The sequence below is a fragment of the Trichosurus vulpecula genome, chromosome X (assembly GCF_011100635.1).
Source record: "Trichosurus vulpecula isolate mTriVul1 chromosome X, mTriVul1.pri, whole genome shotgun sequence".
Classification (NCBI taxonomy): Eukaryota; Metazoa; Chordata; class Mammalia; order Diprotodontia; family Phalangeridae; genus Trichosurus; species Trichosurus vulpecula.
Window position 1 is genome coordinate 25,820,404 of NC_050582.1, and position 119,898 is coordinate 25,940,301.

The following is a 119,898-nucleotide window of genomic DNA, read 5'->3' on the forward strand; positions in this document are numbered from 1 at the left end:
CCCCAGTCTAAGCAAGCTCCCCCCAGAATCCAGCCAGAGAAGGCAGTGCCAGCAGCAGCTTCCTTAGATCTCTGGCCCACTCTTGTTACATTCTCATCTTGCTACCAGGCCTGGGGAGAGCAAGACAATATCCCAGGCAAAGAACAACCCCCACCCTCCTGACCATGAGCTCACCAGAAGTCACCACTGGAATAACATGGAAAACAGATAAGGCTCACAGAGGACTGGTGGGATGGGGCAAAGAGCATTTCACTTGAAGTCAGAGGACATGAGTCCCAGTTTGCCACTGTCCTAGTGTGGGCCTATGGAAAAGTCACCTCACCTCTCATACCTTCCATTTTCCCACCTCCACAACAATCCCGGTATCTGGTCCATTTTCTCAATTCACATGGCCAGCGCCCTAATTCAGGACCTCATCATCTCCCTCTTGGACTACTGCAATAGCCACCTAATTGGGCTCCTGGCCTCCAGTCCATCCCCTCTCTAATCCACCCTGCACACAGCTACCAAATTCATCTTTCTAGGAATCTGATCTGATCACTGAGACACCCCTGCTCAAACACCTTCTCGAATAAAACACAAGCTCCTCAGCCTGGCATTTCAGATCCTCCCCAGCCAGGCTCCTTTCCAATAGGATTTCATATTCTTCTGCTTCATTCACTTTCCATTCCAGCCCCAGAGGGCCCAAGGTGGGGAAGGTAAAGAAAGGCAGATTTTGCCTCAATATGAACAGATATTTCTTAACCACTGGAGCTGTCCAGAGTGGGAATGGGCTGCTTGAGGAGGTGGTGGTTCAAATCACAATGTCAGAGCTTTCAAAAGGGATCTCAGAGAGGCCATCTAGTCCAAACCGATTTTACAGAGAGGGAAACTGAGGCCAAGAGAGGGGGAAATGACTTTCCTAAACCATCCTCATGCAGCTAACAAGCAGGAGAGAAGGATTCAAACCTTTGACTGCAAATCCAGAGTTCTCACCAGTACCCACACTGCTTCCATGGACTCATTTCTCTGGTTTCTCAGAGTTCCTAGAACAGGAGGTCTTGACCTGGGTTGGACTTCAGGGAGTCTGTGATGGCAAAAAATCCCATTTTTATTTTAATATAATTAGTTTCTTTTTCTTTTATTTTCCACACTTAAAACCATTATGCTGAGAGGGGTCCCCCTAGGCTCCATCAGCCTGTCAAAAGGGTCCAATATATGAGAAAGCTTAAGAACTCCTGGACTGGAAGAAATTGAAGCAGCTCCCCCTCAGGCTTCTCCTTGTACTTGCTGGAGTGGAGAGGACTAGGTTTGCAATCATGGAAGCTGAGCTCTGACACTAAATAGCTGTGTGACCATGGGCAATTCCCTTCCCTTTTAGACCATTTAGTTTCCTTATCTCAAAAATGGGGGCTAAGAGAACTTGTACTCTCTACTTCACAGGGTTGTTGTAAGGAAAAGCATTTGGCAAGCCCTGAATACTGCAGACATGAGCCAGGGTCCTAGTTCCCTCCTCTCTGCTGATAGTGAGGATTTGCTATGGTTCCCCATCCTTTGGTGCACAGGGAAGGTGGAGGGGAGCACTGAGGGTTGACTGATTTGTTAAGAGGCTTCAGGAGAAGTTCAGCTACGAGGGAAGGGGGGTATTGTCCCCCTGTTCCAGGCTGTGGGCAAATCCAGCCCTGATTCTCTTGCTAGCTTTTCTTATGTTGCAGAGAAAAATCAGACCTTGTGTTTCTCTGCTCTGTTTCTGAGTAGGTAAAATTTTAACTCTTGCCCCTGGGGAGAGGAAGAACGATGGCAGATTGCTGTGTTACACTGAGCTAGCTAGCCCTGGGAGCTGTCCAGCATGGAGTCAGGGAGCTGTACCCATTGACATCCTAGAATCATAGAATGCTAGAACTGGAATAGGCTTTAGAATGTAGAATTTTTACAGTAGCAAGGGACCTTAGGGATCATCTAGTCCAGTGACCTGATAATACAGATGAGGAAACTGAGGCCTAATCCCCAAAATGATATCCCATGATCAGCCAGGTAGGTCACATACATCAGGTTTGATGAAGGGAACCTGCAGGAGAGATTAGATTGCTCAGGCAGTGAGAAATTGGAGCTTCAGGGTGGGGGTGGGGGTGGGGGGGGGGACTGTAACCATCACATGGCTTACTCTTCTCCTCACCCAGTAAAATGTGCTCAGCTTAAGTGGAAACAGCTGCTCTGCTGTAGAGGGGGAAAACAGGCTTGTGCTCCATGTTCAGCTGGCTGCTGTGTTGCCTCGGAGTTGTGAATTCAGACCCCTCCTCCTGTCAAAGGCATTTAGGAAATAAGGACTCTGGTAATGGGTTTGTAAATTGAGGTTGGTGCTGATGAGGGGCCCTCCTCTTGGGAATGCGCGCACGTGTGTGTGTGAGTGTGTGCATGTATGTATATGTGTTTGAGTGTGTATGTGTGTGCATGTGTGTGAGTATGTATGTGTGAGTTTGCGTATATGTGTGTGCATGTGCGTGCGTATACGTGTGTATGTGTGTGTGCATGCATATGTGTGTGCACATGTGTGTATGTGTGTGAATATATGTGTGCGTGCGCGCACATGCGTGTGTGTGAGTGTGTGCATGTATGTATATGTGTTTGAGTGTGTATGTGTGTGCATGTGTGTGAGTATGTATGTGTGAGTTTGTGTATATGTGTGTGCATGTGCGTGCGTATACGTGTGTATGTGTGTGTGCATGCATATGTGTGTGCACATGTGTGTATGTGTGTGAATATATGTGTGCGTGCACGCACATGCGTGTGTGTATGTGTGTGTGTGTGTTTCTTTGGGAAGGAGGGGAATGCCGGCCTTGGCCTGTTCCAAGTTTTTCTAATTAGAGCACATAGCCTACCTCTTTTGTCTGGCAGAAGCCCGAATTATTAATGGATAGAGAAGGTGGTAGTTGTGTGTCATTTCCCGGCTCCTCTGTAAAATGCCTATAGAAGTAACTAGACTGATGGTGGTCTGGTGTCCTCCCTGGTTGCTTTTTCTCTGTGGAGAATTCCTACTGAATTCCAGGAAGGCCTGTGGACACCGAGAGAGCACTGGATTGAGAGTCCAGGCTTGGAATCCGTGCTCTGTGCCTTAGTGGCTGTGGGACTGTGACTTGTGAAAGATATTTCCCGCTATGAACTTCAGTTTTCTTCTTTAAAATGAGTCTGGACTACGTTCTATGCTTTATCCTGTAAAGTTCCCTCTGGTTCTAAATTCTCTATTCTCCGTACTCAGGCTTCTCTCAGCTCAGCCACTTTCTGTCCTAAGGTCTCTCCTTACTCTACATTCTATGCCCTAAGATGCTTCCCTGATCTGACCTCTGGTTCTTCACACACACATACACAACAGCAACCCATACAGGTGACAGATGGGTGGTGACCAAAGTGCTCAAGATCCTTGCGGGCTGGAGTAGTCACTGAAGCCTTCCTGGAGGAGATGGCATTTGGACTGGGCCTCTTGGGATGGGGTAGGAAAGCTAATTGATGAGGAAGCTGAGGTGACAGCATTGTGAAACACCACAGTAGACTGGGGTGGTTTTCTCACTAGGTTGTCCACATGACAGTCTCAGCATCTCCCGTTGGAGGGTTTGCCAAAGCAACATTTATTGACGCCCAGGTCGGTAATCATGTCCCCACTGAATTGACCTTAGCTTTGTAGGCCCTAGGGTAAGTGATACATAGCACAGACATTCCCCTGTGCCTCAATTAATCCTTTCCCCATGACAGGTGACAGACTCACACAGAGGTTGCCTGATTTATTAGCTTTGAAACCTGGGTGCGTTCGACAGTGTTGGAATTTTCAACCAATGGGTTATCTTGAGCTGTCATCGAGTGTTTATTAAGCGCCATATCTGAGTCTCAGCCGGAGCAGGGGCTTCTGGGAAACTTCCCTCTCTGCCAGCATGGGCTAGGAGGAAGGGTGATGTGTTTTCAGGCATTCTTGCTAGTGTTTCTGGAGTGAAGGCAGGAAATCACTGGCTAGATGGGTAGGATCCTGCAGAGAATTATGATTAGCATGGCTTCTATCAAGGCCTGAAGTTGAGTCATTACCGAGTGACTGGATTTCAGTGCAACTGGTCCTCATAGGGAGTCCTAATCTTAGTGACTCGGAGGCTCAGAGAATGTTAGCTCTGGAAGAAGCCTTGTTGAGGGTGGTAGCAAGAGCACTGGGGAACTTGGGAGCCAGGAGACAGGGGCGAGGATTCCCAGTTCCAGCACTTAAATAGCCGTAGCCATACGGCTGTAGCATTTGACTTCTCTGAGGCTCAGTTTCCCTCACTGTACAATGGGGACAGTAGTACTTGCACTGACTTCCTCACAGGCTCCTTGTGAGGAAAGTGCTTTGTATTCCCTAAAGAGCTAGAGAAATCAAAGCTGTTATGTTAGTCCAGCTTGGCCGAGGGCATGCCCCAAGGGATCGCTGACAGACAGAGGTCTGCTGACACCAAGGCCCAGTCCTCTTTCCCTATACTGGACTGGGAGCTCACTATCGCCGTCATGGCAGGGACCATGTTGTCTGCTAGGCAGCATCCTTTCCCTTCATATGTTGTGAGGACAGTGTTTTGTAAACTGTGAAGAGCTGTATCAAATGGAGTTCTGAGAATGATTCCCACCAGTCTGCCCTGTGCATCTGGCCCTTCCGGATACCTCTGGGATGTGTCTGGGCTGTAGCAGTCTCCGGGATTTTCGGGCACACTCTGAAGCAGAGCAGCAGAGGGGTGCACACTGGGCTGGCAGAGATGGCCTCCAGGGGACTTTGTCTCTCCTGGTGATTAGACACATCTCTGCTGCCGCCGACCCCTTTGTCTTTCTGTAGCTCTGAGTGTTACATGTGCTTTGGCCCAGAGGCTTGGGATTTCCAGTGTGTGGCTGCAGGCAGCAGTGGCAGCAGCAGCCGTAGGATCTCTCTGGGCCCTAGACTGAGGCTGCCCAGAGGAAAACAGGGAGGGGGGAAGAGGTTGGGTCTGGGGTGGAGGGAGGTGGGAAGAGGGCTAGACTAGGCTGCAGAAGACCTGAATTTGGTATCTGATGTTTGTTAGGTTCAGGATTTTTTAAAAATGAAAATTTAACTCCCCCCACAAAAGATCTGGATTTGAGTCTTGCCTTTGTCCTGCTTGTTAGCAGTGTGACCTTTGATTAGTCCCTTCCCCTCTCTGAGCCTCAGCTTCCCCAACTGTGAAAGTAGGGACTGAATTAGCTGATTGCCAAGGGCCTCTCCAGCTCTAAATCCTCCGAGATAGTAGAAAGGTGAGGACATTGGAGTTGGGAGCCTTTGGTGCTAGTGGCCTGCTCTGCTACTTGGAAGCCACTTCCCCTACCTTTCTGGGCCTCAGTTTCTTCCTTTGTAAATGAGCAGATGCTGCTGTCACCCCTTAAGGTCTGTGCCCTTCCCCCTCCTTCCCCGCCCCCAGCCCTGGATCTGGCCTCCCTCTGGGGACAGTGAATGGTTTCCAACTGAAGGGTGTCTTAAAAACCATGATATCCCAAGAGCCTGAAGAGGCTTCTGGGATTCTGCTAGGCAATTCCACTCCCTCGTGAAGGTGGCCAACGAAGAATCTGCCGAACCCACTCCCCTCATCCTAATCTTTATGGTTCCATTTCTGTGGGATTTAAAGATTCTCCTTCATAACTGCAGCACAGATGTGACCATGGCACTCCCTTGCTCCATAAACTCCAGTGGCTCCCTGTTGTCTTCGGGACCAAAGACAAAGCCCTTAGCCAGATGTCTGAGGCCCCAGCCACCTTTGCAACCATGTCACACATGAGCTTAGAATGGCCGAGTTGGGCGGGGGCTTAGAGCACAGAACATTAGGACATAACGAGTTAGAAGAGACCTGAGGACACAGAATGGCTGGGTTGGCAGAGACCTGAGAACACACACAATATATATATATCACACCTGGCAGGAGCCTTAGAATAGAGAATGTTTAAGGTTGGAAGGACCATAGGATAATAGATTTAGAGTTGGAAGGGACCTTCTGGAAGAAAACCTCTAAGTCTTCTAATTCTTGCCATTTAACAGATGGGGAGACTGAGGCCCAGAGAGGTTTGGTAATCTTACCCAGGTACTGCTTTCCCCATCCTGTATGTACTCTTAGGACATGGGATGATTGTGTTGGAAAAGACTTTTGAGGTTCATTTGATCCACACTCTTTGTTTTACAGAATCTTCGCATCTCTGGAGTTGACAGAGACGTCAACGGCGAACGTCTAGCCCGATTTGCACCAGGCTGCGAGACCCAAGCCATTGTGTGGGAGGGAGCCTAAGCTCTCACGGCCTGTAAGTCAAGCAGCTTGGGTTAGACTTGGTGGAAGGGGGGGTTTGCAAAATGCTTTAATTACGTTACTTCATTTGAGACTCAGAACCACCCTGGGAGTTCAGTGCTCTTACCCAGTGCCCCACCATGTTGCTTGAGGACTTCCAATTCCCTATCACTGACAATAATCGTGAACCTAGCTAGAGACCCCAGCCTGGTTTTGTGTCTTATTTTTAAAAATTTACCACAACAACAATAATCACTGGCATTTCTATAATTCGTTAAGGTTTGCAAAGCACTCTACAAATATTATCTCATTTTACCCTCGCAACAACCTTGGGAGGGAAGGTGCTATTATTATTCTCATGTTACAGATGGGGAAACTGAGGCAGGCAAAGGTTAAGTGACTCACCCAGGGTCACACAGCTAGTGCATGTCTGAAGTGGGATTTGAACTCAGGTTTTCCTGACTCCAGTACTACTCTATCTATTGCCCCAGCTAGCTTTTGTAATATTATTTCATTTGGGCCTGACAAAAACCCTGGGAGGTAGGAACTATTATCCCTGTTTTACAAATGAGCAAACTGAGGCTGAGGAAAGCTGAATGACTTGCTCAGTGTCACACACGTAGCTAATGACTGAGGCTGGATTTGAACTCAGGACTTCCTGATTTTCAGTCCAGCAGTATCCACTGTGTCTGTTATCATATTGGAACTCATGTACAGCTTCTAACAGAAAAGACAAAGCATCGTTGGCAAATGGGCCCTTTCGGCCCTATCCCACAGTGGCCCCTTAATGGAAAGGCCTGACGCTCCCAAGGAGTTGGCTTTGTCACATCTTTGCTCCCCCTAGTTTGCCAAGACCTTGACAGAGTTTCTTCCAATGTGCTCTGAACGGCTTTTACTCCCATGGGATGGAATCATTAAGTAGAAATATCTTTAACCACGGGGTATGGAATGTCAACACTAGAGTGGCTATTAGGACAGAGAATGTTGTAACGCAGAGTAGCAGACCTGGGAGGGACCTTAACATAGGGCAAGAGCCAGAACATTGGCGCTGTAGCTGCTTAGAACGTGGAGGGGACTGTGGCCTGCGCAGCAGAGTTTGCAGGCCTAGAGTCAGGAAGACCTGAATTCCAATGTTGCCTCAGACTTTTAGTGGCTGTATGACCCTAGGGAAGTCCTTTGGCCTCCATTTGCCTTGGTTTCTTCATGTGCAAAATGAGGAGATGATAGCAACTACCTGACAGGGTTATTTTCTGGATAAAATGAGATCTTAATTATGAAACATAATCTCTTTGGAACATGGTAAGTACCACATAAATATTAGCTATCAGGGCCAGAAGGGATCTTAGAACAGAGTGTCAGAACTCGGAAAATGCTTAGGAACACCTAATATTGGTGCTAAAGGGAAGCTTAGAATATAGAATGTGGGAACAGAATATCAGAACTGGGAGAGCCTTAGAACATGGAATTTCTAAACTGGGCAGGTGCATAGAACCTGCCGAATAGAGTTATCAGGGCTGAAGTCAGGAAGACCTGAATTCCAGTGCAGCCTCAGACCCTAGGGAAGTCTTTTAACCTCAGTTTGACTCAGTTTCATCGTCTGCAAAATGGGGATAACATTAGCACCCACTTCACAGGGTTATTGTGAGGATTAAATGAGATGATAGTTGGAAAGCCCTTAGGTCAGTGCTTGGCACTTAGTAAGGGCTAGCTAAATGTTCGTTATCATTATCAGTAGCATCATCATCTTATGTCAGAGCTAGAATATAGTATGTCAGAATCGGGGAGGGGACTTTAGAACAAAGACTGTCATAGTTAGGAGTGACCTTAGAACACAGAATGGAAGAAATGGGGAGCATCTTAGAGCCTAGAACGTCAGAGCTTGGGAACTCCTTAGAACATTGATTGGCAGAGCTAGAGGGGTCCATAGAACGTTGAAACAGAAGGTGTAAGAGCTGGGCAGCCCATAGAACAAAGAACGTCAGGCCCACAAGGGATCTCAGAGCAGAGTGTTAGAACTTGGAAAGTGCTTTAGAACACTTAATGGCAGTGCTAGAGGAGAGCTTAGAATACAGAGAGTATCAGAGCTGAGGGACATTCCAGAACATGGGATGTCAGATCTGGGGAAGTGCTTAGTACATTGAGGAAACTCTGTGGCCTGGTCAATAGAGTTTGCAGGCCCAGAGTCAGGAAGACCTGAATTCCAATGCCGCTTCAGACCTTTAATGGCTGTATTACCCTGGGAGGCCCTTTAACCTCTACTGGCCTCAGTTTTATCATCTGCAAAATGCGAATACCAGTAGCACCTACATCCCAGAGTTATTCTGAAGATTGCCCCTAGGCCATTGCCTGCTACTTGGTGCGTGCTATGTAAACTTTACCTACTATCATTGCTTTGTTGTTGTTTGGTCATCTTCAGTCATGTCTGACCCTTTACAACATCTTCTGGGAGTTTTCTTGGCAAAGATACTACAGCTGTTTGCCATTTCCTTCTCCAGCTCATTTTACAGGTAAAGAAACTGAGACAAACAGGGTTAAGTGATTCGCCCAAGGTCACACAGCTAGCAAGTATCTGAGGTCAGATTGGAACTTAGGTCTTCCTGACTCCGGGCCTGATGTTCTATCCACTGTGCCACCTAGCTGCCCCCTATTATTATTATTATTATTAGCTGTTATTGTTATTTTGAACAGATTTGAGAGATAGTGGAGGATAGGGGCCTGTTGTGCACATGACTGAGTGTCATCATCATCGTCTTCATCATTATTATCATCATCATCCTCCATCAAATATCAGAGCTAGAGGGGAGCTTGGTATATAGAAATTTCAAACCAAGAATTTTGGAGCTTAGAGGTTCCTTAGAACAGAGAATATTAGTCCTGGAAGGGACCTTCAGACAAAGAATTTTGGAGCTTGGGAGCACCATAGAACATGGAATGTCAGAGATTGAGGACACCTTAGGATATATATTGTTGCAGTTGGGGAGGAGCTAAGAACATTGATGGTCAGAGTTAGAGGGGACCCTAGAATATAGAATGTTGAAACATACAGTGTCAGAGCTGAGAACGAACTTAGAACAGATAATTTCAGGACCGAAAGAGACCTTAGAACAAAGAATGTCAGAGTTGGGATGGACCTTAGATCACAGAATGTCAGAACTGAGGGGTACCTTAGAATACGGAGCATCAGATCTTGAGAGGTGCTTAGAACATTGAATGTCAAAATTTGGAGGTACTTTAGAACATGGAATATAAGAGCATGGAAGGTGCTTTGAACGCTGAATGCTAAATCTAGAGGAAACTAGAACACAGAGTATTGAATCACAGAGTGTCAGATTTGGGAGGACCTTAGAACAGAGAATGTTAAGACTGGGGAGGGGCACTTTAGAATATGGAATACAAAAGCTGGGGAGTTGTTTACAACATTCATCATCAGAGCAAGAGGGGACCTTAGTACATAGAATATTGAGCTATAGTGTTTAACTAGAATGTTAGGATTGGAAGGGACCTTAGAACATGGAATGTCAAAGCTGGGGAGCTGCTTAGAACATTGAATGTTAGAGGGAGGATGGATCTTAGAACATAGAATGTTGAAACAAAAAGTGACAGAGCTGGCAGGAACTTTTGATCAGAGAATTTCAGAGCCAAGAGAGCTGAGGGGTTGAGTACATTTTCTGTCAGTGCTGGGGGTGCAGCTTAGAACAGAATCTCTCTGAGCTGGGAGGCCTTAAAACAGGCAATGTAAAACATTAGAGCTGTAATCTAGGCCTTTTCATTTCCTATTCACATTCTTCTCACCATGGTTGGATGTGTTCACAATGAAATTCTAGGTTTTGTGGGCAGAAGCAATGAAAGTTTTGTGGCCAAATGAGACTTGGGTCAACCCAACAATCCTTTTTGAAGATTATTTCTCAGGAATCATGTGTGTGTGTGTGTGTGTGCGTGCGTGTGTGTTCACTCATTTGCGTGTTTCTGACACACACATTCATCCCCACACAGAGCTCCTTTCTCTCTGTACCTGAAGGGAAGCAGCAGCTTGCCCAGTTCCCAAGCTCAGATAGCTGTGTGATTATGGGCAAATAGGCACCCTGTTCAATACTCAGTTTCCTCATTGGTCAGATGAGAATAATTCCTGAATGGTTGTGAGGAAAGCTCTTTGCAAACCATGTATGTACATTTGCAGAATATTTACCTTGATAATCTTTTTTTTTTGAGAAGATTACCAGCAATGTGTGAGCACACATCCTCACATAGTCAGGGAGGCACCCCCAACTGAGCCCATTAACTAGAGAAAGTCAGTTTGCTGTGGCTCCCATATTTCAGGGCCTGAGGCAGTAGTGTGCTTTGGTAGAGAACACTTCTAAGAGAAATGGGCCTGGGTTCTAATCCCAGCTCAGCCACTAGCTTGAACAAGTCACTTCCCTTTATCTCTATAACACAAGGGTCACTGTGGAGAGGCAGCATGGGACCCTGGTACTTGCTGATTCAGAGATTTACTAGCTTTGTGAGCCTGTGCCTCGATTTCCTCACCTGTAAAATGAGGAGGATTGGCTTTAGTGGCCTCTAACGTCCTTCTCAGCTATAGATTGATGAGCCTATGATCACTGGGAAAGAGGAGAGCTAATGATGGGGAAAGAGGATTGTAATTAGCCTGACAATAATGAATCCCTAGTGGTTTTGTCAGTGGAACTGAGATGAAGAATTCTTCAATGCTGCCCTTTATTGCTTTCTTGTTGTGTGCAGAGCCCCATGTGGACTCTGGGGGAGCTACAAAGTTTTGGTAAGTCATGGTCCCAGCACTCATGGAGCTTACAGGCCAAGGGGAAGCTGGAACATATGTGTCAACTGTCACATATGTTACCTGCTAAGTACATCAGGGACATTCACAGCCAAGTCATAAGTGGGGACCAAGGGGAAAAGTTCTCCTGATCTGCTGACTAGATCAGGAAAGACTTTCTGGTGGGCTTTCAAGGATCAGGAGAAATTCCACCAGGGGAATGGGGACATGCCAAGAATGGCCTGAGTCCAAGGCACATCTTTGGACCTGGACTAGGCCAGTTTGGTTCTCATTCAAGACACAATGGAAAGATCTCTGATCCTGGGGTCAGAAGGGTTGAGTCCTAAGTCCTGGCTTTAAATGACCCCTTTCATGACCCTAGGCAGGCCATTTCACCTTCTCTTAGACTCAGTTTTCTCATCTGTAAGATGTGTTGGTCATAGTTTCATTCCCTACCTCACAGTGTAACTGAGCTAAAGAAAGCATTTTGGAGACTTTGAAGTGGAAATGGAAGTTGTCCTTTATCCCAGATTGGGACTCTCCAAGAAGGCCCCTGGAATTTGGGCACAACCTCATGCTGTCAGGTTGTATTTTGCCTTCTTTCTTAAGTGCTGGTGTGGCCTATCTGGAGGCCCCCATGGATCCTTAGGGATGGCAGTAGGAGGACATGGGACCTCGGTCAGCACCAGTTGGAGGCAGTGGTAGAGTGCTACAGAAGGGCTTGATCCCCAGCAACATAGGAGGACTGGCCACGGAAAAAAGAACAAGGCCGAGATCAGAGAAATGCCCAGGAGGGAATTGGCAGTCGGGCCTGACTAGAGGAGTTTGGGGCTCGAATTCCCCAGAACTCTCTCAATGGGAGTGGGGAAGGAGTGCACACTTGGACCTCCAGAATATCTTTCACACCCTTTCCTTCCCCTCTTCCCCCCCCCTCCATTCCAGTACGGCCCCTCACTAGCACCTTCCTGGACTACCGAAGGCAGCTCCTACTTGATCTTTTTGCCATTAGTCTCTTCACTGTTATACAGCTTTCAAAATCATCCGTCTTCCCCATCCATCACCTTCCACTCCACTGCTCAAAGACTGATTGTCAGTGGCTCCCAAATAAAGGCTATCAGATCCCCTCCACAATCTGGCCCCACTCTCCCTCAGCCTTATTTTAGGTTGCTCCTGCACTCTAGTCACATGATACTCCTTTCTGCCCTAGGAGATCTTCTACCTTGGTTCAAGATGTTCCCTATATTTGGCATGGCCTCCCTTTCCCTCCTTATCTGGGGACCTCCTCTTCCCCAGTTCAGTGATTTCCTTTTCCTTCAAACTTCACACAGCAGTTTGGTTTCTGTCTCTCTAATGCACTTATGGGTTATTGCATACGATGATGATAATGATAGTTCACATTTGGATAGCACATTAAGGCTTGCAAAGTGTTTTACTTAAATTTGGTTCTTATGACAACCCTGGGCAGTCAATGCTATTACACCCATTTTACAGATATTATAGTTATTGGTGTTTTATCCCCCTACTAGATTACAAATTCCATGAGGGCAAGTATTATGTTTTTATCTCAAATTGGTATCTTCTCCAGCACCTAGCATAGCTTAGGTTTCCTGTGTGTTCCTGGGATTCTGAGAAAAGACTGGGTGGGCTGGGGTGGAGAAGGCAGATAGGGAGTCTGGGAGGGAGGTAGGGTGATCACCTCTCCACTGGAGTCTTTGGGGGGAACGCTCCCCTCACTTTTTTGGGCAAACCCACACTCAGTCACACCTTTCCCACCCCCATATCCACCCCTGTCCCAGCCCCTTCCTCCTTAACCCCCTAATCCTGGCTGTACATTTTGAGCTCTAAAATGTCTCATCCTTCATCTTGAGCCTTACTACCTTGTTATCATGAAACTCAAGGTATCTCAGAGTTGGATAGACCCTCAAAGGCAGCTAGCTAGGCTAGCCATATACTAGGCTCAACTTCCCTCTAGAATGTGCTCACCAATGTGGTCTCCTAGCCTTTACCTGAACTCCAGTGACAAGGGAGTTCACTCAGCCATGAGGTGCAGCCTCTTCCATTGTTAGACTTCCGTCAGAAAGATCCTTATTAAACCCAGCCTGAATCTGCCTGTCTGTAGCTTCCACTCCTTCTTCTGGAGCCAAGCAAAACAAGTCTCCTTTTCAAAAGTCCTTGGGATCCATGATAACAGGGCTCCTGGACCTCTCCTCTGCTTGGTTTGTCCTCCAGTTTAAATTTTGCCAGTTTCTTCAACGAATCTTCATAAATAGTTTCAGGTCTTCTATCCATCCTGGTCACTCTCCTCTGGACCTGCTTCAGACTTATTTCTCCTAAAACATGGTGCCCAGAAGCGAACCCAGGAACTCTAGGCGAGGTCTCCTCAGGGCAGGGAATAGGCAGGACCATCTATTGCCTCCTTAGTCCTGGACAGTATTTCTCTCACAACGAAACCTTCTCTGATGGCCTGTTGCACTGTTCCCTTGTCGTCTACTCGAATCTCCAGATTTTTTCAGGCACGCTTCTAGGTAGTTGTGCCTCTTCAGGTTGATTTTTTGAACTTAAATAGAGAATGTTGCATTTATTCCTATGAAATTTCATCTTATTAGATTTGGGCTGGTGTTCTAGCATATTGTGATCTCTTTGGATCCTGACTGTCATTCAGTGTGTTAAGTATCTCCTGGCCTTTTTCTTCTCTATAGATCTGGTGAGTAGGCCATGTTTGTCTTCCTCCAAGTCGTTGATAAAGGTGTTTGATGGCACAGGGCCAAGGCCAGATCCTTCCAAGTTGACATTGAACCATTACTGACTAGATATTGGGTTCGACTATTTAACCAGGTCCACATCTCCCCTGATTGTACTGTCTTCTAAGCCTACATTCCTTTCTGAAGGAATAGTAGGAGGCTTTGTCAGGTGCTTTGCTGAAACCTAAGTAAACTTGATTCACAGCATTCTCCTGACCTACCAGGCTAGTGTCACAGGAGGAGATGAAATTAGTCTTAGAGAACCTGTTCTTGAAGCCACACAGCCTCCTTGTGACCTCTGTTTCTTCTTCTACATGTCCTCTAGCCATCCTTTTAATAATGCTTTCTAGACTTTTGCCAGAAATCAAAATCAAGCTCATTGGCAGGTGCTGTTCTCTCCTTTCTTTGCAAATCAGGACAATCTCGTGGCTTCCCTTCCATTCTCCACTATCTTTTAGAAATCATGACCAGGGGCTCAGCATTCACAGCCTCCAGTCCTTTCAGAACCTTTCAGAACCTTTGGCTAGGCCTGGCGCTTTGAACTTGTCCAGTGCAGCTAGATTGTGCTCTTCTATAATCTCCTTATTTATCTTGGGTAGTGCTTCCTTACTAGCTGCTTTTGTTCAGACTTTTCCAGTCTCCAGATCATTCTTCCTGTCAGAGAAAATGTGAGTAGTGTAAGAATTGAGTAGTTTTACCTTCTCAGTAGCATCTATTACCATTGTCCCATTCAGTCCGAGCAGTAGTCCTACTCCTATTAAAAATTCCCCTCTCCCCTCAATACCGTTTTAAAAAAATCAGCTTTTTTTTACTCTTAACTTCTTTTGCCAGCCTCAGCTCATTTTAAGTTGTAGTGCTCCTCACACTATTCTGACCTGACTGTTCCACACTCATGTTCATTCTGTACTACTTGGCCTTGCTTCCATCCTCTGTACATGGCTTTTAAAAATCGAAATTGTTTGATGAATTCCCTGTGCATCCACATCAGACTCTTTAGACAGCTCTCCAATTTCTTCTTCATTGGTATTGTTTTTTCTTTGCATCTACCCTCTCATTTTATTGGTGAGGAAACTGAGGCATAAGTTAAATGATTTGTTCAAGATTACATAGTGAACACTTTCCTCATTCTGGACACTATACTTCCAGTGGACTGTTATCTTCTGGTTTCCTTTTTTTCCCTCTTGTACACTAAGATTTCTTGTCTCAACACCTTCCCCCAGGGAACAAAGAAAATAAACATTCACACAAAGAAAAATCCACGGCTGTTTCTCTCAATGTTTGGTTCAGCTGCCCTCAGCCCGCTGTAGGTTCTCTTTGGATATTACTTGAGATGAAGACCTTTCTGTACAGGCATATCCCGCCTACCTTCACTAATTGGATTCTGAGAAAACAGTGTTAGGTGAAACAATGTTAGAGGGGGGCAGTTAGTTCCATAGCAACAGTGTTTATACTGATGAGCCAAGCAACACGGCAACAGTGAGCTGACTTGAGCTGCCTGATGCTCTGGGGAGTTAATGCTGCTATGGTTCAAGTCCTGGCTCAGATTCGCATCTTAGGCCATTGGCCAAATGATGCTACGGCAGGACATTGGGCTTTTAGGCTAAGCTTTGGATGTTATGATCCAGTGAAGCTGCTGCAAAGGAATGCTAGTTGGTGCAATGTAGAATCACCGAATCGAGAGGTGGGAGGGAACTAAGAGGCCATCTAGTCGAATCCTCTCATTTTGTAGATATGGAAACTCCTCTAGGTCCAAAGGAGGAAAGTGTCCTGCCACGATCAGAGACGAGCCAGGATTCGAGCCCAGTTCCTCTGATGCTAGATCTGGGTTCTTGCCACTGCCCTGAGCTCTCTCCAAATGTAGCCTATATCTGGTCTGTCCTTTCAGCAAATAGGATAAGGAAGAGGGTTCACAGAGGTTTACTATTCCACTGTCTCTGCTTCCCTCTCTGCCAAGGAGTCCGTCAAAGCTCTTCTTGGCTGGAGGTAGTAGCAGAGCTGGCCCACAGAAGAAAAGCTCAGGTGTACACAGCCTGCCTCTTTCCATCTTTTCCTCTCTCTTGCCTGTCTCCCTCCCCCCTCCTTTCTTGCGGTCTCACTCATACACACAGCCTTGATGGTCTATTGTCACATGCTAGCAACATGAAAACGTGGACAAGGACTCCTGCTTTCCTCTGTCCGCTTGTTGCCACTCTGCAGAATGCTTCCTGAGGTCCATGAGCAGGAAGGGGGGTTGGGAAGTTGGGGAAGATTGGCTTCTGCTCCAAGTCTCTTTTCCAATCCCCCTTTTCCAGTAAAAAGCCCTTTCCTTGGTAGATGTTCTGAGCTTCTCATATGCCTGGGCTGCCTCACCAGCACCCCATGCTTTCCATCTTCCCCTTTCCCAATTCAAAATGTATCTGTCCTATCTCTCATTCCATCAGGGCCCTCCTAGTCTAGGACATGGACTAATTCAAGCTAAAGGCTCACTGGGTTCAAAAAGTCTTGGAATAAGTCACCTTCCACATACAATTTGCATTTTAATAAGGTAATTCAGAGCCTTAACCCAGGGATGGGGAATGTGTGGCCTCTGGGCTACATCTGCTCCTTGGCTTAATCTCCTCAGACCCAAAGGGCAAGTACCTATTGTAAAAACAACCCAACTTTGAAAGTCTTCAGTGGCAATGCCATAGGAGCTCCCCACATGGGGATGACACTTTGTGAGAGCAGACAGCTTATCTCCTCTATAGGATACCAGACAACCCTTTCAACTTTGCTGAGCAGGAAGATGGAGTTTTCTTCTTTGAAGATGAATTTGGAAGCATCCTGCTTGCAAATGTTAGGTAGAATCAACACAACTTCTCCTAAGATGTGAGCAATGTTTACTCGTCTTTTTTTTAGACTAGACCAGGGCTCTTCACCTTTGCTTTGTCATGGACTCCATCTGGTGAAGCCTTCTCAGAATCACATTTGTAAATACAGAAAATAGTATACACAAGATTACAAAAGAAACCAATTAGATTCAAGTTCTCAAACGTTGGAAAACTACCCATGGACCCCAAGTTAAGAATCCCTGGTTGTTAAAGGAAATGAGGTAGATAATTGCCTTTCATCGGGCAGTCACCTGGTCTCTCATGTCCCCCAGGATCTTCTCTGACTCTTCCCTTGAGACCCAGGTAGTGACCAGGTCTTGACAATTCTAACTTCTCAGCATCTCTCAGGTTTCTCCTGAGATTTCTAGAATTCCCACTCCCTGCAGAGAGCTCCCCCCTCCCCCTTATCTTTAATGATCTTCCTTTTCTCTCAGGCCAGACTTTGTTTGCTCCTCTTCAAAGCATTTATCACAGTCATTTGGGATATACTAGTTAACCTGGCAGCTAAGGGGCACTGCAGTGGGTAGAGTGCCAGGCCTGTCAGGAAAACTCTTCTTCCTGAGTTCAGATCTGGCCTCAGACACTTACTAGCTGTGTGACCTCAAGCAAGTCACTCCACCCTGTTTGCCTCAGTTTCCTCATCTGTAAAATGTGCTAGAGAAGGAAATGGCAAACCACTTCAGTATCTTTGCCAAGAAGCCCCCCCCCCCCAAAAAAAAAGCATCATGAAGAGTGAGACATGATGGAAAATGATTAAACAGTAATACCAAAAACGAAGTTAATGGGTGTTGGTGTCTTAAGCCCCTTCCTTCCAGACATGGGGGCCGGGGCCAGGCCTCATCTGAGCTCTGAGTCTTCTCAAGCAGCCAAGACAGGGTTCTGTACGCAGACGGTGCTTAATTGCTATTTTCAGCTGTTATCCTTAGGCAAACATTGAGGGCATGCTTCGGCTACCAGGGAGTAGTTATTGAATAGAGACTTGTGTTCCATGTTCTTGATTTCGTTTGTTTTACATTTCTCTCTCCCTCTTATTTTTTGCTTTGGTTGCTGGTGATATTTTAACCTATAGACCTATGGCCTTTCCAAAGATTCCCTCCCCTGCATGAAAGGAATTATGATAGAGCACAGAGGGTCCTGGATTTTCTTTCTTTTTTTAAAATTTTTTTGGAAAATGAATTTGAATCCCAACTTGCTGCTTTCTGTGTGGCCTTGGACATATCACTTTCTCTTGGCTTTATTTCGTGCTCTTGAAAATGAGGGAGTTGGACCAAGATGATGTGTAAGGTCCCTAGGTCTGATGGGCCCATGATCCTCAGTATCTCTGTATGGGCAGCTACTTCCTCCACCTACGTAGCTCAAAGTTCACGGGTCTAGGTCTGGAAGGAACCTCTGAGGCCATCTGGTACAATGACTTCATTTTACAGAGGGGGAACTGATCCTCCTTGTGGTATAGTGACTTGTCCAAGGTCACATGTGGCATCCTAGATCTAGAGCTGGAAAGGACAGACCTCAGAAGTGAATTCCAACTCTCTTCTTTTACCAATGAGAAACCTGAGGCCCAGGGTGGTTAGGTCACATGGATAGGAAACACCAGAGATAAGATTTGAACTCAGGTCCTCTGACTTAAGAGGCAGTGCTCTTTCTATATCTGCATTTTCCCGTAGTGCTCAGGTAAAGACAGCCCTCAGCCCTAAGAAGATAATCTGGGATCAGTCTCATGCTGTCCAGCACCTAGGGAAGTGCTTGACACTGAAGGGCCTACGGCATTGGCAGGGTGGCTCAGCTTAGTGCTGGTCTTCAGGGATGCTCTTTGGATCCCCTAGTACGGCCCAGGGAGGGGGGGCCAAGTCTGGCAGTGATGACAGCCCAGTCACCATCTGGAGGGTGTGGCTGGGCTCCCAGTGGGGGCCTGGGCCTGTCAGTGACGAGCGCCAGCTTTGATGCGTCTGGGTATTTATACAATGCCACCTCACTTTCCCTGGGCTCAGTTGATTTGGAAACTGTGATTAAAGATAACAGTGGGAAAGACAAAACCAACCTTCTCCTGCGTTGGCTACAAAGGCCAATTGCAATTACATCACTTGAATGTAGTTAGAATCCATTTTCCTCCGTGAAGCTCCCGCAAGAATGCCCAGGAGTAATTAAGACAGGCTGGCTGGTGGCGGAAGAGTGTTTGAGGCAATTAGCAAAAATGTAACAAATGTAGATGGAAATCAAGTCTACATCCCCCAGCATTTCCAAGTATAAACTGGGTAATCTGTGTTCCACATTCCCCAAAGGAAATCAGTCCCAAAACCTGGAGCCCGGCCCCCAACCCATGGCAGGGGACGCAGGAGAATTGTTTTGCAAGGAGATCAACAAGTATTAGAAACCTGGAATCTCCAAATTGGAGGAGACAGATTTTCAAGGTTATCTAATCTCCCTGAAGCTGGAAGTGTCCCTTATAAAAAGTCAACCTAACCCTGGTTGAACACCTCCAAGGATAGGGAACACTGTGCTAGGCACTTTGCAGGAGGTACAGAGGATTAGGTGTTAGAGGCCCTGCCCTTGGAATGATTGTAATGTAATTGAGAGGCAGGATAACATAGTGAAAAGAACCCCGGATTTTGAATCTAAAGACCTACGTTAGCTTGGAAAAGAAGGGAGTAAGCAGTGGACATGGCTGCTATTTTCAAGTATTTTCAGAGCCATCATATGAAAGAGGGATTATTTATTCTGCTTGACCTCAAAGGTCAGAATGAGGAGTAGTGGATGGAAGCTGCAGAGAGGTTGATTTAGGTTCAGTGTAAGGAACAATTTACCCACAATTTGAGCTGTCCCAAAGTGGAATGGACTAACTCATTAGGTAGTGAGTTCCACATCACTGGAGGTAGTCAAATGGAAATTGGATGATCTCTCAGGAAGTATGTTGCCAGGGCTTTTCTTGTTCAGGTACAGTATAGAGTAAATGGTCTCTGAGATCTCTTCCAACTCTTGAGATTTTGTGAATCCCAGGTCTCCCTACCAAACTGTGACCCTGGTACAAGTCACTTTCCCTCTCTGGGTCTCAGTTTTCCTCTCTAAATTGTGTGTGTGTGTGTATGTGTGTGTATATGTGTGTGTATATGTGTGTGTGGTGTGTGTGTGTGTGTGTGTGTGTGTGTGTGTGTGTGTGTGGTATGTCGGGGAGGGTTGGGCTCAATCTCTAGGATCACTTCAAACCTGGTGAGCCTATAAATCAGGTCAAACTATGGCCTGCAGCCTGTTTTTGTACAGCTACCAGCTATGAATGGTTTTTACATTTGTGAATAAAGTTTTATTGTATTGGGGGCAGTACACAAACAGGCTGGCGGGCAGGATTTGGCCCCACTATAGTTTGCCGACCCTGCCACAAATCAGAGCAAAGAACAGAGGACGTTATTATATCCTTGTTCAGCTTGCCTAGCACTAACCACAAAGACAAGGGAATTTCAGGGAAAGGAAAGATGCTACATAAGGGTAGGAGTAGTCAGAGCAAGCTTCCTGGAGGAGATAGGATTTGAGTTGGGCCTTGGAGAATGGGTTTGATTTTGATGGGCCAAGGAGAGATGGTAGAGTCAGTAAGAGGAAGGTGACATCGTGGTGTTTGAGGAAGATTCTTCTGGCCGGGGTGTGCAAGATTGGTCAGAGGGGAGCGGAGACAGGCCTGATGTGAGAGACATTGCAGAGGAGGAAAAGAAAAGAGTACAGACGGCCACGGCTTCCTCAGCCCTGCAAAAGCCCGGCACACATTGATGATCTTGGTAAAGAGCAGGCCTCTCCTTTTCTCTGGCTCTGCGTCGGCTTGTCTGTCTGTCTCCTTCTGTCCCTCATTCCCTTGCCATCTGCACTATGACACAGAGGTGGAGCCAATGGGAGCTCCCAACCCCTGGCTGTCTTCTTTCTCTCCCTCTCCCCCACTCTGTCATACACAAACACACTCACACAGGAAAGCAAAGCAGAATGGGCAGATTGGTTTTCCGAGGGAACAAAGTGGAACAGCTGGCAAGGTTTGAGGAGAGAGAGAAGAGGTGCACAAGGGAACACGGGTTGGTGAGGGGGGGGTGCCGGGCGCCGGAAGCGGCCCCCACTACTTTGTTGTGCTGACAGCAGAGAGGCAGGAAGGGATTGGCAAGCTTCTCCACTGCTAGCTCCTGAGGCTGGGCTGCTGCTGCTACCACCATAGGCAGGGCAAACCTCAGCAAAGATTCTGGCCAAAGACATGAGCACTCCAACTTGGAGACTCTGCTGGCTTGGTGGAGGGGAATCTCAAATTCTCATCCCCCCAACTTGCTGGGCAACCAGTGGCCAATCCTGTCCCTGTCTGGTAAACAGAAATGGCAACTCCCATGATGGATAGGCAGAAGGTGGAATGTGTCAGTGGGAAAGACACACTCAGGCCTCAGTCACTCTCCTGTGTACTGGCACATGGTGGCTAGTCCTATTTTACAGGTAAGGAAACAAGCTCAGTAAATTTAAGTGACTTGCCCAGGGCCATACAGCTGCTAAGTGTTGGAGCCAGAATTTCATCCCAAACCCATGTTCTTTCTACTCTGACATGTTTCGATCGCCAGCGTTACCAGAGTCCCTTTTCTGGATCGGTCTCTGTAAGTGATTCTCTGATGTCATAAATTCTGGCCTCCCATTCCAGTTCTCTCTTGGCCCCCTTATTTAGGGATGGGATTTCAAGGGTAACCTCAGTTGGCATCATTCAGATAGGCAGCTCAAGGCTGGGTCTGAAGCAATATGAACTGTGCCCTGCAACTAACTGGGACCCCCACTGAATTCTCCCAAGTCCTACCAGGATGTTGTTCAGGGAGGAAGGGGCCCAGAACCAAATGCCACAGGCACCCAGCTGCAACCCAATTCCCAGTTTTAGCTTGTCTCTTGCCAGTGGGCACTCTATTGCCTCACCAAATACCACCCCCCGCCAATCAAGCATGGGCTGATCAAATCTATGAAACAGACCTCCAGGCTTTCCAGAATCCACCTCCCTTGAATGCCACAGTAGAAGCAGAAGTGGGAGTGCTGTTGAAACGAGCTTGATCAGCTGGTTGTGCCAGCCTGAGAGCATTTGGAGGCTGGTTCCCCTGAACAGCAGGAGATAGCACCTGCGTTCCTAACTTGCTGCAACTCGGGATGGAACTAGACAGCACAGGCTTGGTGCAGTGGAGAGAGCTCTCCAGCTGGGATTAAAGATCTGAGTTCCAATCTTGGCCCTGCTACTTAAGATCTTAGTGACCTTAGGGAGGTAATTTCCTCTCTCTGGGCTTCTGTAAATGATGATCTCTAAGGTCCCTTTCTGCTTTAAGTCCTCCCTATATCATATCCCCAACCTGACCCCCTGAGCTTCACTGGGCCAACTTACTCTGTGGCTGGATTTTCCTTAGTCCTTGTCCTTGTTTGTGCTCTCCGGGTCTTGATTGTCAGACTCTGCCTCTCCACCCCAGCCTCCCTCTCTCCTCCCCCCAATGTCTCTCCTCTAGACAGGTTTCTCAGTATGATACATTCCTCAAAAGATGCTCCCCTGGCTTGGCTGTCCATCACCCTGTGGCGATATAGCTATGGCTGTGCTCCAGCCATCTGTAACAGAGTTGAGCAGGCTTTTGGTGAATCTGATCAAAGTAGACAATCCATCTGGATGATTCAGCATAAATGATTGGGAAAGTCACTTTCCCATGTTGGGCCTCACTTTCCTATCTGTAGAATAGGGAACTTGGACTACATAGTCCCTAGGTCCCTTCAGTTCAATTCAACAAACAGTGATAACACACTTGGTATGTGTGTCATGCTAGGTGTTGGGGCTACAAAGGCAAAAATGAAGCATGTCCTAAATCTCAGGACTCAGTTTCCCTTTCCCCAGCTGTTCTTTTTTTTTTTTTTTTTGCTATTTGGTTCTCATTTGCCTAGATAAGTGAATCAGCTGTACAGTGTCCCTGGTTTGGTGGTGTAGATGCTTTTTGCCTAGAGGCAGAATGATGAACCACATGACCTCTCCAGGGCTTTCCTGGTCCTTTGGTGACTTAGAAGAAAATGGGCCTTTTCATTTATTTATTTCTATCCATTGTCCTTTATAGAAGTCAGAGAAAGGAAGGAAGGCCCCAGCTAAGTCTAGTCTGAGGCCTCCTGCTTTCATGTTGCCACAGCCCCAACCTGGGGCTCAGCTCCATTCAGCATCAGTTCAGTTCAATTGACCAGGCCAGTGTTGTGCTATCCCCAGTACTTATGCAAGCCACAGGGAAGACTCAGCCCTTGCCCATGAGGAGTTCACAGTCTAGTGGGAGAGACAAACTCTGCATATGGAGTAGGGCAATATTAATACAAGACAGTGTACAAGCAAGTGAGTGTCAAAATGATCTGAAAGTGGTAAAGGTCTTTGAGGCCTGAGTCACTGCAGACTCCAGTAATACCTCAAGGGCTGGTAGGACTAAGATCAGTGGCTAGGAGGCTAGCTGCACACTTCTGGCAGGGAGGATGGAATGAGGCAAGTGGTAGTGTGGTCCTTTGGGAGGAACACTGGACTTGGTTGGAGTCAGGATAAGCCTGGTGTCTAGTGAATGTTAAATACTGATTGCTTGATTGAAACCTGGGTTGCAGTCTGGGCTCTGCCACTGTCACATTGGAAGTCACTCCCTATCTCTGAGCCTCAATTTCCTTTTCTGACATGAGATGGTTGCACTAGATGGTCTCTAGGGGCCCTTCCCACACAGACATTCTCTCTTCTATCGCATCTAGTCCTACCATCTCATTTTCCAGATGTTGGTCTGCCCTGAGTAGAAACCAACTTTTGAAAAGACATTTTTAACCTTCAGCACTCTATTTCTAGTGCCACAAAATCCAGTCTGGAGCCTGAGCTAAGAAACAGGAAACTGAGGTAGCTGCATGAGTCATCTCCAGCAGAGATTGGTCGGCTAGATCTCTCCTGCAGGCTTCGTCTGGGCTGGAGGACCCTAGCATTTGTGGAAGTGCCATCAGGTTAACATGGAGGCTTCAGGTGCCTCTGAAAAGCAATTAAGGAAGTGTCAGGGGTCAGGCTCAACAAAAGAATCGGCACAAAAAGACTACAAACGAAAAGGAAATTGCAAGGAGACAGGCCAGAGAAGAATATTGAAGTAGCGGTCCGCTTTAGGCTGCTCGGAGACGCCAGAAGCTCTATATTGTTGGGAAAAAAATCACTCTCTCCGTGTTCCTCCCTCCCCCTAGATGTAACTTTCTAAATATGGCCCTGAACCTGCAGTGTGGAAAAGATTCAGCTTTGGCTTTGGCTTTGAAGAATTCAGCCATTTTCTCACTGAAATTGGGAGCCAGGGTTCAGATGGGCCTGAAAAGTAGTAGCTGTGTGATTGGGGGCAATCTCTGGGTCTCAGGCTCTTCATCTGCAAAATGGAGGTAATTCTCCTGGCAATCCCTCTCTCCAATTTAGTCTGTTCTGTACCCACTCTGGGCACAACCCTGTGGTAGGCAGTGGGGATACAAAAACAATCCAGAAGCCTATTTTCCTGATCTCAAGGAGCTTCCATGACAACAGGTAAATAGATAGCTGCCTGAAGATTAATCTGAGGAAAACAATCAAAACAATCAGTTGAGGTGTGAAGGGGAATCAGGAAAGGCCTCATCCCACTGGAGATGGCCCATGAGCTGAGCATTATGGGAGCTTGAGATCTTAGAATCTTAGATCTCCCTTTCAGAGGTAGAAGTGAGGATGAGGGAGAGCAGGTAGGCAAGGTATGGGGATATATGTTGGGGGTACAGAGAATGAAAAGAAGAGGCCTGTAGGCAGGGTCTTGAGCAGGAATGTTGGGAGGAAGATACCACTTAAAGTCCATTGAAGGGCCTATGGCGAATGATTGTAGACGTGATATTTGCTAAGATTTGGGTTGGATTTTGGGTTTGGGCCTGGAGTTGGAAGGGATTTTGCAGGGCCACCTCCCTCATTTTGCAGATGAGGAAACTGATATCCAGAGTGGAGAAGTAACTTGCCCAAGGTCGAGTACACCAGGTGGCTGCTGAGCTCCTTTCAGGCTGCCAAGATCTCTTCCAGTTTCTGGATTCTCGGATTCTCAAATAGGATTTTCAGGAAGAAGGGCCCTTATTGCAACCCTCCTAGTTTACAGAGAAAAACAGAAAATCCATTGTTCTTTATAGAAAATGGAGGGAAGTCAAGGGCAAGGAAGCACCTTGGCCAAGCTAGTATGGCCAGTCAGTAGCTTAGCCAGAATTTGAACCATCCTGCTTGACTAGACCTTCTTAGCAACAAATCATGTTATGGGCCTAGATTGTCATGGGCCTAGACTGTCACGGGCCTAGACATGTCATGGGCCTAGACATATCATGGGCCTAGACTATGGCTTCTTCAGACACAAGGAGCACCAAAGAGCAAGTCCAAATGGTTTTCTTTGTACTGGTATTCAATTGCATTGACTGTTTCTCAGAACGAGCTCCACCTACCTAGAGAGGCAAATCACCATTCCCTGTTCAGATGACAGCCACGTGCAGCTGGGCCAGGCTTCCCAGAGTCCAGAGCACAGACACAAGCATTTCCAAGATCTTGGAAAATGTGGAGGGAAGGCCTCCAACATCTTTGGCCACAGTAACATGTGGAGTGAGAGGATGGCGGTTAGGATTCTAACCTCTGCTACCTCCTTGAGTCCTCTGAGCCACACTTTCCCCATCTGAAAAATCCTGCCACAATCACTTATTTCTAGTTTTCTTTCTAAAGAGAGTGCCTCATGTGTTCCTGGCCTCATTTCTCAGCCATATCTGAAACCTTCTGTTCTTCCTTGACATAGAGATTGGGCCTCAGATCGTTTGTCATTACAGCGAGTGCCTCAAAATGAGGTATCTTCTACAAATAAAGCTGAAAGTGATCCATGGGGCCTTGAGAGGTCACCTCCTCCTTTGGTTTTCCCTTTGCTAGATGATCTCCAAGGGCCTTTATGTCACTAAGTCCCTGGATCCTCACATACTCCTACCCATCACTAGGATGCCTACATGTCTCCAGGAGCAGGGATGACCTACCCTCAGCCATTCTTACTGTGTCCCAGGTTCCTTTGTGGCACTGTCTCTGCATAGGTACTGGGCTGAGTCATGGTCCCTAGACTCTGGGCCACTGGGAATTAGTCAGTGACCTGCGACCAACAGAGAGCAGCACTAACCTGGCTAGCTGACCCCTCTCATTCATGACTGGCAGTTGAGGGATGCCAGCTAGCCAGCAAGGATGGGCAAGACCACAGCACTTCAATACTAGTCCTTTAACAGGGGGCATCTAGTCAGTGAGGGAGATACTAGGCAACAGAAACTCAGGCTTGGCAGGGTGAGAGTGAACAGAAAGGCAGAGGCTGGGATTTGAGGATGTCATCTAAGCCAAATGGGGAAACAGAGTACATGGAAGCCCCTGAGCTTGTCAAGGATAGACCTTAGCACAGGGTCAGAGACAGCCACATTGGGTGGCTAGGGACTATTTCCCCAGTAGCTTGGGTTAGAGGTAAATTTTAGGCTACTGAGGCTGAGGAAAAGGGGTTGCTATGCTTCCTTTGAGTTCTTAAAGGGCCAGTGCCTTACCAGAGCCTGGATATGCCAACAGGTGTCAGATGCTGGAGCCCTCTGGGAACTGGCATCTGTAGCTCATTTTGAATTTGAAAGGGCCAGTGGAAATAACACTTATGTACTAGACCAGAGGATTCTTTACCTTTGTTGTATCCTGGACCCTTTGGGCAGACTGGTAAAGTTTGTTGGCCTTTTCTCAGAATAATGTATTTTGTGCTTGTTGTTCAGTCATTTCAATCTTGTCCGACTCTTGGTGACCCCATTTGGGGTTTTCTTGGCAAAGATGCTAGAGTGGCTTGCCATTTCCTTCTCCAGCTCATTTGACAGATGAGGAAACTGAGGCACACAGGGTGAAGTGGCTTGCCAGGGGGCAAGTATGAGGTCAGATTGAACTCAGGTCTTCCTGACTCTAGGCTAATACTCTGTCCACTGCTCCACCTAGCTGCCCCATAATATTTGTAAAGGCACACAAGAAAATACATAGGCATATAAGGAATATAGGCATATAGGCATATAAAAGAAACCTATTGTATTGACATACAATTTTAAAAGTATTAAAAAAACAACAAGGTCACAGACCCCATGGTAAGCACCCCTGGGGGTAGGGAATAGGGTGAAGCAAATAGTCTGGGAAAGGAGAAAATCCCATTCCTATCGGCTTTGCCACTGTACCCTAAGGACCACTGGGCCTTTCCATCTGACTCCCAGATGAAATCTCCTTCATTTGAGGGTCAGCTCTGTGAGGGTGACAACTGTCTTGCTTTTCTGTTTGTGTCTCCAGTGCTTTGCACATAGTAAGCACTTAATAACTGGTCATTCATTCATTCTAAAGTCCCTTCCTACTTTGACATTCTGTGCTCTGTGTCTCTTTTGAATGTACGTATTCTTTTTTTCAATCTTGTTTTTCAATTACATGTAAAAACAGTTTTTAACATTCGCTTTTTAAAATTTTAAATTCCAAATTCTTTCCTATTCTCTCTCTCCTTCCCCCTCATGGAGAAAACAAGCAATTTGATATAAGTTGTACATGTGCAATCATGCAAAACATAATTTTCATGTTAATCATATTGTGAAAGAAAACACAGACACCCCTCCCCCCACCAAATCGAGAAAAGTAAAGTTTAAAAAAGTGTACTTCAATCTGTATTCAGACTCCATCAGTTGTTTCTCTGGAGGTGGAAAGCATTTTTCATCACAAGTCCTTCAGAATTGTCTTAGATTATTATATTGCTGAGAATACCCAAGTCATTCACAATTGATCATCGTATAATTTTGCTGTTACTATGTACAATGTTTTCCTGGTTCTGCTCTCTTCACTTTGCATCAGTTCATGTCTTCCCAGGTTTTCTGAGAGCATCCTGCTCATCATTTCTTATAGCACAATAGTATTCCATCACAATCATATACCACAACTTGTTTAGCCAGTCCCCAATTGATGGGCATCCCCTCAATTTCCAGTTCTTTGCCACCACAAAAACAACTGCTATAAGTAGAACACTGGCCCTGGAGTCAGGAGGACCTGAGTTCAAATCCAGCCTCAGACACTTGACACACCAGTTGTGTGACCTTGGGCAAGTCACTTAACCCCAATTGCCCTGCCTTTCCCCGCCCCCCCCAAAAAGAAAAAGAGCTGCTATAAATGTTTTTGTAAATATAAGTCCTTTTCCTTTTTTTCTTTCTTTGGGATAAATACCTAGTAGTGGTATTGCTAGGTCAAAGGGTACGCACAGTTTTATAGCCCTTTTGGCATAGTTCCAAAGTGCTTTCCAGAACAATAGTGCATTATTGTCCTCATTTTCCCACATCCCTTCCAACCTTTTGTCGTATTAGCCAAGGTATAAGGTGGTACCTCAGAGTTGTTTTAATGTACATTTCTCTAATCAATAATGATTTAGAGCATTTTTTATATGGCTACAGATAGCTTTGATTTCTTCATCTGAAAATCTCCTGTTCATATCCTTTGGCCATTTATCAGTTTGGGAATGATTTGTATTCTTATAAATTTCACTCGGTTTTCTATATATTTGAGAGACGAGGCCTTTATCAGAGAAACTTGCTGTAAACTTCTCCCCCGCCCCCTCTCAGTTTTCTGCTTTCCTTCTAATCTTGGTTGCATTGGTTTTGTTTTTGCAAAACCTTTTTAATTTAATGTAATCAAAATTATGCATGTGATATCCTGTCATTCTCTCTATCTTGTTTGCTCATAAATTCTTCCCTTAGCCATAGATCTGACAGGTAAACTATTCTATGCTCCCTGAATTTGCTTATGGCATTGCTCTTTATTTCTAAATCATGTACTCATTTCGATTTTATCATGGTATACGGAGTGAGATGTTGGTCTATACCTAGTTTCTACCAAAGTGCTTTCTAGTTTTCCCAGCAGTTTTTTCAAATACTGAGTTTTTGTACAAGAAAGCTTAGATCTTTGGGTTTGTCAAACACTAGATTACTGTGGTCATTTACTGCTGTGTTTGTTGTTGTTGAGTTGATTTCAGTTGCGTCTGACTCTTTGTGACCCTATTTGGGGTGTTCTTGGCAAAGATATTGGAGGAGTTTGCCATTTCCTTCTCCAGCTCATTTTACAGATGAAGAAACTAAGGTAAACTGAGGGTTAAGTGACTTGTCCAAGGTCACACAGCTAGTAAGTGTCTGAGGCTGGACTGGAACTCAGGAAGATGAGTGTTCCTGACTCCAGGCTTTGTGCTCTATTCACTTTGCCACCTAGGTGCCAAATAATCGAATAGTGTGTTCTTGTCCCAAAAGCTTGGATCTTTGGGTTTTTCAAATGCTAGATTACTGTGGTCATTTACTACTGTATATTGTTTACCTAATCTATTCCACTCATCTGCCACTCTATTTCTTAACCAGTACCAGATTATTTTGATGTTTACTGCTTTGTAGTGTAGTTTAAAATCTGGTATTGCTAGGCCACTTTCCTTCACATTTTTTTCATTGATTTCCTTGACATTCTTGACCTTTTGTTCTTCCAGATGAATTTTATTTTTTCTAGCTCTATAAAATAATTTGATTGGCATGGCAATGGATAATTAAATTATTTTAGGTAGAGTTGTCATTTTTATTATATTGGCTTGGCCTACCTGTAAGCAATTAACATTTTTCCAATTGTTTAGATCTGTCTTTATTTGTGTGAAAAGTGTTTTTAGTTGTGTTCGTATAGTTCCTGGGTTTGTCTTGGCAGGTAGACTTTCAAATATTTTATATTGTCTACAGTTATTTTAAATGAAATTTTTCTTTCTATTTCTTGCTGCTGGATTTTGTTGGTAATATATAGCAATGCTGATGATTTATGAAGGTTTATTTTATATCCTACAATTTTGCTAAAGTTGTTAATTATTTCAACTAGTTTTTGAATTGATTCTTTAGGATTCTCCAACATCATATCATCCGCAAACAGTGATCATTTTTTTCCTCATTGTCTATTCTAATTCTTTCGATTTCTTTTTCTTCTCTTATTATATGTTATGTATCTTTTAATAATTATTGTTATTCTCTTTTTATAGCTAACATTTTTAGTACAAAATTGAGTGATATTTGTGATAATGGGCATCCTTGCTTCACTCTTGATCTTATTGGGAAGGCTTCTAGCTTATCCCTATTACAGATAATGCTTGCTCATGGTTTTAGATAGATACTATTTATCATTTTTTCCAATTGCATGTGAACGCGATTTTTGAGTTTTAAATTTTCTCTGTCCCTTCTTGCCCCCCTCCCTAAAAAGATAAGAATTTTAAATAGGTTATATATATGCAATTATGCTACTTATCATTTTAAGGAAAGCTCCATTTATTCCTATGCTTTCTAGTGTTTTTAATAGGAATAAGTGATATATTTTGTCAAAATCTTTTTTTACAGCTATTAAGATAATCATATGATTTTTGTTATTGATATGGTCAATTATGCTGATAGTTTTCCTAATGCTGAACCAGCCATGCATTCCTAGTATATCCCACCTGGTCATATATGATCTTTATGATATATTGCTGTAATCTTGTTGCTAGTATTTTATTTAAAATTTTTGCATTAATATTCATTAGGGAAATTGCTCTATTGTTTTCTTTCTCTGTTTTTGCTCTTCCTGATTTAGGTATCAGCACCATATTTATGTCATAAAAGGAATTTGGTAGGACTCCTTTGCCTATTTTTTCAAATAATTTATATGGTATTAGAATGAATTGTTTTTTAAATGTTTGGTAGAATTCATTTGTGAATCCATCTTGTCCTGGAGATTTTTTCTTAGGGAGCTCATTTATGGCTTGTTCAATTTCTTTTTCTGAGATAGGGTTATTTAAGTATTCAATTTCCTCTTCTCTTAATCTGGGCAATTTATATTTTTGTAAATATTCATTCATTTCACTTGGATTGTTAGATTTATTAGCATATAATTGGCCAAAATAGCTCCTAATAATTGCTTTAATTTACCCTTATCATTTTTGATACTTCTAATTTTTAAAAATCAAATTGATGAATGGTTTATCCATTTTTCATTTTTTCTTTATAAAATAAGCTCCTAGTTTTACTTATTCGTTCAAGGGTTTTCTTACTTTCAATTTTATTAATCTCTCCTTTGATTTTCAGGATTTCCAATTTGAAGTTTATTTGTTCTTTTTCTAGTTTTTTTTTAGTTGCATGCCCAATTCATTGATATGCTCTTTTTTATATTTTGTTGATATAAGCATTTAGAGATATAAAATTGCCTAAGTACTGCTTTGGCTATATCCCATAAATTTTGGTATGCTGTCTCACTGTTGTCATCCTCTTTAATGAAATTATTGATTGTTTGTATGATTTGTTCTTTTATCTGCTCCTTCTTTAGGATTAGATTATTTAGTTCCCAATTAATTTTAATCTGTCATTCCATGGTCCTTTATGAGATGTAATTTTATTGCATCATGTTCTAAAAAGGATCCACTTAATATTTCTCCTTTTCTACATTTGGTTGTGAGGTTTTTATGCCCTAATACATGGTCAATTTTTGTGTAGGTGCCATGTACTGCTGAAAAAAAGGTATATTCTTTTCTATTGTCATTCAGCTTTCTCCAGCAGTCTATCAAATCTAACTTTTCTAAAATTCTATTCATCTCCTTAACTTCTTTCTTGTTTATTTTTTGGTTAGATTTGTCTAGTTCTGAGAAGTGAAGTTGAGGGTCCCCCACTAGTATAGTTCAATTGTCTATTTCCTCCTGTAACTCATTTAACTTTTCCTTTAAGACTTTGTATGCTTTACCTTTTGGTGCATATATGTTTAGTACTGATATTACTTCACTGTCTATGGTACCTTTTAGCAAAATGTAGTTTCCCTGCTTATTTCTCTTAATTAGATCTATTTTTGTTTTTGCTTTGTCTGAGATCATGATTGCTACCCTTGCTTTTTTTTTTAACCACAGCTGAAGCATAATAGATTTTGGTCCAACCCCTTATCTTTACTGTGTTTGTGCATCTCTGCTTCAAGTGTGTTTCTTGTAAACAACATATTGTAGGATTCTGTTTTTTAATCCACTCTGCTATCTGCTTCCATGTTATAGGTGAGTCCATCCCATTCACATTCACAGTTAGAATTACTAGCTGTGTATTTCCCTCTATCATGTTTCTCCCCCCACCCTGTTTATCCTTCTCTCTTTCCTTTGACTTGTCTTTCCTCAAAAGTGTTTTGCTCCTGACCATTGCCTCCCCCAATATGCCCTCCCTTCATTCCTCCTTCTCTTATTCTCCTCCCCCCACTTCCCTATAGATTAAGATAGATTTCTATACCCAAATGAGTGTGTATCTTATTCCCTCTTTGAGCCAATTCCTATGACATTAAGGATCAAGTGTTGCCCACCATCCCCACCTCCATTTTCCCCTCCACTGTAAAAGCTCTTTTGCATCTTCTATGTGAGATAATTTACTCCATTCTACATCTTCCTTCCCCCTTCTCTCAGAACATCCCTCTTTTTAACTCTTTAATTTTATTTTTTTTAGATGTCATCCCATCGTAGTCAACTTATACCCATGCCCTCTGTCTATGTACACTCCTTCTAACTGCCCTAATAATGATAAAGTTCTTAGGAGTTACAAGTATCATTTTCCCATGTAGGAGTATAAATAGTTTAACCTTATTGAATCCCTTATAATTTTTCTTACCTGTTTACCTTTTTATGCTTCTCTTGAGTCTTGTTTTTGAAAGTCAAAGTGTCTATTCAGCTCTGGTCTTTTCATCAGGAATACTTGAAAGTCCTCAATTTCATTAAGTATCCATTTTTTTTCTGGTTAGGTGATTTTTCTTTGTAATCTTAGCTCCTTTGCCCTCCATATTCAAAACCTTCTGATTGTTTAATGTAGAAGCTGCTAAATCTTGGGTTATCCTGACTATGGTTCCATGATATTTGAATTGTTTCTTTCTGGCTGCTTGCAATATTTTCTCCTTGACCTGGGAGCTCTGGAATTTGGCTATAATATTCCTAGGAGTTTTCATTTTGGGATCTCTCTCAGGAAGTGATTGGTTCATTTCTATTTTACCCTCTGGTTCTAGGATATCAGGGTTGTTTTCCTTGATAATTTCTTGAAAGATGATGTGTAGGCTCTTCTTTTGATAATGGCTTTTAGGTATCCAATAATTCTTAAACTATCTCTCTTTGATCTATTTTCTGGGTCAGTTGTTTTTCCAATGAGATAGTTTACATTTTCTACTATTTTTTCATTCTTTTGATTTTGTTTGATTGTTTCTTAATGTCTCATGGAGTCATTAATTTCCACTTGCCCAATTCTGACTTTTAAGGAATTATTTTCTTCAGTGAGTTTTTGTACCTCCTTTTTCCATCTGGCCAATTCTACTTTTTAAGGAGTTCTCTCTCTCTTTTAAATTAAATTAAATTTTAAATGTACTTTTTTGTTGCATTTTAAGTTCTGAGCTGTCTCTCTCCTTCCCTCCCTCCCCCCCTCACTCCACACTAGAGAAGGCCATCATTTGACACAGATTTATAAATATATGTAAAACCAAACTATGTATATGGCTATTTATCAGTTCTTTCTCTGGAAGTGGATAACATCTTCCTTCATAGGTCCTTTATAGTTAATTTAATTATTTATTTACAGCACAGTAGTATTCCAACAAAATCACATACTACAACTTGTTTAGACATTCCCCAATTGATGGGCATCCCCTTAATTTCCAGTTCTTTGCTACCACAAAGAGAGCTGCTAAAAATATTTTAGAATATATAAGTTCTTTTCTTTTTTTTCCTGATTACCTTGGGAAACAGACCTACCAGTGGTATTGTTGAGTGAAATTCTGCACACAGTTTTATAACTCTTTGGGCATAATTTCAGATTGCTCTACAAAAATGACCAGTTCATAGTTCTTCCAACAGTGTATTAATGTGCCATTCTTCCACATCCCTACCAATATCTGTCATTTTCCCCTTCTATCATTTTAGACAATCTGATAGGTGTGAGATAATATCTCAAAGTTGTTTTAATTTGCATTTCTCCAATCAATCATGATTTAGAAATTTTTTTTATATGGCTATATATAGCTTTGATTTCTTAATCCCCAAAACTGACAATTCATATCCTTTGACCATATATCAATTGGGGAATGACTCATATATAAATTTTACAAGGTTCTCTTTATTTTTGAAATATGAGACATTTATCTGAGAAACTGTTTGTAATTCTCCTCCCCCCAAATTTTCTGCTTTCCTTCTAATTTTGGCTACTTTGGTTTTATCTGTACAAAATCTTTTTAATTTAAGGTAATCAAAATTAATCATTTTATATCTCATAAGGCTCTCCTTCTCTTGTTTATATTCATAAATTCTTTTCTTATCCATAAGTCCGATAGGTAATGTGTTCCATGTTCTAATTTACTTATGATATCTCCATTTATGTCTAGGTCATGTATACATTTTGACCTCATGTGGGCAAATGGTTTAAGATATTGATCTATATCTAATTTCTTACAGACTGCTTTCCAATTTTCCCAACAAGCTTTTTTCCTCCAAATAGTGTATTCTTATACCAAAAGCTTAAGTCTTTACATCTGTCAAACAGAAGGTTACTATAATCACTTGCTACCGTGAATTATATGTCTACTCTGTTCCACTGATCCACCTTTCTATTTCTTAGTCAGTATTAGATAGTTTTAATAATTATTGCCTTTTAATATAGTTTAACATCTGGTACTGCTAAGCCTTCCTTTACATTTTTTTTGTTAATTCCTTTGATATTCTTGGTCTTTTGTTCTCCCAAATGAATTTTATTATTATTTTTTCTAGCTCAATAAAATAATTTTTTGGTAATTTAATTGGGATGGCATTAAATAAGTAAATTAGTTTAGCTATTATATTGGCCCTGCTCACCCATGAACAGTTAATATTTCTCCAATTATTTAAATCTGACTTTATTTGTATAAAAAGCATTTTATAATTATGTTCATGTAGTTTCTGGGTTTGCTTGGCAGGTATACTCCAAGGTATTTTATACAGTCTACAGTTATTTTAAATGGGGTATCTCTTTTTATCTCCTCTTGTAGGGTTTTGTTTGTGATATATAGAAATGCTGATGATTTATGTGGGTTTATTTTATATCCTGCTACTTTCCTAAAATTATTAATCATTTCAAATAACTTTTTAGTTGAATCTCTAGGATTTTCCAAGTATATCATCATATTGTCTACAAAAAGAGATAGAGTTTTATTACCTCATTGCCAATTCAGATTCGTTCAATTTCTTTTTCTTCTCTTATTGCTATTGCTAGCATTTCAAACACAGAAGATGTTTGTATATCCTACAGAGGATCTTTTGTACATCTAATTCAGTGGATATTTGTACGTCTTTTTCCATTTGGCCAATTCTGCTTTTTAAGGAGTTCTTCTCTTCAGTTTATGCTTGTACATCGTTTACCATTTAGTGTATTCTGTTTTTTAAGGTGTTATTTTTTCAGGAATTTTTTGTACCTCTGTTACTAAGCTGTTGATTTTCTTGTTATCACTCTCATTTCTTTCCCCAATTTTTCCCTCTAGGTATTTAGTTTTTAAAAAATCCTTTTTGAGCTCTCCCAGTTCTTTTTGAATATGAGACCTATTTACCTATATAGACCTATCTGAGGTTTTGCATGTAGCTGCTTTGATTTTGTTGTGTTCTTCTGAGTTTGTATTTTGCTCTTCCCTGTCACCATAGTAACTTCTTTTTTGATGTTTGCTCATTTTCCCAGCCTATTTCTTGACATTAACTTTATGTTAAAGCTGGGGTCTGCTCCTGAGGTGGAGACGGCACTGTCCCAAGCTTTAGGCCTTTCTTGCTACTGAGGTAGCAAGAGGTAGTTTTAGGGGTGTATAAGTTTTCAGTTCTTCCAGGGTGGCATGATTTAGTATGATCACTGCTCTCTAGGTCTGTCCTCTGGTCTGTGAGCAGCCACAAGTATTCTTTTTTGCCCTGTAACTGTGACCAGGGTCCCCATTCCTGCTAGTGCTCACTACAACCTGGAACCACATATGGGCAATGCAACCTAGTCCTGTTCCCAGTGCCAGTAAAAGGTCCCCTTCAAACTCTTTCTGACCAGTTGTCTGACTCCCTTACTGTCTGTGAGCTGAGAGCTCTGGGAACTGACACTGATTTAGTAGCTCACTAGGCCTGCTGTTGGCTTGCCAGGGTTCAGCCTATGCTCATCTGGCCTGTGCTTAACTGTGCTCTGCTCATACCCCAGTGAGACAGACCTTTCTTGCCAACCTTCTAAGTTGTCTTGGGCTAGAAAATTGTTTTACCCCATCCTTTTGTTGGTTCTGCCACTCCAGAATTATGTTTGAGGTGTTATTTTAACATTGTTTGGATGGGAATTTGCGAAAGCTCAGGCAAGTCCCTGCTTTTACTCCACCATCTTTGGTTGTACATATTCTTACTCTTTATAATCCACCTGAAGTGCTGGTCCAAGGCACCTCCCTGTCTTGAAGGGCTCTGTGGGTTTTCTGTTCAAGTACATACTATACTGGTCAATAGGCATGCTACATCAACTTGATTTTTCCTTTGTGGATAGTTAGGCCAAACTCTTGTATTTTTCTCAATTACATCTAAAAATAATTTTTAACATTTGTTGTTTTTTAATTAACATTTGTTTTTTGTAATTTTTGAGTTCCAAATTCTCTCCCTCCATTCCTCTCTCTCCTCCCTTCCTCCTTGAGAAGGCAGGCAGTTTGACATAGATTAATACATGTGCAGTCATGTAAAACATATTTCCATATTAACCATGTTGCAAAAGAGAATCCAGATCCCCAAAAATAAGAAAAGTGAAGAAAATTTAAAAAAAGTTTTTATCTGCATTCTGACTCCATCAATTCTTTCTCTGGAGGTGGATAGCATTTTTCATCATGAATCCGTTCGAATTGTCTTGGATCATTGTATTGCTGAGAATACCTAAGTCATTCACAGTTGATCATTGTACAGTTTTGCTATTACTATGTATAATTTTCTCCTGGTTCTATCCCCTTCACTCTGCATCAGTTCATATAAGTCTTTCCAGATTTTTCTGAGAGCATCCTATTCATCATTTCTTATAGCACAATAGCATTCCATTACATTCATATACCACAACTTGTTCAGCCATTCCCCATTTGATGGGCATCCCTTTGATTTCCAATTCTTTGCCACCACAGAAAGAGCTGCTAGAAATAATTTTATACATATAGGTCCTTTTTTATGATCTCTTTGGGATAGAGACTTAGTAGTGGTATTGCTTGGGTCAAAGGGTATGCCCAGTTTTATAGCCCTTTGGCCATAGTTCCCAATTGCTTTCCTGAATGGTTGATTCAGTTCACCATTCCACCAACAATGCATTAGTGTTCCAATTTTTTCCACATTCTCTCCAACATTTGTCTTTTTTGGGTCATATTAGCCAATCTAATAGGTATGAGGGGGTACCTCAGAGTCTTTAATGTGCATTTCTCTAATCAATAGTGATTTAGAACATTTTTCCATATGACTATAGATAGCTTTGATTTCTTCTTTTGTACACTGACTGTTCATATCCTAGGCCAAACTCTTAAAGAAAGAGATTCTAGGTTTCATTTAAGAGAGTCTCCATTGTTCCCGGGTTTGATGTAATCAGCATAATGGCTTCCACATGCAAGAGCAACTGTCCTACCTCACTGGATCCATCACTGATAGGGAAGAAGAGTAGATTGCATTGTATTTGGGAAATTGTGTCATGCTTTTAATGACCCCAACCTTCATCCTGAGATTAAGGCTCATTATGAAAATGCCATTATGAAAATGAAAATGGCAAGAATGAGGGATTAGTACCATTTAGCATTCCCAAATGATACCTTGCTGCCCTCATGATTAGTTAAGAGATCTAGAGGAAGATCATTGGTGTGTTAGATTGACCAGCTATGGGAGACTTATGGGAAGACACAGACATAGTTCGCACCATTGGAAGAAATCCCCACACTGATGGGATTGTATATCTATCCTTTGACACCAAAGTATGATGTCATCTTACTCTTAGGATTGCTTCATGGTAAAATAGGGTAATTGTCAATACAATACATGAAAACAAGGGTCTAGGGTTTAGTGAGTAGGGAGGAAAGGATGAAGACTTTGTCCACCAGTGTGGCCTGTGATTCAGTCAGTGAGTTCCTAGGGAATTACTAGGGTCACATAGCATTCTAACTGGGCCTGAAACCCAGGGCTCTTTTTCTCATGTCCCACATGCCTGCCTGCTACCTTGAAGTGGTACCAAAGTACCAAAGGCACCACTTTTCTCCAAGTGCTTTGAGATCACTGGAGAGTGTGTGTTCAGCAGCCACTTAGCACTTAATACAGGCCATGGACATGCCACCTGAAAGGAATCCCATCACAAACATTGTCACTCTGCTCTGCAGGGCTTGGGCTCCTGGTAACAACTGTTGGGAAGAAAGTTGATTTGTAAGTGGCAACAGCTGCTGCAGCGCCCCCTCCTCCCCAAGGCTACAGAATTCCTGCTTGCTCCTGATTTTGGGCAACAACAAAAGCAACAGCCCCCCTTGGCACAACAATGATTGAAAAAGTGTCAGCACTATCTGTGCTGAGGCCGGGAAATGAGCCTCTTCCCTCTTCCATTAGGGCTCCTTAATCACAGTCTTGCACATTCCCTCAATAAGGGAACAGTTTGCTGCCGTGACCAGACGCTGCAGGCTCCTGGCCACCCTCCCTCTATGCTTCCTTACAAATTGCAAGGTGAGTTCTGTGGGGTGGCCTCATCAGGTGAATGTCCCATGGGACAACTTGGATTCCAGTGAATTCCATTTGGCTTTCAGACACCACCCCCTTTAGAAGGCAGACTTCTGCCATGGTGCAAGAGGTGACAAGAAGTGGGAAGGGGAAAAGAGGAACCTTGGTTTGGATAAATTCTGGAGGCTATCTTTATGTTCTTGTTACCTGTGAGGCAGCTGTAGGGCAGCAGGAAGATCTGAGGACTGGGAGTCAGGAGACCTGGCTTCTAATTATGACTCTGTCACCACTAATTCATTGTGACTTTTACTACTTGCGTGACCTTGGGCATGTCTCTTCTCTCTGGGCCTCAGTTTCCATCTCTGTAAAACAAGAAAGAGGAGGTGGATGCATGTTCTGTAGGGGCCCTTCTAGGGCATTCGAAACCTTAAGGAGCTATGTAAATGTGAGTTATTTGAAAAGCTCGGAGATGGGAGGAAGGCAGAACTTTGCTCACATTCTTCCTTTGATGCTGGCCTGTCTGTGACTGTGCACAAATCATTGAACCTCCGGGGTGTAAGGTTTCAGTGAGAGGAGGGATATGAAAACCTTCAGAAACATAGAAACTGACTTATGAATGCAAGGGTTTTTTATAATTATCGTTATTCTTGTCAGCCCATCTGGGACACGGCAATGTTGGTGTTTGTTGCTATTTTGTAAGCAGTAAATGGAAAAGATCCATAGGATCCTCCCCCCACCCCTCCCATCGGCTGAGAATCTGAAGGCCTGGGTTCTAGTACCAGCCCTGCCACTCATTTATTGCGTGACCTTGGCCAAGTCATGGCCCTCCTTGAGCCTCAGTTTACCTATCTATAACATGAGAGGTTTAGAGAAGATGATTTAGTTCAATTCAGTAAACATTTTTTTTTAGATTTCCACTATATGCCAGGCACTGAGCTAGGTGCTAGAGATACAAAGATGAAAAAGAAACCACTCCTGCCCTCAAGGACCTTACATTCTAATGGTGACACAACTTGGGCACAGAGAAGTAAATACAAACTCTATACCAAAGAAATGCGGTCATTTCAAAGGAGGGAGGAGTGCTAATAACTGAGAGAATCAGAAAAGGCCTGATTAGATGATATCTAAGCCTCTTCCAGCCCTCACAGTCAATAACTGTTGGTTGGAGCTGAAATGAGAAAGGAACATTAGGTGGAGGGGGGTGATAGAGAGATAACTGGGGGCAAAGCCAGTGCTTCTCTTTCTCTCAGACAGTTTCAATATATATCATATCAAGATAGCACTACCAGCCTGCAGGTTACCTTATCTGCATCTGGGACATCTTTCCCAGGGCATATAATGAGATCAGGTTAATAAAACCTTTCCAGTTTTATTTGTCTCTCTTTACTTTCCCAGTCTATATTCAGTCCAACTGATCATTTCACAGAATTGCAGGATTGGAAGGGGCCTTGGAGCCCACCTAGTCCAGCCCCATAATTCGACGATATTCCCCTCTACTATATAGCCAGTTGGGGTGAGGAGGGGGGGTAGTCTAATCTGCTTTCAGTGAACATTACACTTGTCCCTTCTCTCAGGCCTAAATCTCTTTGAACATGCCTCCCATAGCTATTCTGAGTTGTGCCCATACAGGTTAGGCAGAACAAGTCCAATGCAACATCCATGTCATAGTCTTTCATACCATTGAAAACAATGACCTTGTCCCCTCTAAGTTTTCTCTTCCCCAAAGCAAACACACCCAGTCACTTTAATAGACCTTCCTATGGAGATTCAAGGCCCTCCATTCTTCTTGCTGCTTTCTGGGATGCTGTCTTCCTCTGTGCATTCACCCAAGTTGTTCCCTATGCCTGGAATGTCCTTCGGGGCAAAGATGATGTGCCACTTTCTGCCCAGTTGTTTAGTGCCTTCTGTCTCCCCAATCACCTTGTTCTGGTGTCTGCTTCACAGCCCTCCCAGTGGAATCGAAGCTCCTTAGGGTCAGGGGCTCTTTAACTGTTGTCTTTGAGTGCCTAGCACCAAGGACAGTGTCTTACAATACATATACATATATATATACATATATATATATATGTATATATACATATGTATATATACATATACATGTATATTACAATACATAGTGCTTTATAAATGTTGATTGTTGAATTAAATTCAGTAAGATCCCAAAGAACTTGGGCTAGTCAAGTCTAGGAAGGCAGAGAAGTAAGTCACATAAATACAGGACCTCTGGCTGCTGCTACACACGGCTGTTTTCAACATTCTCAGCACTTCTTCTCTGAGCCATTATCCAGAGGGGGAAAAGGGAATAATTACCAGAACCCACATCTTCTTTCAGCTATTGTTTGCTTGTCTATTGATCCTGGCCTCAGTGGGTTTGTAATTGTGTGTCTCTTTCACATTTGTCTTGAGAACAATGGACTTTTCTCCTGTTATTATGGGCAGCTTTCTCACAACAAGATATCAGGTTGGGTCTTGGATAGAGGCGGGAAGGAGGCTCTCTTTAGGGGACATAATCTGGATGCTTCGGTTTTTATTATACGTGAGCTCAGAAATCTCCCCCTCCCCTCTCTTTCTTTTTCTTCTTTTTTTTCCTTCCACCAATCCTTCCCCAAATATATTGAGGACCCACCGTTTAGAAGGTATCTTTCAGGAATCTTCCCCTGATTAACTCTTGCCTGATCTTGTTCCCTTTCATTTATTCCCTCTCCCATCAGTTTTCATTAGATTTATTTGTGTTTCTTTGTAATTGCTTCAGAAAATATTCTATGAGGGTTTTTACATGTGAGTGTCCAATTTTCCAGTGGGATGACACAATTTATGAGGAGGAGCCATTTTATGTCCTTTAAAGATATTCCCCAGCATTCAGTATGGAGTTCCATACACAATGGGTCCTGGAGTCAGACTGTTGACTGATAGACTGCTTACTGGATCGCCATTAGAGAGTCCCAGTTTTGAAAAATGTGATCTCACTTAACTTCTCTGGGCCTCAGTTTGCTCAAGTATAAAAATGAGGGATATTGTACTACCTCTAAAGCTCCCCCCGCCCAAGCCCTATGACTCTATGACTGTAAAGCTGCATGTGAAAGATTGCAATGTCTTTACTACTTCTTCAATTGCTGGAGTGATTGTCAGGGAAAAATGTATCACCTGTAGCCAGCCTGGTGATGAGCTTCTCCAAACACAGTTAAGCTAGCCCCACTCAGAACCTTGTAGCTTCTCAGGACCTCCCAGGAATTGTGTCCTACTAGCTGAGTCGTTGAGAGCCCACCCCAAGATGAGGCATTTAGGAACTTTAGTGGATTGAGGAAGTAGAGAGATTCTACAAAAATTTGATAAGACCCTGCAAATTAAATCAACATATGCTTTGATACTCAGTGACTTCAGTGAAAAGGTAGGCATAGGGGAAGGCAGTGAAAAATATATTGGAATATGATTCAGGAGTAAGGAATGAGAGAGACTAAAGACTGGTAGACTACACAAAAGTCTCATTACTGTACAGCATCAATATGTTCTCCAAAAAAGATCTGGAAGGCACTGGACATAGCAAAAAACAAATAACATCACAAAAAATGAAACAGATTACATTTTAACAAGCAGGAAATTATTTGTTACCAAGGTGGGAGTTATTACTGAGATCAGTTGTCTATATAGGCAGATCACTGATATTTTAGAATAAAGATTGAAATGAATACAAAACTAGAAGAATAAAAATAAGACAAAATATGGCATGCAATTAAACAACTCTAACCTGACCTATTGAAATGAGTTGTTGACACTGAAGAATGGAAAATGGATGAGGGAAAGGACATTGACACCAATTATAATAATTTTATACAGAGGTGTAACTGACATAAATCAATTGTCATAACAAGAAGACCAAAAGAGCGTGACAACAACCTTAGTGAGTAAACATTTGACCTACTTGCCAAATGGAGAGATAAAAGGGCCGAGGGCAGCACAAGTTTAGAATATAAACTTGTTTATAAAATTGATACTGGAAATTTATGAACAGTATCATCTCATAAAACAGCAAGAAGCAGTAGAGAGAAAAACCAGTTTTGGCAAGAGACACAACTAAGCAGCCATCCTGAGGGCATTTAGGGATGAAACTAGAAGGAGAACAAAAGCTAGATGAAAGAGGGAAAAGATGTGAAATGGTGAACTTTACAAGCATCTCTACCTGAATATATATTGGACATTAGCCACATGTGCAGCTAATGTCAAGTGTAATCAGCTATTGTGCCAGATGAAGCACAATTTGGGCAATAACCATTCTGTTGTCTACTAAGGCACTGTGGTTTGCAAAGGCCACAGGATGTAATAAAAATAATATGAGACTGATTTATAAGCCCTGGGTTCTAATCTTGCTCTGCTATTTTTCTTTTTGGCCTTTTGACCTTGAACAAGTTATTTAGCCCTGAGCCTCAGGTTCCCTAGTTCTACAAGGAGGGTGGAAGTTGATTTAGAAAATCTCTGAGGTTCCTGCCAGCATTTACATCCTATTTTATATTTTCTTATGTCTCTTTCATCTTTGACAGTCTCCATGTCCTAGGGTCTCTTCTGGCTCTGACATTTGGTAAAATTAGATCATGAATGTGGATGCACTTTGTAGACTTTGAAGTGCTGTGCACATTATTAGCTCACTCATTTCTTAAATCTTTATTCCCAATTCATAGTCCAGGCTTATTATAGTCTCTTATTAATTTCTTGACACTAATTAGAAGAGCTAGAGAGCTGCAGAAGCGAATAAATACAACCTTCTGGGCAGTGCATAAATTTGCTCTTGAATCTGATGTTGGGGTCTTACCAGTGGCAACTTTGGCTCCCCCCAAAAACAAACTCAGACTATTGAACCCTTCTGATCTCAGTTTTCCTTTGCTTTGGGCAATTAATACAACTCTCACCAGCTTGTCTTCTTACTGCTCCTGATTTGGTGGGTTCACTAAATATGGAGGGTTTGCCACTTATTTCAGCTAGCTAGAGAATTGTGCTAATGAGGCCAAGGTCCTGGATTCCATCACTGAGTGGACCAGTTCTTTCCTCTTTGTTTGCTGGCCACAGACTGTACTGCTGACCCTAGCCAGCTGCCTCCAAAAATTACTGTGGCCTGATTTTTCTCACAGAAGCACAGAACTTGGTGTCAGAAGACCCAAATTCAAGCTCCACTTCTGATATTTACAAGCTGTGGGACTCTAGGCAAGTCACTTTACCTTTCTGGGACTTGGTTTCTCCATCAGTACAATGGGAATGATAACTGTTGTACTACTTGCCTCACAGGAGATCTGAATTCCAGGCTCAACTCTAACAGTTACTAATTACATTACATGGGCATGTCATGTTACCTCTCTGAACCTGATTTCTCATCAGTAAAATGGACCTAATTGTTGTACTTTCTGCCTCACAGGTCTGTTAGGAGAAAAATGTTTTATGTACTACAGCAATGGGATTTGTTACTTTTAGTACTACTACTCCGAGTGCTATCACCACACTACCACCACTACTGTTACTACTATACTGCTACTGCTAACATTGGTCATAAGATGGCCTTACCAAGAGAATGTGGATGACTCAGCCCAGCCCCATTTCTGCAATCACAACTCAGAGCTCAGGGTCTATTGATTGGGAGGTGGAGTGGGAGAGGGAGGGTCTGATAACGTCACCTCTATATACAAGTGACAGCGTTATTATATATCTATATATACATATATATGCACACAGTGAAGACATCATTTTTTAACAGCTGTGTTTAGTTGAATAACAGATTTAGAAAGTGCAGACTTTAATTAATCTATGTTTTCTCCTGGGATTTCAGCACCATCTGATTTACTTTCCATGGCTACAAAGTGTTATTGTAGTTGGGTTTTTTTTTGTTTTTGGTTTTGGGGTTTGGGTTTTTTTTGGCCTATCAGTTCTTTGCTTATCTTCCCAGGATATTAATTCCATTCCCTTTCTTTGTTTTTTTTTTCTAAAAGAAACTCAGGATTTATTGTGGAATAGACAGTCCATATGGAGAGTAAGGCTATGAGGCCAAACTACTAGCATTGTAGTCAGAGCTGGGTGTGGAGCCTTGCTCTGCTCTTTACTAGCTGGGTCACTTTGGAAATATCACTCCCCCTCTCTGAAGTTCTGTTTTCTCATCTGTAAAAATAAAAGGTTTAAATGCACTGATCTGCAATCTCTCCTAGCTCTTAATCCTATGAGAATTCTGGATGTAGTCAAGACCTAAGGGATAGCTGGAGAGTTTGGGTGTGGTGGTGGTGGGGGATCTATGTGGGTTGTGGGAGATGTTCAACCAAGGGGTCTGCTACCTTTCCTAGCTGCCTCCTTCCCTCCCTGACGTAGGTACTGCAGAACTTCTGCTTGGCCCATTAAGATTGGTTTGGCTTTTGCCTGATGGAGAGCAATCTAAAATTCTCCCTCACTCAGAAGGATTCAGCAGGATACCTCAGGTTGAATTGAGAGGAGGAAGCTGTCACTGGAGAGAAGAGGTAAAGAAGATGACATAGACCAAAGAAGTAGAAAGAAACCTAGAATTGGAATCAGTAGACAGGTATCTTAGTCCCTGACCTCTTCCACTAACTAGCTGTATGACCTTGGGTGAGTCATTTCCTGTTGGCCTCAGCTTCCTCCTCTATAAAATTAAGGTGTTGGATTAGATAATTGCTAAATTACCTTTCATCTCTGATAGTCTTTGTGCTGTCATGAAATATAAGAGCTAGAAGGAGCCTTAGAGCTCATCTAATCCATTTTACAGGTGACCCAGAGCTCCAGCACCAAGTCTAAGGTAATTTCTACTACACCAGAGTTGGTCCTTTCCATCTGTCAATTATATTAGTAAGAGTTCATGTTCATATAGCACTTTAAATTTAGCAAAACATTTTACATATATTATCTTGTTCTATCGTCACTAGTCCTAGGAAGCAAGTACTATTATATGTCATATTCCCCATTCCCCAGGTGAGGAAACTGAGTCTGAGCTGGATTCAAACTCGAACCTTCCCGATTTCAAGTCCAGCACTCTGTCCACTGTGCTACCTCTGACATTCCGTGTTCCATGGTCCTTTGCATTTCTAATAGTCTGTGTCCTCGCTTATGAGGTCCTTTTCAACTCTTGATGTTCTGTGTTCTATGTTCTAAGGTTCTTTCTGGTTGTGACATTCTATTTTCTATGTTTTCGGCTCCCTTTCACCTCTTACATTCTCTCTTCTAAGGTTCCTTCCAGCTCTAGCAGTCTGTGAGTCTGTGACCATATGATGTAATGAGCTAGAATTTCTGTCAAGGAGAAGCTGGAGGGCAGAGGTGGTAGGAGCTCTTGGCAGTGATGGCCTTGAGCAGGACTACTCTCTCCAGCTCCTTAACTCTCCTGGCACCAGCTTTTCCCAGTTTGCCCGCTAGATGCCTAGCACTGGTTTGCCAGACAGGTTAATTGTGCTCATGGTAATTTGGAGTCCAAGTGTAGACAAAGGGAAAGGTATTGACAGAGGCACCCTTGGCGTTAAGACTGATTTCAAATCCTGAGTCTGCCACTTAGTAGCAGTGTGATCTTGACAAAGTCATTCAACCTGGCTGAGGCTCAATTTCCTCATGTAGAAGGTGGAGCCAATAGTACCCAGTGCAGTAAGGATCAAATGAAAGGTCTTGTGGGGAAGGACAAAACACACCGGACGTGCTATCAGAAGATCTAGGTTTGAGCCTTGCATCTTCTGTTTGCTTCATATACAACACTGGCAAGGCCCCTTCCCATCTATAAAATGAAATTAGATGATCTTTGTGGTCTCTTCCAGCTTTAAATTCTTTGCTCCTACATGTAGTCAAAAAGGTTATATAAATGCAAAGACTTCCTTTCCCTTCAGCAGCCTTCTGAGGACCGCCCAGTGACAGGCCCCCAGCTGTGCTGGGGAGGTTCTTCGGAGATTTCGAAACCTCATTGTGCCACATGTTCCTCTCTCTCCTCTCCCCGCCCCACCCCCAACTATATGAACTAAGAAAGATAAGCTTTGCAAGAGCTGACAGGGCCACCAAACCATTGTGAGGAAATCCACTGATTTCCCCCACCTCCCTTGGCCCCCCTTTTCCTTCTCTGTCTTGGCAGAAAATGCAGCAGCTGTGATAAAAGGACTGAAGCTTGGGGGAGATAGGTTGAGTTAGATAAACAGTCAATTCCGTGGCACTCCTGGCAATTTTCTCCCTCCTCTTTGGTGGCCTTCCATGGTAGAGTCTCCCCTTCAGTCTATAGTTTTCTTGCTTGTCTCTGCCCCTTGAATTTCAGTACCATATAGATACCCTGATACCGACCCAGCTTGGCATTTAGATTTACACATACCCCTCAACGCAGGCAGCACGGTATAATGAACAGAGAGCTAGTCTTGGGATAAGGAAGCCCTAGGTTCAAACCCCACCTCTGACATATTCTGGGCTAGTGGATCACATAACTCCCTAAAGAATTTAAGTTGACATGCTGATCCAGATCTGCATTTGTAAAAGTTTCCTATGTCAGTGAATTCATAGGTCCAGTACTTACCCCTTTTTCTCTCAGAGTGACAGAGTAGTGTAGTAGAAAGAAATCTGGACTTGAATTCAAGGCATCTGGGCTCAAATCCTGCCTTTGATAGTTGCTAGTTATGTAAACTTGGGTTAGTCACGTTCCCCCTGGGGACCTCAGTTTTCTTCCATGTTAGGTTGAATGCACTCCCTTCCTTCTAGTTGCTGAGGCTTGTGACCTCAGAGTCATCATTGGCCATTCCCTCACCCAGCACATGCTGGTAATTGTCAGCTCACCTGTTAGCACCTATCATCCTCTTTCTATACAGTTCTAGATCAGGCCCTTATTTCTTCTTTCCTTTTTAGTGATAAAAACAGGCTTGGGGACATTCAAGAAAGGGTTAGGTGGCCATTTTCTGGACAGGCTTTAAGAGGAGAAGGTGCTCTGGTAGGGGTCAGGCTTGGATGCTCTCTGAGAAACTTTGTAAAAAAAAGTATTGTACAACTGAAAGTGCCATGTAAATGTCACTTGTCATTGTATTATTAGCTCAAGTTCTCTATGAAGCCTCATCTCTCCTGTACTGTTCTCCCACTGTTCTCAGGCTATTCTACATTTTGGTACCTGAGCAAATATCCCTTTCCTTGGGATCTCTGGGGCCTATTGTGTTATCTTTGGGGTAAAATGGCAGCAGCATATAGCAGAACCCCGAACTTCTGACTCCCAAGTCAGTGCCTTTGGCTGTCCCCGATTTGGACATTTTTGTGGCCTGTCTTCCATGCTAGCTTGAAGAAGTAGACAGAGTATTTGGGAAGGCATGACTAGACAACAGTTCATAGGAAAAGGACCTAGGGGTTTGAGTGGACTATATGCTCAATGTGAGCCAGTCACGTCATATGGGCAGCCCCCCAAATCAATGCTATCCTAAGCTGCATTGGGATCCTCGTGTTTAGTTTTGAGTGCCCCCTTTGAGCAAGGACATTCACAAGCTAGAGGGTGACCAGGATGGTGAGGGAAAGGAAACCATGCCCTATAAAGATCAGTTCAAGGAATTGAGAGAAGGGAAGACTTAGGGAGAAGTGATTGTTGCCTAAAGCTATGTGAAGAGCCACCATCTTAGAAGAGGGTTTGGGTTTGTTTTGCTTGGCCCCAAGGAAAGAATTAGCAACAATAGGTGGAAGTTGAAGAGTGACAGATTTTAGCCCTACTAGGGAAACTCCCTTACAATTAGAACTATCCCAAAGTGGAAGGGGATGCCTCAGTTGGTAGCAGCACTCACTAGGGTCTTCAAGCAGAGGCCAGATAACCACTCGCTGGAGTTGGTTGCAGAGAGGATCCTTACTAAGTTACAGGTGGAATTAGATGGTTTGCAATCTCTTTCAACTCTAAGGTTCTATGAGTCCCTGAGCCCCGGAGTAGAAAGATCCAGAAGACTTGGTCCGAGTCATTAGCTCAGCCACATGCTTGGTCTGTTGTAACCTTAGGTACTTCACTCAACCTCTCCAGTCCCGAGCTTCTTCCTCTGATCTCTGAGGTCTGCTCCAGCTCTAAATGGAAAACTTTTTGTGATCATACACTCATTGAGAACATAGCTATATATTTTTTGTTATCTCCCTTAGCATGAGACCTTGCACATAATAGATATTTAATAAATGTCGATCAAATGAATAAATGCCTACAAGTAGCCATTCTCTTGGTAGCCTGAGTGACCAGCCCTGTGGTTGGATACCATAAGTCCAGATTTGTGCTTAAAAGTCTCCAACCTGGATGTGCAGTGATAACTCTCCCCCTGCCCTACCCACATGCTGGGACTGTCCCCTGCCAAAAACAGCCTCTGTCCCAGAAACAAAAGGGATGAGACCTGAGATTCCAAACAATCTTGATATACTGGGCAGAGTGCATTTGTTACCTTGGAAACCAATTGCAGCAGGGTCCCACTTAATGAAATTTATGAAATCAACTTCAAGACATCTTGATTAGGAATGTGCTAAAACATATACAGTCTGATGAAGATGCCCAGTCTGCAGATGTGCACAAAGACGGCCCTCTTATATTCCAGGTCTGGGGATACATTTCCAAGGCTGCTAAGAGCATGGAGCTTTCTTTCCATTTGGTTTCTGAGGAAGCTGTTAGTTCCTTTTCAGAATGTTGGCATTTAATTTTAATTTCCAGAGTATGTTTTAGCTTAATTGGCACAGTGGCGGGTTTGCTGCCTGGTGCCTGCTTTCTGCAAACCTGGATTATTAGACCTTGAATGCAAAGGAAATGGAAGGGTGGGGCAAGAACCTCACCAAGGTGGATAGAAGGTCATAGAATAATAGAATGGAGAATGACAGGCTTAATGGAAGAGCTGGTGAGGGCCCTCAGAACACAGTGTACTAAAGCGGCAGAGATCTTTTAACAAAGTGTTTCATCAAAACAAACAGTACAAAAGAAGATACTGTGTTGCCACAAACGAGTGCTCCATCCTAGCTGTATGTCTGGGAGCCAACTCTTTAACACCATTTGAGCCTCAGTCTCTCTATCTTTAACATGGACATGATAATGGGCTTAATTGCTTGATAGGCCCTCAGAGAACCTCTAATCCCATGCCTTCATTTTACAGAAGAGGAAACAGGCCTTCTCTTTAGAGAGGGACTTGCCCAGGGTAATGAAGGTAAGAAGTTGAAAAGCGCGAATGGATCATACTTGCATCCTCCTCCTATTTTATGGGCTTCTTTGTGAAGAAAGCAACATAGAAATGGGACTCACTGTCATTTTTTCTTCTGTCAGCCTGCCTGACTATGCCCCATAAGGGGTTTGCAGCCATCTGGAGTTTCTGTGGTGGTTTAATGGTTAAAGCATTGCTCACCCTAGCCTTGTGTGGATTTAATTCAGTCCTTTGGCATGGAGTTCGCCAAGCAGAAAATCTTTGAAGTCAGAATCATGCCTTCTGTTCCAGGCATCAAATGAGATCTTCTCAGTGTTTCAGCTGCTTTCAAATGCAAAGTGGGGACCCAGGTATTTGGAAACCCTAGGTAAGGCTTGAAAAATCATAGCCCCCTGTGGGTCACTGTCCACCTGAGGCTTCCAGCCTTCTCTGTAACACTTCCAACTTGATTTGTCCCCAAATAAATCCCTATAGGCCACAAAGGGGGGTTCTGACATTAAAAATATATGCATTTATTAAAACAAATATTAAAACGGATCTCTTGCTACACTCTACCCTTGCCCCCTGCCCCCAACCAGGTGTTGCACTCTAGCCATCTGCCTACCCTGCCTGCCTCTAATCTTGCCACTGTTCAGATTTCACAGATTTCTCTTCTGAATTGAGGCAGTGAGATTAATGGAAATCCAGAGACCTAGTTTCTGGGACATCCTTTGCCATTAACTAGCCTTGAACAAGTCAATTAATCCTGTTACACCTCAGTTTTCTCATCCATGAATGACATCCAAGCTGCGTTTCCTGTCTCAGGCAGGGACTCTGCCCCTGGCTCCCTTGGCTCCTATGGGTGGGCTTTCCCCTACATTTCTAGGCCATATCCTTAGAATGTTGCCTATACTCCACCCATCAGCCTCTTCTCCCTTGGGCTCCTCTTGTGAACTGCCCTGCTCTGATAGGTGAGCTTTCTACTTATCTTGCCAGCTACTGGGAACCAGGCCTCCAAACCTTTTTCCAGTCATCTCCACACCAGTCCACTGCTGAGGCTTCCCCTATTCCAGTTCTCCCTTATGTGTTGTCATTTGCCATTAGAATGGAAGTGCCTAGAGGGTAGGGACTGTCTTGCTTGCTTGTATTTGTATCCCTAGTGCCTAGCATATAGTAAACAGTTAATAAAAGCTTTCTTTCTCTATCTGTCATAGAGTTGCTGTGAGGCTCACATGAGGTAATGGACAGTGAAAGGCTAAAGCTCTGTGGGCGTGAGGCATCATTATTAGAAGTGATAGGGATAGCGGCTGGATTTGGGATTTCATTAGCATAGGGAACTCATAGATGAAGAGCATTGATTGAGGCGTCCCCAGTGCAGATCAGCACCTTATTGATAACTTAGGGTCTTACAGACCTGCCTAGAGCACTGAGAAGGGATGTGACTTACTCAGGGTCACACAGCCAAAATGTGTCAGAAGCAGAACTTGAAGCCAGGTGTTCTTGACTCAAAAGCAGGCTCTATCTACCCCACCATAATGCCCCTCTTTTAGAAGTGGCATTGACTAAATTCTGATTAATGCTGAAGGCAAAACCATGAATAATATTAACTCACATTCTTATAGCACTTTAAGGCCTATATTCTGTGCATTACACATAAAAAGTATGTAATACAGGTTTTTCAAATTGGATAGAATCAAGTACTTTCCTTACAACAACCCTATTAGGTAAGGCATGCAAATACCTTTATTCCCACTTTACACTAAAGGTTCTAGAAGGGAAATTAATTACCAAGGATCACCCAACTAGTAAGTGTTAAAGTCAGGACTCCAACTGGGGCCTCCTGATTCCAATTCCAGTGCTCTTTCTATTACTATATGGCCCAGAACTGCCTTTAGTTAGTTTTTCCTACTTGCTGACTATGAAAGGTGAGTTCATTGGTGGGGGCTTGTGGATTTTAGAGAAGCATATTTCAGGTAGATGTAGAAGCATCCCTTGTGAGTGCTAAGTTAGGGAGGTAACCCAGAAGGGGTACTCCAGTACCTAGAAAATATCTGCTTCTCCGAAGCTCTGCTCCTAAACCTTTGGACTTTTCCACCATGCTCCTGTGTGCGTATCTTCCACCCCACCCTCTTTTCAGCTTCCTTTTATATATTGTCTTCCTGCTAGAATCATTAGGTTGGTTCTCCTCATTTTACAGTTGAGAAAGTGGACACTGCAGTAGAAAGAACATTGGCTCAAGTCAGAGTGCCCTATTTCAAATCCCAGCTCTGCCTTTGTGACCTTGGGCAGGTCACTTGACCTCTGCAGGCCCCAAGTTTCTCATCTACAGAATGAAGAGATTGGACTAGAGGAGTGCTTCTCAAATTTTGTGGTCTCACTGTTAAAGGTTATTGAGGACCCTTCAAAGAGCTTTTGTTTATGTGGGTCATATCAATATTTTTATATTAGAAATTAAAACATGGTAGCATTATTATGAAAATAATTTTGACCTCGTAAACCTTCTGAAAGGGTTTCAGGGATCCCTGGACCATTCTAGATGAAAGTATCTCTAAGGTTTCTTCCAGATCTAACCCTATAGCCCTAGGTTAGATGTTGTGTGCAATGCTGCCTTAAATTTTGTAGCCACATCTCCCTGTCTCTTCCTCACGGGCCCTCCAGCAGTCACCATGATTTTTGCACCTTTGTAAGTTATTGATTTTTATATTGGGTCATTAGCATTGACAGATGCTTTTAATTAAAAGAAACACACACACATACACACACATATTACCACCCCCTCCCCAAGCTCTCAAGAGGCAAGCATTCTAATTTGGCATGACATTATCAGGCCTAACAGTTGTTGGCATGTAAAATGTCTAAAAGATCATCCGTTGTTACCATAGCCTTTTGGAGTAGTCAAATGAAGTTCAAACTCGGGATGTTTTTGAAGTCTGAAGTCTCCCTGGGGATGTCTTTCATAACATCTCTGAACTGGCTAACGCTACAGTAAATGAAACACACAGAACTGGATTAAAGGGTTATTTCCCTGGAGTGTCAAGCTGACAGAGATGGCAGAACCTTAGGCCCCAAATATGACACACTGCCAGTGACAGGAGGCGCCCTCCACAGGCCTGTCCCCACAGTTCAGGACCATTAGTCTGGGCCAAGAAGACAACATTGTGACCATTCACAACAGGTGGTCAGGCAGCTAAGCTGGTCAGGTGAAATCAGGACTTAGAAGAGCTAGGCCCTTGTCAGGGCTCAAGGTAAGCCAGAGTTTATCCTTGAAACCATAGAATCTTCTAATTGGAAGGGACATCTAGAGCCACTTCTCATTCAATGAATGTAGGACTCAAGAACACAAAGTGTTAAACTTCAGAGAAAGTTTAGAGATCATTTGATCCAACCTTCTGGTGATATTGAAGAAACTGGAGGCTAGGGACATTAAAGGACTGAGCCAGAATTACAAAGTAAATGACAAAGCAGTACTCCAACCTGGGCCTCTGACACTAGGTCCAACACTAAACCACACTTCTTTGCCCTCTACGATATCCCCAACAGAGAATTCATTATTTAGCCTCCACTTGAAGTATTAAGGGCTGTATAAATCTTGGAAGCCAAAACCAAGCAAAAGGTGTAGTGCCTAGTTGGGCAGAGTAGGCTAGAACCAATTAAAGAATCTGGACAAAGTGCTTGGACATTACATAGTTAGGTGGCCAAGAATTGGGAATAATGGCAGCTCAGCTAGGGGAAGGTGAAGGAGCACCAAGTCCTACGGGGGTCAGGCTGTACTTGATCAGGTGAGAACAGAGTTGTGTATTAAGAAAGTGAAACCAAAGCTGAGTGGATGTCTCCATATTGATTGTGTGGTGTGATGTCAAGAGCCCTGGATTTGGAGTCAGAGGACCTGACTTGGCTACTTACCAGCTGTATAATCTTAGAAAAGTCGTTTCCCCTCATTGAGTCTTGTCTCTATAAAATGAAGGGGTTGGCACTAGAATGACAAAAATTGATAGGGCTGCAGGAAGGCATTTGTTCTTATGTAGTGTTGTGGGGACTATAGATTGGTGCAAGCATTCTGGAGAGCAACATGACGTTCTTTAATAGAAAGTCACAGAACTGATCCTACCTTTCGGCTGAATGATTCTCTTGCTATAACTTCATCCTAAAAAGGTTATTAAGAGGAACTATATGTGTAGAAATATCCATAGCTGCTTTTTTGGTAGTAGTCAAAAATTGGAAATAGACTGTGTGTCTAATTATTGCAAAATGACTAAACAAGTTAAGATATAGTAACATAATGGAATATGTATGATGTTGCTGTAAAGATATAAATATAAAGTATTTAATGAAATATAGAAAGAAATATATGAGTTGATAGAAAGCAAGGTCAACAGAACCAGAATGAAAGAAAGAAAAGAAATTTAGCCTATGGATCAGCAGCCTAAGCTGTGGACTTAAATGAACAGGGTTCAGTACTGAGAGTTGTGTTAACCCCCTTTGAAATTATACACCTTAGCTCATTTTGCTTCCACTCAGAGTTCCTTTTGGGAAATCTTGGAATATAATTAAAGTATAGCTTGTGTCTAGGTCCTCACCAATGTGGATAAAAGGCTCAGCTCCTTTAAAAGCATTCAGGGTACCAGTGCATACTAGGTATAGGATAGATCTTATTCCTGGTAATAAAAAATATAAAAACAACATAAAAGAATCCATAAGCAAGCAACAAAATTCTCCTGTCTCTCTAGTAAGTTCCTCTTTTCCCCAAGTCTCTATATAGTTCTCCAGACTCATAGTTTTGCCAGAGGGGCAACCTCCCATCATTTTTATAAGGCCTACTCTTGCCCCTAGAAACCTATTTAGATACCTAGCTTTATGATATTACCTTGAGTGCTTGGACTTCCCCTGTAAGGAAAACAAATTTGGGGTTTTAAAAGAGGCAACTTCTTTCCCATAAGATCTGCACCATCCAAATAATTGATGGTAGTAGAGCAAGGTAAAGTTCAATTTTTTTTTCTGCCTCTTTCTCTACCCCTTTCGCCATAGCTTTATTCACTTACTGTGCCTTTAGCTGTAGGGGGCTTTGTGCACAATCTTCTCCCTCTCCTCTCCAAGAGGCTGGCACTCCCTAGAAACTGTCCTTTCCCCTACCACCTTGTCCCTCCAATTTCTCAGTCTAGTTCAGTCACTGAACTCTCTAGGAATTTGACATTGTCCAGTTCAGTGTCTCCCATGCTGAGGCTATGTGGTTCCCTTCTCCTGGGTCCACGTGTTTGAGAGCATATGCCACTGCCCTGTGCCTTTGTCTCTTCAGAGTCTGGGAACTGTTGATCCCACTTATACCACTGTTATAGGTGTTGTTATTTCTTGGGCTGAAATGTTACCGTTCTTGGGGCCAAGGCTTTGCCAATATATGTGGATGCTCCCAAGGGACCTGAGTCTACACTCAAGTCTCTGGACATTGAACTCTACACAGAAAGGGGGAGAAGGGCATGTAAGTCCCAGTATGTAACAAAAATGCTTTTAAAGCCTAGTACAAAGGGATGACTCTGACCCACAAACAGCATGAGCAAACCAAAGCATCTCCAATTACTGAGACTCATTCACTTATTCTCTGATAGCATGATTGCAGTTCTTGCTTTTTTTGGATTCACTTGATTCATAGTAAGTTTTGTTTCAACCCCTAATTTTTATTCTATGTATGTCTTTGAGTTTTAGTGTGTTTCTTGCAAGCTACAGATTGTGGGGTTTTGTTTTCTTATTCAATCTGTCACTCTTTTTCGTTTTATTGGATTGTATAATCCATTCACATTTAAAGGTATGAGAGTTAGGTTTAGACTTTCCTCCATTTGTCTCCAATAGTGGTTCATCATTGTTCCCCCTTCCCCATTAGAATTTTCCCCCTCTTCCTCTGTAAAGAATGTACTTTGTCTCTTCACTTATTTTATCCTTTGTTGTTGTTCAGTTGTGACCGACTTTTTGTGATTCCATGGACTCTACTATCCATGGAATTTTCTTGGTAAAGATACTGAAGTGGTTTGCCATTTTCTTCTCCAGTGGATTAAGGCAAACAGAGGTGAAGTGACTTGCCCAGGGTTACACAGCTAGTGAGTGTCTGAGGTCAGATTTGAACTCAGGTCTTCCTGACTCCAGGCCCAGCAGTCTATCCACTGAGCCATCTAGCTTAGCCTTTAAAGCAGCCATATTCTCACTGGTTCTCTCATATGTGAGCCATTCCCCACTCCCACATGTTTGTTTCCCCTTTCCCTAATTCTGAGATTTTACTTACCTCAGTTTCCTTCTTCTTCCTTTTATCTGGTTATTAATTCCTCCCCTCTTGTTTTTCCCTTTCAGTTAAATAGTCAAGTCCTTCCTCTTCTCTCCTTTAATATGTTTTCCTTTTTAAAGTTTCATTTTCTGTTTTCTCTTTCATTCTCTTCAGTATTTCTCTTCCCTCTCTATTCTATACTTTTCTTCTTTGATTCATGCACATTATGCTTCTTTAGTCCTACTTCAATCTCTGTATTCTTCATGGAATAAAAGTTTCTAAGGTACCTATTTTGAGTTCCCTCTTCTAAATAGGTTCTATGACATTGCCTTGTGGGTCATGAGGAAAAGGGTACTGAATGCCTGAGTTAGAGCTTATAGATTAGCATCCTCTGCTGTTAGTTCAGTGGATTTTTACCTTGTTGGGGTTCTTGGCATCCTAGATCATAAAAATAGCCGAAACTGCTTTATCTCTTCTGTATAGTTACTATTTTGGAGAGGTCGTGAGGACCGGAGAAAATGTCTAGTCTTTCAGCTTGCTGGTCATGTGACTCATTCTCAATGAGACTGGAATGGGTCTCATTTCCAACCTTGTTTAGTTCATTAAGTTGATCATAGAACTCCCCTAATTAACCCCAAAAGGAGGGGGCAAGAAAGGAAAAACAAGTGTAATAATAAAATTATTAATAGCCAGTATTTATACAGTGCTTTAAAATTTGCAAAGCACTTTAGAAATATTAATTCATTTGATCCACAGAACAACCCTGGGAGTGGTAAGTGCTATTGTTATCCCCATTTTACAGATAAGGAAGCTGAGGCAGAGGTAAAGTGACTTGCCCAGGGTCACACAGCTAGTAAATGTCTGAGGCTGGATTTGGATTCATCTTCCGGATGGCAGGGTCTACCAGTATTTTAGAAAGACTTGGAAAGGGGCATATAACAAGTTCCCTTTGTACCTGTATTTTGGGGACCTTCAAGATTTAGCTAGTGTTTCTGTAGGCATTTCTATTCTATCTTTGTCACATGGTTAGTAAGTTAGTGGAGCTGGGATGTGGGTCCTTTGACTCTATACCCAGGGCTCTTCCTACTATCCCCCAGCTGCCCCAGTAGAGCTGTATCCAGTACGGGTTGTTGACCAGCCTCCTTCTCTTCACAGTTGCCTTCCTCAACCTGCTCTACTTGTCTGTGGCCTTTCGGCACTCTCCTTGACCTACCTAAAGACCAAATCAAGAAGAGAGGAAGAGACAACAGAGCAGACAGAACACACAGAACCACCCCAGCTCCGGGAAGGTGGGATCATTGGGGAAGAGTGAGTAACACCTACTCCCGTTCCAGGTCTGGCCTCTGCCCGTCTCTTGCCAGAGTACTTGACAGCAGGAGACAGGAGAATCCTAAGTGTTGGGAGTCAAAGGAAATATGGGTGGTTGGACCTAATTTTGTAAGGTCAATTACCATATTTTCCAGATCTAGACCATAGAATTCCAGAGCTGAAGGGGCCTTAGAGCAGAGAATGTCCTATTTGGAGGGGGTTTTCATACAGAGAATGTCAGAGCTGAGAGGCAACTTAGAACAAAGATTTTCAGATTTACAAATGGCCTTAGAACAGGGAATGTCTGTGCTTGGAAAAACCTTAGAATGGAAACTATTAGGGCTGAAAGGGACTTTAGAACAGAGAATGTCAGAGCTGAAAGAGACCTTAAAACAGAGAATACCAAAACTGGGAGGAACTGTAGAACAGGGAATGTCGGAGCTGGAAGGAACCTTAGAACATAGACTTCGCAAGCTGGGAGAACTTTTAGAACGAAGAATGTCGGAGCTAGAAGGGTTTTTAAGACAGAGAATGTTATACCTGGAAGGAATTTTAGGACCCAGATTGTCAGATCTGGGAAAGACCTTAGAACAGAAACTGTCAGAGCTGGAAGGTGTCTTAGAACAAAGAATGTCAGAACTGAAAAGAGTGTTAGAACAGAGAATGTCAGGACTGAGAGGAGCCTTAGAAGATGGAATGTCAGGGCTGGGAGGGATCTTAGAACAGAGAATGACAGAGCTGGGAGGGAACTTAGAACAGAAAATGACAGAATTGGAGCATATCCTAGAGCATAAATTATCAGGACTGGAAGAGACCTTAGAAAATACATTTTCAGAGCTGGGAGGGACCTTTGAACAGAAAATGTCAATACTGGGAGAGATCTTAGAACAGAGAATGTTGGCACTTGGAGGGACCTTAGAACAGAGAATAGCAGAGATGGAAGAGGTCCCAGAACAAGAAATGTCATTGATGGAAGGGATCTTAGAACAGAGAATGTCAGAGCTGGGAGAGATCTTGGAACACAGAATATCAGAGCTGGAAGAGATCTTAGAACAGAGAATGTCAGAGGTAGAGGGTGTCTCAGAACAGATAATGTCTGAGCTGGAAGGGATCTTAGAACAGAGATTGTCTGAGTTGGAAGGGATCTTGGGACAGAGATTGTCGGAACTGGAAGAGACCCTTGGACAGAAAATGGCCCAGCTGGAAAGGGCCTTAAGACAGAGGATGTCAGAGTTGTAAGAGACCTTAGAACAGAGAATGTTAGAGGTGGGAGGGACCTTAGATTATAGGATGTAGCAGCTGGACAAGACATTAGAAATCATCTAGCCCACTTCCCCCTTTGCTTTTCCTCTCCTTCCTGCTGCCTCTTAGAGCCCCCTACACAGCTCAGTGCCACCTCTTCTCAGCAGAGGATCAGGGAAATGGAAAGAAAAGATAACTTATGTTAAGCCACTTACCTCCTGGTTAGCTGCTCTGGTCAAAGTTAGGATTGGGTGGAAGAGGTTGGGACTATTCAAATAAGCTTTTCGATTATCCTAGGACCACAGCTAATTGAGAGATGGCTGTACCCTGTATTAGTGAAGGGGCAGTTGTGGTACCTTGACTTCATCTACCCTTCTGCAGGCTGTAATTGTATGTTATGGGTAAGCGTCCAGAGCCCGGTTGGGGGTCAGCTCATCTGTGGCCGTCACTTAGCAGCTGGAACAACAGCTGGAGCCGGAGCCGTGCTGAAGTCCCATCCGTGGCATGGGACCCAGAGCAGCAGGACAGAGAGGCCTAGGGGTCCAGGCTGAAGCCTGTGGTGAGAGTGGGGATGGTTGGGATTCTTGGAGAGTGTCCTGACCTCTGCTCCTGAGCTTACTCCTCAGTTGGCCTGAGCTGTCACACTTTTTTATCAGATGGCAAACCCCTAATTAATAATAGTAAAAATCAAGGGCCACATTGTCCAAGAGAGCAAGTGCCTCAAGGTAAATTTGCATCTCTTAGCAAAAAAAATTGTTTGTCAAGGCTGGGGATGGGAGGAAGGCCTTTGGACAGAGAATGTTAGAGCTAGAAGAAAACTTAGAACATGGAAAATCAGAACTGAGAGGGCTCTTGGAGTAGAGAATGTTAGAGCTGGGTGTGACTTTAGAACAGAGAAAGACAGATCTAGGAGGTTCCTCAGGTCAGAGAATGTCAGAAATAAAAGGAACCTTAGGACAGATAATGTCGGAGCTCGAAGGGATCTAAGGACATGAGTTTCAGAGCTGGAAGGGAATTTAGAATATGGAAAGTCAGAATTGGGAAGAGTCTAAGAACACAATATCAGGGCCAGAAGGGACGTTATGACAGAGAATGTTAGATCTGGGAGGGATAGTTTATGAGAACTGATAGGGAATTAGAGAGCATCTTGTCCTACGTCTTCATTCCGCAGGCGGGAGGTGTCTCCAGAGATGCTATAGAAGGTCAATGGCAGAGCCCGGGTTCCTGATCCCAAGCTAGTGTTTTAGGCACTCTTGCCCTCTACTTGTATGTGAATTGAGAAGATCTTCGTTCAAAAGAACAATCAGCCTTGCCAAGTGGAGAGTGTTGGTGAATTTTCGGACTCTTACTGGATTTAGAGCAGCCAGAGACCTTAGAGATCACTTCACAATCTAATCTGAGGGGGATGACATATCCACAAATAAGTGTGACTATAAGGTAGAGTGTGATGAAGGCAAAAGACAAATCCAGACAAAGAGCTCTAGGAAAATTGGAGGAAAGAGAAAATACACCTGGGGAGACTGGAGAAGACTTCATGAATAGAGGGACCTGAACTAGGACTTGAAGAAAGAGAAATATTCCAACAGGTAGAAATGAGGACAGAATGTGTTCCAGGCATGGGAGACAGGTTATGCAAAGGCAGCAGAGACAGTAGGGTGAGAGCCTCCTGCCATTCCAGATCTCTCTCTGCTTTGTTTCTCCTAACCCTGTTCTTTTGGGAAGCTAAGTGGTTTACTGGGTAGATCTGGATTTGGAGTCAGGAATACTTGAGTTCAAATCTTCCTTTAGCACTTACTAGTTGTGTGACCCTGGACCTCTCTCATTCTCAGTTTTCTTATCTGTAAAATGGTGATAATAGCATTTACCTCCCATGGTTGCTGTGAAGATCAAATGAATTAGCATGAGTAAATATTTTGCAAACCTTCAAGCACTATTTAAGTGCTCGCTGTACTATTACTATTGGCACTGTTGTTATTTGATGTCACTGTGGCTCCTGGTCCCTGGACCATAGCCCCTTTTGACACTCTCTCTCTCTCTCTCTCTCTCTCTCTCTCTCTCTCTCTCTCTCTCTCCATTTATGCTAACTTTCTTCTATTCACATTCTTGACCCAAAGGCTGACCAGTTCACCTCTACACTAACTTCTGTCCTCGCCAAACCCCAATCCAAGGTTCCCACCACCATCCACCTTCCTTACTCCTGCTGCTGGAGAATGGTGTGCAGCTTTGCCCATTGGGTCACCTCCAAATTCATGTTCTGTAATCTCATCTGGGGCATCACAGCTACTTCTCAATCCCCATATTCTTCCTTGTTTCTGTATCACACTTCCCATAATGGCTCTTCCAAAACTTCTCTCCTCTAGCCCTGTGCCCCACACCCTCTCACCAGAGGATCTCTCTGGGTTACTTTTTTTAACTCATTAACTAACTTAATGTAGAAAGATAATAGCTAGTACCCCAGGCTTACATGGAGCAGGTTCAATCTTGGAGGGAAGCCTCCCCACCCCCCACCAAATCCTATCTCTTTGGTTCATATTACCCTGACCCAAATTGCCTCTGGGAAATTTCAGGATGTAGCTCAAACATAGTTTATCTCTTGGGCTGTACAGACATGGATACAAGCTCTTGAGATAATGCATACTGGTTTCAAGATATCCTTTCTTTCACCGCCAGGATGTGCATAAAACACATAAAGGATTCATAGTAGCCCATAAACAATAAAATTCTCCTCTCAGCCTAGCAAGTCCTACCTTTCCCCAAGGTCCTTTATAGGCCTCCTAATTGTCAAGAGATTCTTTATCAGGTTGAATTGAACTAGATGGCCTCGAGGTCCCTTCCAACTTTTGGATACATACGTACAGCTGTTCTAATCAATGCCTCTGGCAGTACTGGGGCTGTAAGGTGACCTTTCCCCAAGTCCCACACAACGTCTGGATTGTTGTAGCACCAGCCAACAATCCCCAGAATTAATAGGAAGACGGAGGAGTGGGTTATATTTAGGCTAAGTACCTGGCAATTTTCCCCTACTCAGATACACAAGGGCTTGGTTTCCTAGGTCACTGGTCCAAGTACCATCTATGTATACATACCAAGTGAATACCAAGTTAGATATGTCAGTCTCTATCCTAGAGCAGATGAAAGAGTTGGCAGAACACCTCTCTACTTTTTGGGTTATCAGGGAGAAGGAAGTCTTCCTTAAAAGACTCAAAGAAGCACTACAGGAAGGAAAAAGAAAAAGGATTTGAAGAGGGATAGAAGAATCCTGACCTGTGAGGTCATTGGAGGGTTGAAGAAAGTAACATGGTAAAGGAAAGAACAAATATTTGCAGCTAAGTAATAGGGGTGGGGCTCTTCTCGAAGAAGGAGGAACTAGACCCTCTTAGGAGGCAGTAGCTTCTTGTTACTGAAAGGAATAATGAGGTGAATCCACAGGGACTTGGATAGAAAGAGGGATTGTCCAAGGAGTTTGGGAAATAGGGGCATGGTGGAGTGTTCATGGTGGACTTCAGCTCTCCAGGAATCTGTTCAAGTTATTTATCTGTCCAAAACAGAGGGGCTGATAAATTCTTGATTTTTTTTCTTAATGAAAATTTGATTCTTTAAAAGTTAGAGGCAGTGCTAGACCTGATTCTCATCAATAGGGAAGAATTAGTTGTCAAAGTGGAAATGATGGGGAACCTTGAAGGCAAGTGATGGTTCTACCTTAGAATTTGTAATAAAGAAGGAAAGAAAAGCCAGGCAGGTTGGGAGTTGTATTTTTTCTCAATAGCATAAGTGTCTAATGAGGAAATCACTGGGAGATAGGCAGGCAGAAGTCTTCTGGGTAGCGGCTGTGTAAACCTTTGTTTGCATTTCTCTCATAGGCTTAGAAGTGATTCGGGAAGGGTCCCATAGGTAGTTACTAGCAGAGGTGGGATTTGAATCCAGCTCTTTTGACTCCAGATCCAGAAGGCTTTTTATAATGCCAGATCCCTCTGCTAGCTGTTGTCTAAAAGAGACACAAATACTAGGTTTGGAGTTTGAATATTATTTCTGCTGCTATTAAGCAGCATATTAATGTGTATAACTTTGGGCAAGTCATTTCTCCCCCTCCGGGCCTCAGTTTCCTCCTCTGTAAAATGAGGGAAGTCTCTTCTAGCTGTTCATCCCAGGATCCCCTGTGAGCTCCATGAGGGCAGAATCCATGTCTTATTTGGCTTTATATATCTCCCGGTGCCTACCACAATGCCCTGCACACAGTAGGTGTCCAGCAAGTGTTTGTTTAATTGAATTGCACCCTGCCAAGTGAGGCCTCTGGTTGTGATGTGGCCTAGGGCACTAGGCAACCTGTCACCTCAGATCACCATTCTCTGCTGGGGCAGGGACTTGGAGACTCCTGGAGATGAACTGATTCTTGTAGAAAGATAATGACAAGGTGTGAGATAGCCAGCCCTACTCCCCTGCTCATTAGGGCCCTGGCAGAACAGCTGTGGGTTTAATGAGGCCAAGGCCAGAGTCAGATGCTAACTGAACATACATGTGAAGACAGGGGGAAATGAGGGTAAAGCTTTCTGGGAAACAGCAGGCCACAGCCTCATCTGCCTCCTTATCTAGCCTATCCCACTGAAGACTCACATATCAAATGATCCCCTGGGATGTAGAGGGAACAGAAAATCCAGGCCTGGGAAGCAGACCTTATATTTCTAGGGCATTAGAAGATAAGGAAGCTACAACACTACAGATGGCTCTTCGGAAAGCTATTTGCCCAGCATTGTTGTAGGAGAAATTGTATTGGATTCGAAATCAGAGTGCCTGGATTAGAGTTCCTGGCTTTGCCTCTACTTGTGTCATCCTTTCTAGGTCCCAATTTCGTCATCCGTAAAATAAAAGGATGATCTCTAAGAACCCTCTGTCCTATGATATTCATAACCTTGTTGTGAGAGAGAAGCAAATTTGTTTCCTTAAATTCTGCTAACCGTTTTCTCTTACTCTATTAACAAGAGTGAATAAACCAAATATTATTTGGGGGGGGGGGATGCAGTAGGTGGATGCTGAGGCAATGCACATGCTTAGGGAGTAGCTAGCATGAGGCTTCACCATCTGGATGACATCGTATCCCAGCAAAATATCTAGTAGGCCAGGAAACAACTGGGAAGTTTCTCCAAAACCCTTTAGTACCTCCAAGGCCTTTGATTTCAGGACTGTGCAAATTCCTTACAGTGCATATTGTGGCTCCTGCCCTCCACCTTAGTCTTGTTGTAAAGTGGAAAGACAATTGCCTCCTCCTCTTTCTGTCCCTCCTTGGCACCTCCCCCATCCCTTTCATTTAGAAGCTAAGCATTCCCCATTCCTTCATCTGATCCTCCCAGGAGGACGTGAAATGGAGGCCCTTCCCCATCCTGGTCACTCTCTTCTGGCTACTCTCCAGCTCACCAGTGTCTTTCCTAACATGTAGCTCCTAGAACTGAACACAGGCTCGCCAATGTTGTCTGCCCAGAGTGGAGGACAGTAGAGACCATTGCTTTCCTTGTTTTAGACATGATGCCTCTCCTAATTCATTCTTCATCAGCCCCTTAGCTTTTGTATCTGTCTTAGTTCCTCCTCATCTGTAAAATGAAGGGGCTGCTCTAGATGGTCTCCAAAGTCAATTCTAGCTCTGGAACCCTGTGCTTCTGAATTTGGCTCTGTGCTCTCACCATGGCCTATAGCTACTATTCTGAAGGTGGATGAGGGAGAGTGACAAAGGGAATTGGAAAGTGTCCTTCCTCATTGGGCAGCAGAGAGCAGTTTTCAGACATGAGGCACTTCAGGTAAGGCATTGGGAAAAGTTTCTTGTTTTGTAGAGTTGCAACGCGCACCATATTATATTTCCAAGGGAAGTTGGGAAAACCCTTTCTTTGATGGTCTTAAAGGAAACATTTAATCCAGGAAAACTTTGTTCATTTTTAAGTGCTTGCTGAGTACAGAGCATGGTGCTGGAGGAGTGATTAAGTTTAGCTGACACATAGCCCTCGCCTTCAAGGGAGATTGATTTTCAGGGTGGTTTGGGGAAGTCGTAAGAAGTAGGGTAAAGGCCTAGGGCCCCTTGTAATTCAGATCTTAGATCAGACTGACCACTCTGAGTAGACTTGTTTGTGACCCTGTTATCTGGGCAGGGGGGAGCCAAGGAGTCTGGATTTCTCCAGAGTGCCAAGCACAAAGAGGCTAAGAAGAAGCAGGAAGTTTGGGGTAGGAGTGGAGATTCCAAGGCCAGGTCAGGAGGCCCCACGTATGAAGTGACATTTGAACCGAGCTTTGAAAGTAGTCTCCAAGAGAGGCAGGAATGGCTAGAGAGCAGGCCTCAGAGCCAGGAAGCCCTGGGTTCAAGTCCTGCTTCTGACACATCCTGGCTGTGTGACCTCGGCCAAGTCATCAACCCTCTCAGTGCCCGGGGCAACTTTCTGTAACTCTATGCTGCAGAGAGGGTATCAGTCTGCATTACTAGAGGGAGTTTCCTCATCCAGGAATTTCCCAGTTCTTAGCCCACTTTGAAAAGGCAGAGGTGAGAAGAGACATGAGGGACAGACAGCCTGTGCAAAGTCACAGATGGGAAATAGAGCATGAGCTACAGTAAGGTGTCCAGTTTAGGTGGACTCCAGAGTATGAAAAGAGGGGTAATATATAGTAAGACTACAAAGGTAGGTTGAAACCAGGCTGTAAAGGGCTTTAAATACCAAACAGAAGAGTTAAAGCAAATAGGGAGCCACTGCAGTTTATTGAGCAGGGGTAAAAGATGGTCAAGGCCTGTTGTTTTGTAATTTCACTTTGTTGGCTGTGTGCAGGATGATGTATTGGAGAGGGGAGAAACTTGAAGCAGGAAGACTAATGAAGACGCTATTTCAGTAATCTGGTGAGAGATGATAAGGATCTGAGAGTATGGTGGCTATGTGATCAGGGAGAAGGGAATGGCTACAAGAGCTATTGTGGAATTGGAATTGACAAGACTTGGTAACTGATGCGATGTACAAAGTGAGGAAGAGTTGAGGACGACTCTGAGGTGGCAAACTTGGGTGATTAGAAGGATGGCAATGCTCTCAACAGAACAGAGACTATAGAAGAGGGGTAGGTTTTAGGGAAAAGATATCAAGTTCAGATGTGGACATGTTTAGTCGGAGGTGTTTATAAGGCATCCAGTTGTAAATTCCAATAACTAGTTGGTGATGTTGGAGTAGAGAGCAGGAAGGAAACAGGATATGGAGACCTGGTAGTCACTGATATAGAGATGATCATTAAATCCATAAGGTCACCACGAGATTGCAGAGTAAAAAGAGAAGAGGGCCTAGGACAGAGATTTAGGATATGTTCATACTTGAAGACAAGAATAACAAAGGAGACTGAGAAGGAGCAATTGAGCAGGTAGGAGCCCAAGAAAACCCAGGGAGGAGAAAGTATCCAGGAGGAGAGGGAGGGCAACAGTGTCAAATGTGGTAGATAGGTTGAGAAGGATGAGGATGGGGGAAAGGACACAATTTGGCGATTAAGAGCTCATTGGGAACTTTGAAAAGAGCAGTTTCATTTGAGTGATGAAGTTGAAAGCTAGGTTGCACGGAGCTGAGGAAATAGAAGCAATGAGTATAGACAGTTTTTCTTAGGAGTTTGTGAAAGGGAGAGAGGTATAAGAAGGTAGCCTGAAGGGATGGTAGGGTCAAGTGAGGATTTTTTACCGATGGAGGGAGACCTGGGAATGAACTAGTAGACAGGGAAATATTGAAGATGGTGGTGATGAGGGGCTGACAATAGAGGCAGTCTTCTCTAGAGAATGGGGTTGAGGGAACAGGTAGAGGGATTGGCCTTGGCAAGAAGGGCCACCTTTTCATCTAAGACCAAAATTAAGAAGGAACAAATTGAGGATGATGGCAAGGAGTTTTGAGAAATAGAGGAGATGAAAAGAGGGAGCTCATGGAGGACGGCCACTATTTTCTCAGTAAATTATGAAGTGAGGTCTTCTGCTGAGAGGGTTTGGGGAAGGGAGGTATAGAAGTTTGAGAAGAGGAGGTTTGGAACAGCCTCCTTGGAGATTGTGGCAAAGAATTCATTAGGGAGGAGTAAAAGAACTGCTTTGCTACACTGAGGGGCCACTTGAAATTAGATGACAACAACTTGTAGTAGAACCAATCAGCAAGATTGGGGGACTTCCTCCAGCACCATTGAGCAGTACATGAGCAGGAGCAGAGGGTTGATAAGCCATGAGCAATAACAGAAAAAGGGGTCAAGGAATCAAAAAGCTGAGGACAGTATAATATCGAATTGGTTATCACTATAAAGTGAAACTAGAGCGAGAGTGGTGGACCGGGAGTACATTGAGGGATAAAGAAGGTACTGCAAGTGACGGTGAGGAGGAAGAAGAGGTTGAGGAGGAACTGATGAGTAGGGAGAGAGAACATGATAGGACGTACCGGTCAGATACAGGAATGTCAGAATTTTGAATTGTGGAAATGGAACACTTGTTCGTGATGGTGATATCAACAGTGGGACCTTCCTTGTGTGTGACTGAGTGGAATGAAGAAATAAGTCATGGGAGTGGAGGAAACTGAGGAACTGGAAGCCTAGGTAGTAAGGAGCAGAACTGGAATTCAAACTTAGGTCTTCTGGCTCCAAATCTAGGCCTCTCTCTATTGCACCACAGCAGTTTCCTTTACATCACAGTGACTCAGTAAATCCTCCCCACTGTTTACTGAAATTGGAATTGGTTGCTGTAAGGGAACTTTCTTGTGATCCTGAACACCTTTCCCCCAGGGCATTCTTTGGCTAAGTTCCTAGAAGTTGGAATTAGGGTTGAAAGACCTGTATTCTAGTCCCAACTCTTCCCAGATCCAACTTGGTGGCCTCAGCTGAGTCAGACTTGTCCTCTCCATAGCCTTCCCCCCATCTCTAAAGCAAAGGGAGAATCCCCCTAAATAGGATGCCCTTCAAAAAGAAGGACATCTTATTGAATTAGATTTGCAGTCAGGGGACCTGGGTTCAAATCTCAGCTCTGCTATTTAATCTGTGAATTCAAGCCAATCATGTCCCCTCTCTGGGTCTCTTTCCTCATCTAGAAAATGCTTTTTGTCATGGACCCCTTGGAACTATCTGGGTCTCCTTCTCAGAATTTTGTTTTTAAATGTACAAAATAAAATGCTTAGATTACAAAGGAAGCTAATTCTATTGAAATGCAGGTATCAGAGTATTTAAAAAAAACCAACTTCACCACCCCCAGGTGAAGACCCCCTGGGCTAGATGATCTCTAAAGTCTCTTTCAACTCTGACATTCTATGAATCAGTTTGTTTTAGAATTAGGAAACCAGGATTTGAATGCTGTCTCTAATACTACCTTTGTGACCCTGGGCAAGTCACATTGTCTCTTTGAGCCTCAGTTTCCTCATCTGTAAAATGGGGACAATTAATATTTCTAGTACCCCCTGCCAGAATAGTTGGGAAAGAACATGCTTTCACCAATCTGAGTGATATTATCAAGGCTGGCAGTCTGCTACAAGAGGACAAACCACAAAACAATTAGGACCATGGATTCCAAGCAGGAAGGGATCTTAAAGGTCATCGAGGCAAAATCCCTCTCATTTTTACAAATGAAGAGACTGAGGATCAGTGACCTGCTTAAGGTCACACAGGTAAATGGCAGAACCAGGACTGGACCACAGGAGCTTTACCTCCACATCAAGTCCTCTTGCCTCTTCAAAAGCTTAAGACCTTGGAGATTCGCAAGGCTCTGGGGCCCTAATCTCCATGTAATAGAACTCAAGGTCCTCCTGGCAGCTTAGAAAAGGTGGTTTTCAGAAAACAAGGTGGAAAGCTCACTGTGCAGAGCAGAGAGCAAACCTCGGGAGCATCTGGCAGCTAGAAGGGGTAAAGACTGAAAATACAAATCCTTTCAACGACAATTTATGGTTGTTGAATTATGGGTTATCAAAGAGAAAAACTTTAAGTAATCACGCGCACACACACACACACAAAGACACGTACATACATACTTTAAATGGAATTTGATTCATAAAAAATCACAGAGTCACAAAATGTCAGAGCTGGAAGGGCCTCTACTACCGGAACTAGAATATTGGATGATAGCATTGGAAGGGCTCCTCAAGATCAAACCACCCTCTCATTTTACAAGCTGGATGACCACTTGTTGGGGGGTGTTCAAGGTGGGATTCCTGTTTGGGATAAGGTCCCTTCAACCTCTGAGATTCTGGAATTCTCTGTGATCTACAGAGAGAAACCAAAACCAGGAGGCAGGCTGGACGGGACTTGCTCCAGGTCACACAGCTACTCTGGTGCAGAGCTGGACCTTAAGCCCTGACTTCTGACTTCTAACCTAGAATTCTCTCTACAACACACCACTTGTATATGACTTGGTACTACCTGAGTGATCTTGGACAACTCAGGTCCCCTTCCAGGGGCTTCCGTCCTCACTCCCCCCATAAAATAAGGGGAACACACTAGGTGAGCCAAGTCTGTGGCCTCTTAGAGCTCTAAAATGCTGTGATCCTGTTGTAGGCGCAAAGCAAGGTTCACCGGGATCCTGAAATGCGCTTCTACTGGGGACTGTCTGTTGGCTCTCCTTTTCTCCTGCTCACCCTGAGGTGCTGGGCCTGACTTGGGGTCTCCCTCCTCCCTCCCGCCTTCTCCCCTTCCTCATCTTCCTCCCCTTTCCCCTCATCTTCCTCTTCCCCCCCCTCATCTTTCTTCCCCTCCCCTCCCCCTCATTTCCCTCACCCCCACCCTCTTTCCCTCTCTTACCTCACCCTTGGCAGCATTCTCTACTGCTGTTGCCCAGGGACCTGCCCGGCACGTGCCCAGGGCCCCTCAGCTGCCGCCAGGGCCTGGGCTGAGAGCCCCGCCCACTCGGGGCTGAGGGGACAGATCTCTGCCTCTGCTGCCCCCACAGGCAGGTCGGGGTTTTTCCTTTCTTTTCTTTTCTTATCTTCTTTCAACTAGATTAACCAGAAGTAAGTTTCAGGCTCTCTGGGGCTGAGGAAGCAGCGCGGAACCGGCCACGACCACAGGTTTCTGCCGCTCGGCCTGGCCCAGGTATTTTTTCTTCCTAATAATTGGAGCTCACCTTTCTCTAGTACTTAAGGTTTACAAAGCATTTTCTCCCAAACGCCCCAGGAGGGGCAGTGGTGCAGTGGGCAGGGCGCTGGCCATCTAGGCAGGAGGACGAGGCTTCAAATTCCCCCTCAGACCCTCCTTGCCATTTGTTACACTGTGCTCAGCCCTAGTTTCCTCTTCTGCAAAATCAGGTTCCTAGCCTATTCCCCTAAAATGGTGATAAAATTTGTGGCACTTTCCTCCCAGTATTGTTAGAAGAATCGAATGAGATAAATGTTTGTAAAGCACTTTACAAGTTTGCATGACATTAGGATTAAGTGTAACGCTAATATTGTGATGCTATTACAATATTACAACTATCACCCCTGGTTTCTAGAGGGGAAGACTGAAGCTCATATAAGGGAAGGGACTTGGCCAGGGTCACACACCTGGCATTAAGAGCTAGGATATGAACCCAGATCTCTAGACTTCAGCCCAATGCTCTGTCCATGCCACCATCAATGAATAATATTTTGGCTATTTTACACATAAGGAAACTGAGGCCTAGAAAACTGACATGAGCCATCTAAGGCAAATCAGCTAAGAAATAGTAAAGCCAGGACTCAGACCCCAGTTCTCCTGACTTCAGGGCTCTCTCCATTGTACCCCTCTGCCTTCCGACCCACCATTAACATCGAGCTGGCAGAACACCAAAGCTGGCTGCCCGCTGGCTCTCTGGGCCCCAGGTCCATCTTGTACAGGGGCCAGGGATTACCCTACTGAGCATTTCAGCGCTTAGCTCCCCATCTCCCTGATGAGGAACCACTTTCCCCAAGCAAGCTCTCTTACTACTTGGTTTGTCTCTCTCTATTACACTTAGTCTAGTCTAGTGTATGCTGGAATCGTCCAGTGTTTGTAGCTGATCCACTAACTAGATGGGGAGCTCTAGGAGTCAGGGGCACCTCACCCCCAACTGGGCACACAGTAGGTGCTTAATTAGTGTCTGTTGATTGAATGGATAACTCCATACCGGTGTTTGTAGCTGATCCACTAACTAGATAGGGAGCTCTAGGAGTCAGGGGCACCTCACCCCCAACTGGGCACACAGTAGGTGCTTAATTAGTGTCTGTTGATTGAATGGATAACTCCATACCTGTGTCTGAGATAATATTATTTTAATGCCATTCCTGGCTTGATTTACCATGATTAGCAAAGCAATTTAGAGCACCTTTTTCCAAAAGTGCTAATCACTTTCTGCTCAAAATAGATAAAGACTCTGTTACTACTTTTCCAAAATGCTCATGGCTCAGGAGAAATCTAAAGCAGGCCCTAAGTTGCTACTCTGGGATGGTATTTACAGGCAACTTCTGAGCTTCCTCCCATTTCCTATCTGGCCTAGCATGGTGCTTTGTACATAGTAGGGACTTCATAAAGCAGCATAGCATATTGGATGGAATGCTTTGAATCTTGCCCCACTTATATATTGGTTCTGTGACCCTGGGGGCTTGGGGCATAGGCCCCAGTGTAGCATGCAGCTTTCCTAGCAGGTTCAAAGTGGAATGAGGGCAGCAACCTCAGTTCTAACTCTTTCCAAGATCCCAGGACACAAGAGCCTTCTTCTAGGGACTCTTCCCCACCAGCTTCCACACTAGCCACCCCCATCCCTCCTCACACTTGCACAGACTCACAGTTTGCACAGATGTGATAAGCTAACTACCTAATCTCCCTCTCCCTAGCTCCCATCACAAATCATTCCAAGTCCCATTCTCCAAACACTTCAAACCTCTCTTAACATACCCTCTCACTAACACCCAAAGGCCAGTTACTAACCAGGCCTTTTCCTTCCACAGATTACTTCATGGCATCATGAGACCCACACTTACACTTCATAGTCACAGAGAAAATGTACAACTGTGGCCAGCTGTGAGCCCTTGGGCCACAGCTTCCACTCCCTTCAAAGTCTATCAGTGTGTGACCATGGGCAGGTCCCTACCCCTCTCTGAGTTTCAGCTTCCTTGTCTCTAAAAGGAGGGAGCTAGATTTGGAGACCTCCGAGATCAGTTCTGGCCTTGAGTCTTCTATTATCCGTAAGTTAGGCAGAACAGAAATGCACAGGTTTAGAGGCTGATGAGGGGCTAAACTGCCTGATTCAGGAGAATAAATGAGTAATTTCTGTAAACTGTGTATAAAAGCTGAACATTCATTGGACAAATCTAGATCCCTACTTGTGTACTTGGGTGAGGAGCACTTAAATGAATAAGCTATAGGCTGTGTCCTTTAGGAACTTCTAGTCTAGCAGGGGAGATGGTGCCACATGGGTGATATAGACAGGGAGAAATTGCTTCTGTTTGGGTAACCTAGGAAGCCTACATGAGGGAGGTAGCATTTGAATTGGGCTTTGAAGAGTGGGTAAGATTTTTGAGAAGTAGACATGAATTGCAGGGAGGGCATTTCAGAAAAAGGGTTTGGCATGAGAAAAGACCCAGAGGAACCATGAGGTGTGTTTAGGGAACAGCAAATAGTAATGTCTGGTTGAAAAAGAATAGTGGGGAGGTAAGACTAAAATGTTGGGAGACCTTGCCATGCCAAACCACAGAATGGACTGCTTAGACTTGTATTGGGCTTTTTCTGTCTAGTTCCAAAAGGCAGAGTTATAATCAATGGAGGACAGTTACAAGGATGCAGATTTCAGCTCAGTATGAAGAACTTTTTAAATACCTGAATTTTAAAGACAATGTCCTTCCTTGGGAGGTAGTAAGCTCCCGTCCCTGGAGGCATGAAGGCAGAGGGAAGCTGAATGGCTAGCTCTCAGGGATGCCATAGAGGGGAGGATATTGGACTATGTGCCCAACCTCTAAGGTGTCTTAGAACTCTTAAGTCTGAAAATTCTGTGAATAAGAGAGATGGGTAGGAGAGACAAGAAGATAGTCAGGAAACTGGTGATTAAATTGTGCCCCTAAAAGTGAGAAATATAAAGGCTACAAAGAACCCCAGAAAGATTTATCCAAAATGGTGCTTAAAAAGGCCAGCCGAAGTATTGATTATGGCCTTATAAAAACTTCCAGTTCATGAAGTTGTAGAGATCAGAATGGGGCCCAATAGATCGTTAGTTATTGTTCCTACTTTGTTAAAGTATACATGATATTTTATAAATAGCTTGGCTTTATTAATTTATTTGGGGTACAATCCCATAGTCTGTTTATATATACCTTTTAGCTCTAGAGTCTTGCCTTCTACTTCCCAGGCAGTATGGCCTGCCCCATAGTGGGGGAATAGCCCCACCTCTCACTAATGGTGGGAGATGGACCTGGGGGCCAGCAGCTGACAAGAAGGAAAATATGGAGTAGGCAGCCTGATCCTTTGCCTTCACCGAACAAGTCTCTTGTGCCTACATGGGATTCATTATCTAACATTTTATTAATGTGGGACAGGAAATCCATTTTGCAAGTGTATTCTATCAGTTATGACCTGACGATGACATTACTGGTTTGGGCATTAACAATGTGATGATTAATCGTGCTCATGAAATCAGTGATGTTAGCTTGGAGGTACGCAGCTCAGCACTCTTTGTCAATGGAATTCAGGAGGTATGGATTAACCCATTGGCTTTCTGTAGGACACATGTTTTTTGTATAGGGTTTCACATTAATTTCGCTCAATTCAGCAAACATTTTCAAACAAACATCCCAGTGCCTTTGCTGGGCACTGAGATACTAAGACTAAAGAAAATTCCCTGCCCTCAAGGCAATGATGAAGAGTGAGGGAAGATGGACAACATATACACACATAAGTATGATACGAAACAGAATAGTGATGAAGCAAAGAGATCCAGCCAGAATTCTCTCAGGTATCAACAAAGCTTCCTGGAGGATTCCAGCAGGCAGGGAGAGATGAGGAGAGAGCCTGTTCCTGGAATGGGGGCCGGCCTATTTCAGTAAGTATGCAGAGGCAGGAGAGGGTATGAGGAGTTCGGGGAAGAGCTGGTAGATAAAAATGGCTGGAAGGGAGAGAATATGAAGGAAGAGCAATGAGAAATAAGACTGAAAGGGAGGCTGGAGCACAACAGTAGAGATTCTAATCTACTCCGGCTGGTATTGGTGTTGGGTACAAAACATGAAAACGATCCATGCCGTTAAGAAGCTAACATTTGAGTGAGTTTGAAGTTTATCTCACTTTTCCTCACAACGTCCTTAGAAGGTAGGTAGGAAAGGATACTATTGTCTTTTACAGATGGAGAAACTGAGGCACTGAGAGGTCCTGTCTCCTGACTCAAAGGAGTATTTTAGGTGAGGTAGAATCAGTCACGCCTGCCTGTTTTCTCTGGGCCCCAGTGGACTATGAGGAGAAGGCAGTCTTGCTCTCTTGAGGTAACATAGCTCTGGTTTCATAACCTGCCTCTGAGGAGGTGATGGATTTCTCCAGGCCTGAGGAGTAGGCAGCCTGGGTGGCTGTAATTTCTGCCATGGAAGAGCCCACATTCAAACTCCCAGGCTGGTAGCCACTCCTCAGCTATAGCTCATTCTGCCACCATGTTGGATTTTCTGAAAAGCCCTAGATCTAGAACCAGAAAACCTGGGTTCAAGTCAAAATTTCCTGGCTGTAACACTAGGAAAGTCACTTCACCTCATTTTCCTCATCTGTCAAATGGACATAATAATATCTTTAGATGTCTCTGTTCAAGGAAGGTTAGACAAGGGAGCTATGTGCCAACTAGGATTCTAAGCACTGAGTGAGTTACCCAGGTGTAGAAGGCATATCTCCTAAGCACATAAAGCTTAAAAGCTAGGTACATATTGAATTCAGTAAGCATTTATTAAGTGCCTACTATGTGGCAGCTAAATGGCAAAGTGGATAAAGCACTGGGCTTAGAGTCAAGAAGGTCGAAGTTCAAATGCAGCCTCAGACACTTCCTAGATGTGTGACCCTGGGCAAGTCACTTAACCTCTGTTTGCCTCAGTTACCTCATCTATAAATGGAGATAATAATAGCACCTCCCTGCCAAGGTTGTTGTGAGGACCAAATGAGATGATAATTGTAAAGCACTTAGCACAGCGCCTGACACATAGTAGGCACTATATGAATGCTAGCTCTTATTACTACTACTGTTGTTGTTGTTACAGTGTCTACAGGCACTGTGCATGGGTAGGATTACAAAGACAAAAATGAAAATAGGCTCTGCCCTCAAAGAGGGAGGAACAACGTGTGTAAAGAGGATTAAATGAAAAATACACACAAGTAAACAATAAAGGCTAACATCTTAGAGTACTTTGCCAAGTGCTTTCCGTATATTATTTTCATTTGATCCTCGAAACAACTCCAAGCTAGGTGCTTTCATTATGCCCACTTTACAGATGGGTTACAGACAGGCTCAATGATTTACTTAGAGTCACATATCTTGTTAGTGTCTGAGGCAGGATTCCGGTTCAGGGCTTCCTGACTCCAAGTTCAGCAATCTGCCCTTCATACCAAGCTGCTGCTAATATTTTCAGAGAGAGCTCTAACAGCTAGAGGTATCTGAAAAAGCCTCTGTTGGAAGAGGACACTTGAGCTAAGGATTCCAAGAGGTAGAGATGAGAAGGAAGCGCATCCTAGGCAAAGGAGAATAAGCCTGTGCAAAGTCATGGAAGTGAGACAGGACAGTGTATGGAGAAAACAGCAAATAGGCCAGTTTGGGCAGAATGAAGAGGAGTAATGTTAAATCAGTGTGGAAAAACAAGCGGGAGTAAGATAAGGGCTCGAAATGCCAACTAGAGAGTTCATGTTTTATTTTAGAGGCTGTGAGAACCACTAACACTTTTTGAACAGGAGAGTGGTATCTGTCTGTATGGTGTCCTGGAGAGGGGGGAGATCCATTAGGAATAGATTGCAATAGTCCAGGTGAATGATGAATGATGAAGCCTCAGAAGGGGAAGGGGGGTGGCCATGTGACCATAAATTACTCAATTTCAGTGTAATGTGTGATAAATATATAGGAGTATAAGGCTCTATGGGCATTGAGAAAAACGAGTTCCTTGGCATTGGAAGTGTTCAAACGGAAGTTGGATTTCTGCTTCTTGGGGGTCATAGGATCATAGACTTAGAGATTTGGGACTAGACTCATAGATGACTCTTAGATGTCTTCTAGTACAACCCCTCCCATTTTAGAGATGGAGAAACTGAGTCCCAGAGAAGTTAAATAATTTGCACAAGGTCACACAAGATGTAAGTGGAGATTCCCATTTCAGGCAAGGTTTGGACTAAATGCCTCAGATGACCCTTCCAGCTCTGAAATTCTGTGATTTTGTGACTCTCTATTCAGAAGCCAATTTCTGAGCTGGGGAGAAGGCCAAGCATATTTCCAACAAGGTGAGCCTTCTGTGGCTGAGATAAGATACACGACTCAGAAAGGCCATTACTGCCCTCTTTCATCTGTTACAATGATGTTTCAGTGTGGCTCGGAGGCTTCCCATTTTACTTAAATAGTCTTCTTCTTTGGCTTATTTCAGAGAACACCCAACTGTATATAGTCACCATCAGTGGAGGTGAAGTGGACCCTGCCGGTGCTGTCCTCCGGGCCACCAGTCCCAAACTGACTGACTAGCTCAGACTGCACCATTCTATACTTTCACCGATAGGGGACCCTTTGTTTTCTGAAGTGGGGCCTTCTTCCCTGTTTGCCTTTTCCTAGCAGAGGAAGAGGGCAAGAAGGAGTCCAATCCTCTAGACTATCTTCTCTAGAGATCACCAGGCCTCTCCTGCCTGTGGAGTGATTGATTACCTGGATGGAAGGTAGCAGTTTCCTTCCTTTATAACTCCTGAGAGTACACATTGCCTCCTTGAAGAAGAAGGAGAAATTTAGTCCATATATAGTACTCTTTCTAATCATCAGTCAAATATTTGTTTAGCCTCTAGTATGCAGAGAACACTGGGAGCTGGGGCAATCTGTTCAGTTGCTGCCCTCAGGGAGCTTACAGTTTAGTTGATAAGCATTCTGTCTGTACTGTTCCTCAACTCCGTTGATAAAAATGTTGAGGAGGATGAGACCAAAGCTAGATCCCTGGTGCAAGTCATGCTGGGTCTTGATGATTACTGTTCTCCTTTCTCAATGTTCACTATCCCTCAGACACCTTTAGAATTTTTTCCCTAGGAATTAAAGTCAAGCCTATAGTTGCTGATTCTACTCTTTTCCATTTTTGGAAAAATGTAGACATTTGTCCTGTAATACCTCCTTTGTTCTCAGGACTCTATCAAAGATCACCAGATCTTTGGTTCAGAGCCCATCATTCTTCAATCCTAAACCCTGATCCAGAAATCCCAATTCCATTAGGATCATAAATAAATTTGATTTATTGTTATTATTTATAATCTTTCCATGCCTTAGTTTCTCACTCAGGCAAATGAAAAACAGCCAACTTCCAATCATAGAACCCAAATCACCGATTTCTGCACATGATCTGAAGTCCGCATTTCAGTCTGTATTTTCATGTTGTTCATTTCCCGATGACTAGAGGCCTCTTAGTATTATGGAAAGAATGCTGAATCTTGAGTCAGAAATTCTAGGTTCAAATTCAGGCTCTATTGCTTAATATCTGTGTGACCATTTAATACTTAACTTCTCTGCACCTCAGTTTTTTAATCTGTTCAGGTCAGAGAAGATGATCTTTGAGGTGTCTTCTGTCTTTAAATCCTATTATCCATGACCTCTACAGGTTAGAAAAGGAGTACGGAAGGTTCGGGAGCAAAGGGTAGATGATACATAAGGTAGACAGAGCACTTAATCCTATCTCCGCCTTCCATAGAGGAGGAAAGAGGCCCCAAAAGAGGGACTATCCCCAGGCTGACAGAGTAAATTAGCAATTCCTGAACGTGACCAGATGAGTACTTCCCTATCACTGAAGGGTTTCTCAGCCTTAGGGACTATAGCTTCTTCACCCTATAGTTCTGCAGAAGTCACTTTGATTTTCCTGAAGACTTTATACAGTCCTTGGTTTGACCCTTTCTAATCTATCATCTAATATTAGAGTTATATATGTTTGTTCCTTGTCCTACACTAGACTGTTAGGACAGGAAGCATGTGTTATCTAAGGACACTGCACACAGTAAATACTTAACTGATTAGATTCTCTAAACCCCAGCTGCCTGACTGTGATGAGATCTGTGCTGCTTTGAGGGAAGACTTATAGAGATGATGCCACTGGCTGGCTGGGCAGAGCAGGATAGGATCTTAGGCCTGACTCCCACCTGTTTTCCAGGAACAGGGGGAACTTATAAAGGACTTGGCACAGATGCCAAGTTGTGACTCTGGCAGGTCTCCTTATCCTTCCCCCTCCTCCCTCCAATCCCTGTGACATGGTACAGTGGAAACAGTACTGGATTGGATTCAGAGATCTCAGGTTCAAATCCCACCATGGTCACAAAGTATGTATCCTTGGGCTTACGCCTTAGCCTCTTGAACTCAATCCTGCATCTGCAAAATGATGTTTTGGGAGTAAATTAATCTATAAAGTGGGGATAATACTTAGATCATCTACTTCCACAAAATTGTTGGATTATTGAGAAGAAAATGCTTTGTAAGCTTTAAGACACTAAATCAGTGGGAATCATTACTATTGCCGCCTTCTTGCCTTGCTTAGTCATTCATTTCCTGTTTCTCCCTATGTCTTATGGTCCTTCTCACACTGCAGGCCAGCTCTGAGTCATCTTGTCATCTGCTTTACTCCCTCCCACATCCTTCCACCAGTCTCCATGGCCCCCTCCGGTTGAGTGTCATGGTCAGAGGCGTCAGGCAGCAGAGTCCAGCTCCTTCCACAGGTGCAGCTGCCTGTGGCCTGTGAAGTATAAGTAAGCTCTTGTTGCCTTGAGATCTCACTAAGGCTGGAGCTATCTGACAAGTCCAAAGACTGATTTGACCATTTCAATGTGGGTTTGCAAGGACACAAATAGAATTCCCAACAGAGAAGCTAAGAAGCAAAGGAGTTTCTGCCCTCCACTTTCATTCTTAGCATTTTGGTTCTACAAGTGTCTATGCATCTCCTCAGATTGCCTTGAGGTTTTCTTCTCTGCCCCTTATCCCCATTCTGCTCCTCCTCCTGATTTCATTATTGTTCTCTTTGAAAAATTATCATATAATCCTTATATCAGAGATTGTTTCATGATACAAAGGACCTAGGTATGTGGCAGAGTCTTTTTTAACTCTATTGGCTTGTAGGCCTGCCCCTGCCCCCTAAAAAAACTGGAACAATTCAGGCATGAGGCCTTCTGTATTCTAAGACCCATTTGTAAACACACAGTTAACAGTATTACAAAAGAAAGTTTTACTGAGAAGAGGAAAACAAGAGACTCAGCCCCCAAAATGCCTGTCGCTCTTCAGAAACCAAGTCCCAAATATTAGGGCTCCTTTACCAAAGACACCACCAAGAGTGCTATCTCATCTCCCTCCTCTGTGTTGGTTTAAGGGAGTGTTTCTCTCTCTCTCTCTCTCTCTCTCTCTCTCTCTCTCTCTCTCTCTCTCCTCCCTCCCCCTCTCTTTCTCTCTCCTTCTCCCTCCCCACCTTCCAGCTCTGTCACATTGCCAGCTATATCCACAACCATACAGACCTTGTAATGTAATTCATTTCCTCCAATTACCAAAGTAGAAGGAGGAAAAGGAAAAATATTCCAGCCTCTCATCTCATTGAGAAAAATTCCTAAAAATACTATAACCCAGTGTTCAATTAACCTATGAACATAACTGACTTAGGGAAAGACTCCCCTACTTGACAATCACTGCTGGGGAAACTGGAAAGCAGCTTAGCAGAAATGCATCTTATACTATATATCATAATGAGTTCCAAATGGATATATGATCTAAATATAAAAAGTCACATCACCAAAAAAAAAACCAAATTCCCAGGAGAAAGAAGCAGGTGCCTTTCCCACCTATGGCTAGGAGAAGAATTCTTAATCAAAGTAGTGATCATAACAGAAGAAAAGGGTGATGTCAACCGCAGAAAGTTAAAAAGTTTGTATGTACAAAATAATTGCAGGTGGCATAAGAAGGAGAATTGTCAGTTGAGGAAAAAGCTTTGCCTCAAATATTGCTGGAAAAAGTCTGATATGCAAGATATACAGACAACTTAGCCAAAGGTAAGACCCTGTAGGTGAAGTAGTCAGAGGACATGAAGTTTTCAAAAGAATCGTAAACTATAAACAACCACATAAAGATTGCTCAAAATCACTTATAAAATGAAAGCAAATTGAAACAGCTCTGAGGTTTCACCTCACACCCAGCAAATTGGCAAAGAAGACAAGACTGATACTGACAATATTGGCTGGGCTGTGGAAAGACAGGTACAGTAAAGCATCATTGGTGGAGCTATGAATTGGTCCACAGATTCTGGAAAATCCTATACAAGTTACCAAGTCCTGTCCATTCTGTCATATAGCCATTCCTTTCTCTTCATCCTTATTCCTGTCTGCCTTGACTGTTCTAGTATCTCCACACAAGTCTTCCCATCTTCACTCTCTCCCACTTCTAATCTACCCTTCATGCTGCTGCCAAAAGGAACTTTCTTAATCCTAGGGTCAGAAGCCTTCAGTGGCTCCACATTTCGTCTCAAGGAAAGTGTACCCTCCTTAACAGACTCTCCATGGTCTGATACCACCTGCCTTTCTAACCTTCTTTGACATTATTCCCTGCCGTATACTTTACTCTTTAGTAAAAATCTGGACTGTTCTCTGCCCATCCCAACACCAACATTCTCTGAACTCTCACAACAACTCTTTCCCTTTGCTCATACTGTTCCCTATGCCTGGGATACTCTCTCTTCACTCCCTAAATTCCTGTCCATCCTCTCAAACCTAACTCAAATGCCATCCTTTCCAGGAAGCCTCCTTTGATTTCTCCCCCCGCCCCAATCCCATCATTCTACCTGACATAGGACCTTGCTTTGCACCTCTCTGCTGCATTTATCATGCATTGTATATTCTAGTTATCTGTGTTTGTATGTTACACCCCCCCCCACACACACACACTATTAGATCCTTGGGGGCAGGGACTATGTCTTATCTAAATTTTGTATCTCCCACATGTGTAACAGTACTCTAAACACAGTAGGTATTTAACAAATCTTTGTTGAGGTTAAGTTCATTTAATTGAGCCTCTGACCATCTGAATTAGATAGGGATTGAACAAGCACATGTAAGGCCACTCTATTTCATCCCCACAGTCCTTTGAGCTGATTAATTCTCCCTCAGGAAAGACCTCAAACCAATAAAGTTAAAAGGCTATCCTGGATCCTGCTTTCCCTTCCCTTCCTTATTAGGAAGCTGGTGAATTTGGAAGTTTCTGTTTCCCAAGGTTAGGGTAAAGATCTGACCATTAGAAACCATGCCTAAGAAATTTCCTCTTTCTAGAGACCCATCAGAGCTTGGGGTTGTCATTGATTAGGGTGTAGTATCTCCCCAGGATTGAGCTTTGCAGAATTAGATTCAGAGAGACAACTTGAAGGATAGTATGATATTGTGGAAAGGCCGATGGACTGGACATTTTGGGTCTGGGCTCTGCCACTAACTCCGTGTGTGACCTTGGATGAGTCCCTTCCCCTCTCTGAACCTCCGTGTGTGACCTTGGATGAGTCCGTTCCCCTCTCTGAACCTCCATTTCATAGAGAGAGTAACACCTTCTCTACCTCTCTTACAAGGGCTGTGAGGAAGGTAGAGAGAAAGCGTTTTGTCAACTGTAATGTGCTAGAGAAGCTTGAGCCGTACGTAGCTCAAGCTTGGGCAGGCTGCATCAGGCCCTGGAGTGTGAGGGAAGGGCATTGAATCACCAGCTTGATTTGATGTGCCCAGTATGGTATAGCGATCTGAAAGCACAGTGATAATGAGGCCCAATCTGGAGGACAGCTGAATTCCAGGTTTTATATAGAACCTTTTGTTTTCTTATCAGCTTGGTGAGCTTCTTGCAGCCAATTTGAATGACTCTAATTACTTGTTTGGAAACATGCAGGTTGGACAGAAGCAGCAGGGTATGGATTGAAACAATAAAAGGTTAAATTGATGGATGACCAACAAGATAAGGAATCTGCCTCAGAGGACGGAGGAACCAGGCTGATTAATGGGATGAAAGAAAATGGTAAGGGAACCTTATGAACCACCCATCCCCATCACTCCCCAGACAAATTTTTTTTTTCACTTTTCACCTTTTAATTCTCATGGGGTTTTTTGTCATCATGCAATGCTGCAGAGCTGAGAGAGGGGATACGCCAATGCTGCTAATTGGACTAGAAGGCCAAGATGTCACTGACTAGAGGCAGCATGGCTTTGTGGAAGGATTGTGAGAACTGGATTTAGCGACTGGAGCTAGATTTGAATCCCAGCTTTGGTATTTGCTAGTTGTACGACCATGGGCAAGTCATCACTTCTCTCTCTGAGCTTAAGTTTCCACAGCTGAAGAATGGAGATAATGGTACTTGCTCTAATATGCTTTGTGAGCTTTGAAGAGCTGTGTAAATGTGAGCAGTTGTTAGGCTGAGAGTGTCAGCCCTGCCCTGTAACTTCTCCAGATTCATGGAGCTTCTAGGTCCATCTTGGTAGTGCGGAGTTCTTGATTCAAATTTTCCCAAGAAGAGAGAAACATGGGTAAATTTACATTTAATTTGCAGATAATCCCATGACTTGGACTCTATTCTTAGGCAACTTTTAAATAAAGGTTTATTATGGTTCCTCTAAAGGGTATTTATTGGTCCCAAATGAAGATAGTACCTTCTCACACACTTTCATTGATCCAAATCACTTTTTCACTTTACTATCTGTGTGATCTTAGGCAAATTACTTGCCTAAATGGACTAGATGTGCTCTAAAATCCCTTCTAACTTAAAAAAAACAAAAACGAGCCACTTCTGTGGTTGTCTGATCCTTACGTGCTGCTTCCCAACCTATTTGTGCATCCCCAGTTTCTTGGAGAAGCAGAGGATACGTGACCAGCTGCTGAGCCTCCTCATTAAGTTTCCTATTGACATAATTTGCCCACCCTATTGGTAGAGTTCCGCTCAATTTTCTTTTATTCACTGTCCTGTAGTCCTTAGCAGTTGTATCTCAGAAGATACAGAGAAAGGTGTGCCATAAGGGGAAGAAACATATATTTGGATCAGTCCCATCAATTCTGGCCAATTCTGGCATGTGATCCATGCAGACAATCTGATTCAGCAATTGGAGAGGGAGGTAGGAGGAGAATTTGTAATGTAGCAGAAGATCTCCTGATTGTCCTGACCTTTGCTAATTTACTCTAGTCAAGCAGAATTGATAGCCACCTTGTCAGCGGGGCTAATTTTTCCTTGACAATTTGGTGTAGTTGCTAGGAAATATGTTTCGGCCGGCAAAGCAAGTTCTCCGTGTTGGTTTTGTTTGCAAAACAAACCAATATGTTCACCATGTCTAATAGTACATACCTCATTACACACCTGTAATCCACCACCTCACTGCTAAGAGGAAGGAGGTTTGTTTCATCAGTACTCTGGAGTAAAAATTAATCATTGCTTTGATATGTGTTTTGATATTTTTGGTGTCGTTTTCCTTTACATTCTTGATAATATTGTGATATTATGTGTATCATTCTCTTAGTTCTTATTTTACTCTGCATCAGTTCATACAAATCTTCTCAAGTTTCTCTGAGTTCTTCATAATTGTTTCTTACAGTACAATAATCTTCTGTTATGGTCATATACCACAATTTGTTCAGCAGTTCCCCAATCAATGGGCACCCATTTTGTTTCCAGTTTTTTGCTATTACAAAAAGTGCTGCTTTAGATCTTTTCATGTATATGGAACATTTCCCTCTGTCTTTAATCTCCCTAGGCTCTAGGAGGCTGATTTTGTTTTCTCTTTTGCAGGGGGAAGGCCCAAATAGGTTTAGTGATTTGCCCAAGGTCACACAAGTCAAGTCTCTTAACTCTCAGTTCACTAGTCTGCTTACTCCACCTATTGAATTCTCTAGGTATGATTATAATTCCAAGATACATAGACCTCTATGGACTTTAGAAACCATCTAGTCCCACCTCCTTGTTTTACAGATGAAGGATCTAAGACCTAGGAGAGGTCAAGATCATAGCCAGTAAGTGGCAAAATCATCCTTCTCCCTCCATTCACCTCTCATTACCAGGGATATCCTCTTAGCTCCTCTCCATTTATTCAAATCCTCCATAGCCTTCAGGGACTATTTCAAGTCCTACTCCAGTTTATTTCAATGAACATGCACATGCAAGGCTTGATGCAGGATGTTGGAGATTCAAAGATAGATTTGAAATAGACCCTGCTGTCAAGGAGCTTATAATCTAACTGAGAGGGCAAGTACACAAATAACTCTGATACAAGGGTGAGTCTGATAAGTGCAAAGGAAAAGTATAGGCAAGGTGCTATTTGAGAGATCTAGGGGGCAGGGAAGGCTATATGAAGAAGCTAATTTCTGAATTAGGTCTTGAAGAAAGAGAAACACTTCAGGAGTCAGAAATGATTTAGGAGAGAAAAGATGAGCAAAGGCAGAGAAACAGAAGAGGGCATGGGGAGAAAAGAGGCTAGTAAGTGGCCCAGTTTGGCTAGGATATATAATACACTAAGTAGAAGAGTCTAAGATGAGTCTAGACATGTAAATTAGAGCCAAATTATGGAGGTCATTGAATGTTAAAAATCAGAGTTTGCAACAGAGAGCCATTAAATGTTTTTGAGAAGTACCTTAGGGACATAGGAGAAGCAGTGACTTGCTCTGTGTTAATAGCTAGGTGGCAGAGCAAATACTCAGACATGGTCTTCTGACTCTAAATCTATTCATTTTCCCACCATGTCACAGCTATCATTTTTCGTACTTTTGTTTTACTCATAATTGCTATCTATTTTAAGCCAATGACCAATACACATTTATTCATAAAGATAGGTATAGGGATTAGACCTGTGATTTCATTGGTATGAGGAACTCCTGGATGAGGCAAACCCTTCTCCCCTACCAATGAGTGAGGGGCAGCACTTGCTTCAAAGTGAAGTGACTTGTCCAGAGCCACAGGGCCTCTATGTGTCTGAAGCAAAACTTGAACCCAGAGCTTCATGCTTCTGAGGCCAGTTCTTTGGCCATTACTCTCACTCTAATAAAAGAGGCCAAATGCAGTCTTTGGATTTTTCTCCAACTGTGATTCTATCTTTCTTCTTAGAGGGATAAAAAGCATTGAAGAAGCCAGGCTGAAAAAGTCATTCAGAGGTCATTCAGTCCTATCCCCTGCCTCCTCAGACCATACTTGATAGAAGGGATATTGGTCTTCTAAACTCCAATGATGGAATGTAAGCTCCTGCAGGCGTGAGGAACCTGTAGCCTCAAGGCCACATGTGGCTTTCTAGGTCCTTGGGTGTGGCCTTTTGACTGAGTCCAAGTTTTATAGAATAAATCCTTTTTAAGGATTTGGATGTAAAATTTGGATTCAGTCAAAGGGCCCCACTTAAGGACCTAGAGGGCCATATGTGGCCTCGAGGCCACAGGCTCCCCACCCCTGTTAGAGACAAGGAGCTGTTTTATTGCCTTTGTATCCCTAGCACCAAGTACAAGACACTTACTGTCTATTGAACTTGTCAGATTGAACTGAATTATTGCCTTCAGTCCCCTATCTAATACTTGACAATCTAGAACAAATTTGGTGGCATGCTATGCCATGGGGTGGTGGCACCTGAACTGAGTTTTGAAGGAAGGGAGGGATTTCAACAAATTAGGAGTTTATATTTTATTAAGCAGGTAATAGGGAACCACTTAAGGAGTTTGAGCCAGGAAATGACATGATCTAGCCTATACGTTAAGAAGATTCTTTTGGCAAGTATGTAGAGGATGGATAGGAGAGGGGAGAGACTGGATTCAAGGAGAGCAGTCAAGAGGCCATTGGAATAGTCCAGGGACCGAACTAGGATGGTGGCAGTAGGAATAGACAGAAGAAGACAGAGGTTAGAGATATTACAGAGAAAAAATTCAATGTGACTTGGCCACTATGCGGGGGGCGGGAAGAGGGAAGGAGACAGACAGGGAGGGAGGGAGAGACAGAGAGAGAGAAAGAGAGACAGAGCGAGAGCGAGAGAGCGAGAGAGAGAGAGAGAGAGAGAGAGAATGAGAATGTAAATATCAAAGATGGCCCTATGGTCAGGAGCCTAGGAAATTCCGGGGATGGTGGTATACTCAACTGAACTAGAGAAGTTTTGAGGGGAAGGGAGGAGAATGGTTAAGGGCGGAAGATGATGGTTTCCATTAGTGGACACGTTAAAATTGAGGTGCTGGTGTGACATGCAGGTAGTGATGTCCCGCAAGCATTTGGAAATGCATTAGCCTCATACCGTAGGAGGGAAGTGATGGGACAGAAGCTCACATTTCAAAAGAACAAGTAAGCCCATCTGACTCTCCCTATTCTGAAACTCTGGCCTTGTAATTGTTCAGGAACATCTAGCTGCCCCTAGGAGAAAATGAAGCTGAGCTTCGATAAGGGCCACATTTTACTATTAGGAGTTTTCAAAGCTAATTTGAATAGCTGTTCTTTAGGACTGTGGTTTGTGCTTCGAGGGATAAAAAGGGTGAGGATAGCTGGATTTCTGCAGGTCATGGAATAGAAAAGTAGATAACCTATTAGAGGGAAGAAAAGGAAACAGAAAAGAAACTGAAATCGTTAACTGTGTCTCTGTCTTCTTCTGTTTCCATTGTCCTGTGACCCCAGGCTCAAATGACCAGGATCTAATGGTGAAGCTGGCAGCAACGACATTGCAGACCCTGACCCTGACACCCAAAGAGACTCTGGCGTCTACTCGAGGCCTTCTGCCTCTAACTTCTAAGAAGCCCTGCCTACCAAGTCCTCCATCTCCCCTGAGGCTGACCGATGCACCTGAACATTCTTCTAATGACTCTTCTGTGCATGCTATTGCCCTGACATCTGGTGTAACCAAGGGCCTAAACACATGGTCACTGCCAGGGGACTGTGAGAAAGCTCCACTCACCATCATGGAACCTGGAGGCATGTCGGCCCTTACTGGTGACTGCCTTATGCAGCCAAGTCGGACTTGCCTGGGCTGCTTCATTGAGTCTAAGGATGGGATTGATGCAGAACCAGGTATCAGCTTGAAACCAGGTGATATAAATAGGGATTATGACACCTGTTCCGTCTCTGATATAGGGATTCATTGTATGAACACAGGAGAAACCATGAGATATGGGGATGAGCTGCTTTCTGACCAGCTCCTAAGCTTCCCTCTGCATAAATCTAGGGCAGGGGACAAAAGAGACACAGAGAAATCTGACAGTGACTCAGAGGACCCCACTCAGAAAAATTATTATGAGGGATTGCTATTGGATAAATGCAATGGTGAGGAAACTCTGCTTTCAAATTCTAATCAGGAATGGGGCTATTTTGAATCTTTCATTAGTGAGAGCAAGATTGAGCTCCTTGACCTCTGCTCAAAAAATGAGCTGTCTGTCAACCTGTTTTCAGAGGAGGATGTAGACAATTATATGTTTGACGATGACGACTCAACTCTGGGCAGTGATGTCTGCTCCCTGAAGATCCGATATGAATCCTTCCAGGACAATGTGCGAGACAAGACCAATGTCCTGCAGGATGATGCCCAGTTTAACTTTTTCCCCAGTGTTTTCACCAGCTGCTCCAAGCGGGATACTAAGGGTGGGGGCCTGAAACGGAGTGGAGATTCCTCCCAGTTCAAAGTCCCTGCAGAAAGCATCATCTGGGGGGAGGAGGATGAGGAGGAAGAAGAGAAGAAAAGGAGAGACCCGGAAGCTGAAGTCCAGGAGAACAAGGGGGTAGAGGAAGCAGAAAAAGAGTTGGGAGGGGTATCCACCTTAAGTAAACCATGCAAGGGGACTGATGTTGTCAAGTATGTGAATTCCAAGAGGAATCCCTTTCTTGACTCTGCCAACTCTGCAGAGGACTCTGGAGAGTTCAGCGATGACAGCTCCTGCACTGAATCCTCATATGATGCCTTGAAGGAGATTAAGGATTGTAGCCGCTATCTTACCCGTGATTCTCATTCTGGCTCCTCTTCTTCCTCCACCACCATCCAGCAGAACTATGGACTGAGGGCTAAAAGGAAAGTCCGGTACAGTGAAGACTACCTGTATGATGTTGATTCCATAGAAAGTGAGAGGATGTGTGAGAAGAAGGAGTGGCAGCCAGATGGGCAGAAAGAGGAGGATGATGATGAGTGGTGCCCCAAGAAGAGACGGAAAGTACCCCGGAAGGAGCCTCCGGTCATTATCAAATATATTATTATCAATCGGTTCAAGGGTGAGAAGCATATGCTGGTGAAGCTGAGCAAGGTGGATGCCAGTGAGATGACAGTAACATTGAGTGAGGACCTGCTCCACAAATATGCCAGGCTGGCCCCACTGAAGGGCTTCTGGCAAGAGAAGCAGCAGAATCGCCTTGATTCCCTTAGATCCACCCTCTGCCACAAGCAAAGTTTCCACCTGAATGGCCTTGAGGCCCCATTCCCACCTCCTCCTCGAAAAAGAAAGTGCAAACTGGCCAACCGGCACAGGATCCAGAGAATCCAAGCCATTGAACAATCAGCGAACAAACAGGGCTCCTTCTCCTGTGATCAGAAGCAAGCCAGTGGCAGTAAAGAAGACATAGGCCCAAAAGGCGCATCTCACACAGGGGCTAGAGCTACCTCCAGCTGTGCCAGTGAATTGCATTTAAATGACACGGCTGGTCCCGACTCAGTGAAGAGCCGATCACAAGACCGAGAGTTCCGGAAAGGGCCAGAGAGGAAAGTGCTCCACAGAATCAAATTTAAAAGTGAAGCCAGATTAAAATGCAAGAAGAACAAAGCTGTGCAAGAAAGCAGTAAGGCAGCCACTCATCCAGCCCTGGAAGGCCAAGAAGCAGGCTCCAGTCTCAAGAATGAGAACATTCGTAGAGCCCCAGATAGCTCCCATCGATCTGATTGTCGGGAAGATAACACTGCTAAAAATTCTCTCTTCTTACCAGCCACCTGCTCGCCTGACACGCCTCTGCCATCTGCTAATATTGCCACCAATGTACCCGTTATCCCTGGAGGGTATCTGCAGACATTGTTAGATGCATCAGATTTATCAAATGCTACTGCCATCTCCTACTTCACCCACCATCCCCCAGGACAACATTCTGCTGCCCTTGCCCAACCAGAAAAAGCATTCACATCTCTCCAAACTGGCCAGAGCTGTGTTCTCTCTCCACCTTCTGAGTCTGAGCTGCAGCACTCACCCCATCCCCTCAAAATGGATGCAAGTCCCTTTGGAAGTGTGTGGCCCAACAAGGCTATGACTAGCCCTCAGGATTTTGTGGCTGATGCCCCAGGAGAGGCAACTGGGGTCCTCTCAGGCAAGTTTGGTGGCTCTGAAGCAATTCCAGTAGGGGATAATCTCTCAGCTGCTATGTATAGCCCAATGGGGAGCAGCAAGCACCCATACCCCACTAAATATATGCAGGATAACCAGCTGCCATCTGATGATGCCTATCAGCCATGCCATTTCAATAATGCAGAGGGCTGCTTTCCTTTCCATCGGGGCACGCTCAACACAGACAATGGCCGGCTCATTAGCTTTGATTCTGTGGGCTCGCTGTCAGTCAGCTCAAGCAATTACAGCTCCTTGAGCTTGAAGTCTTGTGAAAAGGAGGGTGATGAGGATATCAATGATGACTTCTTAGCTCACTGCAGCCCCAAGCTGGTGATCCAGCAGAGCATTGATGAGATCACCCCACTGAAGGAGTCCACTGACCTTCTGGACATCTCTAACTTCACGCCAGACAAGTTTCGCCACTCATCTCTCTCAGAGATGTCCCCACCAGACACTCCTAGCCTTTCCCCACAAATCACAGGCTCAGAGAATGGCAAAACACTAGGGGTGCTTAAGGTGTTCCCAGAGGGCACCCCAGGCCCTTTGGTCAGTGGAGAGAAGGTCAAGTGGGACTGTGGCAGCCTTCCACACCAAGATGAGACAGGTGATGGATTTACTTTATGTAACCATCAGTTTCAGTTCCATATGTTCAATGATGAGGACTCTGTCGGCTTACTCCAAAAAAACCCTTGCCTGTCAACATTTAATGAGCCATCTGGTCAAATTAGCACCAGTAGCAAAGTGTCAAAATCGAAAAAGAAAAGTTCACCCAGCAAGAGTGGGGCTACAAACCAAAGCTCTTCCCCAAAAGGCACTAGGAAAAAGACTTCTAAAGCCAACAACAAAGGAATTGAAAAGTCACCCAGCAAAGCCTCCCGCCAGATCCCCAAGTCAACAAGGAAAGGAAAATATGCAGCAGCTGTGGCAAATGGTGAGAAAACTCAAGTTGGTATCATTCGAGGAGGTGGTCAGCTTAACAGTGCTGCCACAGGAAAGTTGTTGGCAGGATGTATACACCATGGTAGCCCCACAGCCCCTGTGAAGATGACAGGCCACAAGGAGTTCTCTGGGGAGTGGGCAATGGGGAAGGACAGTGGCACAGGATGGACTGATGTAGGCATGGGCAATGCCAACAGCCTCCTGGATGATGACCAGAGAGAATTTGAAGAACCTTCTAACATTTTGTCCAACATTGCTTCCGGCATGGCTGATGTGCAGAGATTCATGATGGCTTCCATGGAGCCCCTTTGGGGTCCAGTGGGTCATCATGGGGTTGCAAACATATACCGCTCCCCTGAGTCTAATAGCCTAAAATTAAAAACTCTAAAGATCTTGGCTGGTACACCACAAGAGTCCAAGAAAAAGGCTAACAGTGGCTCACCAGGAGCCAGTAAGAACCACAGGTCACCCAAAGGTTCGAGCAGAAGCAGTGGGAAAGCAGTCGGAGGTGATCCTGGCCGGGCAAACACAGCAGGGTACAACTCAGACATTCACTCTCCATTCTTGGATAAAAACTATAGTAACCTGAGCACTTTAGGAAATAACGGACCAACACACAAAAAGTTATACCGTCACAAATCCAGCTCAAAAACCTTGAGGGATGAGAATTGTAAGGGAAAACGTCAGGAGCGGGAAGCAGCCCTCAAGGATTCAGCTGGGACATCTACTTTCGAAAAACTGAGGTAATACTGCACCAAAAAGGCTCAAACACACCCTTACCTTTCCTACTACCTGCTAAGCCTACAGTCCCACATTTTTTCCTTCCTTAAAAACAAGTTTGCATGAAAGAGACCACCCCCTTTCCCCCTCCCACCTTTTGCAAAATTAAAAAGGAAAAGAAAGGGAAAAAGGGCACCAGAAGTACTCATACTTGCAAGCTACCGAGAAAGAATGGGAAAAAAAACAAACAACAAAAACAAACAAAAAAACAAAACAAAAAAAAAACAAAAAAACCACCAAAAAACAAACAAACAAAAAAGATTCTTTTTTCTTGACTCAGCTGGTGTTAAACACCAACAAGGCTCCTTTCTTCCCCCTCCAGTTTTGGCTTCAGTTTTTATTTCCTGAGTGGGGGGAAACCCCATAGTAATCAGATCTGCGCTTCTTAATGATTTAGAAAAGGGAAAGACTTCAGGGGGAACTACCTTTCGTAAAAAATAAAAGTTTATGAACACACACAAAAGCCAAAATGGCTTCAATGGCAAGGATCTTTAGTTGGACATTTGAAAGCTCATCCCTCACTGAGCTGCATGTGCCCAAGTTGAGTGCTTTGTGGCCCCCTCTGCTGTTTATATCTTTGCCTGCATCCTACAGCATCCACCACAGCCCAGTTAACATTAATAGATGATCCTGTGGTGGGACATCCATGAAAGCTAACAAGGATGGCATAAAAAGTTTGATTTTTCTGCAGGGAATTCAGACTATGGTGTTCTTAAAGCAGAAACAGCATTTTGAGGATTTCCCTGTGCTGGAAGACAAGACTTATTCTTCTCTAAAAAGACATTTGATGTTTGTTTTCTGTTTCTTTCAAAATCTGCCTTGTGGTATGTTGACATGTAAGTGCTGAAATTGAGTTTGACCTTGTGGGAATACTTCTTTAAGCGCAAGCCCTAACCTGGGATTCTCTATGAAAAACTTTTAATGAGTCAGACAGTTGTACAGTAGTTGATACACTATGGCCCAAAAGGAAACCAACAGCAACAAAAACCACAAAATTATTGTGCCAAACTGATGAACAAGTGACTGGACTGGAAACGTCTTTCCTTCTTTCTCAGCGTTGGGTTATGAGTGTTTGGGGAATTTAGCCCCTTTGATTTAACAAGAAACATTCCAGTGGTCTGCTATTAACCAACCCTACTTCCTTGGGTTAACAGCTCTAGCTCTAGGGGAAAACTGGGTTGTTCATTTACACCAATTTACCAAAACTTATGGACAAGGTTTAACAATGTGCCAAATTGACTGACCTCATTTTCACAGATGCACCCCCACAGTTTACAGCTCAAAAGGATTCTGTCTTATACACACACACATACATGCACACATACACACGCACGTGCACACATACACACGCACGCACACACATGCACACACACACACACGTGCGCACACATGCACACACACACACACACACACACACACACACACACACACACACTAAACTGCTAAACAAACACTAAAGTCCTGTGTAAAAACAGGACCACATCGACAAGGCGATGAGATCTTTTTGTTCCCTCTCTCCTTGTCGAAGAGTTGAGTTATGTTAGAAGAATATAGAAAACACACCAGGTAAGTCCAGTGTAGGAACTTGAGTGTACACACTTAAAGAACGTTTTTCAAGGAAATGGAACAGCTGCTTTGAAAGTTTCTGTTTTCTAAAAGCAAACTCTGTAGCTGAAGATTATTTAAAGTGCAAAGTTATATTGCTGATCCTTTGTATCTCCGTTTTATATCTTTTCTAAGAACCTGGGGAAAATTCTAAATATCGGCATCAAATCCGTGCTGATGGTGAACCAAGTGCGTTGGTTGTTGCTTAAAACATTTCATCCTGGTTTGTGTCTTGTCTGGCTTCTATGTTCTTGGAGTATTGAATTTCATAATGCTAATGTCATGTGAGCTGCGTTTTGGATTTTATTGGGTATTTTCGTTTGATCATTTATTTCCCTTTCAGTTTATGTCACAGAACACAGAACAGTCTTGGGGGGGATGAGCCAATTAGGGCTGAACAACCTTAATTGGGGGACAAGCAGCAAGTGCTGCCCACTCAACCCAGTCCCAAAAGAAACAAAGTCTCTTTGCTCAGAGCCACAGTTCACACATCCACTACTATCCACCCTTTTTGCCCCTCCAACTAAACCCTGCCCCTAGTTTCAAATTGATCATCCCTTTTACTTGCAGTGGAGAGCCTCCATGTCTGACGCATTCTGATTCAAAATGAGATCGTGGGGATAAAAGCGCTATGAAAACTACTGAGCACGCTACAGGGATTGTTATTATTCTTATCACGGTTATCATTTATTCTACTGACCTAGGAGCAAGAGGGCCGGGGCGGTGAGAAAGAGGGAAAACGGGTGGGAAAGAAAGCTCAGGAGGCAAGAAAGGGACAATGTGAGCAAGGGTAGCTATAGATAGATAGGGACTAGTTAGTTGTTGCCTTTCTAACATGTTCACGTGGAGCTTTGGAAAGGCTCTAGAAAAGCTATGGAAGAAGAATCATTCAGAAGCACTGAATGTCAGAACTGGGAGGGACCTTAGCGATCGCTGAATCCAACTCCTTCGTTTTACTGGTGAGGAAACTGAGGCCCAGAGAGAAGTGACCTGAGGTTATACCATGAGTAACTGGCAGGGCCAAGACTCAACCACAAGCTTCCTGACTCCTGATCTGGGTTCATGATTCGTTTCAACAGTCTGCTCTGTTGACAGCTCTACAGCCAGGAAACACACAGGTAGCAAAATGAATAAAGCCCGCCGTGCCCTCAACGTCAAACCTGACTTTCCCTGGATGAGTGGGCAAGGAGCTATTTGAAAGGCCAATGACAGAATTTAGGCTTTGACAGTCAACAGACATTGACTCCGCTGTGTAACTTGGTAACAATGGAACCTTGACACCAAGCGAAGCGGGTCCCTTGCTCCACGACTGCTGTCCAAAAGGGAAAAAAACAAACTGGAATACACTCATTCCACCACTGTTAGGCACAGTGTGTGCTGACTGTGCTGAATGCATGGGGGCTGGTTCCTAGAGCTGACCAATTCAAGTTGGTTTAGCAAACTTTTCTTAATTACCTGCTGTGTTCCGAACATTGTATCTCCCCCAGAGACGAGCACAAAGTTTCACTAAGGTACAGTCTCTTCCGTCATGGAGCTCACGATCTGGGAGGGAGATATGACACAAACCCAGGTAACTAGAATGCCTAATATTATGGATGTTAAGAATAATCAAGTTGCTGTATGAGCTTTGATAGAGGAATCATGACCTATGGAGCAACCTCCATAGGAGGTTACAAAGCAAGGAGGCTTCTTGGAAGAGATTGCATTTGAACTGAGCTTCAAAGGATAGGTAGGAAGTAATCAGGTGGAGAGAGGTAGGGAGGACATTCCAAGCAAAAAACCATGAATAGAGTCATGGAGGTCAGAGAGGTCCAGATATGATGGGAGTCTAGAGGGGGTAGGGTGGTGGGAGGAGAGGGTTTGCCACAATTCTGAGTCTGATCCAAAGAGACATTGTTGGAAGTTGTTCCATAAGTAGGAAAGATTAGATGAAAAGTGGATGGTTTGCGGGGATTCTCAGAGAGTTATTGCCAGTTCTACCTTGAAGTGGGGAGGATGAAGGTAGGGGTTGGGGGTAGCAAGAAATCAATAAATGATGAGAATATTTCCATGTCTCAACTTGCTGTTACCAACTCCTTTGGGAAGAGGTATTTTGCTGGTATCTCCTGGGAACCAAAGAAGGACTTGGTCTAGGGAATAACACCTCTTTCTCTCCCCAAACCACTGACATTTTAAAGCGCCTTTTCATTGGCTTGCAAACCATTGCGTATCCAAAGGTATCGCTGTGACTCAGACTCCTAAGGAAAGACACTGTATTTAACACAAGATGAGGACCTGCACGTGGGAGAAAACTGCAGTAGGATTTGGAAAACGAGACTGTAGAGCTGGAAGGGACCTGAGATAATGTAATAATACAACCCCTTTATTGCGTAGCCAGCTAGGTGGCATAGTGGATAGAGTGCTGGACTTGAAGTCAGGGAAGACTTGAGTTCAAATCCTGCTTCAGACACTTCCTAGCTGTGTGACCCTGGACAACTCACTTACCTTCTCTCAGCCTCAGTTAACTGATCTGTAAAATGGGGGTAATAATAGCACCTACCTCACAGGGTTGTTGTGAGGATCAAATGAGGTAATCTATGTAAAGCACTGAATTGTTACAGGGAGGGTAGCTGAAGCCCGGAGATGTCACACGGCTAGTAAGTGACCGTCAGGACTGGAACTGAAATCTAGTGCTCTTTCCATGCGATGCAGCCTAATGTGGTAGGATAAGCACTGGGTTTGGAGTCAAAGGACCTGGATTAGAATCGTAACCCTGCTAATTTGCAGTTGCATCACCTTGACCAAATTTCTTCCCTCTCTGGGCTGCAGTTTCCTCATTTATAAAACGTGAGGGGGATGGCCGAGCTCCTCCAGCTCCAAATCTATGATCCTATGGTCTCAAGCCTGTGATTCTGCGTGTGTAGCATGTATATGCGTGGTCCGTGCAGCATTGAGCCACCGGTAATCTAGAACAGTCTTAGGAAGATCCTGGCTTCTCCCGTCTAGGTCCTTGAAGACAGACACACCTTGGAATTCCTGCTAAGAAGTTGCCCACAGCATAAACTGCCAATGACCCCAAGGGTGGAGAATGTGTTTGGTGACTTCAATATCAGTTCAGCAGAGAGACAGAAATAAAGGGATCGATTGTATTGCTTAGATCATAGGGTCATTTATTTCAAGCTGGAAATTGCTTTTGAGATCATCTAATAACAGAGCGGTGATCTGAACCTAGGTCCTCTGACTTGAGAATCAGCACTCTTTCCAGCCCACCATGAGGAGAATGGAATACCACCTAGCTCATGCAGAAACATTTGTGCTCTTGCATTCTTGAGAAATTCTCCAATTTAAGGGTGGGGGTTGGTTTCGGTTTGGCTTCGTTGGTTCATTGAGGCAGGGAAGGCTATACTCCACTGCAAGTATTTCCTTTTTTTAAGAAAGAAAAGGTGTTTGAACTGTGTTTTGTTTCTTTTGTTTTTCTTGATGAAGCCCATCATTGAGAGTGGCTTACCCCTAGAGGTGCCCAAATAAAAAATTTTATTAATGGGGACCTCAAATAAGTAGACCAGGCCTTTTAGAAGAGTTTCTCAAACAGGGACCTGAAATAAGGGCAAAAGAAAGAACTTGCATTGGCTTCAGCTGACTTCAGTTTGGGAGGCGCCTCATCCCTAGCTGGGACGGTGTCATTTGGGGGATGATGCTCAGTCTGTCTAGTACCAAAGCACAAACCCTTTACAGCACTTTCCTGGCTGAGCTGGGCAGCTCCTGATATCACTAAAGGGAGCTGGCTGGCTTGAGCCTGGGTTGACATTGGGACCACATGCTCACCCTTGAGATGCATGGGGTCCACAGAGCAAGACTGGGGAGGTAAGAGGATGCAAAAAAGCCCATGGGAGGACAAAAATAGTACCAAGTTTGTGGTATCGGCAAGGCTTTCAAAATTGGTATCTCAGGTAAACAAGTGATATTAATGGCAATGGAGAAACAGCCATGGAAGAAAGTCTATCTAGAAGGTGAGGATGGCTACTGGGGTCCAGGATGATGGGGTGGGGGCTGCCAGACATGTTTTTTTAGGCTTTGAATGATGCTCTGTTTAAAAGGGAAGAGAAATATGTCTTGTTTGAATGACCCTCCCCCTGGGTAGCTAGAAAAATGTCAAGTTCTAAAGCACAATGGAAAGGCTGAATGGAAAAGATCAACCCAGAGAGGCCTGGGAAACTACTTTGGTCTTTGTCACATAGTGGGAAGGGAAGAAAAAGGGAAGGAAGCAGGGTGGAAGTGGAAGGAGATAGATGCTCTCTTTGAATTGCCTATGGCACACTGGTTGTGCAGTTGTGAATGTACCATTCCTGCTGTTCACTTCCTTCCATAGAACTTAATGCACCTCTGGAGTAAGTTGTTAATGTTTTATGGTGCTAAAGGAAAGAAAATGATGATTTTCAGCCCTGCTCTGACCCCCTAAGCATTCAAGGAAATTAAAAAAAATACAAAAAACCTTTAATGGCCCTTTTTATGAATGTAACATAAACATTTCTGTTTGACATATGACACTGCAATTTTACCATGTCTGAAAATTATTTGCCTTTTTTCTTTTAGAATAAGCTTTATAAATATTCTGTAGAGTCAATTGAAGTATAATTCTTAAGGATCATTCTAAGACGCCTACAAAATCTTGTATATTTTTAAGTGTGCCAATTTGTAAAATATTTTGTAAGTGTATATTTTTCTTAGGAAAGTGCTGTGAAGTGTCTGTATGTGCGAGGTTTCCTTTTTCCGCACCCCTGGGTGTGAATAAAAGGACATATACTTAAAAGTTCCTGGTTTTAAAAACCAAACTATAAAGAAAAACAATGAAACTTTTGTTGGGAATTTTGTAATAAGAGACATGTTGTGAACGAGTGTAGTGAACTTGTGTAAAGAAAACTGGAACAGTGGTGAACTTGCTGTTTTATAGAACTTCCTTGTAAATTATTCTTGTAATATTTTTGGTTCTCTTGTTCTTGTTGCGAAGGTTTTAAATATTTGTGACTGTATGGTGAAAATGTCATATTGTTAACTTGCTGAGTTTTGTTATATTGTTTATGGAATAAATAAAAACAGTTTAAAATCTTGTTTTAAGATCATATATGAAGAGATCAAACCATTTTTAATTCATTAAATTCTATCTCCTGAATGTAAAGAACTTCATTGTTCAGAGTACTATGTAGGGAAGAGGGGATGATCTGGCCACATTCTGGTGGATTTGGGCTGGTAGATGAACAAGTGGAATTCTTGTATGATGGTCCACATTGGTTCCAGTTCCTTCACCTGCACAGCTCTAGTCCTCAAAAGCACCTAAGCTGTTGCTTCTTGTGAGTAAGGAATGTTTTGTTCATTGTATTGTATCCCCAGTGCCTGGCACGTAGTAGGTGCTTAATAAATACTTGTTGTTTGGTTGATTGATTTCCTTATGATGCTGATTTACAAGAGGTTTAAAACTGCGACCGACCTTCTAATTTCTACAGAATGTTTTACTTCGAATTTCTTTGGCATTAATTTGCACACAATTCCCCTAGTCCCTTTTCCCTTCCACCTCACAGCCATCCCCAGTCCCTGCCTTTATCCCAGCTCTGCCATATGCTACCTAAGGGACCTTGACCAACTTACCTCACTTCTCTGACCTTTAGTTTTCTCATCCATAAATGTGGATAATATCATTTGTGCTACTTAACTCCCATGGGTTTTGTGAGGAAAGCACTTGGTATAAAATGAAGAGCTATCAAGCAGCCAGCTAATTAGACTTTCATCTTCCCCAGCTGACTCCGTTGTCTCATGTTAGAACTCCTGTTGTTTTTCTAGTCCAGGCTAGTCTCATCAGACACAGACACAACTGGGTGAGTTCTGTCTTCACCCCACAGTGACCCATCCTATTTGGAACAAAATGGGGGCTACTCTTGTGGATGCCCACTTAGAACTCCAAAAGTATGCCACCCATGTATGAAAGGGGGGCTGCCACCAAGAGAGATGGAAGAGAGCAAGATGCTTCCTGAGAATCAAACCCTAAGACGTGATTTTAAAAATACTTTTCTTATAAACTTATAACTCTCATTAAATAGAAACCATATGAAATTGAACCCCAGGCAAAACCAGAAAACCGGAATTATTTACATTTCAAAAATAATAAAAACTTTAACAAAATAGTAATAAATTAATTCGGTGTGCCCCTTTACATCTCTCTTCAAGCTGCATATAAGGTTTTATTATGTATAAACTCAGTTGAATAAATTCAGTTGGAAAGGACCTCAGAGTTCACTTAATCCAATCTATACCTGAACAGAACAAATCGAGCCAAGCAGAACAAGTTAAATCTCTCTTGCAAAAGCCAACTCTTAAAATCTTTGAAGACAGCACCAGCCTCCTGCCAGTTACACAGGTTCACAAGCATAGAGTCAAGCTCAAGTTTTTCTTCTCCCTCGCCTTCCATATCCACTTGCTAAAATGAATCAATTCTACTGTCATAATATTTCTCAAACCATCTCCTCTCCACTCCCATGGCCACTTCCCTAGTTCAGATCCTTATTAACTCTTTCCTGGACTACTGAAATGACCTTCTAATTTGCTAGACTTAATTAAGCTTTTTCCCCTCTCTAAGCCATCCTCATTCAGCTGCCAAACATTTTTGGCTCCTTATCCCTACTATGATCAAGTACAAATTTCCCTGTTTGACATTAAGTCCTGCAAAACCTGGCTTGAATAGACCTTCCTAGGTTTATAAATTTACTCCTTTTCTCATACTCTATGTTTCTATCAATTTGGTCTTCTTGCTACCCCCCATACATAACATTCTATCTTCTCTATTAATTCCTTCACATAGGCCATCCCTCAGGTATGGAATGCACTCCCACTTCTCCATCTCTAAGAATCCCTAGCTTCCTTTAAAACTTCCTCATACCACCCCTACATGACGATTTTCCACTCCAGCTGCTATTGCCTCTGCCTAACAGTTATATTTTATTAACTTTACATACATATGATAAATGAATATGAGTCATATAAATATGTACATATATATATCAATTGTATTTATGTTTGTAAACATGTTCACCCCCCAATAGAATGAAAGGTCCTTGAAGGCAGAGAGATTTTTGTTTTTCTCCTATCTCCATAGATAGGTTCTGCAATTTCACTAATAATCAGGAGATCATCAAATACAGTTATCTCTTTTATATCCTTCAAGGAATCTTGGATAATTTTGATATATGTACATGGGAGAAGTTTTGTTGAAAGAGAGCTTTTGAGGTGGAATTTTACTATGTCAAATAAAACATTTTATTATAGTCAACAAAAAGTAAGCAACAGGTTATTGAGCCCTCTGCAGCTTTCAGTCAATTATATGACTGTAAAGTTGTGGCCTGAACAAAATCAATGCAGCTAGAATAAGAAACTTGAGTAGGAAAACATGTTTACCTCAAACATATCTGACAAAAATCATATGTCCAAGTTAAATGAAGAAATGATATAAATATATGAGACAATGAACCATTCTCCAGTACATAACTCTCTCTCTCTCTCTCTCTCTCTCTCTCTCTCTCCCCCCTCCCCCCTTCCCTTTTTTTGGAGCCTGGGTCTCCCTTTCTTGCCCAGGCTGGGAGGGATTCCACTGCTGATCAGCAGGGGAGCTTTGATGTGCTCTGTTTTTCTGACCCAGCCAGTTTTGTCCCTCTTGAGGCAGTCTGGTGGCCCATCATTTCTTGGGGCTCACCATATTAGTGCAGATATAAAACTGGCTTTAGCCCTACTGCAGCACAGAACTTAATCCAAACAATCAATGCACTAGCCTCAAGACACCCCACAGCTGGAACTACAGGTATGTACTACCAACACCTGGTGCCTATGAGTGATTTAGAAAGTACAGGTTTTGGTTTGGGGGTCTTATGCTCTAAGCCCTCTCATCTAAATTCTAGACTTGATTCTGGGCATTTTTACTGGTTGTCCACCATGCCTGGAACTCTCTCCTTTCTCATCTCCCCTCCTAATTTCCCTGTCTTTTTTCAAGTCCCAGCTAAAGTCTGACTTTCTACAATAGATCTTTCCCTGCGCACCTTAATATTAATGGCTTCCCTCCAATTTATCCTACATATAGTTTGTTCACACATGGTTGTTTACATGTTGTCTCCCCCAATAGACTGGGAGCTCTTTGAGAGCAGGGGCTGTCTTTTACCTTTTTTGTTTCCCCAATGCTTGCTATAAATGCCCAGCATATAGAAGACACTTAATGAATGCTTGTTGACTTGTTAAAAAAAGAAAGTACAGGTCTGATAAGGTTTCCATATTAGCAGCCCCATAGTGTAATTTGCCTTCCAGGAAGGTCCAAACCAGGGGACACTATAAATCTGGGAGAGACTGAATAGAACCCTATGTGAGATCTGGGGATTTAGCAGAATGAAAGAGGGCTGTCCCACTGGCAAAAAAGTACAAAAGGATATAAAAATTCTGATTAAATGCAATGGCCAATCTTATTTCCAATAAAACTTTTAAAAAATATAATATTTGGGGAAACCATTAACATAATCATATTAAAAACAAAAAAAACCCCTATGTATCAGTAGATACTTAAAAAGTCCTTGAAAAAATACAACACCAATCTATACTAAAAACTGTAAGAAGCCTAGAAGGACCATTTTTAATATGATTAAAAAGTACATATGTAAATCCAAAGGCTGGCATTATATGCAAAGAAGAAACACTGGAAACTTTTCCAATAAATATGGGGGGGAGCAAAAATGTCTCCTTTTTCTATTATAGTTTAACAGAATTAGAAATGCTGGGGATACCAATAAGACAAGTGAAAGCAATTAAGTAGCTAGGTGACACAGTGGATAGAGCATGGGACTTGGAGTCAGGGAGACCTGAGTTTGAATCCTACCTCAGATGCTTACTAGTGGTGTAGTCCTGGGCAAATCACTTAACCTCTCTGGTTTCAGCTTCCTCATGTCTAAAATGAGGATAATAATAGTACCTACCTCATAGGGTTATTGTTATTGTGAGGATCAAATAAGTGAAGTGCTTTGCAAACCTTAAAGTGCTTTATAAATATTAGCTATTATCATTAAAGCATAAACATTAACAAAGAGGAGACACTGGCAAACAACAGAAGCAAATACAAAATGCTCCTTTTGACATTAAAGCCCTTGATAACTTAGCTGCTTCCTACCTTTCCAGTCTTCTTCTATCTTACTTCCCTACACATACCCTTTGATCCAGTGCCACTGGCCTCCTGGCTGTTCCACAAACAAAACGTTCCATCTCTTGGCTCTGGGCATTCTCTCTGGCTGTCTCCTGTAACCGGGATATTCTCCCTCATCCTCTCTGACCACTGACCTCCCTGGATCCCTTTAAGTGCCAGTTAAAATCCTACCTGCTATAGGAAGCCTTCCCCAACCTCTCAATTCTGATGCCTTTCTTCCGTTATTTCCTGTTTATCCTGTATATAGCTTGCTTTATATATATATCTGTTTGCAAGTTGTCCCCCCATTATACTGTCATCTGCTTGAAAGCAGAGATCATCTTTTGCTTCTTTTTGTGTCTCCAGTCCTTAGCACAGTACTTGGCTCATAGTAGGTGCTTAATAAATGTTTATTGATTGGTTAATCTACTTAAAAAACCCTATAGAACCAGCAAAGAAGTGAATTGAGAAAATGGCTTCAATGAAACAACAGGAGACAAAATAAATCCACAAAAATATTCAGCATTTCTAAACAGCAATAGCAAAAACCAAGAGGAGATAAGAGAAAAAGCCATCCCATTTAAAATGACGCTAAGGGAGGAATCCACAGGCCTCTCTTAAGTTTATATGTGAATGGATCAAACTATCTAACACAACAAAAGAAAGTGATAGATTAGTTAAGAAAACCCCCCCACAATCTATTGATTCCCAGAAACAAAATTTAAAAGCAAAGACCTACACAGAATAAAAAAAGAGAGTCTGGAACAAATTTTCTTATAAATCAGATGAATTTTTTTTATGGCAGGAGTTAAAATTCTGCTATCAGGCAAAGCAAACATAATTAACAATATACACAGAGATAAATAAGGAAATTACCTTATGTATGGCAGTCTGGTGAAGTCTATCAATCGCTCTTCTCAGAATAACATTTGTTGCTATATTCATAATTGAAATGCTAAATTTTAGTTAAAGGCTAGATGTAATTTTTCCCATCCAAGTTTACGGACCCCCTGACAGCCGTTGGTAGCTCACTGGCCCCAGGTTAATAAACTCTGGCTTAAAGGAAACATGGACAACAGATCAATACCAACATTAAATTTCTGTGTTCTAAACAGTGTATAATCTAAATTCATAAAGGAAAAAAACTGAATTGCAAATAGACATAGATAGTAACACAATAATAGTAGGAAACATTGATTTTTCTTTTTTCAGTTAGGCAAATCTAACAGATAAACAACAGGAAAAATGGCAAAATAACAATATGCAAATACCTGGGAGTTAAGCTATCAAAACACATTTGAAATTACAGAAATACTATCATAAAACATTATAGAAATAAAAGTAGACAAATAATTAGATGGATATTCACTGGTAACATAATAAAACTGACAATAGTACCTAAGTTTACCTGTAAGTTTAATGCTATATCAAGGACTTACTTAGAGATCTAGGCAAAATTGCAGCAAAATTCTAGACAAAAAGTCTAGAACCTCAAGGGAAATAATGTAAAAAGAAGAAATGAAGGGGGAGCAACACTTCCAGATCTCAAACTATTACTCATTTAAATTATATTAAGGGGAAGCAGAGTCAAATGGTAAAGTTAGTATTTTTGCTTAGCTATCCCAACATTCCCCTCTAAATAACGTTTTAAAATGTGTCAAATTGAATTCTAAGAGGTATAACCAACAACAAAAAAGTCACAGTGAGTTTTTTTTTCAGCCCAGGACGGCCTATGAAGACAGAAAGAGTGTCTGCAGACACTGATGTAGGGGTTGGCTGGGAGCTCAGCGCAATAAAGGAGAGATACCAGCTATGGGCCTTTGAGGTGAAGAAATAATAAAACAAAATCAAAAGAATGAAAAATAAAAGCAAATGTGAAATATTTCATTACAAAAACAATTGACCTAAAGCAGATTAAGGAGCAGCAATATAAAACTTATTGGACTATCTGAGAGTTATGATCAAAAAAAGTCTAGACACTATACTACAAAGAATAATTAAGGAAAATTGCCCTGAAGTTTTAGAACTAGAGGAAGAAATTGAAAAATCCACCGATCACCACCTGAAAGAGATCCCGAGATTAAAAGTCACAGTAACATTACAGCTAAGTTTCAAAGTTCTTAGGTCGAGGAGAAAATACTATAAGCAACTAGAAAGAAAGAATTTAAATATTGTAGAGCTGCACTCAGGATAACACAAGATTTAGCAGCTTCTACATTAAAAGACTAAAGGGCATGGAACATGCTATTTTGAAGAGCAAAGGAACTGGGTTTGCCACCAAGAATAACTTACCTAGCAAAGTTGAGTACAACTCTGTAAGGAAAAAATGGATATTTAATGGATTAATGGATTTTTGGGTATTCTTGGGGAAAAGACTAGAACTGAATAGAAAATTTGACCTTCAAGAATCAGGAGAAACATAAGGTAAACATGAAAGCCTAATTATAAGGTATTTAATAAGGCCAAACTGCTTATTTTTTATATAGGAAAATGTGATCTGTAGCTCTTAAGAATATTATCATTACTAGGATAGTTTGAATCAATAGAATCAATAGAAGGCTTGGAGTTGAGTTGCGTATGATGGGATGATCCTAAAAAATAAAATTGGGTAGGGAGAGGTAAAATGGAGCAATTATCTCATACAAATGAGGCGTGAATGGAAGAACTGTTACAGTTCTCCTGAGGGCAGGGGAGGATGGAGGACTGGTAGTGCTAGAATCTTATTCTTATCAGAAATGAGTTAAAGAGGGAATAACACACATCTAGAAAGGTATAAAAGTTTTCTTAACTTAAAGAGAAATAGGAGGGCAAGGAGATGAGATAAGAGAGGGACTCTTAGAAAGGTTGGTAGATTAAGCAATGGGAGGGCAAAGGGAGAAGATAAGGGGAAGATTCTTAGAAGGGGTGCAGACTAGGGAGGCAGTGGTCAGAAGTAAATTAGATATCTGAGGAGGGATAGGGTAAAAAGAGAAGAGAAGGATTGCCAGTGAGGAAAAATAGGATGGAAAGAAATACATAACTAGTTATTGTAACTTTGAATGTGAATTGGATGAACTCACCCATAAAACGGAAATGGATAGCAGAATAGATTAAAAACCAGAATCCAACAATATGTTGTTTACATGAAAGACATTTAAAAATAAGAGATAAACATAGAGTGAAAATAAAGGGCTAGAATAGAATTTATTATTCTTCAGCTGATGCAAAAAAAAGCAGGGGTAGCAATCATGATCTCAGACAAAGTTAAAGCTAAAATACATTTAATTAAAAGAGGCAACTATGTTATGTTAAAAGGTACCATAGATTAGGGCTGTCCAAAATGCAGCCCATGGGCCACATGCGGCCTGCAATGCAATTTACGCAGCTTGCCTACAAGTATAGAAGTTTACATAAATGCTCTAGTAAACAAAGCTGAGCTACCACAGAGTTCTCACTAAAATGGCAAATCAAAATATATTGTCTATTGTTTCAATAAAAACCTAAGGTTGGACAGCCCTGCCATAGATAATGAAGTAATGTCAACACTAAACCTATATACACCAAATGCTATAGCATCCAAAATTTTAAAGGAAAAGCTAAATGAATAACAGGTGGAAATAGATAGCACAACTATAATGGTGGGGGTACCTCAATCTTCCCCTCCTAGAACTAGATAAATCTAACCAAAAAAGAAATAAGAAAGAAGTCAAGGAGATTAATAGAATCTTAGATAAGCTAGATATGATAGATACATGGAGAGAATTGAACAGGAATAGAAAGGAATATACCTTTTTTCTCAGTGGTACATGGTAACTTTACAAAAATTGACATGATATTAGTGCACAAAACTTTATAGTTAAATGCAGAAAAGTAGAAATATTAAATGTATTCTTTTCAGATCATAATGCAATAAAATTACATTTAATAAACAACCATGGAAACACAGATTAAAAATTAATTGGAAACTAAATAACCTAATCTTAAAGAATGAGTTGGTTAAAGAACAAGTCATAGAAACAAATGATTTTATTAAAGGGAATGATAATAATGAGACAACATACCAAAACCTATGGGATGCAGCAAAAGCAGTAATCAGAGGAAAATTTATATCTTTGAGTACTTATATCAATAGAGAAAGAACAAATGAACAAATTGGGTATGTAATTTAAAAAATAGAAAAAGAACAAATTTTAAATCCCCAATTAAATGACAAATTGAAAATTCTAAAAAATAAAAGTAAGATTAATAAAATTGAATGTCAGAAAACCATTGAATTAATAAATAAAACTAGGAGTGGGTTTTATGAAAAAAACCAATAAAATATATCAACCAATGGTTAATATGATTAAAAAAGAGAGAGAAGAAAACCAAATCACTAGTATTAAAAATGAAAAGGATGACTATGCCACTAATGAAGATGAAATCAAAGCAATGATCAGGAGTTATTTTACCTAGTTATATGCCAATTAATTTAGCAATTTAAGTGAAATGGAAGAATGCTTACAAAAATGTAAACTGCCTAGATTAAAAAAAGAGGAAATAGAATATTTAAATGAACCTATCATATAAAAGGAAACTGAATAGGACCCAAATAAACTTCCTAGGGAAAAAAAATCAGGATAAGATGGCTTTACAGGTGAATTCTACCAAACATTTAGAGATTACCCAAATCTAATATCAAATAAGTTATATGGAATAACAGGCAAAGAAAGAGTCCTACCAAACTCCTTCTATGAAACAAATATAGTGCTAATACCTAAAACAGGAAGAGCAAAAACAGAGAAAGAAAATTATAGATCAATTTCACTAACGCATATGGATGCAAAAATCCTAAATAAAATACTAGCTAGGAGACTACAGTAATATATCACAAAGATTATACATTGTGACCAAGTGGAATTTATGCCAGGAATGCAGGGATGGTTTAACATAAGGAAAACCATTAACATAATTAATTATATCAATAACAAAAGTAAAAAAAATCATATCAATAGATAAAGAAAAAGCTTTTGATGAAATACAACACTTATTCATATTAAAAATACTAGGTTTAAATGGATTTTTCCTTAAAATGATAAGCATCTTCCTAAAATCATCAGCTAGCATTATTTGTAATGGGAATAAGCTAGAAGCATTCCATTAAGATCAGAATGAAACAAGTATGTCCATTATCACCAATATTACTCAATATTGTATTAGAAATGCTAGCAATAGCAGCAAGAGAAGAAAAAGAAAAGGGAAGAATCAGAATGGGCAAGGAGGTAATAAAACTATCTCTTTTTGCAGATGATATACATGGAAAATCCTAGAGATTCAACTAAAAAAAGAGCTAAAAATGAATAATTTTAGCAAAATAGCAGCATATAAAATAAACCTACATAAGTCATCAGCATTTGTATATGTCACCAACAAAACCCTTCAAGAGGAGATAATAAGAGATACTCCTTTTAAAATAATTGTAGACAATATAACATACCTTGGAGTATTCCTGTCAAGACAAACCCAGGAACTACATGAACATAATTATAAAACACTTTTTATATGAATAAAGTCAGATTTAAATAATTGGAGAAATATTTATTGTTCATGGGTGGGCAGAGCCAATATAATAAAAATGACAGTTCTACCTAAACTACCTACCTAAACTTATTCAATGCCATCCTAATTAAATTGACAAAAAATTATTTTATTGAACCAGAGAAATAATAACAAAATACATTTGGAGGAACAAAAAATCAAGAATATCAAAGGTAGTAATGAAAAAATGTAAAGGAAGGAGGTCTAGCAGTACCAGATCTTAAACTATACTACAAGGCACTGATTTTCAAGTCTGGTAATGGCTGAGATATAGAAATATGGATCAATAAAACAGAGTAGACATACAATACACAATAGTAAATAATTATAGTAACCTTACATTTGATAAATATAAAGAATTAAGCTTTTGGGATAAGAATTCACTACTTAATAAAAATTGTTGGGAAAACTAGAAAGTAGTCAGGCAGAAACTAGGTATAGACCAATATCTCATGCCATTTACCAAGATAAGGTCAAAATGGATACATGACCTAGACATAAAGGGAGATATCATACATAAATTAGAAGAACATGTAACTTACTACCTATCAGACTTATGGACAGGAGAATTTATGAATAAACCAGACGTAGAAAGCATTGTGAGATGTAAAATAGATAATTTTGACTACATTAAATTAAAAGGTTTTGTACAGCTAAAACCAATGTAGACAGATTAGAAGGAAAGCAGAAAATTGGGGGAATTTTTATACAGTTTCTTAGATAAAGGTCTCATATCTCAAATATATAGAGAACTTTATAAAATTTATATAAATATGAATCATTCCCCAACTGATAAATGATCAAAGGATATGAACAGTCAGTTTTTGGATGAAGAAATCAAAGCTATATATAGTCATATAAAATGCTCTAAATCGTGATTGATTAGAGAAATGCAAATTAAACAACTTTGAGATTGCATGTCATACATATCAGATTGGCTAAAATGATAGAAAAGGAAAATGACAAATGTTGGAAAAATTGGGACACTAATGCACTGTTGGTAAAACTGTAAATTGATCCAACCATTTGAAGAGCAATCTGGAATTATGTCCAAAGAGTTATGAAACTATATCTGGGGTGGGGAGCCTGTGCCCTCAAGACCACATGGTCCTTGGATGTGGCCTTTTGACTGAATCCAAATTTTACAGAACAAATCCTTTTATTGAGCGGATTTGTTCTGAGAAGTTTGGATTCAGTCAAAGGGCCACACTTGAGGACCTAGAGGGCCACATGTGGCCTCAAGGCCATGGGTTCCCCACCCCTGGTATATACCCTTTGACCCAGCAATACCACTATTAGGTCTGTTTCCCAAGGTGATCAGGGAAAAAGGAAAAAAAACCCACACATATATGTTCTAAAATACTTATAGCAGTTCTCTTTGGGGTGGCAAAGAACTGTAAATTGAGGGGATGCCCATCATTTGGGGAATGGCTGAACGAGTTGTGGTATATGAATGTAATGGAATACTATTGTTCTATAAGAAATAGTGGGCAAGTTGATTTTAGAAAAACATGGAAAGACTTGCATGAAATAATAAAGAGTGAAATGAGCAGAAACAAGAGAATGTTGTATACAGTAACGGCAATATTGTTTGAAGAATAACTGTGAACAACTAAGCTACTCTGAGTATTATAAATATTCAGATCAACTACAAAGGACCTGTGAAGAAAGGTGCTAGCCACATCCAGATAATGAACTGATAAATAGAAGTATGCATAGTATGATTTTACATATGTATATCTCTGTACCTATACCTATACCTATACCTATACCTATATCTATATCTATATCTACATCTATATCTATATCAAATGGTAGCCTTCTCTAGTGCAGGGTGTGAAAGGAGGGAAACAGTTTGAAACAATGCAAAAAAATTTAAATTTAATTTAAAAATAAAGTCAAATTGTTTATATTCATATATAGGAAGATGATACATGTAACTCCCAAGAACTTCATCATTATTAGGACAGTTAAAAAGAACTTACATAGACAGAGGGTATGGGTGTGAGTTGATTATGTTGGTATGATCTCCAAAATTAATGAAGGGGTGAGAAAGAGGAATACACTGGGAGAAGGGGGAAGGAAGAGGTAGAATGGGGAAAAGTTTCTCATATAAAGGAGGCACACAAGGAAGAGCTTTTTACAGTGGAGGGGAAAATGGGAGGGTGGCAGGCAATGTGTGAACCTCACTCTCATCAGAATTGGTTCAAAGAAGGAATAATATATACATACTCAGGTGTATATAGAAATGTAACTTATCCAATAGGAAAATAGGAGGGGAAGAGGATAAGAGAAAGTGGGAGGATAATAAAAGGGAGGATAGATTAATAAAGAAGGCATTGGTTAGAGGCAAAACAGACTTTTGAGGAGGGATCAGGATTAAAAAAGAGAAAAAGAAGAAGAAATGAAAGAAAATGGTATGGAGGGGAAAACACAGTAATCATGACTGTGAATGTGAATGGGATTAATTCATCCATAAAATGGAACCAGATAGCAGAATGGAATAGAAACCAGAATCCAACAACATGTTAATTACAAGAGACACATTTGAAAGAGAAAGACATACACAGAGTTAAAATAAAGGGCTGAAGCAGAATGTAATATGCTTCAGCTAAACTTAAAAAATGGCAAAGGTAGCAATCATGATCTCAGACAAAGCAAAAGCAAAAATAGACCTAATTAAAAGGGATAATCAGGGAAACTACATTTTGATAAAAGGTACCATAGACAATGAAGTAATATCAGAAGTTTTTACAGCAAGTTTCTCTGATAAGGGCCTCATTTTGTAAATACATAATGAGTACAAAACTGAGCCAAATTCGTAAAAGTAAGAACCATTCCCCAAATGATAAATGGTCAAAGGATATAAACAGGCAAGTTTCAGAAGAAGAAATCAAAGCTATCTATAGTCATATAAAAATGCTCTAAATCACTATTGATTAGAGAAAGACAAATTAAAATAACTCTGAGGTACCACATCACACCTATCAGAAATGACAAATGAGGAAAAAAATAAGTATACTAATGAATTGTTGGTAGAGTAGTGAACTGCTCCAACCACGTCATTATACCTAAGGCAATGTAGTACAATGGTAAAAACACTGGATTTTGGAGCTACAAGAACTGAATTCTCATTCCATTTAATCTAGCTCTGCCACTTACCATCCATGTCCCTTTGTTTTTGTCTTGTTTCATCTTCAGTTTATTGGACTTATGATTTATCAGTGCATTGATCATAGTTATTAAATCTTTAAAAATTGTTTTCCTCTTTTAAAAATAGTTTTCAAAAGTCTCATTTAGGTGTTTGGTTTTTTCATTACAAATATTTACAGATTACTCTCACTTCATGAGAGGTCTCTTGTAACAAAGTAAAAAGATTAAGTAAGATTAATAATACAATGATCTTATCTGAAAGTGAATTCAACATTATATATCTGTAATTCCTCCCTACCTACCTTTCTTTTAAAAAATTAAGAGAAATCTATTTTTTCTTCCTCTTACCCCACCCCATTGGGGAAAAAATTTATTATAACAAATTTATAATTTATTATAACAAATATGCATAGTCAAGTAAAACAAATTCCCTCAATGACTATATAAAATATATAAGTATATAAAATGTGTGTATATACATATATATGTGTGTATATGTCTAAACCATGAAACATACCACTCTGTCAGAAGTTATATACTAAAAATGCAGAAAGCAACATAAATTTTTAGATATAACCTATGCAGGAATTTATTTTGCTGGCCTATGCATGTGTGCTTTTAAATTTTTTTAATAAAAAATAAATTTGGGATTAAAAAACCCACTAATATAGATAATTTTGAAAAAGAATAAGTCAATTGCCTAAAGTGAATTGCAGACATACATATATACATATACATGCATGTATACATATAACTGTATTTCTGCACCCTGTCTGTAATGCATAGCATGTTTCATTATTCGTACTCTGGAATTGTGAATGGTCACTGTATTGGTTATAGATCACATAAGCTTTCAAAGACGTTTTCATGATGTTGTTACTGTATAAATTGTTCCCCAGGTTCTACTCATTTAATTCTTCATCAGTTTATAGAAATTCTCAAAATTGTTCATTTTTATAATATTGATGTTACGGTACAAATTATTCTTCTGGTTGTGGTCATTTTACTCTGTATTAGTTCAGATAAATCTTTCCATCTTTTTGAAACCATTTATTTCCTCATTTCTTGCAGCCCAATAATATTCAGTCACATTGCTATGCCACAACTTATTCAGCCATTCTTTAATTGATGGGAATTCCCTTAGTTTTTAGTTTTTTGCACCACAAAAAGAGCTTCTATAAGTATTTTTCCTCTTTCTTTGATCTCTCTTGGGTATTGGCCTAGCAGTGGTATAGATGAGTTAAAGGGCACATACTGTTTAGTAATATTTTGTGTATAATTCCAAATGGTTTTCCAAGATGTTATTTGTACCCATTGACAGGTTCACCAACAGCGTATCAATGTGCATGTTTTCTCATGGCCCCTCCAAAATGTATAATTTTCCTTTTTTGTCATCTTTCCTGCTCTGATGGATATTAGGTGAAGTATCAGAATTGCTTTAATTTGCATTTCTCTCATTAGTACTCATTTGGAGTGTTTTGGTTTTGTTTTTCATATGGCTATGGATAGCCTGGATTTCTTCTCTTGAGAACTGTCTGTTCATGTCTTTAGACCATTATCAACTGGGGAATGTATCTTATTCTTATAAATTTGAACATTTCCTTATATGTCTTGAAAATGAGACTTTTATCAGGGAAACTTGCTTCGAAGATTTTTTTCTAGTAAATTGTTTCCCTTTAACTTTAGCTTTATTAGATTTATTTGTACAAAAACATTTAAATTTTATGTAATCAAAAGTATCCATTGTATCTTCTGTGATCCTTTATATTCCTTTTCTGGTCATGAATTTTTCTTCTATACATAGATTTCATAGGTAATTTTTTCACATTTCTCTAATTTGTTTATTATGTGACCTTTGGAACTTATCTTTGAATAAGGTGTGAGGTGTTGGGTTAAATCTAATTTCTTTCATATTGCTGTCCATTTTCCCAATAGTCCTTATCCCAGAAGTGGGAGTCTTTGGCTTTACCTGATAGCACAGTACCAGACGATTCTGCTGCTGTGTGTTGTGTACCTAATAATCTGCTCCACTGATAAGTCTCTCTATTTTTTAATCAGTCCCAAATTGTTTTTAATAATTACCGCTTTGTAGCATAGTTGGGATCAGGCAGTACTTGGCCCCCTTTGTTTCTATTTCTTTTCATTATTTCTCTTGAGATTTTTAACCTTTTTTCCTCCATACGAATTTCGTTATTCTTTTCCTAGGTTTATAAAGTAACACTTTGATAGTTTGATTGCTATGGAATTAAATAAGTAAATCAATTTAGATAATGTTGTTATTTTTGTTATATTGGCTCATCTTTCTCATGAGTAATTAATATTTTCCAATTAGTTCTGACTTTATTTTTGTAAACAGTTGCTTGTAGTTGTATTTATATAGTTCTTTTGTGTATCCTGGAAGGCAGGCTCCCAAGCATTTTATATGTTCTGTAGCAATTTTAAATGGAATTTCTCTTTCTATCTCTTTCTGCTGGATTTTATTGATATTATATAGAAATGTCAATTTGTGTGGCTTTATTTTATATACTTCAAGTCTGTTGAAGTTGTTAATTGTTTCAGGTAAATTTATAGTTGACTGTTTAGGGTTCTTTAAGTACATCATCATAGAACTACAAAAAGTGAAAATTTTGTTTTTCCTTTACCTATGGTTATTCCCTCAGTTTCTTTTTCTTGTCTCATTGCTATATAGCCAGCATTTCTAGTACTATGTCAAATAGAGTGGTAATGACAGATACCCTTGTTTCACCTCTGAATTTATTTGAGAGGATTCTAGTTTATCTCCAGTACAAATAATGGGAGCTCTGGGTTTGAGACATATATTATTTACTATTTTTAAAAAAGATCGTTTATTCTTGTTTTCTAGCGTATTAAAGAGAAACGGTGTTTGAAAGCCTTTTCTGCATCTACTAATATGATCATATGATTTTGTTATTAATCTAGTTAATTATGGTTTTCCTAATATTAAACTAACCCTACATTCTTGGTGTAAACCCAACCTGGTCATGATATATAATCTTTGTGATAGTTTGTTTTAGGCTCTTTGCTAATCTTTCATTTAAAATTTTTTGCATCTATGTTCCCTAAGGATATTGGTCTATGATTTCCTTTTTCTGTTTTGATTCTCCCTGGTTTATGTATCAAGACCATATCTATGCCATGGAAAGAATTTAGTAGAATCCCTTCTTGTGATGTTTTTAAAAAGATATAATATTGTAATTGTCCTCTGAATGTGTGATACGATTCACTTGTAGATCCATTTGGTCCTAGAATTTTTTTCCTTTGAATGTTCATTTATGGCTTATTCAAGTCATTCCTCTGAAATTGGGTTGTTTAAAATTTCTATTTTCTTGTTTTATCAATTTGGGTTTTTATATTTTTATAAATATTTATTTATTTTGTTTAAATTATTGGTTTTATTGGCATATAATTGGGCAAAATGCTTTCTAATAATATTATTTACTTCTTTTTCATTTGCTGTGAATTCTTTTTCATTCTTGATACTGGTAACTTGGTTTTTGTTTTTCTTCTTTTTAACCAAATTATCTAATGATTTAATCTATTTTTATCCATTTTTAAAAACCAGCCCCTAGTTTTAAAAAATTAATTCAGGGTTTTTTGTTGTTGTTGTTTTCAATTTTGTTAAGCTTTCAGGATTTCTTTTTTGGCTTTAGTCTTTTTAAATTTGTTCGAATTTTGGTACTCTTAGCTGCATTTCTATTCTTTGATCTGTTCTTTCTCTTTTTTGCTAACAAAAGTGTTTAGAATATAAATTTTCCCCCAAGAACTGGTTTGGCTGCATCCCCAAAATTTTGGAATATTGTCTTCTTATTGTTATTATCTTTCATGAAATTACCTGTTAATTCTATGATTTGTTTTTTGACCCCCAAATTCCTTAGGATTAAATTATTTAGTCTCCAGTGAATTATTAGTACTTTTAGTCTTTTATTTAATGTAATTTTATTGCATTGTTATCAGTAAAGGATGTATGCAGCGTTTTTGCTTCTCTGCATTTATTTGCAATGTCTTTGTCCTAAGACATGCTCAGTTTTTAAAGGTGTCATGCACAAATAATTCATTCAATAATGACTGGAGACCTATCATCTAGTTTTTCTAAAATTCTATTCAGGCCTTTAACTTCTTTCTTGTCCATTTGTTGGTTAGATTTATCTAGGGCTGATAGGGGTAACTTGAGGTCTCCCACCATTATAGTTTATTGCCTATTTTTCCCTGTACTTAATTTAACTTTTCCTTTAAGTACTTAGAAGCTATATCATTGGATGTATACATGTTAGGTATTGAAATTAATTCATTGTCTTAGTTACCTTTCAGCAAAATATAGCTTCATTCTTTATCTCTTTTAATTAATTCTATTTTTGCTATTGCCTTGTCTAAAATAATAAGTGCTACCCTCTGCTTTTTATGTTCAGCTGAGACACACTAGATTTTGCTCAAACCCCTTATTTTAACTCTGTGTGAGTCTTTATTAGCTAGCATTTATATAGTGTTTTATGTTTAAAGTGTTTTTCTCATAAACAACATTTTGTTACATTTTGCTTTCTAATCCATTCTGTTATCCGTTTCCATTTCATGGGTGAGTTCATCCCATTCCCATTCATAGTTATGATAGTTAATTGTTTATTTCCCTCCAATCTATTTTCTTATATTTTGTTTTCTCTATTATCCTCTCGCCCTGTTTATTTCAAGGTATTGACTTTCCTTTTTTCATTTAACCTTCTCTTCACTATCTCCTCTCCAATTCTGAGGTTTGTTTTGCTTATGACTAATCCCTCTATAAATCTACCTTCCCTTTTTACTCTCCTTTCTTCTCTGTATCCCTTTTGAGTCAAAATTATTTTTACATCAAACTATGCTTGTTCTGCCCTCTTGACAAAGACGAAAATGAAGTTCAAGTTCTACATACTCCTTCCATACTTATTCAAACAATTGTATGTGCTAACAAGTTCCCCCATCTTTTCTCCTATTTTCTTTTAATATCTCCTCTCCTTTTGGGACAAAAACTCATTATTTGAGAAAAATTGCTGTGAAAACTGGAAAAAGTATGGCAGAAGCTAGGTATAGACCAACATCTCACACCATATACCAAGATAAGGTCAAAATGGTACATAATTTACATATAAAGGGTGATACTATAAGCAAATTAGGAGAGCATGGAATAGCTTACCTGTAAGGTCTACAGATAAGGGAAAAATTTAGGACCAAACAAGAAGTTTGACTATAAAAAATTAAAGTTTTTATATAAACAAAACCAATGCAACCAAAATTGGAAGGAAAGGAGAAAACTGGGGGATTTTTTGCAGCACATATCTCTGATAAAGGACTAATTTCTCAAATATATAGAGAACTGAGTCAGATTTATAAGAATACAAGTCATTCCCAAGTTGATAAATGGTCAAAAGATGGACAAAAAGTTTTCAGGTGAAAAAATAAAAGTTATCTATAGTCATGTGAAAAATGCTCTAAATCATTATTAATTAGAGAAATGCTCATTAAAAAAACTCTGAGGTACCACCTCAAACCTATCAGATTGGCTAATATGAAAAAAAGGAAAATGATAAATATTAGAGGGGATATAGGAGAATTGAGACATTAATGCACTGTTGGTGGAGTTGTGAACTGATCCAACCATTCCAGAGAACAGTTTGGAACTATGTCCAAAGGGCTATGAAACTGTGCATACATTTTGATTCAGCAATACCACTACTAGGTGTGTATCCTAAAGACATCCAAAAAAGGGGAAAAGACCTCTATGTACAAAAATATTTATAGCAGCGCTTTTAGTGGTCGCAAATAATTAGAAATTGAGGGGATAGGGGCAGCTGGGTGGCACAGTGAGTAGAGCACCGGCCCTGGAGTCAGGAGTACCTGAGTTCAAATCCGGCCTCAGACACTTGACACATGTATTATCTGTGTGACCTTGGGCAAGTCGCTTAACCCCAATTGCCCTGCCAAAAAGCAAAACAAAAAAAAAAAGAAATTGAGGGGATGCCCATCAATTTGGGAATGACCAAACAAGCTGTGGTATATAATTATGATGGAATACTGTTGTGCTATAAGAAATGGCAAGTAGGATGATTTCAGTAAAACTTGGAAAGACTTAACATGAATTGATGCAATATGAAGTGAGCAGAAGCAGAACATTGTTCACAGTAACAGTGATGGTGTGCGATGAAGAACTGTGAACGACTTAGCAATTCAATGATCCAAGACAATCCCAAAGGACTCATAGTGAAACATGCTATCTACCTCCAGAGAAAGAACAGATATTATCTGAATATAGACTGAGGTATACTAGTCTTTGCTTTATTTCTTTTCTTCTGTCCTTCCTTCCTTCCTTCCTTCCTTCCTTTCTTTTTTCCTTCCTTCCTTCCTCCCTCCCTTCCTTCTTTCCTTCCTTCCTTTCTTTTTTCCTTCCTTCCTTCCTTCCTTCCTTCCTTCCTTTCTTCCTTTCTTCCTTCCTTTCTTTTTTGAGTCTTCTTGTACAAAATGACTAATAGGGAAATGTTTTACATGATTGCACATGTATAACCTGTATCAGATTGTTTTCCATAGAGTTTGGAACACAAAAAAACCCAAATGTTAAAAATTGTTTTAACATGTAATTGGGGGAAATGTTATTAATATATATCTTCTCCCTCATTTTCTTTTTTTCTTACATCTTTAAAACATAACATGTTCATGTATTCCTGAAAATCATCATCTCAACAAAAATGAGTGCTTATGAGGAAAATGGAGTTAGGGGCACAACACTCAAAAACTTCATGAGTGACACATGATAAAGAGAGGAGCCTAATAAAAATGGTAGCACATTTTGTGCATGTGAAATGGTTGAGAAATACATAAATGCCACAATAAATAGCGGTGGTATCTATGGCCTTGGGCTAATTGGCTGCTTAGGCCCAGCCATTATAGGAAGGGGAAAGGGGCAGGTAGAGTGTGTGGATGTAAACCAGTCCTCCTCTGCCCACAGATCTTATTGCACCAGAAGATATACAAAAAACACAGCACTTTACTTTGAAAAAGACCTGAAGTTTGCTTGCAGAAGTGGGCATTGGATTGATTGCAGCTTGTGATTGTGAAGCAGTGGTATACTCTTGCATTCTTGCTGTTTCTTTCGGGCAAAATCACCCATAAGCAAATGGGAAATTTGCATTATACTTAAATTGTTCCTTAATATATTAGTCATGTTGGAACAAATTTGTGTTTTCAAAACAAGTGTTATAGCAGAACTGACTGCTATTACCTTTTTATTTATCTTGATTCTCATATTTGCTTTTCAAAGTTTCTTTTCAGCTCTGAATACTTAAATATTTGAAAATCCTCTATTTCATTCAGGGTCCAATTTTTTTTCTTGTAGGATTATATTAAATTTTACTGGGTTACTCTTGGTTGAAGACCTCCATCTTTTGCCTTTTGGAATATTTTATTCTATCTTCTCTTCTCCTTTATAGTTGCTAGGAAAGAGAAGGGAATAGGCATTTATATAGCACCGACTAGGTGTCAGACATTGTGCTAAGAGCCTTATAAACATTACCTCATTTGATCTTCACAACCCTGCAAGGTAGGTGAGGTCATTATCCCCATTTTACAGTTGAGGAAACTGAGGCAAACAGAGGTTAAAAAGAGACTTGCCCAGAGTCACATGTAAGTGTCTAAGGCTGTATTTGAACTTGTTCTTCCTTACTTCAGGCTCAAGGAATCTGAGCTCCTCTATATCCTCTCCTGCTATCATCTTCTCACCAGGAGGATAGTGATGTAGACATCAGGCAATGTACTTTGTAAGAGTGAGCTCAAACCCTTATGCTTGGTCAGGTTCTATATGTATATGAAAGGCCAGAACTTTAGCTATACAAGTAAAGGAGATAATAGCCTTGTTTCCTGAGTTTAGTTTTTTCTGTGCCTTTCTCCTGCCCCCTCAACTATATGGAACAGCAGAAGGGGTTTAGATTAAAGTATTGGGGAACTGGCACTTCAGAGTTGTTTGCTGAGTGACCCACACATGGATGATGACCAGATGTAGTTTAGCCTTCATTGATTACAACTGAGAGGCGTATACACAATGCTCACCATAAGCTAGAGTGAAGTCACACAGGGAGACCCAAGTCCAATAACCAGGAAGTTCAATCTAAAGGAAAGATGAAGTCTAAAGTCATTGGGGGCTGAGAGAATCCTGCACTCTATTCTAGTGCACTTGTCAGCTTGGTTCCCCTGGCAAAGAATCTCTCCTGCTATAGATTGAAAGACTTTTTAGTCAAGACTCTAGAAAGGAACAGACAGGCCACTCCAAAGAACTGAAAGAATATGGCAAAGTCCACTTCTGTCTTGAGGAAGAGATAACCCTGTATCCAAGGACTTCAACCCAAGCCAGAAGCTGAAGGTAGAGAGAAGCTCCACAGCCATGTGCCCAGAGAGACCATTTCTACTCCCCTGCATTACCATCCAGTGGGGGCTACACACCTAGAGAAGTGTCTGACAGGACTGTGCATCCATGTCCTACAGAGCAGCATCTGACAGAAACAGTGGGGAGTGGGCTCAGCAAAAGCAGCACAGTGACATCACCAGAATCAATCAGCAGCCCTGCAGTGAAGGCCTGAATTACCCCTGTATGTGTGTTCTCTACATGCATATCCCTCCACACATGTGCCAGGAAGAATGAATTCCTTCTCTGCCCACATGTGGTCCAACCATGTGATCTCTTTCAGGTGTACACCCTGACCTACATCCTTTATATTTGTGTGTGTTCAAGTGTATGCCCTGGCCAAATGTGTTACCTCTGTATGTGGCTCTCCACACATGTTCCCTAGCTGTACACATTTCATGTGTTGTGGTTCTTTCCATATGTGTTCCCTACATCTGACTTTAGTAGACAAAGACACAAAGAGTACCTTGAACTTGGGGCAAACGCCTCTGGGGGACTCACTTGGTGAGCTGGAGACTGCACCCAGCTGTTACAGCTTAATTTGGGGGGGTGCTTGAGTTTCCCTGTAATACGGGGATACTTGGAGCAATAACTGCTCTGAGATTTGGATATGTGAGCTATTATTTTTAGTCACATTTAACCTAAGAAACCTTCAGCTCAGTCACAACAGAGACACGTACTGATTCCTTAGATTTGCTTTTCATGGACATAGGCAAGTTTCCCTGAACTAAAGATCAGGGTTTCCTGGTAAATTCAAATCCAGCAAGTCTAAACAATATTTCCTCCCTCCAGGCCACAGAAAAGTTTGCTGCATTCAGAACAGCCTAACTCTTGTGTCCTCTGAATCAAAAAGCCCTTATCTCACTTTCTTTTCTCTAGTAGGCATGGCTTAGACAGAGTAAGCCAATGTAATCTAGCCATTAAAAAAAAAAGACAAAAGGAACCTGTAACCCTTGAGTGGGTTCTTGATTATTGGATAATAAGTGAATTTACTAGGCCTTTGCCCTCAAGGGAAAACAAAACACAACATCCTGTTCCCAGTCCTGAGTCACACCAGGTAAGTTTCTTTGACTAGACCATGTGCAGTTTCATTTCTAAGAGATTTTTAGCCTGAAGAAAGAGAAAACTTGTGGGGCTGGAGAGACATGATAGCTATCTTTGAGTATTTAAAAGACTTTCATGTGGAAGAGACAAGATCTGCTTGGCTCTAGAAGACAGAAATATTAGCAAAGAAGAGACGTTACAGAGAAGCAGATTAATGTTTCACACAAGGACAAACTTCCCACCAGAGCTATTCAAAAATGGAATTGGTCTGCCTTGGTGGACAGTGAGTCTCTCATCACTGAAAGGCTTTGGATAAAGACTGGACAACCACTTCTTTTAAAGGAGGTTCCTATTCAGTTGAGAGTTGGACTACATGTTTCTAAACTCCCTTCTGACTCTGAAATTCAGGGGTCTTGGGATTTTACTAGGAGTTTTGGTCCTTTACATATATAATACAGGATACCTTTTCCAAACAAACAGGACCATCCTTCCCAATGGTGTATACAGTTGTTGTCTTGAATAGATGAAAAG

At 42.0% G+C, this 119,898-nt stretch overlaps 1 protein-coding gene across 1 annotated transcript; it reads left to right on the forward strand.

Annotated features, from left to right (window-relative positions):
* Positions 1-6,176: 6,176 nt before the first annotated feature.
* NEXMIF (neurite extension and migration factor) lies at positions 6,177-90,562 on the forward strand. The gene is made up of 4 exons (XM_036740216.1): positions 6,177-6,279; positions 56,875-57,027; positions 81,278-81,403; positions 86,001-90,562. The coding sequence occupies exons 3-4, from the start codon at positions 81,328-81,330 to the stop codon at positions 90,356-90,358; spliced, it is 4,434 nt and encodes a 1,477-aa protein (XP_036596111.1). The 5' UTR covers positions 6,177-6,279; positions 56,875-57,027; positions 81,278-81,327; the 3' UTR covers positions 90,359-90,562.
* The last annotated feature ends 29,336 nt before the right edge of the window (positions 90,563-119,898 follow it).

Excerpts from the sequence above, each read along its gene's own strand:
- NEXMIF (XM_036740216.1), top strand. The coding sequence starts at position 81,328 with ATGGATGACCAACAAGATAAGGAATCTGCCTCAGAGGACGGAGGAACC. Across the intron at positions 81,404-86,000 it reads TAATGGGATGAAAGAAAATG|GCTCAAATGACCAGGATCTA; the intron begins GTAAGGGAACCT and ends CTGTGACCCCAG.